At 45.8% G+C, this 138,321-nt stretch overlaps 3 protein-coding genes across 3 annotated transcripts in view; 1 reads left to right on the forward strand and 2 right to left on the reverse strand.

The window, feature by feature from the left end:
• Positions 1 to 1,360: 1,360 nt before the first annotated feature.
• On the reverse strand, positions 1,361 to 85,483 carry PAK1 (p21 (RAC1) activated kinase 1; the record flags this gene model as incomplete). The annotated part of the gene is made up of 15 exons (XM_084261055.1): positions 85,393 to 85,483; positions 35,820 to 36,030; positions 27,941 to 28,041; positions 26,647 to 26,794; positions 25,467 to 25,504; positions 20,953 to 21,069; positions 20,456 to 20,630; positions 16,368 to 16,431; positions 15,439 to 15,487; positions 11,316 to 11,428; positions 7,601 to 7,718; positions 7,050 to 7,149; positions 5,239 to 5,435; positions 3,356 to 3,493; positions 1,361 to 1,447 (listed from the first exon to the last, which is right to left on the reverse strand). Exons 2-15 carry the CDS (start codon positions 36,007 to 36,009, stop codon positions 1,361 to 1,363), a joined length of 1,635 nt encoding a protein of 544 aa, XP_084117181.1. The 5' UTR covers positions 36,010 to 36,030; positions 85,393 to 85,483.
• A 30,164-nt stretch (positions 85,484 to 115,647) lies between these two features.
• Positions 115,648 to 129,568, forward strand: AQP11 (aquaporin 11; the record flags this gene model as incomplete). The annotated part of the gene is made up of 3 exons (XM_084271340.1): positions 115,648 to 116,242; positions 123,307 to 123,423; positions 129,467 to 129,568. 3 exons carry the CDS (start codon positions 115,648 to 115,650, stop codon positions 129,517 to 129,519), a joined length of 765 nt encoding a protein of 254 aa, XP_084127466.1. The 3' UTR covers positions 129,520 to 129,568.
• Positions 129,569 to 136,058: 6,490 nt separating this feature from the next.
• CLNS1A (chloride nucleotide-sensitive channel 1A) overlaps positions 136,059 to 138,321 on the reverse strand; it is an 11,646-nt gene continuing 9,383 nt past the window's right edge. Inside the window, exon 7 of the mRNA XM_084266952.1 lies at positions 136,059 to 136,678. The gene's annotated coding sequence lies outside the window, so the exon portion shown is untranslated. The remainder of the gene's footprint in view (positions 136,679 to 138,321) is intronic.

Consider the following 138,321-nt stretch of genomic DNA (forward strand, 5'->3'; position numbering starts at 1 on the left):
GGATCTGGCCCCTAATTCCTTCCTTCCTTCCTTCCTTCCCACATATGCCATCTTGAGTCTTCCAGAAGAAATACAAACTCCTTATCAAAGCGATTTATTCAGCCTTCCATTTCAGAATCTCCACCAAAGCTCCAAGCAGAGGAGCTCATCAACAGATCATATCCCTCCCCAGCTTGGTGGCATTACCAGTTTCCCCAAGGAATTCACCCTTGGAGATGAAACTTGTGAGGGAAAAGAGACTTGTCTCAGTGACAGTGAATTCTCCGATCCTCCCTCAGTCCCAAGTTAAAGAAACATGGCAGTCATTTTATTAAAAATCAGTACACAGTTGAACATAAACCCAGTGTTTACAACCAACCCCTCTAGTAGTCCCAGGTTTCTGGTTGGTTTACAGACCATTAGCAACCAAAGGAATCAGTAGCATAAAGAAACCACTATCATTTCAAGAAAGTCCAAGTCCCCGTGTCTCCAAGAAAGCAGCATCCACGATCAGTTTGTTTTCCATTGGACTTGCTCGGAGAAACAAGAGTTTTCAACATCATTTTGCAGTCAAATATTATCTTTATAATCGTAATTGCTCTGTTTGCTTTATCACAGAGGACAAGGGTCTCCAAGAAGCCTCACAGCACTGATAAAATAACACCAACAGAGCAATTTACCTTCTAGAACATCAGAAATGCTTGAGATTCGTTCAACTACTTGAATTGAAAGTAAAGGGGGAGGAGAGGCCTCAATGCACACCATTTGGCAAAAAGATCATCCATGAATTAAGTTCTCCAACAGCTGCAGCAGGAAGCACACAGAGGCTTTCTCCATGGTGGAGGGGTGGTGTATTCACACCCTCGCTCCCCTTTTAGCTGTTACAGCCGTTCACACTTCTGCTGCCGGCTTCTTTCCCTCCTCAAGTCATCCAGAGCACAGAGCAGCCTCAGTGGTGTAACAGCAGCTTGGCAGAAGCAGGAGAAGTCCAGCCAGCAAAAGATTTAATTTATTAAGATAAACATGGTCTAAGGCTCCATATTACTTTTTAAAATAAACACAGTAAGAAATACAAAACCAAACTGGCTTCACTACACTTAGGTCAGGTCCAGACGTTCTCAGAAGGACCTTCCTCGCCATACAAAAGACTCATTCCCTCTCACCCCCATCACGAGGAGGGAAAGACAGTAGGTTATGTAAGATCAGCAATGTTGTGTGCCTTTCCACACTCAGTAAACAACACCTCTGCCACCCTTCAGGGCAGATCAGAGGTTTACAAACACCCCTGCGAAGAAGGAGCAGAGGGGGAGAGGGGCAGGTGAGTCAGTCTGAAATGAACATCTAAAAGTCTTGCCACGACGACAGTGTCGAGTCCACCACTTTAATGGTTGTTCTTGGCTGCCTCTTTAGCTGCAACAATCAGAGGGGTGAGACTAGACAGAGGCTTGGCAATTTTCAGGAACTGGTGCTAGGGAGAAGAAAAAAGAAAAAGGGTTATATTTTCCAGGACACAGAAGCACAGAATGGTTTGGGTTGGAAGGGACCTTAATATTGGCACTGAGACCCATACAAAGTCTAACAGCCAGCTCTAATCTCTGAGCAGGTGAAACCAAAAGGTCTGTTACCACCACAAGCTTTTTGGGATGGCCCTAAAGTGCTGGACAAATTTTCACCCAGCACATGCTACATTGGCCGATGTTTGTACGTGTTCAAGACCAAGCAAAGCTCAGTGAATTCCCCTGGGGAATGAGAAACTCCTGTAAAATCTCTAGTAAAATTCTGCGTGGAAGGAAGACTAAAACTAAAACCACCCTATGTTGTTGAAATAGATGGCACAGGGCTTCCTGGAGGAATTGCCTCTCATTTCCATCTTCCCAGCTATCACAGGTCTGGTGAAACAGTTCCTTGACTTCCAACAGATATAAATAGGCAAAAAAAAAGCTGGAGTTTGGAGCAGAACCACAGAGCTTCAAACACAGAACCAAACAGTCACTCTCCTATACAAGGTGCTCTGTTAAGCAAAACAATATTGGTTCCCAAAACAGCTCTCAGGTGAGATAGAAGGCGTGCAGGGCAAGTTCATGAGGTGTTCTAAAAACAAAAAGCAACCATGTAACACAGGACTTCCGAGCATCAGAAGGGTTCAATCACCCAAGGCAATGTGCTTCAGAGATGGGAAAAAACAATCAGAGGACAAAAGGTAGTTAAAACCAGGCAGAAATGTTACAGTCTAAATGTCCTCCTGCTCCAAGGAACAGAGCATTACTGATCTCTGGTATTTTGGGGCTGGAAGGTGCAAGAGAAAAAGTGATCTTTCAGTGACTGCCATTCTGCCAGTGCTAATGCTTCATTATAGTCTCTGAAGGCAATGAGTTCAAAGCTGAATTCACACTAGACAAACAAGTGGAAAGAAAGGAAAACAAAAAAAGGGAACTGTCTCAGTTGAGCTCTGAGTGCCCTTGATCATGTATTTGTTTTACAAAGAGCTGAAGCGCATTTTCCACCCTCATGGCAAATTTGACAGAAGAAACACACAAACTATTCCTCTCATCCATAGCAGTGAAAAGTCTGGCAGCTTGGTTCTCCCCTTTAACCAGGAGTTCAGACTAAGGCACCAGGTTTTCAGTTAAATAACTAATGATGGGGGGTGAGGCCCTGGCACAGGGTGCCCAGAGAAGCTGGGACTGCCCCTGTATACCTGGCAGGGTTCAAGGCTGGGTTGGATGGGGATTTGGGTACCCTGGGCTGGTGGGGGGTGTCCTATCCATGGCAGGGGGTTGGACTAGATCATTTTTAGGGTCCCTTCCAACCCAAATCATTCTGTGAGTAAGACCTCTCACAAGCTTTGTTCTGTCACCTCTGTAAGAACATGGCAAAACGTGGTAATGCCAAACTGCTCCCACCAAGGCAAGCCATGCATATTCCAAAGAGCTTTGCGATGTCTCCACCAGAAGGGAGACAACCAGAACATCTGACAGCTAGAAGCCCTCCTGCTGTCCAAATCAGAACAAGCACAGCCAGACCATGACAACACATGCAGATGTTGGGACCAGCTGTGCGAAGAAGCCACGGGAATTAAGGGGCTCAGCATTTGGTGGGGCTGGGGCACAGCTATTATTTGAGGTTGGTTACAGAACACGCTGCACAGCTGCTGCTAGTAGGAAGCACAGCATAAAAAGGGAGTAGTCTATTAACCCTTTATCATGGGCTCAGGTTTTGGGGTTGGGTTTGTTGGGGGTTTATTTTTTTCTGGCAGGTTACCTTAGCTATGCTTGTGCCTTCCGCTGATGCAGTGCTTAAAACTGCAACGGGATCCCTCCATAAGCCTGGCCTAACTGAAGAGCGTGTGATTCAGCTCTGGTTCCCCATCACCTACCTGGAGCAGCTCTTTGGCAGAACCTCTCTTTTCCACGTCCATTTCAAGACAGCGATTTAAGAAGTCTCGGAATATGACTGAAAGCTTCTCTGGATTCTGCAGTTCTGGAGTTCCATTAGTAGCAATGAGATACAGGGCCTAACACAAAAACACAAGCACCAAAGAAACAGGAAGGTTATGAAGGTTAGATTCCATCTCTGGATTACAGAGGCACCCATTTCTCCTCTCATTCCCACAGTTCAATGGGGAGAAACCCCCACACCACCTATCAGGGTGACCAATCAATGCCTAAGTTTCAGCAAACAGAATAGCTGCTGGCCCTATTTTTCTGTGGACGGGATCCAATCCTTTGTTGTTTCACACTCGTAATCTGGGTTTGGATCCTGCAGCCCTCTCAAGGGATTAGGAGGACAAAACCAACATTCCAGACCGTGTTTACACAAGGAAGTTAACTGGCATGACTCTACCAGTGCTAGGCTCCTGCAATAACTGTATCTTCATGGGAAGGTACCCCCATATAAACAGGAGATTTTGTTCTGTTGGTACTTTGTCTGAGTGCACTAAAAGGCAGGGCAGAGAGGCCTAAAAAGTCAACACTATAATGTTGCAGCTGGCTCCTTACAGAAGATGCCCAACAGGCCCTCAAGCAGCTTTTAACATCCTGCCAAAACAAGGAGGTTTGCTGCTGTTTGGGGATGAAGCATTCAAACACACATACCACCTGCAACAATCAAGGAACTCAGAATTCATCCATTTCAGGATTTCATAGAACCCCAGACCAATTTGGGCGGGAAAAAACCTCAAAGCCTATAGTTCCACCCCCTGCCATGGCAGGGACACCCTCCACTAGCCCAGGGTGCCCAAAGCCCCATCCAGCCTGGCCTTGAACCCTGCCAGGGATCCAGGGGCAGCCCCAGGTTCTCTGGGCACTCTGTGCCAGGGCCTCTCCCCTCCCCAGGAAGGATTTCTGCTTCCCAGCTCCTCTCCAGCTGCCCTCCTGCAGCTGAAGGCCATTCCCTTGGCCTGGCCCTCCCTGCCCTTGGCACCAACCCCTCTCCAGCTTTCCTGGAGTCCCTCAAGAGACTGGACAGTGCTCTAAGTTCTCCCCAGAACCTTCTCTTCTCCAGGCAGAACCATCCCAACTCTCTCATGTCATGCAAGAAACTTCCTGGATGGATTTTAAAAGGAAACAGAGATCTGTCACAAACCTGTCAATATACAGGCCCTCTGAGCACATAGCTCAGCACATGCCATGGGAGTGGGAGCAGTCTGATAGACTGGGAATTGGCACAACTTGAATTAAATGAGGCCAAATTACTGTTATTTAACCACCCTCGTTTAACTCAACACCCAGTTTTTTCCTTTCACTCTTCTTTGCTGCTGCTTTTCTCACCCAAAAACCACTTCCAGTGCAAGAGGTGGCGACAAGTTAGAGTTTTTGTAGATCCTTTCATCCTGTGTAGTTGAGGGAGAAGCCCTCATTAAACCAGCATAAACATGGACTTTAATAAGAGCAGTTACATCCCTTCAAATCAACAGCATCTCTCTCATTAAAAAATTAACAAGGGAAAGACATCAGGAGGCACAAGCTCTGTCTGAGGGCTTATTAAGCCTGTAGCATTGTTGGGACCATACAAGGAGGAACAATCTGATTGTAGGAAAATGCTTTGTTTAAAAGAATAGAAGTATGTTATACTTTTGAACTTAGGGAGAACTCTTCCCCACTGACAGGGCCCAAGGATTCTGGAAGTCATCTATGGATTTTAACTAAATCAGTGACATGGAGATATGGGCTGGAGGTGGGGAAACCACACTACCTCCTTTGGAGCCTACCAGCACCATCAGGTGCAGTGAAATCCTGAGGGCAGAAGATACTCGCTTACTCTCAGCGGGTTCTCATTGAGGTAGGGGGGCTCTCCTTCGATCATCTCGATGGCCATGATCCCCAGTGACCAGATATCCACTTTGGGCCCGTAGGCTTTTCGTGTCACCACTTCAGGTGCCATCCAGTACGGGGTGCCCACCATGGTGCTGCGTTTGCTCTGCTCAGGAGTGATCTGGGCACAGAAGCCGAAGTCAGCTGGAAAATTAAAGAGGAGTGGGGGGAGAAACAGACATAGAAATGAGGAAGTTTCTCTGAAAACAATGCATACCGATGCCAGAGCTGTAGCACACATTACCCTGCTGCATTTTCTGGTGCATTGCTGCTGCAACTGTGAAAGGAGGGGTGGTTTTGTGGCTCACACAGAAGATGGTGTTGTGAAGTTTCTAAATCTGACTCACTGAGACCAGAGGATTACAGAGCTGCTGACTTGTCTACGTGAACAATGAGGATCAATAAATAACCGTATACTTTCAATCTCAGAGATATTACTTCCTCAGCAGATAGATCATCCCTCAAAGAGGACTTGATTTGCAGAGCAAACAATGTTCAGACCAAAGTACCTAAATTTATATTGATTATTTTCTTCAAATAGACAGACAGATGGAGAACCTTCATACAAAGATTGCTGGGTCCTACCTCTTGTTTGTAATTGCCTTACCAAAAGGAAACTAATTCTGTTCTTGTGAGCCCAGCAGAATCAACACAGCAAGAAGCACTGCCCATCCTGCCCCCCCATGGCACCGCGGGTCTAATTTTAGGCCGAATGATGAAAATTAAACTGATCCCTGGCTGAGTTTTCATCAAGGGTACAACAACTAGGAAAGGTACATATGGTTCACAAACAGAGCAGATTTCCAGCAGAGCCAATAAGCAGGTCAGGTCCGGAAGGTTACAGCATCTTATCCACAGGGACGTCTCTAACTTTAAACTACAGCTTGGTACCCACATACTGTGCTCAAAGAAGTTACTCAGTACCAGAACACTTTGGCCCTAATCAGCTATTCATCACTAACACTCCAGAGATCTGACTGTACCAAAGTACAGCTTTAGCCTAAAAAGCAATTATGTGCAAAAAAAAAAAACCCACCTTCTTACTCAGCATATCTGCACTGTGTGAATTTTGAGTCATATCTGCTGTCACTGTCGACAAAAATAGATTTATTTATGCCTGTTGGGTGCTGGCCAACAGAACTGAGAGGGAGAGAAAGGAAGCACAGTTCTGTTAAAGCTATAGGTGGAAGATAATCATTCACTGGTTTCCAGAGATATCTCTGCATGGGCAGTGACAAGCACGACAGCTACCTTAGCACCGAGGGGCAGAACACTCTCAAGGTCTTCATTACTGGAGATAACACAAGAAGGAAATGACTTTTAGAGTCCAGTCTGGGTTGATGGTGTAAGATTAAAGGTTTTCTAGCTACGTGGTTTGCAATTCTCCTTCCACTTCCTCTGCCCCCCAGGTACCTGCAGTCTTTTCCAGATTGAAGAGATCGCTCACGAATAAAGACTTCTGGCCCTGTATCTTCAAACCCAGCTTTCTAGACCACAGTAGCATTAGTTTAGCCCACAAAAAAAAAGATGTCCCAAAGCTAAACGAACCCTAAACCTCACTTGGAGCCTGGTAGCAGTTCACAAGGATTCACATTTGCCAATCTCCATTAAAACCAATGCCACAAAAATACTTTTCTACAGCCTCTTCATCACCTGGGGATCAAACATCTCTAACACCCATCTCCCTGGCCTGGTCCAGAGCAGATAACAAGCCTGGGTTGATAACTCAAGTCACCACGAGCAATGTTCCCCACATACTTAGTTTGACAGAGCCATCCATTCCCAGCAGGATGTTGTCACTCTTGATGTCTCTGTGAATAACTTGGTTTGAATGGAGGAATTCCAGAGCTTGGAGACACTACAAAAAAAAAAAAAAAATTAAAAAATAATTGAGACATTCTTACTGCAAATGAAATTATTCACCAGTCACAATTAGCCAATTAATGGACTCTAACAATGTGCATTTTCAGTAGCAAGGACTACGTGTCTTAGAGTCTTCCATACATTCAGTATGGTACAGGGCTACAGAGAGAGATCCCCCTGGAATCAGCAGGTCCTAGGAGGACAAGTTAGTCCCAAAAGACCTGGAGAACAGGCATAACCAAGTGGATTCCAACCCCATTTCACAACCCAGTCCTCCCTCCAGGGTGAAACACGTCAGGCTTGCATTAGTTTGCAGGCTTGGAAAGAATGACAGTTGCATTAGAGAAGCTGGAGACAGCTTATCCTGCAGAACCAGTGACAGCCTCTGGAAAGCCTGTGTCCCCCCTCCCAGTGCCAGCTCCCTCTGAGCATGAGCACTGCTTTACCTCTCTGCACACAGCTGCAATTTGTCCTTCATCCATGCAGGTTTCTGTCACGACATCTGTTAGGGAGCCTCCTGCCAAGTATTCCATGACCACCCAGAGCTCTTCTCCTACAAGGTAACTGAAGAACCCAAACCAGATTTCAAAATCAGCAGGTATGAGCATGCCACCAGTTACCTAGCCAGAATGCACTGGGTTGTAAAGCTGTCTTAGAACTGCAGAGAAACCATGAAGCTTGGGAAGCATAAATGGTACTGGGGCACCAGGTACTCGTGGTAGTTTTGGTACAAGGGAGGATCTGACCATAGCCTGAATGAGCAGAGGGAAGGGTGAGTGTAGAGTTGAGGAAAGAGATAATGGGAGAGCGGACTATGAGTTTCCTGGCTAAATTTTTCTGCCATGAAAAGGACCCAGACTAAGATGGAGACCCAACCATACAATTCTTGCGGCTCCTGGGAGAGGAAGGGAAGAACTCCTAGTCAAGGATGAGGCCCAAGTGTGAAGCCAGTGTTTGGTATGCAGCATGGCTTCGAAGGGCTCTTGCATCAGAAGAGGTGGTGTGTCACCACAGCTGGCATCTTGCTGTCCTAAGGAACTACCTACTTTGCTTAGACTCAGAGACAATCCTGGCCAACACCATCAATGGCTGCCCATGAAGAGCAGAGAAAGAACACCATTTTTCCAGCATCATAAATCACCTCAGGCTTTTTTCCAGTACCAAACCAGTTTGGGATTTTGTCTGAAAAATTTGGAACCACTCATAAAGGCAAATGAGAACATCTTGCAGGGTGTGATAGCAATTCTAGAGATTTAGAAGAAAAAAGGAAAGGCCAAAAGGGCAGGTGGTGTGGGAAAAGGCCTGTGGGAATATGGAGAGGAGACCGTTGAGGTGAGCACGAGTTTTCTCAGCCATCTGGGATATTCTCTGCTGGGAAAGTGTGTGCTCATGTCTAAAAGTAGAAGATCTGGGATGAAGACTTCAGCATTAAGTCATTTTTTAAAAAAATAATGAAACAAGCCCAGACCACCAACCACTTCCACTCTTTTGGGCTATCTGGAAAAACATCAGCACAATCTTTCCTGACACATACATCAGAATGACACATTCAAGAAGGAAGGGAAGGAAGGAATCCTCACCTTAAAAACCTGACAGCCCACCTTCTCAGTCTATCCTCCATTTTTAAAGTGAGTGCACAGATGAGTCAAGACAGAGGGCAGAGAATCTAATTAAAAGTTATTAAGCCAAACTTGGTGTGGAAAGTAGACAGAGATGAAAGAGACATCACAGGTTGGGCAGGGGGTGGGCTCTGAATACTGAAAGCTGAGCTGATAAAAAAACTCCCCCAAAACAAGAACTGCAGTCTGAGCTGTGTGACAGAATGATTACTGTTATGGAGGGCTTTGAATATTTGAGATAAAGATGGTATCTTGGCTTGGTGAAGCTGAAGATTCATAGATTCATAGAATGGTTTCAGTTGGAAAAGACCTTCAAGATCATCAAGTCCAACCATCTGTCCAGCCCTACTAGGTCTAACACTAGACCATGTCACCAAGCTTAACGTCTACTTTTAAACACCTCCAGGGATGGTGACTCAACCACCTCTGGGCAGGCTGTTCCAATATCTAACAATCCTTTCAGTAAAGAAATTTTTCCTAATATCCAACTTAAACTTCCCCTGATGCAATTTCAGGCTATTTCCCCTTGTCCTGTCACTAGCTACCAGGGAGAAGAGACTGACCCCCACCTCACTACAACCACCTTTTAGGTAGTTGTAGAGAGCGATGAGGTCTCCCCTCAGTCTCCTTTTCTCCTGGCTAAATGTACAAGGAGACAGAGTCTGGAGTTTCCTTCAGGATACAGACCCCAAGGACACACAGACTGTCTCCAACTCCACTATGGAAGAGAAGCTGATGCCTGGCATCACAGATGCCACCAAATGCAGTATCACCTGCACAGCAGCCCCATGGAGCAACAGAGGAGCAGCAGAATTGCTTTCTCCTGCCACCTCTGGGGGGTCATCTACCTTCTAACGGACCCTGAAAGCCACTCTGTCCACACTCTTCCTTCTTGCCCCTATGCCAGTCCTGCTTCTTCATCACTTCAGGCTCTCTGCAGATTTTATCAGCATTATCTCAACACCTCAGTGTCACCCTGGACATGACGATGCTCCCCTTCATTGCCAATAGCACACTCTGCAGCCCAGATCTACTTGGCCATAAGGATGGGGGCAGAACGGGCTCCATCGTTCCTGCGTGGCAATCTCAGGTTGCACGTGCTGGGAGCAAGCTGGTACCTCTCCACAGCCAAAAGCAATGGAGCAAGCCAAGACCCACAGTGTGAACCAAAGCTGTGCCAAGAACAGCCTAAGGCATGTGCCAAGACCCAGGCACCTCAGTAATTGATAGATCTGACATTAATCTGACATTAACGGTGGCTCCCCGCCAGCTGCTGCCAACCGAATGTCACCTCAGAAGACCAGGTCCCACTGTGGCAAGCACATCCTTCTTCATATGTCCTTCTCCAACAGCAGTAGGCAGAAGCCAGCAAGTAGTGTTCCAATATCACCTTCGTTCAGCACTCAGGAAGCAAAGAGGCACCCAAGGCCAGGCAGGAGGGAGGCAGCTCCCCAGCAACAGGACTCAGCAGTTGCAGAGCTGAGGTGACATAAATAGGCACAAGAACGCCCATGTCCATCCCAATCGCCACTCTGTACATTTGCAGCACTCAAACAAAAGTTAATCCCTCCAAAAAACACCAGTGAGAGAAAGCAGAGGACAAAAGCAACAGCTTTTGTTGCTGGAAGTTTGAACAAGGCAGCAGGATGTGCAGCTACCCTGCAGCTGGGATGTACTGGCGAGACAAGACAAGTGCGTGCGGTCAGCGATGCTAATGGGAAGAATGTGACTCTCAAACAGTGTTGCCATAACAAAGCCTCTAATCATAGAATCATAGACTGGTCTGGGTTGGAAGGGTCCCCAAGGATCATAGACTTCCAACCCCCCTGCCACAGGCAAGGCCACCAACCTCCAGGCCTGGATCTACACAAGGTTGCCCAGGGCCCCATCCAACCTGGCCTTGAACACCCCCACGGACGGGGCACCCACCACCTCTCTGGGCAGCCTTTCCAGCCAGAAGAAATAAAAGGTCTCAGCCCAGATGCAATTCTTATGTATTTGTTACTGCTTGTTTCATTTTGCACAGGCTTCCTCCTTCTGTTCCTCCTAAGAGGGCATCTGCCCAGCACCCCTTCCCTGTGCTCACAGCTCTTTCAGAAGATTCCAGGAGCAGACTTCCTGTCCCTTCAGCAAAGTAGCTCTTTACAGCCACACACAGGCCACAGCATTACACAAATTCAGCATCACAACTGATGCTGCCACAGAGGAGAGGTACATTTTTTGGCTAAGACATTAGAAGCCTGTTAAGAATCCTTTTAAAGAAGCAGCTGGCAAGATTGTGAAAGGCATACAAAACAAACAAGTGTGCAAATGCTACCAGCATCTCAAAGGAGAGCCTAGATACCCCGCTGATACCAAATCAGATGCCTTTTCTCCAAGGATATGGAGAGAGATCACCAAGACACCCACAGCCCAACTGCCATGTGCATTAAACGATGCAAGGCTGTCCCACGCCTGCAGTAGCTGCAAGAGGATCACTTATCGCAGTGACAAGGAAGAGTTTTCCAGAGTCCCTTTGTGAAGTCTTCAAATCATGACGTACCTGTCCAAGTAGTTGACAATGTTGGGGTTTTTGTTTTCCCTCATTACAAGGATTTCATTAATAATCAGTTCTTTTTTGGGCTGCTGCTGCAAATTCATCTGTTTGATTGCAACCTGCGGTGAAGAAAGACCAAGGAAAGGATTGTTAACATGAGCCCCTTTGAAACCTGCCCATACCAGTGTCAACTTTTAGTCTTCCATTCATGTGAAGTTGGAAAGGACTTTTTTGTCATGGGTTGTTCAGTTATTTAGGAACTCTCGGAGTCCCCACATCAAGTCCGTTTCCACACGTGCTGGAGCATCCTTGGTGTGAAAAAAGGACAAGGGGAATTGCTATTTTCATACTAGACCTTTATGTCACAGTTGGATGGCCATCTCCAGTTCCTTGGCAACAAAGAAGACATCCCCTTACTCCAGTATGAACTGATATGTCAGAAACTTATTTCCTAAAAGATTTTTATTAATTTTATTTTGGATTGGATATTTCTGGAAGTTTTTTTGGTGTTTTGGTTGGGGGGTTGATTGGTTTTTTGGGGGTTTTGGTTTGGTTTTTTTTCATTTTTGTGCAAATCTGTGCTCCAAGAAATCTACAGCAGGGTGGCTATGCATGGAGGTGGTAAATAACACAGCCTAAGCTAAGTAGTTCAAGGTGATAATTGTATTTTTTTCAGTCACAGAAAGACCCAGGGGAAAAAGATGCACCAGTGTTTAGATAAAAGGCTGAAAAATCAGTAAACTCGATTCAGCTTTTTCCTCAGGCATAACTTAAGGGACATGGGGACAGATTCATCAACTGGGGTGCTTTGACATAGTAGTTTTCTGCCTGGAATTACACATACATGCACAACACCGAGAGGATATCACAGAATCACAGAGGTTGGAAGGGACCTCAAGAGATCATCAGGTCCAACCCCCCCTGCCAAAGCAGGGTCCCTAGGACAGGTCACACAGGTCGGCGTCCAGACGGGTCTGGAGTATCTCCAGAGAAGGAGACTCCACACCCCCCTGGGCAGCCTGTCCCAGGTTTCTGTCACCCTCAATGTGAAAAAGTTCTTCCTCAGATTGGTGTAGAACTTCCTGTGCTCCAATTTGAGGCCATTGCCCCTTGTCCTGACTCCACAGCCCACTGAGAAGAGGCTGCCCATTTCCCCCCGTGTCCCACACTTCAGATATTGATAATCATCGATCAGATCCTCTCTCAGGCTTCTTTTCTCAAGGCTGAAAAGCCCCAGTTCATTCAACCTTTCCTCGTAGGGGAGATGCTGCAGGCCTTTAATCATCTTTGTAGCCCTGTGCTAGACTCTTTCCAGGAAATCCCTGTCTTTTTTGTACTAGGGAGCCCAGAACTCGATACAATACTCCAGCCAGGGCCTGACCAGGGCAGAATAGAGGAGGAGGATCACTTCATTTGACCTGCTGGCCACACTCCTTTTAATGCCCCCCTAGGATCCCATTGGCCTTCTTGGCCCCCAGGGCACACTGCTGGCTCATGGCCAACCTGTCATCAACCAGGACCCCCAGATCCTTCTCTGCAGAGCTCCTTTCAAACAGGTCAAGCGTGTTTAACTCTATATTCAACTCCACCTTACCAGGAGAACAGCTGTCCCTCAGACAAGCCCTCCAAGCACTAAGACTGCTCAGCACAGCAGGAGGCAGAAAGACTTCCACAGACGGTACCACCCAACCCTACTTGGTTGGATATTTAGGCAAAGGAAATGAAATGTAATTACACCTTTACAAAGCTGCTGCCAGCAGAGAAAAGGCCGAGGCAAACGGAGGGAAGCCAGTAACTCACAACTCAGGATGAAAAGAAACAAACCACCTGGTGCCAACATAGGCAGCCACAGTTAGCAGTTTGATAATATAGCAGAGGAGACTAGAGAAAATCTCAACACATGAGAAGGCAAGGACAGACAGACACCATGCTGCTCTCCCACTGTATTTGAGGCGGCTGCCAAACAGTATTTAAAGACAATGTCCCCCCACCCATCCCACTTTCCATGCTGCTCTTTGTGCAAGACCAGAGAGGAGAACGAAAGATGAAGATGAGAGGTAAAGCACTTGTTGCAGCTGAAGAAATCCCAGACCAGTGCTGAGGGAGCTTGAGAAAAGCCCCTGTGCTTCTTTATTCCTGTTTGGAGGTAGACCATGCTCCAAGTGCACATGGGGGCATTTTCCTTATCTACAACTGTCCTGTGCATCAGGATACAAAATAAACAGCTGTAGTTGTACTAGATCATAGAATCCCAGGCTGTGTTAGGTGGGAAGGGACCTTTAAAGTTCATGTAGTCCACCTCCCCTGCAGTAAGCAGGGGCATCTTCACTAGATCAGGTTGCTCTGAGCCCCATCAAGCCTGACCTTGCATGTCTACAGGGATGGGGCCTCCACTACCTCTCTGGACAACCTGTGCCAGTGTCTCACAACCCTCAGAGGGAAGAACTTCTTCCTAACATCTCATATAAACCTGCCCTGCTGTAGTTTAAAACCCTCACCCCTCATCCTATCACTCCATGGACTTACAAACAGTCCTTCCCAACTTTCCCGTAGGTCCTTTCGGGTACTGGAAGAGGCTCTGATGTCTCCCCGGACCTTCTCTTCTCCAGGTTGAACAAGCCCAGCTTTCTCAACCTGTCTTTGTAGGACAGGTGTTCCAGCCCTCAGACCACCCTTGTGGCCTCCTCTGGACCCTCTCCAACAGGTCCATGTCCTTCTTGTGCTGAGGGCTCCAAAGCTGGGCACAGTGTTCCAGGTGAGGTCTCACCAGAGCAGAGCAGAGAGGCAGAATCCCCTCTCACAATCTGCTGGCCACACTTCTTATGATGCAGCCCAGGATGCCATATTGGCCTTCTGGGCTTTAAGTGCACATTGTTGGCTGATGTCCATCTTTTCATTCATTAGTACCCCAAGTTCTTTTCTGCAGGGCTGCTCTCTATCCCATCATCCCCAGCCTGTGTTGCGAACAAAGCTAGATAGCCATCATCAGTGAAAATCTTCAGCACTTTTAACCCTGGGAGCTGCCCCAGGCCCCTGCAGTGAAAACCAAAGGAGTTTCCTCCCAGTGCTTTCAAAATGTGTTGCTGTTCACTTTGCTCCCAAGCTCGAAGGACCAGCAGCAGCATGCTCCTCAGAAAGGAACAGGTCATCAGCATGCCAAGGTTACAGCAAGCCCAACACAAATTTAAAAATCCAGGGCCCAATCACACCAATGTAATTAGACTCTTTTAAAAGTCTGGTGTAATACAAGGGTTCAATTATTCACGTGGGAGACAATGAAGGGGTCCAGAAAGCAAGCAGAAAAATATCAGAAGACTTTATCTTCCTATAAAATTTCTCCTTGCTTCAAAATAAATCGAAAACCCCTTCCTCAAGAGCCTGTGACTCCTCTGGAGCTGGAAAAGGAGGTTGAAGGACTTTCAGCCAAAAGCACAGTTATGAAAATTATTGGTGGATAATCCTGACATTGTACAAATGCAAAGTAGACCCACATTGCTGTAGACTTCCATAAATATATTTGGAATAATGCATACACTTGCCTCTTAAAAATCCTCCATCCAGCAATAATGATTTCCAGAGATGCTGCGTGACCATCTCTACTCGTGTATTATTCATGAGTGCAATATGCCAGGCACCTTCCAGTGCTCAAGGGTGGGAGGGGAAAGACAGACAGACAGACATTCCTTGTCTCTCAATTCAAGGGCAGAAAGCAAGTGGGCAAAGGGTAGGAGAGGAATTATTTCCATGCAAGTCAACTAGCGTAAGCCTAGGAAACAAAGGAGCAGAGGGGGTATGAAAGAGTTGAAACGGGGACAGGCAGGGACCATAGGGATGAGGAGATCAACTTCCACTGAGCAACTATCTTGTCCAAACATTTGCTTCTGGCCTTTGTGCTCACAGAAGGATTCTTTACAAATATGAGATGATTCAGGAATCAAACCTTGGGGAACCATTTTTTCCAGTTCTCTGCTCAGACTGCTCAACCATGCCTCATTAGCAAGGAAATAAATATCTCATTAGAAATAAGATGTCATGAACCCCTGAAAGACCATCTTAATTTTGTAGCGTTAACTTGAACTTTCAAGACACAATCCAAAATCCACTGTGGTGGTAATCCAGTAGCACTTACCTCCTGTCCTGTAGCTATATCCATTGCTGTGTAAACTGTACCTGAGGCTCTAAATAAAAGAGAGGGGAAAAAAATAAACCCATGCTTATTAGTGCTTCCTAGCAAGACCAAGACCCTTCCCACTTGCCTCTAAGTGCTCTTAGTCCTATTCCTCTCCATGCAATAACTCCAGTGGTAAATAGTATCTGAAATATTTCTGAGCCAAGAAAGTAGAAGCCAGAGAATTTATGGGGAACAAAGGTCCTCCTAAGGGTCATCCAAACCCTTTGGAAGGGACCTCAAGAGATCATCATGTCCAACTCCCCTGCCAAAGCAGGCTCCCTAGGACAGGTCGCACAGGTCAGTGTCCAGACGGGGCTGGAATATCTCCAGAGAAGGAGACTCCACACCCCCCTGGGCAGCCTGTCCCAGGGCTCCCTCACCCTCACTGTGGAAAAGTTCTTCTGATCTACATGATTTGCACCGATTTGCCTCATCACAGCTTCTCCCCCAAACTCTTCTTTCCCCCTACCCTGCTAAGAGGGGGCACAACACCTGCGTGGAGGAAAGTTGATTCAGAAAGCAAATCCGTAATTTGAAGATTATCTTGCATGCTGAAAATAAGCAGTTCCTTCCCTGCTTGCAGCTATATTTAGCACTCTGTACATCTAATGACATATTGTCTTATATTAAAGCACAATCACACAAAAAAACCCCAGTCCCTGTGACTCAAGACTTTGCCAGAAAAGGGAGAAGAGCTGGGGAAGGGAGTGGAACCCACCAAAGCAACACACACCCAAAAAATACAAAAGAAATTGAAATAACAAGCAAACAAAATAAACTCTCCAAAGCATCACCAACAGCTTTTTCAGCAAAGTAACTTAGCCTGATCCCAGTGCTTCCTCCTTAGCATAAGGAAAGGTATAGGGGAGAGAGGAGCTTATACTGACCCTTGTCCGATCTTCTCGAAACATGTGTACTTCTTTTTTGGATCGCCCACACTCACAATACTTCCTACAAAAAAAAACCCAGAACAAAAAGAAAAGGATTTGATAAGCATTTTTTCATACAGTTCTAAGAACCAACTGTACTTTAAGAGCAGCCCTGTGGCCACAGCATTCTCTGCTGAGCCTCGTGAACCTCTTGCCAGAAATCCAGAGACATGCAAACACTGAGGAAGTCCTTGGTTATTTACACATGTACCAGCTGCAACATCCCCTTTTCACAGCTATTTCCCCTCAGAAATGATGTAACACAGACATTAAGGTCGCTTAATTGTCACTAGCAGTCAGTGACTGCTTGATGCTGCACATAGTATACATCGACCCAAGTGTAAGTACAATTATTTGCTGGAAACCAGCTTCAACACTCACAGAATCACTGGGTTGGAAAAGACCTTGAAGTTCATAGAGTCCAACTGTGCCTGTCCTGTGCTAAACCATATCCCTGAGCATCTCATCTACGTCTGTTAAACACATCCAGGGATGGTGACGCAACCCCCTCCCTGGGCAGCTTGTTACAGGCACCAACTCTTCAGTGAAAACTTTTTTCCCTCACATCTGATCTGACCCTGCCCTGGTGCAGCTTGAGGCCATTTCCCCTTGTCCTATCACCTGTCACTTGGCTGAAGAGACCATTGCCCACCTCTCTACACCCTCCTGTCAGGTCAGTGTAGGTGGTGAGAAGGTCTCCCCTCAGCCTCCTCTTCTCCAGGCTGAACATTCCCAGCTCCCTCAGCCGCTCCTCCTTCCAGCCCCTTCCCCAGCCTGGTTGCCCTTCTCTGGACACACTCCAGGACCTCAATGTCCTTCTTGTAGTGAGGGGCCCAGAACTCTGGGTGATTTAAGATGGCCCTGCACTGCAACATGCTCTGACTTTGAAGGCAAGGGCTTTGTTCATCTTCAAGCTGACAGTCTGTTGCCAACCTAGCCAAAGATTTCCCTACACCACAACAATTTATGGCAAAACAAAAGTAGTTAACGATGTCTCTGTATCATCAGGACTGTAGAAGTTACTGACCCAGTGACTGGGTTGCAGGACTCAGGAGGTTAGCTGGAGAGACCCTTCAGAGCCAAATTTCCCCTGGCCATTGCTCATCTGCTCTTCTACAAATCCATCAGTGCAGGCTTTAGCAGCAGTTACCACGCAACTACAGCACTACTCTGGTTTTGAAGAGCAACCCGAGGCGATCTCAGCTTACTCTTCCATAATGTAGCTGTTGAGGCAGAAGAAAGCCTATTACTGCATCCCTCAGAGGGAAAAGCACTTTGCCTGGTGCTCTGCAACACGGGGCAGTGAGGGGCCACTCCGGCTCAAGGTGGGCTTGGTATCTACAATGAACACAATGTTTTCTCTATGAGGGGAGGGAGCCCTCAGCTCTGAGGGCGGGCAGTAGGTAGGCTTCATAGATGTGCTGGAGTCCCACACAGGTAAACTGAAGCTGATAAAAGAATGATCACTGAAACTCAACGCTCCCTGCAAACATTAACCTGACATCCTTGATGTCCTCACGGCAGAACTGCCTCCTTTTTAGGAAAATCCAAGCAAACAATTCCTAGAGCTCAGCTGGGAACAAGTGCCCCCTCTAACAGCACCAGGGTGGGTAATAGGAGGGAGGGATGCAGACCTGCAGCTGCATCGGTGTGTGCAAGTCCCTTGAGCTGCCAACATATGGTGCTGCTTTCGCAGGGGTCTGGGGCTGAGCCTGAGCAGATGTATATTGGCAAAGAAACTGCTCGTGGTTGTCAGGCCAAGAAATCCAGTAGCAGACAGAGCAGAGCAGGCTATTTTCAGATGCTGCTGGAGAGCAGCCAAACCCAGAGGGTTTAGGGCAGACAGAGGTAAAGGGAGGGAGAGGAGGGTTGGAAGAGAAATCCGACCATATAAAACCCACCAAATGACTACAGAAGCGATGCTGCCTGCCCTGAGGATACGTATTTCTGGACAAATACTCAAACTTTCCCTCAAAGCCTAACACGGGCTACAAGCACAGGCTGTGAGACAGGCAAATGTTTCCCTGAGGCAGTGGCGGGACAGAATGCTGCAGGGACAAGAGGCAGTTGCCAGTCTTGCCCTGGTTAATGCTCTCGTCTGTGAAATGGGGTAACACTTCCTACCTTCCAAAAAGTCATGCGAGGATTCATCACTGTTAGCACCAGTGCTGTGTTAACACTAAGAGGTGGGGATGTATTGGCTTCCTTTTCACACAAGCACAGAACGTTAGGAGATGAAAGGGACCACAAAAGATCATCTAGTATAACCCCCCTGCCAGAGCAGGATCATCCAGACTAAATCACACAGGAACACATCCAGGCAGGTTTGAATGTCTCCAGAGAAGGAGACTCCACAGTCTCTCTGGGCAGTATGCATCAAGCACCACGTGCTGCAGCAAGCAAGGTGTCAGAAGGTACATTTGCTTCCCTGTACCCTAAGAGTAGCACCTGCATTTTTCTTCATTACAGAAGTGAGTGTATTTGGCTTAGAATAATACTTTTTTCCTGCCACAGTCACTGCTTACCCAACCTGGTCCCAAAACCAGCTTAGATCCTTAATGGTAAAAAGGTCCTGCTAATTAAGTGTGTGAGTGAAGTTGCTGCTTTAAAACAATGAGTTTTCCAATAGTGAGTGGTTCCAGTTAACATGCTATCAGTTCAATTTAGGTTTCATTTAGAGGAATGAGGTAATCATATGCTATTTTAATATATATTTAAAATATATTAAATTTTAAATTTAATTAGATTACATGTTCCTTCACCTAACTACTGTCCTTGCTTCATAACATACTGACCTTTAGGGGTATACCCTCAACCAAGGAGACCAGCCTGACCATAGAGGTGCTACCATGGTCATAGAATCAGAATCATAGAACAGTTTGGGTTGGAAGGAACCTCAAAGCCCATCTAGTTCCAACCCCCTGCCACAAGCAGGGACACCTGCCACTAGCCCGGTTGCCCAATGCCCCATCCAACCTGGCCTGGAACACTGCCAGGGATCCAGGGGCAGCCTCAGCTTCTCTGGGCACCCTGTGCCAGGGCCTCACCCCCCTCAGAGTAAAAAATTTCTTCCTAATGTCTAATCTAACCCTGCCCTCTTACAGCTTGAAGCCATCATCCCTTGGCCTATCCCTGCACTCCCTGGTGAACAGTCTCTCTCCCACTTTCCTGTAGGACCCCTTTAATTACTGGTATGCCGCAATTAGGTCCTCCTGGTATCTTCTCTTCTCCAGGCTGAACAAGCTCAACTCTCAGCCTGTCTTCACAGGAGAGGTGCTCCAGGCCCCTGATCATCTTCATGGCCTCCTCTGGACTCGCCCCAACAGCTCTGACATGTCATCATTGACAAGCAAGGCACATATGTAATTAATACAGGATTAGTAGTTCAAAGCATAAGAAATGCTCACCCCAAATAAAAAATGGCTCAGGCTGAGAATAGCAACCAATTGCAGAGACAAAGCAGTTCAGCTGTTGGATATACACAGAATAACCCAAAAATACCAGGCAGCAGAAAAGCACTTGAACTGGAGGTACAAGACAGTAGCACACCTTAGAGAGATGTGATGAATTTTTCACAGACACAGTCGCTAATTTGGGTCCCCACACAATGTTAAAGCACTTTAAAAGCAACCAAGTTGCTTTACAGGATGATATTGTGGAAGGCAAACTTGGGGATGCATTAATTTTCTCTCCATCTTTTAGACACCTTACATCTAACATTGCATTACAAGCAGCCATGCTTGAGCCATCGAGATGCAGAACAATCTCAGGCTCTGTAGTTAAGTAGATGGAACTTATTTAGGGCTTGTTTTACAGAGCGAGAGGATCTGTAACTCCTTGGGGACTTCAGTTTGCATCAGAGGTGCTCAGCTTACATTATACTGCCTCTTTAATTCTGCCCCCAATTTTGGCACACGGTCACAACAAAATGTCTTCAGTAGAGGATCTCAAAATGGGCATGTGAAAATATTTCAGCTTAAGATTTTGAGAAATCAACCCAGCAGGACCTGGAGTTTAAGCTTTTTTTAAAAAAACAAAGCACATACTTAATTTTTCCAAGATCTCTTCATCTGACATTTTTGGCTTTTTCTTTTGTTTTTCCATGTTCCTGACCAGCATGTCAGACGCCGCTGTGCTGTTTTCCGAGGGAGAAGAAATAGGAGAGGTGGCCGCATCTCTGGTAGGAGGAGGAAGAGGTTCTATCACAGAGCGGGTGTATATCTGGTTTTGTTGAGGAAAAAATACATATTAATACAATTTAAAGACTTCTATTCATCACTTTATTGCTCTTGTTGCTGTGAGGGATGCATTTCTATAGCTACTTCATTAAAAACTAATGTTAACAAGGACTCTCTCATTGTCATCCCCAATGAATCAGGTGACAACATAAAGGTGTTCTTCCAGAAGGAATGGCTCCCATCTCTTCCCTCCTGCTCCCAAGAGGGCTTAGCACCATGCCACACAGCAGGGATATGGAGTCACAGTCAAGACCTGACTGTAACTGCAGCGGTGGGGACTGAAGGAAGTAAGTATTTCTGCTCACAGATTTTGTGTGTTCAGGTCGTGGAGCTATCACAGGAGGAGGAGCTGCATCGTCTTCGTCATCTTCATCTTCAGACACTAAGGGCACCGCAGGGGTCTCAGAGACAGCCTTCACGTTCTGCACGTGGTCACACAAATAGCAAAAGTAAAACCCCGCTCGTTAGTTACACACAAAATCACAAACATTGGATGAAGATCCCAACAGAGACTCCATTGGATCAAGTGCAGGAAAATAACAAAAACACAGGATGACTGGGTTGGAAAAGAGCTTTAAGATCATTGAGTCCAAACGTTCCTGTCCTGTGCTAAACCATATCCCTCAGTACCTCATATACCTGTCTGTTAAACACATCCAGGGATGGTGACTCAACCCCCTCCCTGGGCAGCCTGTTCCAGGCCCTGACAACTCTTTCAGGGAAGAACTTTTTCCTAACATCTGATTTGACCCTGCCCTGGTGCAGCTTGAGGCCATTTCCCCTTGTGCCATCTCCTGTCACTTGGCTGAAGACACCATCTCCCACCTCTCTACACCTTCCTGTCAGGTTACTGTAGGCCATGATAAAATCTCTTCTCGAGGCTAAACAAACCCAGCTCCCTCAGCCACTCCTCATAGGATTTGCCCTCCAGCCCCTTCCCCAGCCTGGTTGCCCTTCTCTGGACTCACTCCAGGACCTCACTGTCCTTCTTGTACTGAGGGGCCCAGAACTGGACCCAACACTCAAGGTGTGGCCTCACCAATGCCCAGTACAGGGGCACAATCAATGGACCTGCTGGCCACTCTGTTTCTGATACAAGCCAGGATGCCATTGGCCTTCCTGGCCACCTGGGAACACTGCTGCTTCATGTTCAGTCAATAGTCACCCAACATTCCCAGGTCCTTCTCTGCCTGACAGCTCTGCAGCCACTCTTCCCCAACCCTGTAGCGTTGCATGGGGTTGTTATGTCCCATGTGCAGGATTCTACACTTGGCTTTGTTGAACCTCATCTCATTGGTCTCTGTCTATCAGTCCAGTCTGTTCAGGTCTATTTGAAGAGCCTCCCTACCCTCAAGCAGATCAATGCTTCCTCACAGCTTAGTGTCATCTGCAGACTTACTGAGGGAGCATTCAATCCCTTCATCCAGGTCATTGATAAAGATGTTGAACAGAACTGGACCCAGAACTCAGCCCTGGGGGACACCACTTGTGACCAGCCTCCAGCTGGTCAGGCATAACAATCAGAACAGGCTGGCAGTTCCAGCATCTGAAACATTCAAACCCCAAAGACCCTGAGCCTTTGGCTCAGACCCTGAGCCTTCATGGGAAACAGGGGTAAGTCCAGCACTGCCCAACACAACTGTTCAGACAGAGCTTGTCTGCATGATGGCAATCCTCTTCACAAGGACTTGAGAACCACACAGGTTCTCACTGCCTTCCCACGCAGCAGACCCAACGGTTCTAGAGACAACTGGGTTTGGAGATAAATGGCTCTATTTATCTTGCTTCTTTTGGTTTGCTGCTTGCTTCAAACCCTGGTCATGCTGCAGATTGGAGCCTTCAGCCTTAAAGTATTTTAATCTGCATCAAAATCTTAATGTTGTGTCTAAAAGATGGGAGGTCACGTTAACATCAGCTTTGGCATTGTGACTGAGAATTAAGTAATGAGAGATTTTGGAAGCAGAATCTGGTAAAATCTTTTAAAATCCCCTTTTAAACTGCTTTCTAAAAGAAAATTTTAAGAAAAACAGGAACAATTATTATTTTTAAGTTTATTCACAGAATCGTAGGGGTTGGAAGGGACCTCCAGAAATCATGGAGTCCAACCCCCCTGCCAAAGCAGGTTCCCTAGGACAGGTGATCATTTTATGAATGATTAAAAAAAAAGAAATCAGGGTTTTGTTTTGTGGTTTCTTTTTTGAAATACTGATTAGAAATCCAAGTAACTTTTAACCTTTGACATTTGAAAGCGGATTTTGAAGTTCCCAGCGTCCTTCACACTACAAACATTTTATAATAAACTTGGCAAGATCCTTAACCCACAAGACCAGTTCTGCTGGTGCGGCACCAGTTCCCCAAGAGTGCCGGGGGAAAAAGCATTAACATCGAGTTCTGGCTCAAAGACTGGGGAAAACAATGTAGTATTTAATTAATATTAAAAACTTGAGGGCACCAGCATCCTGACATATAATTGCTGAAGCGCACGTGATGAAACACAAAAGTTTAGCCTGTTAAAAACAATGAGAAAACCCAGCTACGTACTGGGAATTTCCTGAATATTCCCAAAATTCAAGGTTACCTTGTGTCTTCCAAAAACATCAGGCTATCTCAGTAGGCTGGTAACTACTGCTTTTGTGAGAATTTACTTTAAAATCCAAAAGTCTCAGATATTCACACAGAATCACATGGTTGGAAAAAACCTTTAAGATCATCGAGTCCAACCACTCCTGTCCTGTGCTAAACCATATCCCTGAGCATCTCATCTATGTGTCTGTTAAACACACCCAGGGATGGTGACTCAACCGCCTCCCTGGACAGCTTGTCACAGGCACCAACTCTTTCAGGGAAGAACTTTTTCCTAACATCTAACCTGACCCTGCCCTGGTTGAAGAGACCATCGCCCACCTCTCTGCACCCTCCCTTCAGGTAGTTGTAGGCAGCGATAAAGTCTCTCCTCAGCCTCCTCTTCTCCAGGCTGAACACTCCCAGCTCCCTCAGCTGCTCCACATAGGATTTGCCCTCCAGCCCCTTCCCCAGCCTGGTTGCTCTTCTCTGGACTCGCTCCAGCACCTCAATGTCCTTCTTGTGGTGAAGAGCCCAGAACTAGACCCAGAATTCGAGGTGCAGCCTCACCAATGCTGAGTACAGGGGCACAATCACCTCCCCCGACCTACTGGCCACACTATTTTTGATACAAGCCAAGATGCCATTGGCCTTCCTGGCCTCCTAGGCAAACTGCTGACTCATACTCAGCCTGCAGTCAACCAAAACCCCAGGTCCTTCTCTGCCTGACAGCTGTCTAGCCATTCTCCCCCAAGCCTGTAGCACTGCACGGGGTTGTTAGGTCCCATGTGCATTCTCATTCTAAATGAGGATTGACATACAATGGCACGTAATAAATGTGGAAATGTTCTTCTCTTTTTTTGCAGAGTCCTAAGCAGTCAGAATACGTTGCCTGTGGAAGGGAGCAGAACAAGCTGACTCTAAGTACCGGCATGGAAGGGAGAAGACAAGAGGTGATGCAAGGCTCCTTTCTTCTGTCTCACACACACGTGCAGAAACGTGTCGTGGCTCCTAACAAAGCAAACAGCACTTGTGCCTGCTCTGCGAAGGATGGAGTAAAGGTCAAGCAGAGAGAAGGGGAACCTTTTATTTCCTTTTCTGCTGGAGATTAGTTTGGTTAATCAATACTAATCAACATTAGTTTTGGTCAATCAGACCTTACAGGTTAGTAATTAAACTCTTTTATACCACAAATGTTTACAGAGGCGTATAAAACCTGAAAGCAGGGTGGTTATCAAAGGCTAGGTACAGGAACGGATAAACTTCTGTGAAAACAGAACTATTTCTATTCATTAATTTACTAATCTATTCACTAATTCACTAATAAAAACCACCTATGCCTACTTGATTCTCTCCCAGTTGAAAAGAAAAAAGTTAAATAAGCCTGATTGTTTTTATCACAAAATCCCAGAATGTTAGGAGTTGGAAGGGACCTCAAAAGATCATCTAGTCCAATCCCCTGCCAGAGCAGGATCACCCAGACTAAATCACACAGGAACACATCCAGGTGGGTTTGAATGTCTCCAGAGAAGGAGACTTCACAACCTCTCTGGGCAGCCTGTCCCAGGGCTCTACCACCCTCACAGCGAAAAAGTTTCTCCTTATATTCACATGAAACCTCCTACGCTCCAGCTTGTACCTGCTGCCCCTTGTCCATCACTGAGAAGAGCCTGGCTCTTCATCACTGGCCATCACTGAGAAAAGCCTGGCTCCATCCTCCTGACTCTCACCCTTTACATATTTATAAACATCAATAAGGTCATTCCTCAGTCTCCTCTTCTCCAGGCTAAAGAGGTCCAGGTCGCACAGTGTGTCCTCATAAGGAAGGTGTTCCACTCCCTTCATCACCGTGGTGGCCCTGTGCTGGGCTCTTTCAAGGAGTTTCCTGTCCTCCTTGAATTGAGGGGCCCAGAACCAATCACAATATTCCAGGTGTGGTCTCAGCAGGGCAGAGTAGAGGGGGAGAAGGACCTCTCTTGACCTCCTAACCACCCCCCTTCTCATACACCCCAGGATGCCATTGGTCTTTTTAACCATGAGGGCATATTGCTGGCTCATGGTCATCCTGCTGTCCCTCAGGACCACCAGGTCCCTCTCACCTACGCCACTCTCCAGCATATCTTTATAAACATGTATTTGTATACAAATAGATAGAAAGATTTTAGAACACTCAGCAAACTAAAAGCTTACATGCCATTTACTTTATGCAAATTTTTAAATCCCCAAATTTGAGATGGAACGTGGATATGAGGCTTACCAACGTGTTGGATGAATTGTAATCCTCTGCTGATTTATCTGAAAGAGACAGGTATCAGTGCTGTTATAATGAGTTGTGAACACAGCAGCAGTGGGGAAGGGAGAAAGGGACACTATTGCTTCGGAAGGGGTAGGGAAAAGGGCTGCTCCCAAACCTAGGCATTACCTTCAGCTCCTCAAAACAAGCCAACACATGGCAGATATGGGAATAGAGGGTAAAAAAGTTCTGCAGGTAAATGCAGGGGTACCAAATCCCTACAGCATGGGGGGTGGGATTTCTCAGAGCAACACCTGAATGAATACTGTCCATCCATAAACACAGAATACTTTTATGGCTAAACCACCAGCAGAGGCACTGCAGCTAGCCCAGGACCTGCAAGGTGCTCAGCCACCTAAACTTCCAGGAACGGCAACAGAGAAACCCACAAGTCAAGTGGTGGGATTCTTGTTTTACTATCCGGGCACACATGGGGAGGATTTGTGCTTTAATCCCTGGCTGGAGCCTTTCTAATTAATACCAGTTCTGGTGACATGGTTCCATCATCTTAAAAAGAACCAAAGTAGGGATTAATATTCAGAAGGGAAAGGAGTTAGAGTTGAAAGGGAAAAGAACTGATTGGTTGCAGAAGTGCTCCTGTGGGCAGGTCATTCATACAAAAAAGGCACACCACCTCAGCAGCTTTGATTTTTAGAGGAATCCAGCCAGCAGTTATCAGGCACATTGCAGCTGAACCCCAGTCGCAGCACACGGGAACAGAGAGACCCTCACCCAAGCATTCACAAAGCAACATCTACATCCACATTGGAAACTGAAACTGGTGCAACATTTAGCTGCCTCTTCTCTCCAGGGATTTTCAGCACAGGGAACCCAACACCAACACTCTGGATTCTAGTTTCCAGATCCTGTCTGTAAGCTTCAGGAAATCTTTTTGGGTTTGGGGATTTAGGCAGTTGTTTGACCTCCTCTTTTGCAACTGTGCTGCAGGATTATTGTTATGGATTGGATTATTCTGCATCAGGATTAACAGAACAGCATTTTGAAAGGAAGAGGTGTGCTTGAGCAGCTGGAGAATCTCATTCCCCTTTTCCTGGAACAGACAGATCTACTTGTTGATTAAATGAAAGAAACCCCACCACATGTAACAACTAATGAAAAGTTGGCCAAAGGGATCCCCATGTACCTGTGAAACTCATGTACTTCTGGCTGTTGGAGATCTTCTTGGAGTTGTAAAACTCCAATACATCCAGCACAGCCTGAGGATTCTTCTTCTGCTCCGACTTGGTGATGTTGGAAGTCTGCAGTAAACGTGCCCATTGCTCCGGCATTCCCTGTGGGGAGAAGGACCTGGTTAGCTCACAGTGAGCCGAGCTGGGGGGTTCACAGCACACAAAGGAACAGCCTCAAGCCAAAAAAAAACCACCTTTATGCACAGGTATACACATATTTACATATATATTTACATATAACCAAGAAAGACTATAGAAGGAACATACAGCGTGTAACATCTAATGCAATGAATGAAGTTTATCTGAGTCATGTAGCACTGGAGCTCTTTGATAACAGTAATTTGGTGCCTGCTGTAACCAGAGCTGGGAAAGGAGATGTTAACCTCACATACAGAGCTCAGGATTCCATGACAGGGACATCAATTGCAGCCAAAAAATCAACCCATCTGGAGTAGGACCTGACTTGGACCTTTCCCCACAAGGAAGAATAAGAGTTTGTGTAGACAAAGTGACTGGGATCCTCTGTCAATAAAGTTACCTTCAAAAGGATGGCTGGACACACCACTTGGGTAATGGCCACTGGTACATCTGGGTTAACTTGGGCAAGTCTAGAAGCTGACATGCAAAAGGCAACTGTAGACACAGTTCAGGTTAGGACAGCAAAGTCCCTGGAAGGAGTATATTAAAGACAGGTAAAACTGACCTGCTCACAAACAACCTCTGCTGCTGTTAATAGTCTCTCATAATTAAATTAAGAAGAATAATGTGATGAAATACAACTCTGCCTTCATAGCATTTTGCATGTCAACAAAATCCATAAAAGCATTTGACATTTAGCCTTAGGCCAGCACATACACATCCTGTCATAACCCGTTACGCACAGTTGTGTGTCTCCTAAATGGGAGCTCTTGTTTGCTAGGCAGACTGTGTTATAGACCTAATCCAGCTCCAGAAGAGGAAGGGGAGGAGAAAGGGGGATATACCATATTTTGCTGCCCACATTAGCCAAAAAAAAAATCAGAAAAGGAAAAGTCTGCTGGCAGCCTGAGCTCCTGGGATGTGCCGAGTTCGACAAGTAGTCTCTCAGCAGAAATTAGTGGGTAACCTCTGCAGATGTGTTTCAAAGGAGATCAAACTAGATGATGGTAATAGCCTCTCCAGCATTACTATATAAAAGATTAATGGGTCCTGGCTCCTCCCAGCAATAAGCCAAACCACAAAGTTGTCTTCTCCTCCAGATTCACTTACTGTGAATTCTCCCGTGACGGCATCAAACCCCACATGAATCGTGTGTTCAAAGTCTGAAGGCAGGGAGATCTCTGGCCTCTCTTTCTCTTTCTTTTTATTGGCTAAAAGAGACAACAGCAGCAACAAAAAAAACATCCATTAATCCAGCAAGAATTAAAATCTCCCCAACAGCTTCCAATTTACCTGCCCATCCACACATCCCTTTTGCTAGTCACAGGGTTTTGATTTGGGGCAGAGAAACAGCAAGGTTAAAAACTTGTGGACTCACTTATGAGCAGCCACAGGGGGGTTGACAACAAAAAAATCAAAGTCCCGTAACACAGCACAGGCATGAGACAAGGGAAAGAAGAAACTTTTTCACTGTGAGGGTGATGGAGCGCTAGGACAGGCTGCCCAGAGAGGTTGAGGAGTCCCCTTCTCTGAAGACGTTCAAACCCTGCCTGGATGTGTTCCTGTGTGATTTAGTCTGGGTGATTCTGCTCTGGCAGAGGTGTTGAATTAGATGATCTTTCAAGGTCCCTTCCAACTCCAAACACTCTGTGATTCTGTGAAACTGCTATTTTCGGTATGTCATGTATCAACTGGTAGCACTAGACTTGTTAGCACAAGTTATTTACCTGCATATTCCCTCAAACTGATACAGGTCATAAGCAAAAGCACTCCAGTGGCTGTAGGTGAAGTTTTGAACACATTATTTAATTCATTGCTTTAAGCAACTTTACAAAAATACTATGTGCTGCTAAATACATGCTTGCCACTCTAATTAAAACAAGGACAACATAAACAACACATATTTCTTGTGGATTGTTTCCTTCCCCCTACATCCACAAAGCAGATTTTAGGAAAAACCCAAAATACAATGTGCTTTTGCTACAAAATCATACATGAGCACAACCAATTCTGGTTTTCTGCTACAAAAAAGAACTAGAGGTGGTTTTAATGTCTAGCTTGGAAGACACAGAGTGAGAGGGGCAGAATCTGGCAGGTGAAAACCTGAAGTCATGAAGAAACAAGAAAGAAAATAAAGAAAAGCAGATGCACCCTGCAAATGTTCAAGTCAAGTCTTCAAACAAGATTATCGTTCTGCCTTGGCTTAAGTTCATCCATATTCACGACATATTAAGGGCTCCACCTTCTTTTTAGTATTTATTGTAGTGAAGAAATTGAGGTCAGTTTAAGGAAGAAGGATGTTCTACTCAGCTTTGCTTGCAGTTATGAAATAAGCAGAGGCAGAAGAAGGTGACTAAACCACTCATGTGTTCCCAGCTGCTGCCTTCTGTATCTGAAGCCAAACAGAATTAGCTTCATGGCTGACATTCCCTGGTGTGTTTTTTGGCAACATGAATGCCAAGCCGCAGGTATTTTGGGAACCTGTGAGGCTAATGCTCAATACTGCAATTATTTAAGATGCTGCTGGTGGTTAATCATGTAGAGGTGATCAGGGCTTGCCCCAAAGGACCAATCCTGTTTCCATCAGTGCCAGTATGGGCATTGTTCTCTGCATCATTACAGAGTTACCACTGCATGGAGTAATTCTGGAGGAAGAAAAAGGATCAGATGCTCCATTTGGGACACGAAGACGGCACAGATTGTTTCCTTTCTAACAAAGGGGACGGGGGAAGCTGAATCATAGAAAAGCAACGCAGTTGCCAAAGGGGAGGAGGAGAGAAACCTGCAATGCTGGAGGAGCCATCGCAGAGGGGAGAGCTAGAAGGAGACAGGAGCAGCTGCTGGTTAGCAGATGGTGAGCATCTGCAGCACAGAGGCCTGCCAAAGAAGGAGCAAGCAGCTGCATCCAGCAGGTACGCAGAATAAGCTACATGCATTAGCGGTGGATGGAAAGCAAGAGGAAAAGAGAAGCAGAGAGCTACGAGAGGTACTCTATTCTGTAGGCCTGTCTAGAGGGTCAGTCTATTCCTCCAAACCAAAAAGTAAGGTGGCAGCTCAGCCAGGAAGCCCTTCACTTGGGTGAGGATGAAGATGGCAGCTGTACCAGCGCCACTGTACAGGAGTGGTGCACAGGTGCTGCACACCCACATGTGGTTCAGGATGACTGCTGCAGAAGATCTGAACATACCCGTAAAAAAAAAACCTTAAGGGCATTAAACTGCTATCCAAAACATCCACACATTTAAGATTCTTTTTCCTATTTCTACACCCAGACAGCCCAAGCTCCTGCCACACACCACAAACCACAATGGCTGCTAACTTATCCGCAGCCTGAACAGGCCTTAGCTCCACAGAAGAGTACAAACAGTTCTGGAAGGATCAAAGGTGGAGAAGGACCTGGGGGTGTTGGGTGACTGCCGAATGAACATGAGCCAGCAGCGTGCCCAGGTGGCCAGGAAGGCCAATGGCATCCTGGCTTGTATTAGATACAGCGTGGCCAGTAGGTCTGGGGAGGTGATTGTGCCCATGTACTCGACACTGGGGAGGCCGCACCTCGAGTGCCTCAGTACAAGAAGGACAGTGAGGTCCTCAAGCATGTCCAGAGAAGGGCAACCAGGCTGGGGCAGGGGCTGGAGGGAAAAAACATATGAGGACCAGCTGAGGGAACTGGGTTTGTTTAGCCTGGAGAAGAGGAGGCTGAGGGGAGACCTTATCACCACCTACGCTGACCTGGCAAGAGGTTGTGGAGAGATGGGTGGTGGTCTCTTCAGCCAGATGACAGGAGATGGGACAAGGGTCAGATCAGATGTTAGGAAAAAAATTTTCCCTGAAAGAGTTGTCAGGGCCTGGAACAGGCTGCCCAGGGAGGGGGCTAAGTCACCATCCCTGGATGTGTTTAACAGACGGGTAGATCAGGTACTGAGGGATATGGTTTAGCACAGGACAGGAAACGGTTGGACTCGATCTTAAAGGTCTTTTCCAACCTTGTGATTCTGTGATTAAATAAGGAAATGCCTTCTTTACATCAACACTTCAGGTCTCTGTTCACATTCGACACATGGGTGGAGAGCTTCAGCATGGCTACGCTGTGATATAGAAACAGAAAGAGGTTTTTCTGCGTGTGCAGCTTGCCTTGTTTTCATGCCCCTGCAGCAGCCAACATTTGCCCTACTATCTTAGTTACCTACCACTATTTCCTACCACATCTCAACCCTTTGCACCTTCCCCAACTCTCAACAGCTCTTTGGGACAGCTACCACAAATTCATGCTGAAATCATTGCCTCGGTGATGATGTTTATTACAAAAATAAAGTCTCAGCTAATGAAAAGCCAGCTGATTACGAAGTACCATCATCTCTTAAAAACTCTGGGAAGGTTTTTGGGAAGGTGGGTGAAACCCTCAAGTGCTCTGGACATTTTGGAAAGCTGCCAGCCTGCCACACTCAGGGGTTTAGAGCTCCCAGACTGAATTCATCATCATGTGAACGCACACGAAGCCGGCACATGAATTCAGAGATTTTCCTCCAGCGGTCTCAGAGGACAATGAATTTCAGAAGTTTTAGATCCAAAATCTGACAGATCTAAAAGCCTAAACATATTAATCCATTAATAACATAATTGCTTTTTGTAGCAGATTTTTATGTCATAGCAGGAGGTATAAGACGAAAAGAATGAGAGACGGGCACTCCCGATCCTGCTAAACACTTAATCCCCCTCTACAAAGATTACATTGTCCTTGCAATGAGTCAAAAAGCCTTGAAGAATCTTAAATTAAAAACTAAATAAAAGAGGAATCATGTGTCTGACTAAGAAGGTCTCCCTACCACCAAGTGCTGTTTTCCCACACCTTGCCACCTTCTCATTCCAAACCTTACATGTCTGACACTGTTGTAAGAGCCACCCACAAAGTCTCCACAGAAGCCCGCTGGACACAAAAGTGCTCGGAGCGGCAGTTGGCAGCCACCATGAGCAGTTTTAAGATCCAGCACCTGGAGTAGGGTACCTGAAGTACACTCCAATGGTCACTGCCACTTTTATGTCTTATTGCCCACAGGGTTTAAGATTCTCACTGCCTTGTCCCACCCTATGACCCAAACATTGATTTCCTATTAGGATATTGATTTCGTCTGGATGCTCAGAACCTCAGTTGTCTCTGGCACCTTCAGCAGCACCTAGGAAGCCCAATGTGTTACCATGAAGAGAGCCCATGAGCCTATCCTGAACCACACTGAGATAAGAAAGGTCTTCTCCACCAATAATGTTGACTACACATCTAGACTAGGGGATCAGGCACTGGAGGTCAGCTATGCTGAGAGGGGCTTGGGAGTCTTGGTCAACAGCAAGTTACCCATGAGCCAGCAGCGTGCCCAGGCAGCCAGCAGGGAGAGCCCCATCCTGGGGTGTATCAAGCCTGGCATGGCGGGTCCAGGAAGGGGATTGGTCTGCTCTGCACTGCACTGGGGTGGCCTCACCTCGAGTCCTGGGGGCAGGTTTGGGTGCCACAGGACAAGAGGGACAGAGAACTCTTGGAGAGTGTCCAGGGGAGGGCAATGAGGATGGGGAAGGGTCTGGAGGGAAAGTCTTATGAGGAGAGGCTGACGTCCCTGGGTTTGTTCAGCCTGGAGAAGAGGAGGCTGAGGGGAGACCTCACGGGGGTCTGTGGCTTCCTGATGAGGGGTAGTGAAGGGGCAGGTGCCGATCTCCTCTCTTTGGGACCAGGAATAGAATCTGAGGGAACGGCATGAAGCTGCAGCCAGTGAAGGTTTAGGCTGGATGTTAGGAAGTTTCTGTACTGAGAGGGGGAGGTTGGGCACCAGAACAGGCTCCTCAGGAAAGTCCCGAGCTGGGCTGAGGTCAAGAAGCGTCTGGACGATGCGCTCAGTGACCTGCTCTGACTTGGCTTGGCCTGTGTGGAGCCAGGGGTTGGACTCTATGGGCCTTATGGGTCCCATCCAACTCAGGAGAGTCTATGATTCTATGAAAGCACTCCATGACACCACGGAAAGGGTTACTGGGCATTGCAAACTATCACCTTGTGGATAAAACCCTGCTTTTCCTGTGTGAAGATACAGCTGAACTCAGTGGAGCTCAGAGGAGCTAAACGTGCCACGTTCAAGCCAAATTCATTCCCTTAACTAGGGCACTGTTGAGCCCCGAGCCCAAGAAGCTTCAGCATTCACAACTCTTGTTCAAAGAAACAAGTCATTTAAGCTCCGCATGCACTTGGCTAGGAACCAACCCAGAAATAACCTGACAGGTTTTTCAAAGGCACGTTTTCAGGTTTAGGCTGGGACAGAGGAAATCAGGCCTGTAAATTAAATCCTGGATTTTGCAGGAGGAGCATGACACCTCCAGAGCACGTGTCCTTTACATCATGCCTCTGTTTGTGCTTAGGGATAGCACAATGGAAAAGCCACATTGTACACACTGAGCTAGAACTACACTGGAACACACTAACACATTGAGCTAGAACTTCCCTTTTTCGCACAGTGAGCTGCAAAAGATGCCCTCAAGATGTTCTCCCTTGTTGAACTCTCCTCTGACCTGGGCTCAGAGGGTCTCAACAGGTCTATTGCCTGCTCTGCAGCAGGAGTCCACATGTTTGAGCTGCATCTTTGCGTAAAGCACAGCCCCTTCACCATCTTTCATAGAATCATAGACTGGTCTGGGTTGGAAGGGACACCGAGGATCACAGAGCTCCAACCCCCCTGCCACAGGCAGGGCCACCAACCTCCAGGCCTGGATCTACACAAGGTTGCCCAGGGCCCCATCCAACCTGGCCTTGAACACCTCCAGGAACAGGGCATCCACCACCTCTCTGGGGCAGCCCATTCCAGCACCTCACCACTCTCTCTGTAAAAAAACTTCCCCCTAATATCTCATCTAAACCTTCCTTCCTTTAGCTTTAATCCATTCCCCCTTGTCCTGACATTGCGTACCCCTTTAAAAAGTTGAATCCCCTCCTGTTTATATGGTCCCTTGAAGCCAAAGTAACACATAACACCCAAACTATTCCAGGCACAAAGCAAAGAGGCTGTCTGAATGCCTGGGAATGTCATTAATGTTCAAGCAGCAGGAAGCACTGGGAATTTAGTTGTCATCATGAGATCAGAAAAAGTTTCCCTGAGATGAAAATCGATTGATCTGAAGCGAAGGTGAGTGTCAAAGGTATTTTTTGCTCAACAGGAATTAGAGGACAGAAGCAGTCATTCTCATTTTAGCAGGTATATTGCAACAGAAGGCTCTGCTGGGCTTGGCTAACCAAAAATCTCTCATGTCTCGAAGCATCTGCCACATTGGCCAATCTTCAGTAAACACAGGCATCTTCAAATCAGCACAGTCTGTCTGCTGATTTTACCTGAACCTTTTACTTTTGCAGCTCTCTTTCAAAATCCAGTGCAGCTAGCATTTCAGGCTGTATTTCTTTTACTCTCTCAGAAATTTCAGGTGGTATTTGCATTTTCTGCAGCTGCTGAGCCTTCATGTAGAACCCTCACTCCCTAAGTAAGCCGATGCAGAAATCCTGGAGCTCTTTAGGATTAACACTCATAATGGCAAGTTCTAACCAAGATCCGTGGAAATTTAAACATGGAGTTCATGGGTTTCTGGATTGCACAATCAAAAATCCAAGAATCAAAATTCACTGAAGGTATAAGATAATAATAATGATGGATGCTGTGATATTTTGTAGGAAATAAATCTACATCTTACTTAAATCAGTGAGAGTATCACTCCAATTAGTTGTTTCACTAATGAAAATTAAGGAGGCAGCGTCCATCCTGAAACCCAGGAAGCTGAAGATAGTTGGGCTTGACTTTAGTTATCCCAGGTCCAGATACCATCATAACACAGACTCTTCAAAAAGCTGATATATTGCAAACTCAAAAAAAAATAGGTCAGATATAAAAATAAGCCAGCATGTATCAGGGGATGGAGAATTTTTTCCCTTACATTACTTCAAAAGATTTGTGTGTAAGAGAGAGGGAGGTGTTTTTAAAATATTCTGATCTTAAAAATTAGAATTTAATGTACAATTCGCTCTTCCTATCTCCATTTCCATCTGTTACAGTCCACTGAAGGGGAAAATTCCTTCAGTTCACAAGAAATGTTCAAGAATTTGCTGTAATGAATTATTCTTGTAGACAATCCTGGCCCCAAACTCTAGGACAGAGTAAATGACCATGCAGTAACATATGACAGGCCTGGCAGGAGATGGCCTGTTAGTCATGCTTAACTCAAATTATTTGCTGTTCAAAACAACAAGCAAACAAAAGACCTCCCCCTGCTCCCCACAGAAGGAATTGGCCAGCTTGTAATTGGTACAAAAATAAAAGAGGTTTTTTAAGACCATTACAGATGAGTCAGGCTGGGAAGTGGCAGAGCAAGTTCCAGCTTTCAGGGATGCTGCTCTCATAATTTTTAGGAAGGGGAGGAGCACAAAACAGAGTAAGAGGGATGGATTAACTGCAGCGGAATTAATCATTAGGAAAAAAATTAAATCTATCTACAGCCAGTACCTTATGTACTCTGAAATGACCAAGACAGCATTGCAGGAAACAAAATGCACAGAACTTTCTAAAACCTAAACCATTACTAAGCATAGAATCACAGGATGGTCTGAGTTGATAGGGACCCCAAGGATCATAGAGTTCCTGATCTGTAGTGGCCACAGGCAGGGACACCAACCTCCAGGCCTGGAGCTACACAAGGTTGCCCAGGGCCCCATCCAACCTGGCCTTGAATACCTCCAGGGACGGGGCATCCACCACCTCTCTGAGCAGCCTGTTCCAGCCCCTCACCACTCTCTCTGTAAAAAATTTCCCCCTAATCTCTCATCTAAACCTTTCCTCCTTAGCTTCAATCCATCCCCCTTGTCCTGCCATTGCGTGCCCTTTTAAAGAGTTGATTCCCCCAAGCACCAGGTGCTCAACTAAGGCCATTCAGAGAAACACTCAGACTGGAGTTTTATAAGAAGAGACAAATACTGTACTTTTATCTCCTGGTAAAATAGCTCGATAAAATCGATCCTTCCTTTTCTTTTCTTCTGGATTGGGAGGCAAAGGCTTTGAGCCGTGGTTTAAAGTCCCAGCATCTTTGCTTCCTGATCCAATCATAGTGCTGGTGTTTCTCATTGGAGGAGCAGGCGGTTTGTCTTCTGTTTCAACTCCATTGTTAGACATCTTCAGCTGGGGAGGGCGTTACTAGGAAGAGAAAAAAGAAAGAAGAATTTGGGTTTTCATATGCCAGGATCACACACTCTCAAGTAAAACTCAAGAAGGTATTTGCAGATTGGCTAGTAACCTCATTGTAACTCAGCCAAAGTGTCAGCGCAACAAGTTCTACTTAAGCTCCAAGTTTTTTCTGTTCAAGTGTTTGAATCATCACCAAGAGCCTGTTTCAGGATGCAGCCAATCCTCAAGCAAACCATGGAGCAGAAGCGGAGGATGGGGAGACAGGTTGTAAGTACAATTAGCAAAGAGAGGAGTCAACAAGTTGCCAAGTTCATAAGACCTCTCAGATCCCTGCTAGTTCTACTAAAAACTACCTCAAAAGGCTCAGTCTCCAGTGTGATGTGGTAAGACTGAAGTTTGCACTCACAGAGTTTCAACACAGCCTCTCAAGCTCCTTTGCTAAAAAAGCTGCTGATCAGGCTCAGAGATGGCCGGGAAGCCCCGGGGCTGTACCCACGTCACCTCGGTGCCGTGCTCCTCACTGGTCCCAAGCCGGCTCTGGCTTTACCCTGGTAGCAACACGCTTCAGGACGCAATTCAAACCAGCAGAAAGTTGACTGCATTTTGTTCTGTTGGGAGGGTCAAACAAAACTAGATCCCCAACACACAGAGAAATCCCTAAGTAAATAATCCCTGCTGTGCGGATTTAGAGACGGAAGCTTTGGAACAGGGTAATAGATTAGTCTGCAGCGACTAGCCTGTTCCACCCAAATGAGATCAGCACTACTCCAGACACAGCCTGGCTGCAGCAAGATCCTTCTGGAAACTGAAACTGGTCTGTGTTACGTTCTCAAAACTAAGTTGGGAGTTTACTGTAGGACAAAGACCAAAGCAGGAACCGTTTCTGTTTGGGTGGAAAAAGCAGTTCCAACGGCGTTACAAATTTCACAGGCAGTAAGGGAAGATCACAGAATCATAGGGGTTGGAAGGGACTTTGAGAGATCATCAGGTCCAACCCACAATGTTTTGCTTAGGGAGAATTATCAGGTGGTGGAAAGTCAGAGGTGGTTTGCTCTCCGCAAGTGGGAAGCAAAGGTCGCTGCTGGCTTCCAGGGAGCTGCTTTTTTCCCAGGCAGGAACCCCACTGGATCACACTCCAAACAGATCCCGCAGCCACACAACACCGTCCTGCCAGGTGTTCAGTTTCTTCTTTAGCCAAGCCACTGCTGCTCAGTGTTAACTGGCAAGATCTGAACCCAGGGCACATGGCTGTCACAGCTGCAGGGAGTTACGGGAGGCAAATGCTGCCTGCAGAAGACACTCAGAAGCAACATCAGACTTTGCTGAAAGCAGCAGTTCCATAGCTGTCACCTAGCCAAGCCATGGATGCTCTGCCAACCTTCTCCACTGGAGAAACCACTCTGGGTTTCTTCATACTTGCTCTTAAGTGGGAGGGCTGGCAGTATTGCACAGCCCATAAGGCTTTAGACAAGCCTTCACACCCAGGGAGCTCTGTAAGAAGTCTGACCTCCTCTCAAGGAGCTCTCCCTGCCTCCTCCCAACACAGCTCTGCCATGGACTTTTAAGTAACAAACTAGCGTTTGGGGTATTGATTTTATTGGTGGGATAGTTTTGGAGTTTGGAAAGGGCAGGGGAAATCAGCAGTGCATTTGTCAGGGCGTGTTCTGGCATGTGCCCCATGCATCTCCCATCACTCGTGCTTCAGTCTCATGCCATTCTCCAGTATAAAGGAGCAGAATTAAATGACAGATGGAGTGCAGCCTGAAATGGTGCAAGCGACTGCTCTGCCTATCTAAGCATACAGAATGTCGTGTCCAGTTCTGGGCTTCCGAGGTCAAGGACAGGGAGCTACTGGAGAAGGTACAAAGAAGGGCTATGGAGATGTTGAGGGGACTGCAACATCTCTCTTACGAAGACAGGCTGAGAGACTTGGGACTTTATAGCCTGGAGAAGAGAAGACTGAGGGGGGAACTTACCAATGCTGATAAATATTTCAGGGGTGGGGGTCAGGAGGATGGGATCAGTCTTCTTTCAGTGGTGCCCAGGGACAGGACAAGAGGCGATGGGCAAAAACTGGAATAGAGGAAGTTCCACCCAAACATGAGGAGGAATTTCTTTACTGTGAGGGTGGCAGAGCCCTGGGCCAGGCTGCACAAAGACGTTGGGGAGTCGCCATCTCTGGAGACATTCAAACCCGCCTGGATGCATTCCTGCAGGGCCTGCTTGAGATGATCCTGCTCTGGCAGGGAGTTGGACTAGATGATTCCAACCCTGACCATCCTGTGATTCTGTAAGCAGTGGAAAAAAAGTCTAACTAAACCCCCAAAAGATCATGAAAGTTTAAGAAAAGCCTCTGGATATCAATTACCCTCACTCCGAGTTCCACCAGTGCAAAACCTCAGGGATGTCTTCTCACAGTTTCTTCAACACAAGAAGTTTTTTCAAAATCTTCAGTCAGAAAGGACAGGACACACGTGAATTACTGTTCTACCACAGGGCTAGAAACACTGGAAGTGCAAACTCTTGTTTATCCTAGTTATTCCCTGAATGGGCAAGTAGCTGCTGAGAAGTTACATAGTTTAACAAACGACATTGTTTTACACCTATTTGGTAACTGCATCTTTCATGTGGGCAAAGCCTATGGTATGCCCTCTCCTTTCTTCTCCATCACTCAAGCTCACAGACCTTCCTCCTCATCCTCAAAGACTTTACATTTGGAATGACAAGAGCTATTTAATCTGTTTGGAGATGGGGGGCGGGGGGAGGAGTGAGACAAATCCTGCAACCCACAAAACTGAGACACGGGTTCTATAGAAGTTATACCCTGTACAGCAGCACTATCCTAGAGGGTTCCTAGAAGCCTTTTCCTGCTATGTATTTAAAGGAAAACCCAAAAACCTGCTTACGTGAGTCCTCCCTCTGAGATGCAGAGACACTGTCCAACCCCAAACTCAACATCGTTCCACTCTGAATCTCCATTGGCTTCAAAGATGTGGATGAAATTCAGTCCTGAGAGAATTGCAGCCACCTCTCCAGGGCCTTACAGATGAGCTGAGAGCCCAGAGCATGGAACCATTCCCAGTGGTTACAGAGGTAGAAGTCTCCCTCACCATAGGTTAGCTGACTGTGCAAATTCTCTTCTCCCTAAAATAATCTCCTGCCGATTCACATGTAAGCAGGATTTAAACAACCCCCTTGCGTAGGCCCTGCTCACATTCAGAGCACCAGGCACTTGCTTTGCCGGGCACCATAACATCAGCACTATGACACTGAGGTGAGTCACTCTGCTCAGCACGTTTCACCCTGCCAGTAGGAATGCACAGCATCACCGGGAGCGAGCTCCCTTCCTTCCTTCTTCACCCCAGCACGACTGTGCTTTGAGAAATCCATCTTATGTTTCCACGGGATGATTAAGTGAAGAGTGGAAGCAATGAAACAGCACATGAACTTTTCAACTGCAGTCAGATGAGGGGAATACATTTTAGCTGCAGACACAATTACTCTCAATACTACATGTATTAAAATACCAGCATTTGAACCAAAGCCCACAGACACCGCTAGGAAAGCACGGTCATGATGCAGGACTCTTGTTTCTGCAGCCATTTGGGAGTACTGAGAGTTCAGATAGTTTCAGCACACAGAAAATAAAAGTTTTATTGCATACAGAATCACAAGGTTGGAAAAGACCTTTAAGGTCATTGAGTCCAACCGTTCCTGTCCTGTGCTAAACCATATCCCTAAGTACCTCATTTACCCGTCTGTTAAACACATCCACTCAGCCTACTCCCTGGGCAGCCTGTTCCAGGCCCCGACAACTCTTTCAGTGAAAAACATTTCCCTCACATCTGATCTGACCCTGCCCTGGTGCAGCTTGAGGCCGTTTCCCCTTGTCCCATCTCCTGACCCCTGGCTGAAGAGACCATCACCCACCTCTCTACACCCTCCTGTCAGGTCATTGTAAGCAGTGATAAAGTCTCCCCTCAGCCTCCTCTTCTGCAGGCTGAACACCCCCAGCTAAGCCACGCCTCATATGATTTGCCCTCCAGCCCCTTCCCCAGCCTGGTTGCCCTTCTAAATCTATGACTAAACCTATGACTATACTGCAACCCACAACTGCCTTAAGTCACGTTACACCAGCTTTCAAATGCTCCCTGCCCCTCCCCGCAGACCTTTAACTAAATTAGATTACCCCAGCCTCAACAGAGTCAGACAGCAGGCCTGAGAAACTCTCACACCTACGGAACACTTCTGCAGACAGAAAGGAGTGACAGGCAACCACACACAAGGGGACAAGACACTCAGGAAACCAGTAGCAATTCAAGCCAGAGCAAGTGCAGGCACTGAACAGATGGTGACACCCACCGGAGCCTACAGCAGCGCCTAACATTTCAGAGTCCACAGACGTGCAAAGATCCACCGTAAGTAGATGGTGAGAAGTTAAGAAGTTGGTGAGGCCCTGGCACAGGGTGCTCAGAGAGGTTGTGGAAGCCCTATCCCTGGAAGCATTCAAGGCCAGGTTGGATGGGGCTTTGGGCAACAGGTGATAGTGGAGGGTGTCCCTCCCCATGGCAGTGGGTGGGAACTAGATGATCTTTGAGGTCTCTTCCAACCCAAAGCACGCTATGATTCTATGAAAAGCACAAAGTTTATGCCTGTAGCTTTTCTGTAATACAGGCACAGGCTCCTAAGCCGTTCATCTAGCAGAATGGGACCTCAGCATATGCGGAACCTTCTGGCACTACTGTGTGTAACACACCCCCCCCCACCCCCCAGAAAGAAAGAAAAAAAAGAGAACAAAGATCTATTTATGTGTCTTTTTTTCCCCTTCTGGCAAACCACATTATTTCCAACCTGATGCTCCACACTGAACTGTGAGGCTCTATCAAACTGGTTGTGTTTTCTCTGCATTCCTTAACAAGACAGGCAGATGACTGATTGCTGAAACAGAAAGCAATTAAAAAGTCAGAGGAGCTGAAACCTACGCTACAGTAGATGCCATAAAGATAACTATGTCCAACGCATACTAATTGCTGGAGTCAACATGAAAACTCATAAAAGAGCCATCTATAATTCATGCAGTCTGGCAAGATGTTAGCTGTAAGTTACTCGCTACAACTTACAGATGAATAAACTATATTAAACAAGAGAGGGGGGAGGGAGATGTGCAGCAACTGTTCTTCCCTCTCTGCCCATTACCAGAAGGAAATCTCACACTCTTCAAGATGCTATTTTTCCGTCATTGTAAGGGGTAAGGAAAAGGTGTCTTGTCCACAAAAAAAGCAGCAGGAGTCTTGTCCAACTCGAATTGTGTTGGTCCCAATTGGAACAAGGGGTTTAGCTCTGTACCAGTATCACCGAATCACAGAATTGTAAGGGTTGGAAGGGATCTCAAGAGATCATTGAGTCCAATCCCATCTGCATCCTTCCACCCCACAGCTAGAGATTGTGTGCACAGAGAGTTCAAACCTCCTTCTTCCTCCTTGCAGTGCCGCAGTGGGAATTCATTCAAATCCCAGCAGTAAATGAATAACACAGTTTACCAGCATTGGTTTCAGCACAGGAAGAAAAGACACACATTGAAGGAAAGGCACCCCACATGTGTTCCACCTGAAAAAGGGGCAAGAGGTGTCCTTTGCCTCCACCCAACAGCGATGGGATCTGGAGGACACACTCTCACAGCAAAGGGCAGCAGCATACACACGCCCTGAAGAAGAATGGACTGATGGTCATACTTCGAGGTGATTAAAAACCCCACAAAGTGCAGCATCTTGCTGTCTCCCCAGCCAGTTACAGCACATCTGAATGCTGTGCAAGCATGCCAACTAAACAAAGGGCCATCAATACATCAGCCCAACCCAAACAGTCACACGTGAATTAAAAAGAAACCCACCACCAAACAGGTTCTCATAAAGCTCTAATAAATAGTTACAAAACAGCAGGGATTGCTCATCATTCTTTAGATGTTACCTGTTAGACCCCAGCAGGTGCTGCCAACACCCTGAGATGCAGATGAAATTGTTAAATTAAATTAAATTAAACAATAACCACTAAAAACCAGTACACATTCTGAAGAGAATATAATCATGGCTACATCAGAGTGGGTGTGTGTGAGGAGGGGGAAGGGAGACACACTCTCATGGCAGATGGCCAACTACTGGTTGCAGTCATGCTCCGCCGCCAGCATGACTTCCATCATGCTAGACATAAAGGATGACTGGCCAGTTAAAACTCAATGGGAATGCTGGAGGCTTCCATAGTTTGGGATTTTAAAAGCCTAAAGACTGGAAAGTCCTTTAAAAGAAAAAAAAAAAAAAAAAAAAGTCTTTAATTCAACCCCAAGAAGTGCTGGGTAGGGTTTGCACAACCTGTGTTTTACAGGACATGGACACCACCAAAGCAGGTACTGGGATCTTTCCAGAAGTCAGCCAGTAATTGGGGTAATTTTATATAAAGAGGAGGCAGAAGACAAGAAAAACTTCTTTCCTTTAAGGGTGACAGAGCACTGGGACAGGCCGCCCAGAGACGTTGTGGAGTGTCCTTCTCTGGAGACATTCAAACCCAGCTGGACACAATCCTGGTGCACCTGCTTGAGACGATCCTGCTTTAGCAGGGGAGGTTGGACTAGATGATCTCCAGAGGTGCCTTCCAATCCCCAAATGTTCTGTGATTATGTGCTTCTAGGCAGGAGATCTGCAAAATCTCTTCCTTGGGCAGATACATACGTGCTAACCCACCATACCGCACACTTAGGCTTCTGAAGAAGAACAGCCTAATTATAACTGCTTGGATCCTAGCAACAGAGCAGAGTCCTTTCACTCTAGGAAGCTTCTTTCTGTTTTGTTTTAAATAACCAAGACCCAGCTTTCTCCAGGCTCCAGTGCGGGCCCACGCTGCGGCAGTGACCCGGACACATGGCAGGTTTCAGTAGCACCAAGGCAGGTCAAGCCCTTTCCACCAAATTAGGCTTGAATCCCAAACTGCAGCAACGCCAGCTTAAACTGTCATGCTTCCACTTCCCTTTGGTTGTTCCACGGGTAACTGGCGGTGTCAAACAATAACTATATTGCGCTCGGTGCCAGCTCTGCTCAAGTCCCAGGAGTGCAGGATGAACTCACCAGTGCTCCTTAGGTAGCTCAAGGTTTGAGAGCTGTGGAGACCAGCTCCAGCTGTTCCCATCCCTGGGTGACAGCCCGTGCATTCTGAATGAGCACTTACCCATTTTAAAAGTGTTTGTAAACAGCCCAAAACAAATAAATTGCATCAAGAAAGAAGGGAGGAAAGAAAGCAAGGAGGGAGAAAAGAAAGAAAGCAAGCAAGGAGGAGGGAAAGAAAGAAAGCAAGAAAGCAAGCAAGAAAGCAATCAAGAAAGCAAGGAAAGCAAGAAAGCAAGGAAAGCAAGAAAGAAAGCAAGGAAAGAAAGAAAGAAAGCAAGGAAAGCAAGAAAGAAAGCAAGAAAGAAAGCAAGAAAGCAAGCAAGAGAGAAAGCAAGCAAGAAAGAAAGAAAGAAAGAAAGAAAGAAAGAAAGAAAGAAAGAAAGAAAGAAAGAAAGAGAAAGAGAAAGAAAAGAAAGAAAGCAAGGAGGGAGGAAAGAAAGAAAGAAGGGAGGGAAGAAAGAAGGGAAGAAAATCCAAGCTGAGGCAGAAGGAACTGAGAATAATATTTTTAAAACTTCTCAGCCCACAAATCATCCTCCTTATTTCCTCATCTCCAGAAGTGCTGTCTCCCCTCCCCCAGCTACATGCCTGAACAAGCAAGTTCACTGTTGCAGATGTCAGTACAGGCTCAGTTTTCCAGCGCTGTACAGAGCAGCCTTGGCTCTGGTTCCACTTTTGCGCACAGGAAGGCAGGGCTTCCACCGCACAAGTCAAAGTAGCGACAGGAGTTGGAGCTTGCTAAGCAGGGTGGGGAAGAAATAAAGGCCTCTTATGTTAAAGCATACCCAGAGCCCATATAAGCGGGTTTCCTGGAGGAAATCTCTGCTCCAAAGGAAATGACTAGATGCAGCATAAAGAAAATATATTAGTGCAGAGTTAAACACCGCCCTCTGCTACTCTCTCCATGTAAGTTACACAGTTCCATGTCCAAACAGCACATTAGCAGCAACTGGAAGCAGCTGAATTATTAATAATTTTTCCATTCAAAAGTTTCCAATCCAGAAGGTGAACATAGAGCACAAGGCTCAGAATGACGCCCCACTATCCCCTAATGTAGAATAATTCCTAGCACACCAAGAAGGCCAACAGCATCCTGGCTTGTATCAGACACAGTGTCCAGCAGGCTCAGGGCAGTGATTGTGCCCCTGTACTTGTCATTGGTGAGGCTGCACATCAAGCGCTGGGTCCAGTTCTGGGCTCCTCGTCATAAGAAGGACATTAAGGTCCTGGAGCAAGTCCAGAGAAGAGCAGCCAGGGTGGAGAAGGGGCTGGAGGGCAAATCCTATAAGGAACGGCTGAGGGAGCTGGGTTTGTTTAGTATGGAGAAGAGGAGGATGAGGGGAGACCTTATCACTGCCTACAGTTACCTGAAAGGAGGTTGTAGAGAGATGGGCAATGGTCTCTTCAGCCAGGTGACAGGAGACGGGACAAGGAGAAATGGCTTCAACCTGTGCCAGAGCAGGGTCAGATGTTAGGGAAAAGTTTTTCACTGAAAGAGTTGTGGGGATGTGGAAAAAGCTGCCCAGGGAGGGGGCTGAGTCACCATCCCTGGATGTGTTTAAAAGACAGGTAGATGAGATAATTAGGGATATGGTTTAGCATAGAACAGGAATGGTTGGACTCAATGATCTCAAAGGTTTTTACAAACCTTTTCCAACCTTGTGATTCTGTAGTCACATCTTAAATACCCATAGGCATTTGCAAAAAAGACACAAGGTCCATACGCACCTTGCTAAGTGCAGTGATTTGCCATTTAGCAGTGGGGGTAAGAACCATGCCAGAGTGCAGTGGTGGGCAAAAAGCCACAGCACAGAGACAGCAGAAAGTTTCCATTAAAGGTGAGTTTTTCTGAGGAGAAAAGACACCAAGACACAGACCCCAAAGAGAAGAACCCACGCGACTCCTTTCTCGCTGGGAAAGCAAAGAGCAAGGAGACAACATGAACATCGTTAGCTGATGAAGCCATCCAGGAGCCTCAATTAGGCTGAGGGGGAAACGCTGCAACAGTTCAGTGCTAATTGGAAATGCAAACATTTATCATCAGGGTAGCGCTGCTCCTGTGTGTAGCTCCATTGTGCTCACCACGGCTAATGACGGCAGGGAGCCCCGTGCTCTGTAGCGTTTATGTAATGACTGGCAAAGCTGTCACTTTCCCTTAATTGCTAGCCAGGATTTTCAAGCTGGTGGTAGTTTTTCAATTAAAGGAAATCACAAGGATTGCTTCAGTTTCACATTGTTTTGTTAGGGTTTCTGTTCTTCTTCAAAGCTGGGGAAAGAGGAAGAACGAATAATTCTCCCAAGGCAGAAAGAGCTCTGCATCAAACACGAGCTTTTTGTAGACAAACTGAATTAAGGGAGAAGGAAAACATGGTCAGACACCCAGAACTGAACAAGCTAACTTAGCATCAGTAAAGACAAACAGTCTGAGACGCGCCCAGAAATCTGCCTCAAGTTTGCAATCATTACTCCTTCGATCACGATACACATAATGCTCCAAAAGCGGTTCATTTAAAAGGCACAAAGCCTGAGGTAGCTTTGGGTTTCCACCTAATCGAGCTTTGACAGTAGAGCCTCTTCTGCTAGTAGAGCTTCAGCTCTGTGTTTGCAGTGATTTGTTTTCCAGTAAAACACCCTGCTGTACCAAGCTGATCACCTGTATCCCCCTGCCCTTGTCACCAGTCCTTCTGAAGTGGAACCCCTTTAGGTACTGGAAGGGGCTCTGATGTCTCCCTAGAGCCTTCTCTTTTCCAGGCTGGACATACAGAAGTGCATACTGCAGCAAGGTCTCACATTCCTGGACTTCCTTACTTAGACCAAATGGGCTGCAGAGCCCATTAAGAACCATCATTGTTAGATTAATGATCAGCAGTTTGTTTTTAGGAGGTACCATCAAGCCTTTTATCATTTACCCGGATCCCCATCATATTTACTATATGTCAGTAGAGAGAAGAAAGCTCTGTAGGACCCGTACAAAGGATCTGCTGTTCTGTGATGTATTACCACACGACCCCGCATTAGCGCTCAGTTAAATACAGCCCATGAGCCAAGAGAACTATTGTTACCCCATTGAATAAAAGGAAATACAAGAGCACCGCTCCTGACAGTAGAAGGCCCATTTAAAAGCAACATGTAATTAGGAGTAGAAGTTAATAACAGGACCAGAAAAAAGTAGGCAAGGTTTTCCTCAACGTCTTTGTACAAGTCTTTCTGGGCCATGGATCTTCTCCTGTGTTCTTGCCACAATTACCTAAGCAGCTTTAAGTAGGGTGTGCAGATCGTCACTGCTACCTATTTAAATCTTGTTTTCACTCACAAAGCAGCAGCATTGGCTGCAGCCAAGGAACGGGATCCAGCAGACACTGATGGAGCTCTGATACACAGCCCTGTCAGCAGCTACAGCAGCAAGCAACTTCCTTCTTCCAACCCAATTCCCAGTGGACGAGCGAATTCATGTCATCGAATTAGCAACAACATGAATTGCAAATTCAACAGAATCTGGATTTCACTGATGGATGGACTGTCACTAGGCATGTTTTATTCATCTCAACATTGCTTTGTCAGGTTGGTTGCATCTTCTCTCTATACATAAATTGCCAAAAATCATTTTATGGTCACTGCCGAGCAGCCAAGAAGCTCTATGGACACTGTGGTACATTTTCTAACTGCTAGACCAACCTCAGATTTCAAAAATTAAGACAATGAAGGACTGAAGTTAGAATCACAGACTAATTTGGGTTGGAAGGGATCTCAAAGCCCATCTAATTCCAACCCTTTGCCGTGGGCAGGGACACCCCCCACCAGCCCAGGCCCCATCCAACCTGGCCTTGAACCCTGCCAGAGATTCAGAGGCAGCCCCAGCTTCTCTGGACACCCTGTGCCAGAGCCTCTCCACCCTCTCAGAGAAGACTTCCTCTCTAATATCCAATTAAAAACCTCTCCTCCTTCAGCTGAAGGCCATTCTGCTTGTCCTGTCCCTTCCTGCAATTGTCACCAGTCCCACACCAGCTTTTCTGGAACTCCTTTAGGTACTGGAAGGGGCTCTGTGGTCTCCCTGGAGCCTTCTCTTCTCCAGGCTGAATAACCCCAACTCTCTCAGCCTGCCTCCATAGCAGAGGTGCTCCAGCCCTCAGACCACCCTCATGACCTCCTCTGGACCCGCTCCAAGAATTCCATGTCCTTCTTGCCCTGGGAACCCCAGAGCTGGACACAGCACTCAGGGTGGGTCTCATGAGAGCAGAGCAGAGGTGCAGAATCCCCTCTCTCAATTTGTTGGCCACACTTCTTGTGATGCACCCCAGGATATGGTTGGCTTTCTGGGCTGTGAGCACACATTGCCAGGTCACGTTGAGCTTTTGTTGGGTCATGTTGAACTTCTAGGAAGCTGTTATGAGTCAGGACATTTTGTTCAGTATAATAATTCCCTCCCACGACTGTAAGTCACCTTGCTGAAGTCCCACGGCTACTTCCCGCTAAGGTCATCAGCATATGAATTAGCTTCCCTATGAGAACACAGCATGCAGCAGATCAAGGTGAAGAGTTTTCTGATCATCCTTCCTTAATTCTAATAATTAAGATTCAAGGAGGTTCACTACCAGCACACACTTGTAGATATTCCTGGTACTTACCATAACCCTAAAGCTTCCTCAGTGTTTGGGCACTCAGACCAATTCCCACTTCAGCATCCACCCCCCGTTACCTGCCTACATGCCCTCCCCCTCCTATTGCAAATCCAAGGGAAGAGAGTGTCAAATGAGACATTTTGAATTCTATAGCTGGCACAACACAATTTCACCTTTCACCTTTACAGGGGCAGCTCTCTGCTATGAAATTCAGCAGCAATATTGCTTGTATCAGACATAGTGTGGCCAGCAAGTCTAGGGAGGTGATTGTACCCCTGTACTTGTCATTGGGGAGGGTGAGACTGCACCTCAAGTACTGTGTCCAGATCTGGGCCACTCACTTCAAGAAGGACATTGAGGTCCTGGAGCGAGTCCAGAGAAGGGCAACCAGGCTGGGGAAGGGGCTGGAGGACAAATCTTATGAGGAGAGGCTGAGGGAGCTGGGGGTGTTGAGCCTGGAGAAGAGGAGGCTGAGGGGAGACCTTATCACTGCCTACACTGACCTGACAGGAGGGTGCAGAGAGGTGGGCGATGGTCTCTTCAGCCAGGGAATGGGAGATGGGACAAGGAGAAATGGCCTCAAGCTGCACCAGGGCAGGGTGGTCATATTAGACATTAGGAAAAAGGTCCTCACTGAAAGAGTTGTCAGGGCCTGGAACAGGCTGCCCAGGGAGGGGGTTGAGTCACCTTCCCTGGATGTGTTTTAAGGATGGGTAGATGAGGTACTTAGGGACATGGTTTAGTAGAGGAGAACTCAATGATCTTAAAGCTCTTTTCCAACCCAGTCATTCTGTGAACAGACAGGGCAGTTTTGGAAAAATTCCATAAGAAATCTCAGAGTTGGTCCCTACTTATACCCAAGAGGAACACACAGACCTGCATTTTCCAAGCCAATTTTGCTTCATCCCCTTCATGGCATTTACACCCTGACTCACGTAAGTGCTGCCTCCCTCTATACTGAAGTTAATGTTCATACACCTCCCGTACCACAACCCGCACTAACGTCCCCCTTTCCCGTCCTTACACCCCTCAGGGAGGGGTGTGGTGAAGTGATCATATGAAATACTCTGCCTGTGGGCAAGGAGTTCCCGTGAATCAGGACACAACCTGATGGCTTAAATGAACTGTCTCCTTTCTAAATAAGAAGTTGCTCCTTCCACTTGCTTTCCAGTCGGTTCCTTTCAGCTGAGTTTTCCTCCATCCCTGGTTATTCTCACACTGCTGATATTCACAGGTGCTGATTCACGGCCTCCCAAGATAACGCGTGTTTGGCTGCTTTTATTTTTAAGACAAGTCACTTCAGGCTGGAAATAACTCTTGTTTTTCTGTGAACACTCTTCCACTTCTCTCTAACTTTATTTATCTAAGGACATTAACTATTCTACTTTAACAAAAGCCTCAAAGTTCTAGCAGTCTGTGTTCATCTATTAAAATATTATAAACCAGACATCTAAATGTGTGACCCACACAGTCCCTTTCAGCATTAAAAACAGAAGTTGGGAGTTGAACATAATATATAGTCTTTGAATTTCCAAAATGGTTTGAATTTACATCCCTGTAGATGAAACTTCCAGTGAGGATTTCAATCCCTAATAGAATTAGAAATCGGTAAAAGCCAAATGCTTTCAGCTGAACCAAAAGATCTGAGAGATTCACAGAATTCTAGGGGTTGGAAGGGACCTCCAGAGCTCATCAGGTCCACCCCCCCTGCCAAAGCAGGCTCCCTGGACAGGTCACACAGGTCAGCGTCCAGATGAGTCTTGAATATCTCCAGAGAAGGAGACAAGATCTCAAATAGAAGATCTTTGACCACAGCTTTTTGAACCAGGCTCTGAAGAAGCATCTCCAAGCTGATCAGCCCACAGGTCTGTCATTTGAATATTGCATGTTATCAGTGGATGGCTTCTATCCTAGATCCAAGGTGATGCACTGTCTCCAGCCCCCACTCCATTGACTCCCAACCTTCTCTCACCCATAGAACATCTGTATTCGGGACATTTCCTTGGACATTTATTAACTGCTCCTTGCTCAAAGGCTGAGATTATTGGCATTTTTCTCAGACTACGTTTCTAAGTGTCTGAAAGACCTGTCAGGACAGAAAGATATTAATTCCATCATTTCATCTGTCAAGACATCACAGGTAAAGAGTAGACCTGAGTTTTGGCTAATGCCTTTAAAAACTGTTTTCTGTCTTACATGTCTGCATATCACTGACATATCACTTCACTCTCTCTCTCTCAACATCAGTACATTCAGAGGGGGAGGGTGAATTAGAATACTGGTATCTCCAATTTAGCAGTCAATTAGACCACCAACAACAAACCAGAGCTGAATGTATGCTCAAAACAATCTAGTTATGATTCTATTTTAATTAAAAACCAGGCACATAATCCTATTATCCTGAGGATTGCTTTAGGCATGGTTCCAACCCAGTACATTTTTTAACCAGAAAGTGATTGGAAAAAAACACTGCGAACTACTGAAAGGGTATTTTCTGTGCAAGTTCCTCTCCCAACTGTAGAGCTTAGGAAGGCAGGGAAATAAATGGAAATAAATATTCCAGTAAGAGTCACTGAGCAAGCTGCTTAATGAAAGAAATAAGAATAACTCAGCTTCGTCAGTGGTTTCAACTTAAATGCCTCTATGCAAACAGATGTAGCACGGAGACTAAACAGGAGGAGTTAGAGATGTTTGCCTGCCTGCAGGGTCAATGATAACTTCCTTCTCTAAGTGATAGAGGACATGGAAAATGAGGTGGTTGGTGACAGCCAACATGGCTTCAGGAAGGGCAAATTGTGCCTGACGTTCAGTGGCCTCCTACAAGGAGGTTATGATGCTGATGGGTAAGGGTAGAGAAACTGGTGTCATCTACCTTGACTTGTGCGAAGCATTTGACACTGTCCCATACCACATCCTTGTCTCTAAATTGGAGAGACCTGGATTTGAAGGATGGACCACTTGGTGGACAAGGCTGGGTGGTCTCATTCAAAGAGTTTTGGTCAATGGCTCCATGTCCAACTGACACCAATGCTGAGTGGGGTTTTTCAGGGGTCAGTAATGGGACTGGGCCTGTTTCATATCTTTGTCAGACATGGACACTGGGATCAATGCACTCTCAGCAAGTTTGCTGATGACACCAAGCTGTGCCGTGAGGTCAACATGTTGGAAGGAAGGGATGGCATCCAGAGGGACCTGAACAGGTTGGAGAGGTGGGACCATGAGAACCACATGAAGTTCAACAAGGCCAAGTGCACATGGGTTGGGGCAATCCCAAGCACAACTACAGGCTGGGTGGAGGATGGATTGAGAGCATCCCCAAGGAGCCCTTCTTGGTGGGCGAGAAGCTCAACATGAGCTGACAATGTGCGGTTGCAGCCCAGGACACAATTTTCTTTCTGGGCTGCGTCCCCAACAGCATGACCAGCAGGTCAAAGGAGGGGATTCTCCCCTCTACTCCATTCTGATGAGACCCCGTGCAGTGCTGTGTCCAGCTCAAGGATCCCCAGGACAAGGACATGGGCTTCTTGGAGCAAGTCTAGAGCCCCTGGATCCCTGGCAGGGTTCAAGGCCAAGTTGGATGGGGCTCTGGGCACCCTGGTCTATTGGAGGGTGTCCCTGCCCATGGCAGGGCATAGAACTAGATAAGCTTTAAGCTCCTTTCAAACCCAAACCACGATTCCATGAATAACATAAAAACAGCATACAACTCAGGCCAACAGCTACAATTTTCCTGCACCTGCAAGCATCACCTCAAAGAAGGCCTCTTGTTTTCTCCTACTTCTCCCCTTTCGCCCCCTTTCTCAGGAACAAATGCTCACCTCTTCTACAGCTGCACACTTCACATGCTTTTTTATTAAAAAAAAAAAAAAGAAGTGTTCCAAAAATCACTTTTCATTCCTGGATTTGCTCTTACACGCTCTGCGGGGCCCTCCTGCGTAACAAGTATTTCATCTGTAGGAGACAGCAGCAGCACAAGCCAGAACAGCTGCCACAGCCAGTTACCTGCACGTGTGGCTGAACCAGGGTCCAAGGGAAGATGGCAGAAGGAGCAGGGCTGAGGCAGAGTCTGTAGAACAGCAGTGAGTGTATGTGTGTACCAACACGTGTGTGGATACACACAGGTGCACACATGTGTATGGGCACAGACGTGTGTAGAACTGGTGCTACCCAAGTAACTCATCAATTTTGTTTCCTCCTGGAAAGCAAGTACACATCTTATGACCATTTATAAACCACAATTATCCTGACAGTACCAAAACCGAAAGAGGCTGTAACGAGGTATGAAGCACAAGAGGCAGCTCGGATTTCCTGTGCTTTGGTAACTGCCGAGTTCTTTCTGTACGTGTGTGTGCACCAGATCGTGTTTCTATTAACTGGATCTGTATTAAGATTAAAACAAACAACTCCTAGAGGCATATCATAGAATCATAGAATCACAGGATGGTCTGGGTTGGAAAGGACCCCAAGGATCACACAGTTACAACCCCCTGCCACAGGCAGGGACACCAACCTCCAGGCCTGGAGCTACACAAGGTTGCCCAGAGCCCCATCCAACCTGGCCTTCAACACCCCCAGGGATGGGGCATCCACCACCTCTCTGGGCAGCCCATTCCATCCCCTCAACACTCTCTCTGTAAAGAGCTTCCATCTAAACCTTCCCTCCTTTAGCTTCAATCCATTCCCCCTTGTCCTGCCATTGTCTGCCCTTTTAAAGAGTTGATTCCCGTCCTGTTTCTCTGCTCCCTTCAGGTACTGGAAGGCTGCAATGAGGTCCCCCTGCAGCCTTCTCTTCTCCAGGCTGAACAAGCCCAGCTCCCTGAGCCTCTCTTCATAGGATAGGTCCTCCAGCCCTCTGATGATCTCCATGGTTCCTCTGAACCCTCTCCAACAGTTCCACATCTTTCTTGTATTGGGGGCCCCAGCTCTGGACACAGAACTCCAGATGGGGCCTCATGAGGGCAGAGCAGAGAGGAACAATCCCATCCCCGTCCCTGATGGCCACTCCTCTTCTGACGGAGCCCAGGAGCCATATAACCAAGGTTCTTGTCCGAATTCACACTGATCTCATGCACACAGGTCAATCAGCTGCTACCACTCACTGTATGGAAATTTAGTCAGGAATTAAACAAGAAAACCACGACACTTTTTGAGCATATTTCCTCTTCTAAGCCACTTGTGCAAGGGAGGGGAAGGAGGGGGGGGGCAGGCAGCTCAGAAAAAGGTTAGCCTCACAATTTCCCTTCAGGCTTGTGCTGAAGAAAGAAGAGCTTCAAGGTCTTCCAGTTCCAGAAATAGAAATCCCCCTCCACAGCAGTTTTATTCTACCATGTCACCAAACAGAAGACAGTGGTGGCTCCAGAAATCTCTTTCACCACTCCTTGCTCTACTAAGCCCTCAGGTCTGAATGCCTTGGGCTTATCAGGAGGTGGAGAAGACACCAACAAGCAAAACTAACAAAATCCTTGTACATTCGTTATTTTTTGCATTTCAGTGTATAAGTCCAAGAATGGGTGGTTACTAACAAGCTTTCATTCATTGCTGTGTTCAGCAGTAAGACAAAACTTCAGCAGTGAAGCAAAGCCCTCTTGGCTCCTCCACTGCCTGTGTCCCTCGAATACCATTGGGAAGTCAGATTGGATGGTTCCAGTGTGGCTGTAGTGGAAGATTTTCCTTATTATGAGTTTTCCACAGCCTTAAACTTAGAGAAAGTCTGCCTGAAGAGACAAAAGCTCACTCATTGCTAGGCTAGGGGGTAGACTCAGAGTATAGAATCATAGAATCCCAGAATCTCCTGAGTTGGAAGGGACCCATAAGGACCATTGAGCCCAACTCCACACAGGGCCAGACAAGTCAGAGCAGGGCACTGAGCGCATCGTCCAGATGTTTCTTGCCCTCAGCCCAGCTCGAGGCTGTGACCCCTTCCCTGGGGAGCCTGTGCCAGTGCCTGACCCCTCTCTCAGTACCGAACATCTTCCTGACATCCAACCTAAACCTCCCCTGGCACAGCTTCACACCATTCCCTTGGGTTCTATCCCTGGTCTGCAAGGAGAGGTGATCAGCACCTGCCCCTTTGCTCCCCCTCGTCAGGAAGCCACAGACCCCCATGAGGTCTCCTTTCAGCCTCCTCTTCTCCAGGCTCTACAAACCCAGGGACTTCAGCCTCTCCTCATAAGAGTTCCCCTCCAGACCCTTCCCCATCCTCGTTGCACTAATGGAGATGGCCTCATTGAGTACTCTATGTGAATATGTAGAAGTGGTGGCCATGTTTCTTTTCCCCTCACCATCCCAAAAGAACAACAGAACAACTTTTGGACCTTTTAAGAAGGAAAAAAACATTCCAGAACATCGAAGTGTTAGTGTAACCTGGTGATTTTTTTTACCTTGCACAGTCAGAAAGCCAGAGCTTTGCACATATGCAGGATTAAGCACGGCCTCCAACATGACCCATGCTGAAGTCCTGCAGGATCAGGATCACTGCTGTGGCTTGATGGGCACCAGGGCCAAGTTCTCTCTCACCCCCACACACAAACCCAGCCCACAAGTACGAAGCTGATGGAAGAGGCAGCATTTGGTTTGAACCTTTCCTATGCTATTAGTGCTCGCGCTAATTACAACAGCCAACAGCAGTCACTCTGAGGGGAGGGCTGAACAGAAGCCACACAGCTGTCAACCACATTCAGAGAAACAAATCCTTAGGAGTTCATCATTTTGAGGCCAGAACACAACCTATCCAGGAAGACAAACGGGCCTGGGGCTTCCCTAGGACAGAAAGCTTCAGGGAGTAAGTACAGCTGATGCAGACATTAGAAAACTAAGAGGGTTTCCTGGTTTCTCAGGGGGATTTAAACAGCAGGTGAGTGGGGCTGGTCTGTGGGACATGACCCTTTTTTATCTCAGCTATTTAGATGCAAATTGTTCCCCCTCCCTCCCCCTCACACCACCATCTGTTAGCCCAGAGGTTTAAGAAGGGTGTAGGTTTTTGGGGGGGAGGGGGATAGAGATAAAGCACTGAGAAAAATCTCAGTTGCTGCCCCTGTTTCCTCGGGGGCACAGTGTTAGGGGGAGAAACCCCCCATTCTGCAATGCTGCTAAATGACAGTAGGATTTCTCTCTTGTTCTGCTGCACTTTTCCTACTGGCACCGTGGATTTCCTACCTTCAAAAGCACCCCTTGTCCTCCAGCTTTTGCCAACAAGCAGCATTAGATAGCGACACTTGGCAGGTTGCTATGGTGTTAGCACACAGGACATGAGCTGGTGTTGCAGGAAGTCATCAGAGACTGAAGGAATTAAGTGTATTTAATAATAATGACGCTGTCCCTCTCTACAAGGCCCAGCTTTAATGTTCTTTCAATGCTAGGGCAGCTCCCTCATCTCGGTCTGGGCTTCCCCAGGGAACAGCAATGTACTTTCAAAGAACAGTTGAGAGATTTGAGTCATTAAACACTTCACCCAGGGCTCTGGATTCTTCCTAAATGAAAGGTTATGGGTGATGGCACAGAGTACACTTTTGGAAAGCTTGAAGATGATACCAGAAGGAGTGGCTGACAGACCCAAAAGGGTGCCCAGCACCAGCACAAACTGGGAGCCAACCAGCAGAAAAACAGCTGTGCAGAGAGACACTTGGGAGTCCAGGTGGACATCGAGTAGACCATGAGCCTCCAAAGAACTTCTGAAGCAAAGGTGAACAGTATCTGAGCCACATTAGGAAAGACACTGCCAGTGGGTCAAGGGGGATGATCCTTCCCCTCTGCTGAGGGCTGCTGGACACATCTGGATTGCTGGGTCAAAGTGCTCGCCTCCCCAGTACAAGCGAGGCATGGACATACTGGAGAGTCCAGCAAAGGTCCACAAAGATGATTAAAGGACTGGAGCATCTGACATAGAATCATAGAATCATAGAATGGTCTGGGTTGGAAGGGACCCCAAGGATCATAGAGCTCCAACCACCCCTGCCACAGGCAGGGACACCAACCTCCAGGCCTGGAGACATATGAGGACATATGAGGAGAGGCTGAGGGAGCTGAGACTGTTCAGGCTGCAGAAGGAAAAGCTTGAGGAGGTCATATCAACGTGCATAAATACCTGATGGAGGTGTAAAGAAGATGGAACCAGGCTTCTCTTGGTGGTGTCCAACAACAGGACAAGATGTAACAGGCACAAACTGAAATACAGGAAATTCCATTTAACTGTAAGAAGGGGGGGAAGGGGGAAACAAACCAAAACCAAACACACACAAAAGTACAAAACACTTTGGGGGAGAAGGGGGGGAGGGGAGTGGACAACAACACCAAACCACAGAACAGGTTGTCCAGAAAAATAATGGAGTTTCCTTCCTTGGGAATGCTCAAAATCCTCCTGGACCTGTCCCTCAGCAACCTGTTCCAGCTGCCACCACTTTAAGAAGGGAGTTAGACTAAATGTTCCTTCCAACCTCACCAATTCTTCAATTACAAGCCACCGAAAGCAGCAGTGATGTGAAAAAGGAGAGAAAGAGGCAACATCGGTCAAACTACTTATCTGAAGCAAGTGTTTTCCATCAACAGCATCCCAGGCCCCAGTTTAGTGATAAAGACAAATTGAAAGAGGTGATAAGTGAAAACCTGGAGCAGAAAAATCAGTGAAAGAGTTGGGATCAGTACTACAACACCCTAATTTTGAGTTTTAATGTGTGGAGTACAGTCCCGGTACTTGAGAAATGCAAGCTTATGTCCCAGTTCTCACAGAGACCTCATTTGTGATCTTGGAGGCACAAGAGAATTGAAAAAAATTTGGAGTACTTCATGTTAACTCTGCCCTCCTCCAATCAGTCAGCCACCTCTTTAAAGTAAAGGCAATTCAGGTAGCACACAGAATGAAAATGATCCCTTTCAGGTTCTTCTACACCTTCAGTTTCCCCAAGAAACACACACTCATTTTAAAAGAAAAAGAAAAAAAAGAGAGAACTTGGCATGCAATCCTGATGGTAGAGGGTAAAGGGGCACACAGAAGGATGGGAAAACTCTTCCTCCCGTTACACAATAGGACAGAAGAGCCCTCCCTAACTTGAATAGGCAGAGACCACCTGAAGGGCAGTGGGGAAGAAAGAAAATACAACATGGGCTTCAGAGGCTCAACGGCAGCTGAGCAAGTTCTTAGGCTGCCCTTGCACAACATTAGAGGCTGACACCAAGATGGGTTCAGGCAGACATCAGTGATGATGCTCTACTGAGGTGAGGAAGCCCTTGTTTCAGCTGGGAAGACTTCCTGCTGACACAGTTTGCACTGTGATGCTTTTTAAAAGGTTTGGGGCACTTTCCTTTTTTAACCATTGGGAAACTGGTTTGGGGTTTGTTGAGTGTGGCCAACACAAACACAGTATTTTTCCTCTGTCATGCACATAATGGAAGAAGCCAGAACTACATATGATCACAGAATCCTAGAACCTCCTGAGCTGGCAGGGTCTCATAAGGACCATCAAGTCCAACTCCTGGCTCCACACAGGCCCAGACAAGTCAGAGCATGGGACTGAACGCATTGGCCAGACACTTCTTGACCTCAGCCCAGCTCGGGGCTGTGACCCCTTCCCTGGGGAGCCTTAGACCTAAAATAAATTTGAAATTCAGGTCTTCATCAAGTGCAGTTACAATGAGTAGCTTAGGCTGAGCTCTGCTCCTGCATAGCTTGTACCCAAGCCAGGGAGCACAAACCTAACAGAGCCACGGTACTCACAACTATTTTGTGAGAGTCAGGAACTTCAGGTACCTAGTTCCAAGTGACTAACTTCTAAACTGTGTGTTATACAGCATCTCTTGCTGGAAGGCAGTATTCTGACAAAATGCAGGCATTTCATGGCATCATTTTGGTAAACAACAAAATAAAAATTCAATTCTCCAAACAATTTCAACACTTTGTGCTGGTATTTTGAAAGAATTTGACATTTCCATTTGAAAAATAGAAGAGGATACAATTTCTCCATTTATACGAAGGAGAGTTCAGAACATCAGCAGAATGAGGGGGGAATCAGCTTTTTAAAAGGACAGACTGACAGAACAAAGGGGATGGATTGAAGCTGAAGGAGGGAAGGTTTAGATGAGATATTAGGGGGAAGTTCTTTACATATAGAGTGGTGAGGGGCTGGAACAGGCTGCCCAGAGAGGTGGTGGATGCCCTGTCCCTGGGGGTGTTCAAGGCCAGGTTGGATGGGGCCCTGGGCAACCTTGTGTAGATCCAGGCCTGGAGGTTGGTGGCCCTGCCTGTAGCAGGGAGGTTGGAACTATGTGATCCTTGGGGTCCCTTCCAACCCAGACCAGTCTATGATTCTATGAATGAGAGTCATCTTTATGCACTGCTCTAAATCACCAGTTAATTGCTGTTTCCAGATCTCTGGCGTTTCACCAGCGTTACCAAGAATCTAAATAATACTTACTGGAGATGTTTTTTACTTAACCAACTTCTAGTTCACAAATCCAAGTGCCTGTGCATAAATTTTAAGGGCTCCAATTCCATAGTTTGATCTGTTAAGACAAGATGCAGGCACGAATTCTCTCTCTCCCTGTCTTAAAAAAGACAGAAAGGTCATCTGTGACAGCTAAGGGGTACTTGGCCTTAGTGTCAGCAATCCACCCACTGAAAACAGTGGGAGTTTGGCCCAAATTAGGATTTCAGGACTTCTCCCATAATGCCCTGTAACACTTCCCACACAGTACTACCTGACAGCTTCTGAGAATTGGCAAAATGCGAAGGACGTGGTGACAACATCCAAGATGAGGCTTCCAAGGGTGTATTTGGTACACGTGTCGGCATATGCACATATTCCGGCAATTCTAAAACCCCATCTCCAAGAGCTACCCAATGCCAAGCAAACCAGACCTTTAAAAGCCAAAACCCCAAAGCAGTTCCATCCAGGACATCACTGAACTTGCCCCCACCTTCGTTTCCCTGATGTTATTAACAATTAGATACGTAACACCAACAGGCAGATGCTTTTCTAGAACCTCTTTCCAGCACCAAATTGTCACCTACCCACGGAACAGCCCTAGAATAACCACTGCCACCCCCAGTGTGACCTGAAACAAGGTGGATGGGTTTCCAGCCTGAAAACATTGATGTCAGAGAGAAGATTGCTGCCCACACAAGGCCTCTGCACTCAAATCTCATGGCATAGTACTCAAGAAACCAGTCTGTTACTGGCTGATGGTCTTTCCAGTCCCTGGAAAGTATCTGGTCAATACTTGCTTAGTTAATTCTATGATTGGGGTTGAACATTTCCCCGCAAAGGGAAACGCTCCTGTAAGTCTTGTTCAACCCCATCTGACCTTTATCCTGTAGGGAGCCAAGCAACAGCCAGTTTATGTGTTCCATGAGCTCCGTACAGCATCTCTGCTCTGAATGAGGGCCTGGATCCTGTCCAAACTGAAGTCACAGATTTCACTGACAACAGCATAGGGTCTGTGCCATCCAGTTCTTAAACAGATCCTTTATTTGGATCCCTGGAGGTAACAGGGGCTTGCACATGACAGGATAAACACCTACGGTGCAAATCACATCCCTGTAAATAATCAATGCAGCAAGTGGAGACATGATACGCAAGGATTTGGTACAGTCACTTTGGCTGTCACAGCAGTTCCCTGACATCCACCAATTAAAAAAAAAAAAAAAAAACAAACCCAAAGCACAACACAAAGCAAAAAGGGTTTAGGAGCCAGTCAAGGGAGGAGAGTGGGTCTTTCAAGGATTGAAACATGACTCATTTCGGAGCAAGAATCAAACTAAGCACATGTACTGCTGAAGAGTAAAGACAGGTCCCAATTCAAAAGCAATTAAACTTAGTTTTCAAATGACAAGTAGACTTCCAGAGATCAGTCAGTGTTGCTTGCATTTCATCCTGAAACTAGTCGTTTTTTAAAGACAGTCCAAATTTGGAAGGAAAGAAGGCTGACTCAAGAGAAAGAGAAAAAAGAAAAGAAAAAAAATCTCATAGTTGTCATGTTTATAGAATCCCAGACGGTGTTAGGGAGGGAGGGACCTTTGGATGCCATCTAGTCCCACCCCCTGCAGTGAGCAGGGACACCTTCACTAGAGCAGGTTTCTCGGAGCCCCATCAAGCCTGACCTTGAATGTCTCCAGGGATGGGGCCTCCACCACCTCTCTGGGCAACATGTGCCAGTGACCTGTCACCTTCATACTGAAGAACTTTTTCGTAATACCCAACCTAAATCTCCCCTTTTCTAGTTTAAAGCCATCTTCCTTCTTCCTATCACTCCATGCCCTCGGGAACAGTTCTTCCCCAGCTTTCCTATAGGCACCTTTCAGGGACTGGAAGGCCGCTATAAGGTTCCCCTAGAGCCTTCTCTTCTCCCAGCTGACTTATACTCTCTAGACAGGAACTCTCTGGAACAATCAAAAGCCTGTCTGCTCTCCACTTCACAAACCCTTGATATCATAATCATATTTTTTAAATATAGCTTTCTTGAATGAAGTGAATTAAAAGGCATAATTCTCTGCCATAGAATTGTAAACCACACACACACAAGAGCAATTTATTGCGTCCAAGTCCATTAAACAATTACTTACAGGGCAATGAACAGACACCACCATTACCACTGAGCGGAAAACCTGGGCGATTCCTTGTCCCCGGCCCCTTGAGTCTGAGTGAGAGGAGTTGAATTGCTCCTACTTGGAGCAGGGTTTTGTCCTCCAAAAAAATTGCAGTATTTCAGCTAACACAGCAATTGTCTGGTAATCACAGAATCACAGAACGTTAGGAGTTGGAAGGGAACGCGAAAGCTCATCTAGTCCAACCCCCCTGCCAGAGCAGGATCACCCAGACTAAATCCCACAGGAACATGTCCAGGCAGGTTTGAATGTCTCCAGAGAAGGAGACTCCACAACCTCTCTGGGCAGCCTGTCCCAGTGCTCCATCACTCTCACAGCAAAAAAGGTCCTCCTTACATTCACATGGAACCTCCTCTGCTCCAGCTGCACCCGTTGCCCCTTGTCCTATCACTGGCTGCCACTGAGAAGAGTCTGGCTCCATCTTCCAGACACTCGTCCTTTACATATTTATAACAAATATACATAAATATATATATTGATGTACATATTGATGAGGTCCCCTCAGTCTCCTCTTCTCCAAGCTAGAGGCCCAGCTCCCTCAGCCTGTCCTCATAAGGAAGATGTTCCACTCCATCATCTCAGTGGCCCTGCGCTGGGCTCTTTCAAGGAGTTCTGTGTCCTTCTTGAGCTGAGGGGCTCAGAATTGGACACAATATTCCAGGTGTGGTCTTATCAGGGCAGAGTAGAGGGGGAGAAGGACCTCTCTTGACCTACTAACTACCTCTCTTCTAACAGACCCCAAGATGCCATTGGCCTTCTTGGCCACAAGAGCACATTGCTGGTCATGGTCATTGTGCTGTCCACCAGGACTCCAGGCCTCTTTCCCCTAATTATCATGCAATCTTTATAGTCAATAACACAAAAGGGACCCTTAACTTTTTTTTCGGGAAAATCAGCAGAAAGCTTTTCAAATGATGACTGTGAGAGGAGAAAGAGAGGAGATGGTTCATCACTAAGGCACTCATCACCACAACTGTGGTGGAGGATGGTCGCGGAAGAGAGCAGGGTTCATGAGGGACACTGAAAGAGGTTTTATTTCCACAGAGGGAATGCAGTTGTCAGCCACTCAGAACGAGCTCCAAACGAGAAGGCAGGTTTGCAAACCAGAACAAGACACCCAGAACAAGACACCCAGCTGGCTCCACGGTCTGATCAAAAGCTTGATTCTCTGAAGCTTTTTATTTCGCTTTCCTTTTCCAGCATTAAAATTGGGATGCTATCAGTTCTTCTTTCCCAAATGGAAAGCCCTCTGAGAGCAAAGCAGATTTCAAAGCCTTCTAACAGCTACACAGACGATGCCATCAGAGCTTGCTGCTTAATAAGCATGTATGAGCACTCAGGGCATCCACAGGGTAGTCTTGGGATCAGAGCAGAGCTACAGTTGGATGTTCTCCAGGGATATTTTAGGAGAAGGGAATCAAATTGCCACACAAACTTAATTGCCAAGTTTCAGTCTAATGCTACAGCAATTTGCTTGCCATGTTTTAGTTCAGAGGACAGATTGGTGGGGTAATATTTCTTGTTATTAATGTGTCCAAGTCACCAAAGATATGAGTGCTGTGTTAGGGAAGGGACAGTATTCCCTCTCCTTCAAGTTCTGCTCTTGACAACAGAGAGCATTACAACGTCTTCCTGCAGCCTGGAAAAAAAGATTTGGATAGACTGAGCTTAAGACAGTCAGCAAGAAAGATGCAAAGCAGTACTCTTAAATGACATGTTCCCTCCCAAAATGCACAAGCTTCGAGCAGAGGATGTTTGGTCCTTCGCTTTTTCTTCCACAGGTCCATTCAGAAAGTCGTGGCTTTCAATTCTTGCAGCCCACGTAGAGCTGAGTCATCTGGGACACAAGATTTCTCTGCCTCCAACCCCAGAGTATTAAAGAGGGGTCAAATTCTGACCCCTTTTGAAAAGGCTGCCTAGAAAGCATGTGCAAGATCAGTATGTTTCTATGTCCCCATCCCCAAACCACTGCCTGCCCAGCTCTTGCCCAGTGCACCTCTTCATTTCCAAGCCTTGAGGGCACCTCAAAGCATCACAGAGAATACACTCAGACCATCTGACTGCATAAATATGCATTCAGACCATCTGTTAGATCCACAAAGCATGCACAGATCTCGGCATCAGTATTACATAATCACAGGATGTCAGGGGTTGGAAGGGACCTCTGGAGATCACCCAGTCCAAACCCCCCTGCCAGAGCAGGATCACCTCGAGCAGGCTGCATAGGACAGTGTCCAGGTGGGTTTTAAATGTCTCCAGAGGTGGAGACTCCCCAACCTCTTTGTGCAGCCTGTCCCAGTGCTTTGCCACCCTCACAGTAAAGAAGTTCCTCCTCACGTTTAGGTGGAACTTCCTCCAGTCCAGTTTGTGCCCTTGGCCTCTCGTCCTGTCCCTGGGCACCACTCAAAGACTGACCCCATCCTCTTGACCCCCACCCCTCAAGGATCTATCACCTTTGATAAGATCCCCCCCTCTGTGTTCTCCAGGCTAAAAGGCCCCAAGTCCCTCAGCCTCTGTTTGTAAGAGAAGTTCTAGTCCCCTCAGCATCTTTATAGCCCTAAGTCCCCTAATCATACCCTGCACTCCAGGCAGCTTGACACACCTGCCCATGTTCCAAACACACTTCCGACAGCAGCGCAGCCTGCGCTAGGAAAACAAGCGCAACACCAGCCGGCAGAGATTGCCACGTGACAGCACTATTTCAACAGATGCTCGAGCACAACCTCAGTTTCCACCAGAGCTGAAAGGCTCCTCTAGGACAATTCAGATGATTAAAGCTCCACACAGCCTTACATCACTCGCCAGGTCACGATCCAGCTGGTTCTAAGAATCTGTGTGCAAGCTCCTTACCCAGAAATTAACCTACTGACTTGGAAAGTGTTGCTTAATTTAGAAGAGTGATTACTTACAGCACCTGCTGCTTGCCTCCCAGCCTTTGGTACGCCAGCTCCTTGGAAATTAATGCTAAGTCGTTGAAAATTATTTACATAAGCAATTAAGAACTAAAAAAGACAGAAACTGGGGAACATATAACGTAAGGATCAGCTGGGTTCCCAGCTGCAACCGAAACTGTCCTTTCCAAAGCAAATAGTAGGAGCTACGAAGAGAAGCTGAGGTAGCTGGGCTTGTTCAGGCTGGAGAAGAGAAAGCTGCAGGGGGACCCCATTGCAGCCTTCCAGTACCTGAAGAGAGCTTATAAACAGGAGGGGAATCAACTTTTTAAAAGGGTAGAAAATGGCAGGACAAGAGGGATGGAGTGAAGCTGAAGGAGGGAAGGGTTAGATGAGATATTAGGGGGAAGTTCTTTCCAGAGTGGTGAGGTGCTGGAATGGGCTGCCCAGAGAGGGGGTGGATGCCCCATCCCTGGGGGTGTTGAAGGCCAGGTTGGATGGGGCTCTGGGCAACCCTGTGTAGATCCAGGCCTGGAGGTTGGTGGCCCTGCTGTGGTGGTTTAGCTCTGGCTGGAGGCCAGATGCCCACCAAAATCAGTCTATTACTCACCTTCTTAGTTGGGCAGGGGAGAAAATATATATTAAGAGGCTCTGGAGTCAACATAAGGACAGGGAGACATCATTCTGTCATTGACGACGTGGGCAAAGGAGACTCACACACAAAGTGAACAAGAGAAAACTATCTAATTTATTACACTACAACTACAAAGAACAGTGAAAACTGGAGTTGGGAGTCGGACCAAATCTGCAAGTGCTGGCAGGGGCTTGTTCCAACGTAGGGTCAGAGCGTCTTGTCTATGCCTCCACCTGCTCCATCCAGCGTGGAGCCCCTCCACGGGCTGCAGGTGGGGTCTCGGCCTTTTCCATGGGTTTCTCCAGGGGCTGCAGGGGCATCTTTCTCTCCGGCACCTGGGCCGCCTCCTCCCCAGCCCTTCTCCAGCCTTGGTGTCCGCACAGCTCATTACATCTTCTTCTCTCTCCCTTCTCCTGTGGCAAAATGCAGCTGCTGCCGGGTTGTTTTCTCCTATATGTGATTCTCAGAGGCACTATGACTGTCTCAACCTTGAGTTGCCTGAAGTTTGCACTTTGAGGCTGGCAAAAAACCTGTAACTGCTGCTTACAAAAACCATCTCAGCAGCACAGCCTCACAAAACTGCAACACCTGCCTGTGGCAAGGGGTTGGATCCTTGGGGTCCCTTCCAACCCAGACCAGTCTGTGATTCTATGATTCTAAGGCAGTCTGAGCTGATCGTGCAGCTGGTCCTCATGGCAAATGCACGTTGTCAGCCAGGCATAACAGAAAGTGCATTGCACAGGCTACACACACTCCAAATAGCGTATGTGCCTGATACCATCACCCCAGGAGATGCTGCACACAGCAGGAGAACCTTTGTTAAAAAGGTCTCCTGGCTTTAAAAGCCACACTATCTATAGGCTGTAAATCTAAGGCTGAACCCTGAGTAGCCTTGTCATGCAAGCACAGAGCCACTTGCAGCAACTGAGTGCTGAGGTCAACAGGCAAAGGACAAAAGTATTGAGGAACAGGCTCCATTCTCAAGGCCTTAGTCCTTCTCTAGAGGTTTCTGTTCCCCTGCATATGGGGACTCAAAATAAGTCTGTGGGCCCTGATGGGATGCACTCACGGATGCTGAGGGAGTTGGCAGATATTGTGAGACAAGACTCAATGTTTTTTCATCATAGTGCCTGTAGACTGGACAAAAGCAAGTGTCACTCCTATCTGCAAGGAGGACAACCCAGGGAACTGCAGGCTAGGCAGTTCCACCTTGATCCCTGGGAAGGTGATGGGACAGCTCATTTTGGAAACAGTTTCCAGGCACTTTAAAGACAAGAAAGTCATCAGTAGTAGTCAACATGACTTCACCAAGAAGGTGGCAACAGAAAAGGACACAGAGGTCCTGGTGAACACCAAGTTGATCATGACCCAGCTATAGATCCTTAGTATAAATAAGGCAAGTGGTATTCAGGGCTGCACGAGGCAAAGTGTTGCCAGCAGGTCAAGGGTGGTGATCCTTCCCCTCTACAACACCTGTGAGGCCACACTTGGAATTCTGAGTCCAAATCTGCTGTCTCCTGCCCAAGAGACACGGACATACTGGAGAGGGTGCAACAAAGGGCAATGAAGATGCTGAAGGGACCGGAGCACCTCTCCTATGATGAAAGGTTGACAGAGCTGGGACTGTTCAGCCTGGGCAAGAGAAGACTCAGGGGGATCTCAAGGTATATAAATACCTGCAGGGACGGTACCAAGCAGACAGAGACAGGCTCTTGTCAGTGGTGCCCAGTGGCAGGACCAGAGACAACACTTACAAACTGAAATACAGGAGGGTCCCTATGAACCTCAGGGAACACTTTTTTACTGTGAGATTGACAAAGCACTGGCACAGGTTGCCCAGGAACCATCTCATCCTTGGAGACATTCAATAGCCATCTGGACATGGTCCTGGGAAGCTGGTTCTGGTGGCCCTACTCAAGCATGGGGGGTTAGACCAGATGACCTCCAGAGGTCACTTGCAACCTCAACCTGTTTCCAAGGGCATGTAGTGATAGGAAAAGTAGTAATGGCTTTAAACTGGAAGAGGGCAGATTTAGACTAGATCTAAGAAAGACATTTTCTATGATGAGGGTGGTGGATCACTGGCACAGGTTGCCCAGAGAGGTGGTGGAGGCCCCATCCCTGGAGACATTCAAGGTCAAGCTTGATGGGGCTCTGAGTGACCTGATCTAGTGAAGATGTCCCTGTTCACTGCAAGGGGGTTGGACTAGATAGCCTTTAAAGGTCCCTTTCAACCCAAACTATTTTATGAATGTAACCCTTTAGCACACAGGTCTATCTGGCCAAAGAGTCAGCCCACTTGCTTGTGTTCATGGAAGTTGGAAGCAACTCAAATTTTATTCAAATTCTTAACTGAGATAGAGCCTATTTGAAAAAATTCAGCTGGGATCTTAAAGCTTCCTTCATGCATTCAGAAGGACTTTTTCAGCAGCTTGAAAACATCTAACAGGCTATGCCTGCTTCTTCCCCTGACCCATATATCTCAAAGTATAAAAGCTGCAAGCGGCCTATACAAAAAGGTTTGCCTTTTAGGAGGTGGAACAAAGAACATCACATTCCTGTCTAAGTGCAACAAAACCAGCTTGAATAAGGTTTCAAAAGGTCACAGTCACTAGAGCCTCCCAGAACTAGAGGCACCCAGTTGCATTTCAAGCTACGCAGCTCATCTTTTTCAAGCCCAAAAGCTTGGCTAAGTTTGTGGGTCTTTTGGGGACACTAATCAAAAGTACCAGACTGCCTCAGCTCCAGACATGAGCCGTCTCTGAAGACAAAGAAAATAAAGTAAAACTCCAACTACTGAGGTTTGGGAGATCTGTGAGGGCAAAAATCTCACTTCACCCATCACTTTACAGCCGTGCAGCAGTCCAGAAAGCATCACACTTTGTACTATTCTGAATAAGCAAAGAAAATAGGATGAAACATCCTAATGAAGGATGTTCCTATTTTCTTTGCTTGTCAGAGAATGTTAGGAGTTGGGAAGGGACCTTGAAACCCTCTGCCAGGATCACCCAGACTAAATCACACAGGAACGCATCCAGGTAGGTTTGAATGTCTCCAGAGAAGGAGACTCCACAACCTCTCTGGGCAGCCTGTCCCAATCACCCTCACAGTGAAAAAGTTCTTCCTTATATTCACATGGAACTTCCTCTGCTCCAACTGCACCTGCTGCCCCTTGTCCTGTCCCTGCCATCCCTGAGAAGAGCCTGGCTGCATCCTCCTGACTCTCACCCTTTACATTGATGAGGTCACCCCTCAGTCTCCTCCAAGCTAAAGAGACCCAGCTCTCCCAGCCTCTCCAACATAAGGAAGATGTTTCACTCCATCATCTTGGTGTCCCTGTGCTGGGTTCTTTCAAGGAGTTCCCCGTCCTTCTTGAACTGAGGTGCCCAGAACTAAACCAAATATTCCAGGTGCAGTCTCACCAGGGCAGAGTAGAGGGGGAGAAGGATCTCTCTTGACCTACTAACCACACAGGTTACATACTCAAGAATTTTCTAATCTGTGCAGCTTTCAAAAAGAACCGAGTGACAAAACGTTACTACTGTGGGTGAAGTAACAACTTCTGCCAGGTGATACTCAAACACATACAATAGCTCTGTCACCCATGTATAGAATGACAATGGTATGAGTGAGTTGGGAAAGGTCACTTAAGTCTACAGCAGAGGATAAACACCATGTGGGTTTCCAGTCTTCTGTCCTGCTCTGGTTCTGGGCTTTGTGTTTACACTCACCCAGTTCATTTTGCAAGCAGCTCCAGAGCAAGGCACAGAGCAGAGGCCAAACAGCTGGGCCAAGCTGGCAGGCAGAGGCTGCTGGGTCTGGTACCACACTGGGAATGGAAACAGTGCAGGGAGCAGAGCAGGAGCTGGTAGATCTCTGCCATCCTTACCTGCCCCCTATGCATCATTCCTGATCGGATATATTGGCACTGCTCACTATCCTTTCCTCCTGAAGGAGCCTCACTGGTTCAAATTACCTAGTGATTATCCTACTTTACCCTGCTCCTTACAGGGCACAAGTGGGCTGAAGCAGAGATCTGGATTGCTGCTCTTGGCATAGCTTATGGTGATGTTTTTCTGACCACCTACACCAGGGGTAGGATTTTCATTTCAGGCCTCTCTCTCTGGAAAACCATTTCATCATCAGGAATTTCTCTAGAGTTTCTGCCCTCTGAGGTCCTCAAAGCCCTCAGCACATCAGACTGACACTAAACCTGACCAGGCTGAATCTCTGTTGACCTCCACTAGAAGCACATGCTCCGACCTACAAACTCATCGCACAGCAAAGCACATCCAAGTTGCAACCACCTCCCTGCTGATCCACTCCTCCAAAGCTCCTCCTTCCAAAGGCGACTGGTGGCAGGTGCCCATCAACTGTGTACAACCACAATGCTACAGCATCACCAGTTACTTCCCATCAGCTTTAAGTCCTGAACACTCCTCAGCTCCACGGTGTGAATTGCTACTTCAGTAAAACATTAAGAGCTGAGCATCAAAACCTTCCTTTGACTCATGTAAGATGACTACTTGTTTTGACAAGAGAACACGAATTTCTAGACACTCTCTAGAGACAGTTCTTGAGATAGGAACAGGAGTTTAACAAATGCAACATGAACCTCTATCAGTGGCATCGGTGTTTGAACAGGGCTCAAAACAGTGAAAAGGAAAAGGTATCTGCCCTTCGTATCATCAGTTGCAATAAACAGACATGTCAAACCTCTCCAGGGTTTTGGTTTCAGCAGAATAATTGTCAGCCACCGCCAGGTTCAACAGGACACTACGGGGTCACAACCGTGTCATCTACCAACAGTTTAGCTTCTTCAACTGTAAGGGTGATAGAGCCCTGGGACAGGCTGCCCAGGGGGGTGTGGAGTCTCCTTCTCTAGAGATATTCAAGATCCGTCTGGACACTGACCTGTGTGACCTATCCTAGGGACCCTGCTTTGGCAGGGGGGTTGGAATTGATGATCTCCAGAGGTCCCTTCCAACCCCTACGATTCTGTGATTCTGTGAACGCTACAGTGAGATTTTAGTAGCAGGAGGGTAAACCTACCTCCAGTAGGTGAGACTTTCTGAAAGGATTGCTGGGAACGAGCAGCAGATGCTAACGACACGCCAGGTTTGACTCATACAATTCATTAGCATCGTTACACAGTTTGTGGTTTGGTTTTCATCTTTCTCTTTGTGCACAGTGTAAGAGATCCTCTTTTATGCCGTTTCCAGGACTGCAACACTTTTATGACTTCTTTCTTCTTAAGACAAAAAAAAAAGCAAACAAACAAAAGGCCATGCACACACTCCAGATTTTCCCTTCTTAATGGTACAGACAGATTTTATTCATCTATTCCTTGTTCCTTCTAGGCTTTACAACTGAAATGAAGTTTTAGTTGACAGCATTGTAAACAACAAAACCAAGAAGTACACAGCTACCTCTGAAAGGTTCCTTGGTGATTTCCAAGAGACTCAAGAGAACCCCCTTGACCCAATCCCACCAGCATCACTACGAAATCCCAAGCACCTCAACTGGCTGGTGGGGACGACACTTGATTGCAACAGTCACTCCCATTTCAAGAAGATGGATGAACAGAGTGTTGCAACGGAACACCCTGGCACTTAGCATAGTGGCAGTTGTCTGAGCCAGCATCAAGCCATGGCTGAAAGGTCTTGGAGGGAGATTCACTACCTGAGCAGCTATTCCCACTACAGAGACAACGACCTTAGGCAGAGCTGCAATTGCTACCCCTGTATCTGCCCAAAACCAACTAGTAGTGGCCCGAAGTAAAGCTATGGAGGCAGCCCCTTTGCATCAGTTCAATCTCTCTGGCTGTAAGCCAGCCCAGAGCTAGTCCCACAGGTGGAGAGCACCTAAGAAAGATCAGAATCAGGCCTCCCATCGGTGAGGCAACTGATTTCGCTGGCCTCTTCACCGCTCCCTCAGGGCTGTTTTCACTCTCTCATGAGAATCTGGGATAAAGTTATGTAAAACAGATTCCTCGTCCTTAATTAAAATAAAGTTCACATGCACACCCTGCTGAAGGCAGCATTAAAAAAAAAATAATCACTTCTATGAGGCAAGTCACTTGTAATTAAAAAAATAAAATAAAAAATCTGGCTGTGCACAAAGGGAGTGTCAGACACTTGCCAGCCACCTGGATAATCACTTCCTATGAAAAGCTGCAGAAGGGAGCCCTGGGGAAAGGGCCATGCAGACTCTCTCACAAAGGCAGTACAGGTGGGATTTGCACTGGATGGGTGAGTGCTGTCACCAAATTCCACTTAATCCAAGCCCACAAGCACCAGTTCCTCTCCGCTGCACTTGTACGCTCTTTCATCTATTTTAAAATCAAAGCCCATCTTGTTTCATCTGATGTTCTGTGGCTGTAATCACAGGTCACTGTCCAGACAGGTCTGGAATATCTCCAGAGAAGGAGACTCCACACCCCCCTGGGCAGCCTGTCCCAGGGCTCCCTCACCCTCACTGTGAAAAAGTTCTTCTGCATATTGGTGCAGAACTTCCTGTGCTCCAACTTGAGATCATCACCCCTTGTCCTGTCCCCACAGCCCACTGAAAAGGGGCTGGAAGCTGATAGATGTTTTACATTCAGCTTTATCTGCTGACTTTACCATTTAAACCTCACCCGTGTTGCTCCCCTCCTTCCCAAAAGGAAGAGCCCCGGCCCTCTGAGCTTCTCCTTGGAAGGCAGCCCATATATTTGACCCTTTTAGCTGCCTTTCTGCCATGGCAGTGAGCCCTTCTGGAGAGATGGAGACCAGAACTGCTCGTTGCACACAAGATGCAGCATTTATACCGAAGCAAAACGATACCCTTCATCCTTTCCTGATGAGGATGGTGGCTTTTTTGTTTGCTGCTGCAGTGACGTTTCCTTCTCCATCCTGAAAAGTGAATCATCCCCACTTAAATTCCTGTTATTCACGTGGCTTTCAAACTATGAAATAACCTTTCCTCCAGACTTGTAGGAGCTTAAGAACTTGACAGAAAATCCAAATATATCACAACCATCTTAACCCTTTTTTCCTGACACCCACAGAGCTTCATGGGGTAGGGCTGCAGGATTTTTGTTTTCAGAAGCCACGCTGCTTCCTTCCCAACAGTTAACATTTATCTATACATTCAGAGACCCTTATTACAGACCTTTCCATTCCTGGTAGCATGACTCTCTGGTTTGCTGTTCCCAGGATCCCCTCTAGAGCCCTTTTTATAGATGGGAATGAGGCTGGCAACTCCCCAGTCTGTCTGTAGTGATAAATTATGTGGCTTGGCCAGCAGTTCTGCAGTTTCACATTCAAGTTCCTCGGACTCTCGGTTGAACATCATCCAGCCCTGATGACTTATTAACATCTAACTTATCTATTTGGTTTATTTTTTTTCCTTTTGTATTTATGTCAAATTAGTTTACCTCATCTATTAGCTAATAAAAGTGCACTTGGTGAGGGAGTGTCCTCAAAACCTTCAACAGTTAAGACTTGATATTCTCTGCTAATGACTTTATCAACTCCAAGTAACACCTTTACCATCAAGCATTCCCCAAGATACCTTAACCCTAATAGGTTATGTCCTAATGTATGCAATATTTATATCCTAGTGGATATAGAAAGCAAAGCCCTAACATCTTAGGAGAGCAGTCCCAAGGCTGTTTTGCCTGCCCGCTGCCCCTGCTCTCACACACACCAACCTGTACCCTGGCACAGCTCTCACCCTGCCTTTCCTTCCTGGTGGAGGTTTCAGATACCAGAAAGATCAGTGAGATTAAACTGTGTCACCATGGTAGCCAGCTCTGCTTTAACAGAGGGTGGAGATCCAAGAGCTAACAATACACATTTGGGACAGGAGTTATTGGGGTGTAAAATGGGGTTTCTGTCTGGGGTCCTCAGATTGGGAAGGCACAAATGGAAGGTAAGTTCTCTGCAGTGTGATGACACTGATAGATACCAGGTAACCCAAGGTGTGAAACAACCATAGGTTTCCCCTGACTGAGGCACTAAAGCCAGCACTTTCCTTGCTGCCACACAAAGCATCACTGTTCCTCACCAGCACATCCCCACAGCACTCATAAGCTCAATGAAAATGCTCCCTTCAGAGGAGGCTGCATGTGAAGCTACCTGCCCGCACAGGCAGTTGTGGAGCAGAGACCAAAACAGTTTCCTTCTTCCACACCCTCCATTCCTTGGCATTTGTACCCTTTCAGAAGCCCATAAACAGTCCTGCCCTCCTCCTCATTTTATAAAACTACACAAGCATATAGCTCTTTTATCTTCCTCTTGCGCCGATCCCTCCAGCCCCAAAGTCATTCCTCTTGCTTTCCATCAACTTCCTCCTGTTTATCTGCTAGACAGTAGCAAGGATCAAAGGCAGCAATTACTTCAGAACAAGAATTCCCCCACCCCCCACACCGATTAGCAACATCAGACCCCATTTTCAGAAAGATATTTCAGAGTTTTTTTTAAAATACTTTACCAGCTTAGGTGCCAAATCCCAACAGTTTCCGAGGGAATCGAGCGCCCACGCGCTTTCTGGATTCCCACTAGGTCCTACCCACATCTTCTAGTAGGTAACCACATGAAACACTCCACTTTTGTTCTCAAGGTTAGGCTCTCCAAGTGCTGCTAAGACAGTCCCTGAACATTCCCACTACAGCCCACTGGCTACTCGGTTACGTCTCTGGGTTACAAAAAAGCTCCAAAAACCCAAACCAAAACAAACCAAAAATCCTCCACAATTTCTCCTTCGCTCCTTCATGCCTGACAGATGGTAACAAATACCTGCTGCACGGTGCCGGACAACAGTGAAGTTTGTTAATTTGTTTTCACCTTGGCTGTAAATTCTGAGTCACAACTGTTGCCAAAGTCTTCCTGCACATAATTCAGGGCATTCAGAGATCAGGTGACGTTAGGCTACACCAGAAACATGTTTTCACAGAATCATTGGGTTGGAAAAGACCTCTAAGATCACCAAGTCCAACCGTTCCTAGCCTATGCTAAACCATATCCCTGAGCACCTTGCCTACCCATCTTTTAAATACATCCAGGGATGGTGACTCAACCCCCTCCCTGGGCAACCTGTCCCAGGTCCTCACAACTCTTTCAGTGAAGAACATTTTCCTAATGTCTAATCTGACCCTGCCCTGGTGCAGCTTGAGGCCATTTCCCCACGTCCCATCTCCTGTCACCTGGCTGAAGACACCATCACCCACCTCTCTGCACCCTCCTGTCAGGTCAGTGGAGGCGCTGAGAAGGTCTCTCCTCAGCCCCCTCTTCTCCAGGCTGAACACCCCCAGATCCCTCAGCTGCTCCTCATATGATTTGCCCTCCAGCCCCTTCCCCAGCCTGGTTGCCCTTCTCTGGACACGCTCCAGGACCTCAATGTCCTTTTTATGGTGACGGGCCCAGAACTGGACCCAGCACACAAGATGCAGCCTCACCAATGCTGAGTACAGGGGCACACTCACCTCCCCAGACCTACTGGCCACACTATTTCTGACACAAGCCAGGATGACATTGGCTTTCCTGTTCTTCCCTGTGCCTGTTCTTCCCTGCGCCTGCTGCTTCTGTGTTTGCCCTTTACACCTGCAGGACAGAAGAAAGCATACTACTTCCTCAGCATAGCTGTGTTTTATGCTCACTATGAGCCTTTACGGGTGGTTTTTCAGTGGAAGGTGACAGAGACACTCAGGACCTCCATAAACAAGCCACAAACTTGAGATGACCCTGATGTACAGGTGTTTGATGTACAAAGATGTACAGGAAATGATCCCTGCAGTACAGGACTTTGACTACATACTGAAGGACTCCAAAGTGGAAGGGGCACAGCAAAACAGTAGGATTATTAAACAACATTTCTGTTACTGGCAGCAGCATTAGCAACTAAATTCTGTCTTGAATTAGAGTTATAGTTCCAGCTGGAAACCAGCAAGAGCTCTGGGCCCAGAGGACAGCTTATATCTGTCAGTCTTTCAATTCTGAATGACCTTTTCAAGATTACAGGAAGATATATAACCCTTGCAAGATGCAAGACATTACAGTGGTCCCAAAAGCGCTCTGCTACACCAAAAAATGAGCTCACTAGGGGAAGAATGGAACCCCTACAGCATGACAGGGAGAGCGCTGTGCTTTCATGCTGCATCAAAGGAGGATCCAGAACAGTACAAGAGCAGGGAGAAATGCATAGTCCTGTTTTGATTTTCTGTCACGCTCTTTCTCTCAAATATATTTATTAAAGGTAGAGAACCAGTTAGAGAGGAGTCAAAATCCCTTTTGTGCCATGGGCTTTCAGATAGGGAACACAAGCAGGTCCAGCAGGAGCTGACCAGAGAAGAGCTGGAGGTTCAGACAGCTCAGGGACAGAGGAAGATAATAAAACAATAACCAAAATAAAAAGCTTTAGACAGCAGATACCACAACATCAGGAAGAACTTTGAAACTTAAAAAGTCACTTACTTGCGAGCTAATCCTGAGAAGCCACCAGATCTAGCCATATGTCTTACAGCCCTTAGATCCAGGTTTCAAACCTACAGAGAGCTCCAAGACCTTTAATACTACACCACGTCTCCACGCGCTCGTAGTGCTCTGTTAAGTTTTCTGCCAGGTCAGCTCACAGCCAAGTGCTGAAAGGGAAAAGCACCCTTTGCCTTGGGATGGCTGTGGGCCATGATGAGCTCAGCTACATTAAGCTGCACCTCCTGATCGTAGCCTCCCAGAAAAACCCAAGTGAAGCGCACGCACCCACCAGGCAGAGAGAGAGAGAACCCTCCTCTCCTTTCATCACGCTTTTGGTCTTCAAGAAAATGCAAGTTCAGAACTATATTTTTAGAGTTAATTTTTACTTGACCACATCAAAAGGAAAGCTGCTGCCAACAGCCACATCCGTGCTTTACAGCCCTGCAATGGAGGTGTGCATGCAGGTTGGTGGGTGGTTGGTTGGGGTTTTTTTATTTAAAAAAAAGCAGACACTTCTCATCTGTTTGTCAAGAATAACACAAATTCAACCCCAGGCTTTTTCCTTCCAAATTTGTAGTTAGTTCATTAGGAATTTAAAATTGGTGCTCTCACAGTGAGATCACAGATTCACAAGGTTGGAAAAGACCTTTAAGATCATCAAGTCCAATCATTCCTGTCCCGAGCTAAACCATATCTCTCAGTACCTCATCTACTCATCTGTTAAACACATCCAGGGATGGTGACTCAACCCCCTCCTTGGGCAGCCTGTTCCACAGCCCCACAACTCTTTCAGTAAAATTTTTTTTCCTAACATCTGATCTGACCCTGCCCTGACGCAGCTTGAGGTCATTTCCCCTTGTCCCATCTCCTGTCACCTGGTTGAAGAGACCATCGACCACCTCTCCACAATCTCCCTTCAGGTAGTTCTAGGCAGTGATGAGGTCTCCCCTCAGCCTCCTCTTCTCCAGGCTAAACATCCCCAGCTCCCTCAGCCACTCCTTAGAGGATTTGCCCTCCAGCCCCTTCACCAGCCTGGCTGCCCTTCTCTGGACATGCTCCAGGACCTCAATGTCCTTCTTACGGTGAGGAGCCCAGAACTGGACCCAGCACTCAAGGTGTGGCCTCACCAATGCCCAATACAGGGTCACAATCACTTCCCCAGACCTACTGGCCATGCTGTGTCTGATAGAAGCCAGGATGACATTGGCCTTCCTGGTCACCTGAGATCAAATAGTCTTTATGCTGAAAGTAGTGCAGGTTACGCTTTATGCTGAAGCCTTTCACTGCTCCCCACCATTCACATCCCAGTGAAAAGAAAAACAATGCCAACAAGAGCCCTACCACAGAAGGGAAGCCTGTGAATTCCTGAGGAAGGAGGAAGACAGACCACTGAGATGACACATGCTCATCCTACTGCATTTCAGTTGAGTTACCTATAGCGACAGGAAGCACTGAGGGAACATCACCCTGATGAAGGCACCATTCCTTGATACTAAGCCAAAACAACAGGGTGGCGTTCAAAGAGCAGCTGAACATCACCAGGTACCACAGACACCTACTGTAATACTAAAGTTAAAGCTTGATGACAGAAATAGGTGTGATGCTGAAAGCCAGGTTGGTCAGGTGAGATTGTTTTAACCTCCATGACTGTTGCCTCCTGAGCTGCACCCAGCGCATTTAATGCTGCTGCACGTCAACATGTGATCAAACCTCTTTGAAACAGACCAAAAAAAGCCCACACAAGCACTGCTGGTGGCGTTTGGACTAGGTCCCAGGATGAATAAGTGCTGGATCAGAAGGCAGGAAGGGCTCTTGCAGGATGTACCTAGTATTAGAAAGGATTTGCTCTTCAAAAAAAAAGCAAAAATAAAATAAAATTGATGATGTGAATTAAGCAGAGAAAACAACCCAACATGATGCTGGCAATCCCCTAATCGGCTGTGGGAGATGGAGGAAGTCACACTGAGATCATGACAGCTTTTGTTTTTTAAAGTAGCCAGTAACTTTAAAAGAAGACATTGCTGGCCAGACCAAGTAAATGACTAAGTTCTTATGGCCAGCTCATCACTTCTGAATGTTTTTCTTTTCCAGCTCTAGGGCTCATTTCAGAGAGACACAGCTCGAATGAAATAGCTTGAGCTTGGAAGTCTACAAGGAAGGGCAGAAACTTCTGATCCCTTAACATCCCCATGTTGCCTTCTTCTGCCCCAATCATCCCCCACTTCACCCTGAGTAAACTGGAGACATGGGGGGGGGGGGTTCTTTGGGGGGCGGGGAAGGCTGTTAATATGAGCTGGGAGAACGCTGTGCCAGCAAGTATAACTTTCATGTGCAAGCCAGAAGTCCTACTATGACAGTGCAGTGAGTCATTTGATGACAAGTCATTGAGGCATTTAGATACTGTATTTGAATCCTAACACATGACAGTGTTTTGCCTTTTCTAACTGAAGGACATGCCTTTATTGAACCTAGAATGCAAACACCGCCTATGACTGTCTGCCTGCACTTAGAGACAGCCTACACAGGAAGATAAACTGGTTGTGTTCTACTTGCTGGCTTTCAGGAGAGCCCAGAAGAAATCTGAATTTTTTTTTAGCTTTTATTTCTTGAAGAAAGTTCTGCTTTTTGCCATTCCCACCCCACCATCACCTCCTCAGCCTTTCCAGATGAAATCTACACATTTAAATATCTCCAGATAACCCATCAGCCAAAACACCTGATAGAGGAATGCAAGGAGTCTAAGGTTTCCTCCACTATCCCCTATCTTCATCCTTCTCCCAAGTCTTGAGGATGCTGCTTCTCACTGGGCATGTGGAGGACAAAATATTTGACTTCCCTGCTGCTCATCTGCGTTTGCCTGTTTTCTTCAGGACCATAGATGTATGAGGGCTTTGTTTCTCATCAATCTGAAGGGCAGCCAGGGAAAGTAAAAAGAGATGCAAATGAGCAATGTTTCTGTGGCAAGGCAAAAGAAAAAAACAACCAAAGAAGCAAAGCACTAAGAGATGGAGAAAAGAAACCAATCAAACAGGAAGAATACAAAAGGCAGTTCCCACACACAAGCTGCAAGAGAAGCTCAGTATGAGTGTCAGGGCTCCCAGATATGGAGAGAGAGAGAGACACTTAGTCTGACACTGGAGGCAACAGCTTCATCACGACAGCATAGTTTCAGTTTTGTTCTTAGTCTTCAAAATCCAGTCGAGGAACATAAGCAGGGGACTAAAGCCAGCCTGGAAATGTTGTTCTAGTCTAACTCTTTCAGACTGCTGTGGTGTTGGTCTGGCAGTGGCTGAGATTCCTGCTGCTTTTTGTGAATTTGGTACAGCATTTTTCAGCATTCTCTTTGCTACCAAGGGAGTCAAAATCATGTACAAGAAAACTTTACAAGACACACAAATGTAAGAGACTGCAATTTTTACCAGACACCTTATTACCAAGACATACAGGCTGATGCAACAACTAGAAATCTGATGAGGAAGAAATTAAAAGATAAATTTGGGGTTTTTTTATTAGAACAACACAACTGTGCTACAATACTTGGCACTAATGCTGCACCTCCCTCTCCTTCCTCCCCTTGCAACTTCTCTGGCTTTCTCTGAAAGGCTACTAGTGATGAATTCTCCAAAATCACTGAAATAAGTTCTAATATTAATAACTTACTGTTAAGATGCAGGAGATACCATCACTCCCCCCCCCCCCCCCCAAAAAAAAAAAAAAAAGAAAAAAGAAATCCATATTAAGAACTGGAGGCTCAAACCAAAGCCTCCATGTGCATAAGTCTCACTATTTAAGTCTTCAAGGCACACTTGGATCAAATTCTGTCATTTCTCTCCCCAGATAGGAGGAGTGGGAGAAGTCTCTTCTACATGGCACAGATTTTTGCATAGCTTTCACATCTCCAGAATCTTGGAGCTTAACATCAAGCATCAAACACCTTAAGACACCCCCACAACAGGCATGCACTTTACCAAAGAACTTTACCAATTACTCTGAATATCGGAAAGCTCCTGGGTAAAATAAAGGGCAATTTATTTCTTTTTGAGTTCAGCTCCCAAAGCTTTTCTGTTCTCAACTGCAACCTGCTGCGATCACAAGGCCAGAGAAGCAACAATGAAACAGAACTTGCATCTTATCCCAAAGTGGGACTGAAGGTGAGCACCATGGCAGGGCAAAACAGGATGTGAACTGTAAGTTTGTGGTTAGCATGTGTGGTTAAACAGGAGAGTTAACTCTCCCGGGCAGTGTGGCAAGAAAATTCAACCAAGTTTCTGTAGAAAAAAAAGCATTAGCACTGACCACATCCATGAGAAGTGCCATCCATTTAACAGTCATTCCAGGGTCTTTGTTTCACGTCTTTATGTTCCTCCAGCCTCCCTCCTGACTGGAAACTGAGTACTCCTAGAGCGATTTCTGATCTCAGTAAGGGTGAGTCAAGCAGCTCAAACCTTCTCAAGCAAATCCTTTATTAAAGATACTATTTAACAACATGCAATACTTTGTAAAGCAGAGAGATTCAGGTGGGAAATCCAAAGGTCTAAGTCATTTAAGGTTCCACAAGGCAATTAGAACTATAGCCTGAAAATGGCATTTCTCTATTATGGATGCCATATGCATGTTCCTGAAGAACTTGGGAAAATGTGGCACTTTGCCTTTTTACGAACCACCACCACCTTTCAGAACCTTGTTCTTTGAGTTACCAAGCTTGAATCAAAAAGTTTCCCCTTTAAGTGCTTTGTTTTCAAACAGATTACTTACATTTGCTAAAAATTAGCCAGTATCTGGCTATCTGCCTTATTATTTTTTACCTTAAGTACAGCAACATTAGTCCAATTATACAGTAATTTGGATGACTAAAAAGTTGCTTTAATTGAGAGTTTTCTAGTCTAGTAAAAACAATGTCCCATTAAAAAATAAATAAAATTTTACTAAATAAAACAAATTTGGGCTCCACTAAGTCTTAACACATTCTGTGGTTTGCAAAGGAAAATAACATTTGTCTTGAGTGAGGCAATTCTGAAAGGATGGGGACACAGAAACTGTTCTATTTCCAGAACTGCAGAATGTAATGGGACTTTTATAATTGAGTGTCTTATTAATTTTAATGAGCTAATCAATATTGCATTTCAAATTCTGATGTGTCCATTTGCTGCTGGCTCCTTTCTGCACCACGCACACCCTTGCCTTGCAGCTGTTACCTGACTGCTAAATCTCCCTTCTGTTATGGAGGGACACCACAGCTCAGACTCAGGTGAGTAGTTTAATATACTAGAAAAGCAAAGGATGCATTGTGAGCCTGGCCTCACTTCCCACCCCACCTCAATACCCACTGGGGTTAGAAAGAGGGGTAACAGCCTGAAACACACAGGCTGGAGCAGGGCCTTGAGCAGAAATGAACCCAATGGCTCCAGCAGTGCAGACAGGGTTGGGAAAAGGGGGTTGGAATATTCTTCCCTGCTGCTGCTGAAGGAAATCAGCTTTTCCTTCAGAGAATCACAGAATGGTCTGGGTTGGAAAGGACCCCAAGGATCACACAGTTCCAACCCCCCTGACACAGGCAGGGCCACCAACCTCCAGGCCTGGAGCTACACAAGGTTGCCCAGGGCCCCATCCAACCTGGCCTTGAACACTCCCAGGGATGCAGCATCCACCACCTCTCTGGGCAGCCTGTTTCAGCCCCTTACTACTCTCTCTGTAAAGAGCTTCCCCCTCATATCTCATCTGAACCTTCCCTCCTTTAGCTTCAATCCATCCCCCTTGTCCTGCCATTGTCTGCTCTTTTAAAAAGCTGATTTCCCTCCTGTTTCTCTGCTTCCTTCACCCCATACAAGTCTGAACCACAGAGGCACATGAATTTTACATTCAGCTGTGACTTCTAGCCTCTTAAAAGCACAACTGAAGTGAAACATTCTTGAAATACCTACTAAAGGCAAATGATAGCTTCATCCTGGCACGAAGCCTCTAGGTCGAACTTGTTGGTGAAACTGCACAATGTTCACTCACAGGTAGCTGGGGACATTAAATCCAAGTTTTACAAAAGGATTCACTTAACTCTTTCTACAGAGTAGTTTGGGTTAAGTGGCCAAACCACTCATGTCTTAAGCTCAGCAGAGAACATGCTTTTGGGAACATGTAGGTGCAGAAAACAATTTCTATTGGAAATTCTTCATGCTAAAGTGAGAAGGTATTTCACATTACACTAAGCTTTCTACATGTATGTGAAGTGAAAACACACATGAAGCAAGCCAGCACTTCAAATAACAATACTTCTCTCTCCAGCTCCTATTCCCAAGTAGGACATGAGCTCTGAGAAATGAACTTTGTCTCCTAAGAGGCATCACCTATTTTGTGCCACTTCCAGTCCTTAAGAGAATAGACAGTTCAAAGCCCTACTGATGCTTGGAGAAAGTAACTCCAAGTGCCAAAGTGGTGCTGTGACACCTTAGCAAGCCAGTCTGTCAAACTGTATCTTGACCTTTAGTATTTGATTTTGCTTCTCTGCTGCCATCTGTAAAGTCATCACATGTCATCACCCATAAACCATGCAGACACACTGTAACTACGTGCATCAAACTCATAAGGGCAGGAGACAATGCCTTAAGGTAAACTTGGATGACTCCTGCCCCAAAAATACACACAATATGAATAGTAATTAATTTCCCTCACTTATTCTCCATTTAGATTACAGGTATGGACTGACTTTATGGAAAAAAGAAGAGAACAAAAGGCATGAAACAAGGCATTACACCCACTTGCCACTTGAGTATTTCATAGCGCCACACTTCCAGACCCACCTAGATCAAGGAGATGCTCACAACTAGGTGCCATAAGCTTCAAGGCAGTCACAGTACATTACTCACATTGCCTCCTCACTTGGTAATTGGGATCACAAAAGTCTACAGTAGAAATTACTTCTTTTCAGAAAGTACATTTGGTTGTTCCTTCTGCAGTGCTCTGATTTGACCTGGTTTTCCCAAATCAGGACCTTTTTCTTCTGTACCGTTAACCTTTTTAAAGTCTAAAATGATAAAAGGGTGCCCAATCTGCCACCACCTTACTTGACTGGTTCTAGACAGGAAGTAGGAAACAGAATGAATTTAAGACAGTTATATCAGCTTATGGGTGAAATAAAGGAGCTATATAGCAGGTCCAAAGAGCACAGAGAGCAAGAAGGAAGGAAAACAGGGAAGGAAAGTTATTGTTTAACCTGCATCTCAGATCTGACACAAAAGACAGACAAAGGCCATCATTAGCTACACAACTGGAAGCCAGAACGCTTGGATTGCCTGTGTGAACAGCTATTCCACAGCCTTGAGAATGTACCAGAAGTTTATAAACCAGAAGGTCCATAAGCCAGAAATTCCACTTTTTCTTCAAATTTCCCTGGAAATGCACTTAATCAGATGACTGTTTTGTTTCCCCTTCCCCCACCCCATCAAGCAAGTGCTGAAACAAAAGGGACTCGTGAAAGCTGTGCTACTACAGTGCTTCTGCCAGTGGATTTGATGGCAGCGCTGCTTGCCTGCATCCCCACAGCGAGAGGGAGTCAAGGAAACCCCTCCCAGCCACCCGCTGCCGTGCACCACGCAACACATGGGAGAGGAAGGAGACCTGGGTGACCACAAAGAGGAATCAGCATTTTTTGAGTGTGACCTATTTTAACATGCCTACTGGAGGACAGGATGCATCACATCCTAAAAAGGCATTTAGTTATGATACAGGGAGCCTGAGAAGACTCGTTCAGCTCTGAGCATCTCTGTTTGCATCAAGTGAATCCCATGAAGGGCCCCAAAACGGTGACATGCACCCCACTGCCACATGCTGAGAAGAAGACAGAGCACGGAAGGACACTAAAACTCATCTACTGCTCTGAGGCAGCACAAGACCAAAGCAAGCTTCCTCCCCTGCACCGAGCCAGGAGCAGTCATCACGGGTTGCAGCACTGAGGGTTACACCCTCAGCCAGCCATAACATCCACATCTACACGGGTTGTGCACAGCCACATCTGAGTTCAGGGATTTCAAGCTTGGGCTTGAGTTTGAGTAAAAGCCTGGTTAGCACAAGCAGTGTCAGACACGTTTAAGCTATTCATTCCTAAAGAGCATCACATGCCTTGTGCTCAGAAGGGAAGAACTGATCACAGTGACTTACGTGCCACATGAGCGAGCATCTGCCAACGCTCCCAGTTCTGCTGGCACCAAAGGGAATGGACCCAGCTCTAGCAACAGAGGTGCAAAGCAGATCTTCCCAGGTGAGGACCACCCAAGTACATAAGAAGAATCACACACTACACATTATTTTCTCTGTAAGAGCAAGCCTTCAGTATCAAGGAGAACATGACTACACTCTCCCCAACTCCTATACAGACCAAGACATTGGTCTGAGAAAATAAGTTCAGCTCCTTGCCAGCCTTAGAAAAAGGCTCTTTCACACAATATGATCCTAGCCCACAATATTCTTCTGCCTTCCCAGAGAGGTAAAATTCCAACAAGATGTATTCTTGTACCTGTCAAAGGGACAACGATCAACTGTGACTTCTGTTTTTAGTTGCCTGGTTTCAGTGTGTTTCTTGTACCTCCTCACAAAGAGCAGTTGTTTTTCAGATCCTTTATGAAGCCTGTTTGCTTCTGTTATCTGCTGTTGACAGGATGAATTCTCAACCCAGATCACTTTAAGGGTGGAGTTCTGGATCATTTCTGCTATGAGAAAAGTCTGTTTCAGATCTAGGTGGTTCTGTACTCTCCTAAGAGCATAAGGGAACTGGACCATGACAACTACTTTTTGAAATTACAGAACTTCCCACATCTAGGAAGCAAGACAGGTGCTCAAAAAGGGAGACAGAAGGAAAGAAGCCACACTGCAGCTCACTCACATTAAAAAAATAAAATAATTAAAAAATAAAATCATGCACTTGTAGACAAAGCTGAAAGAAAAGGTCTACACAGACCTGGAAAAGTGTAGACAAGAATCAGCAGTAATCAAACAGTTCTTTGACCTCTCAGGGAAAAAAGAGCTAGCATTGGTTTTTAATCTGGTACAAGCAAGGCAGTCAGAAACACACTAAACAGGCAATGAATTTTCACTTGTGGAAGTTATGCTGGACTCATCACACATTTCTTCTAATACCCCTGTGATGCAAGGAAATGCATGAACCAGAAGCCTTACACCTCCCTACTCTTTTTTTACTGAGTAACATCCAGAGCACATAATATTCCCTAAAAGCAGTCAAAGCACTCCTGCTGTCATTCCACAGGAGCATTTTCCTCTCCAATTTTATTTTTGGCTTTCATTTCCAAGTCAAAGAACACTAGCTATATCGTCCCATTTAAAGCAGCCAGTCCCTCCCCACAGGACTCAGAAAGATTAAATACCCACCCAGCTCATCAGCCTCCAGTCTTAAACTCCAACTTTGTTATACAGCACAGCTAAGAACTAATTCTGTCCCATGGCAATCCATCGTTTGATAGTTTTACTTAAGCTTCCACCATACCTTCTGTTTTCTGGGGCAGATGAGCTTTACTCTTCTGACTTGAAAATGAACAGGGAAAAGCAAGGGACACACAAACTATTCCACAAGGAGTTTTTCCAGCCTTATCCTAAAAACCTGTGAGTATGGTTAACATACCCACACTAAGATGTTAGAACAGCAGATGGGAAGATGCTCTCAGCTTTGCCGGGTAATGTGTGCAACACCAGGAAACTCCAGGTATGGAGAAGGGGGAGGTAGTTCAGTGAAAGGCATCCATGAGTCACTGTACAAAGAGAAATTGCAAGCAAAGAGAACAAACACTCTTCCGTCTGCAAGACACAGCCATTTCACCCAACTACAATACCTGCTTTCACTTTGAAAGCCTTGGCTATCTAAACAACTTTCACAGTTGTTCTTACATATATATATATATCTCTGTATCTCACACTTGATCACCACATAAAGTACATGCCTCACAGCTTGTAACAGGTCTACAGCAAAGAGCCAGGTTTTGACATCTATTTAAAATTCCTGCTCCTGAGGAAACACTTCTGGAGGTAATGTCGGAATAAGGATCAAGTAATGCTCAGCAGGGGCAGATGCACCATGACACGCACACGGATGGAGCCAGCTATTCCCCAAAATCATGAATTTTAAAGCCGCTGGATAACAAAAGCAGCAAGAATGGGGGTTGCAGGCATGGGAGAGCTGTGGATTGGGACATGTCCGTGCAGAGTGGAAGAAAGAAGCGCTACTGCCTCTCAGGGCTCGTCCTGCCGATGCTGCATCTCCTTCGGGTTCCCAAGAGCGTTCAAGAGCACCCAGAGGGGCCACCCTTCTCTCGATGTCCCTTCAGTGCTACCCGCTGCCCAGGCAGAAGCCCCTGCTTTGAGAAGGGGGCTGAACTAGACACCTTCCAAGCGATTTATACACCGACCCTAAGTTCAGCTTTGCTTCTAAGTACTTTAACAGCAAAAAGCCATGGTTTCATACACACGCGGGCGGCGGATGGGGGTTGGGGAAGGGGGATCGGTAAGGAGGGGGGGCGTTAATAGACACGTTCCCACCTCTCCATCCTTTCGCACCAGCCACACAAAGCCCGGGGCTGCATCACCCCATCGCCCAGCGAGGGTCCAGCTCTTCAATTCTTTGTGTTTGCCCAAAGCGCTCGCCCCTCCAGCCGAAGCCAGGGCAGGGGGTGCTCAGTACAAACTCTGTGCTGAGCCCCGATTCCCACCCCAAGCTCTGCCCCGGGACCCCCAAGCATGCGGCCCCGAAAGGCTCCCCGCTCGCAAAGCCCGAGGGCTGAAGACAACTCCCTTTGTTAAATGAGCGAGCCGGGGAGGCAGTGGGAGGGAGAGGCACTCGGTACCCGGCTCCTAAAAGAAAATTTAAAAAAAAGAAGGCGAAAAAAACCCCCCAAACCAACCTAAAAAAACCCCCCAAACCAACCTAAAACAACCCCCCACCCCCAACCCGGCCTCTCTACCGCTTTGCAAACTTCCCGGCTACAAACAACAAGCGAGGAAATCCCCTTCCCCGGCACGTTAGGACCCACCTTCTACCCGCTGCAAGGTGCTGCCCGGCTCTCCGCCCGGCTGGCCGCCCAGCCCGCTCCCCACGCCGCTCTCCAGCAGCCCCTATTGTCGGCCCGGCACCGCCTCCCCTCACCCTCCCCGCCTTGCCGCTGCCATTGGCTCCGGGGGGGCCCGCCCCGCCGCCCCCCTGCCGCCAAGGTGGGCAGCCGGGCACGGCGGGGCAGGGGAATGGGGCGGCGGAGGGGGGGGACGGGGAGGCGGGGAACGGGGAGAGAGCCTCTGCCGGAGCGCAGCATCGCAGCCGAGTGGCCCGGGGTGGAAAGTTTGGGGGGGGGGGGGGGTTGGGGGGGAGGGGGTGGTACCTTCCCGGTGCAGCAGACCCGGAGCTCGGAGCTTGCTTCGCCTCTGCTCTGCCTCGGGAATCCGTGAGCTGCGCTACACACAGCCTCGCCGCAGCTGCAGCTCGCTGCCCGGAGCCCGGCACCTTTGAAGGGCTGAGAAAGGAGCGGCGTTTGCCTGGGACGGGAGAGTCTTCCGCGATCACGCCATCATCACCCGGGCGCGGGGCGGGTGACCGGTAGTTATACCTTCGGTACGCGACGCCGTAGCGACTTCTGCTGCTGTTCGTATCGCGCTGGGCTATCGCAGAGCCGGCTCCATCGGGCAGGGACTGCGTGCGTGCAGATCCAAAAAAGGCAAGAATAAAGCCAGCTCTGCCCTGCTCCTGGGTTGCACCAAGCCGAGACGAGCCGTCTGTATTGCCGTCTTGTATTGCCGGGCTGCGGGCGTTTGCTCTTCCCTGTGATCCAAAGCTCGCTGAAAACTTGTCCCCCTGCTTAACGGGAGTTTCCTACTCGGCGCTTGTGATGTGCTGAGAGGGAGAAAGAAGAGGGATTTGGTCTCACAGACGTACAGCTGCACCGCTCTCAAGAGCACAGCGTGGGCACGGTGAGGTTGTGTTCTTGGAACACGGTGTCTAGGCATACATAGGAAGCTGTAGAGTGAAGCAGGTAGGTACAGCCAAAATGGGAAGCAAGTAATACAGGTCACCACTTCAGACCTGCTTTCTGTACTGATGTATGTACTGTCTTCATACGACTGATGAAGACAGCACTACCAGAGTCTTGCCCTTTCCTCTTACACTGATATAGAATCATAGAATCACCTGGGTTGGAAGAGACCCTTCAGATCTTCAAGTCCAACCACAGCCTAACCCTGCCTAGCCCACCTCTAGACCATGTCCTTAAGTACTTCATCCACACGCCTTTTAAATCCCTCCAGGGATGGTGACTCCACCACCTCCCTGGGCAGCCTGTTTCAATGCCTGACAACCCTTTCAGGAAAGAAATTCTTCCTGATATCCAACATAAATCTGCTCTGGCACAATTTTAAGCCATTTCCTCTCATCTTGTTGCTTGTTACCTGAGAGAAGACACCCCCATCTCCCCACACCCCAACATCTCTGCAACCACCTTGCAGATAGTTGCAGAGTGCAATACGGTCTCCCCTCAGCCTCCTTTTCTCAAGACTAAAAAGCCCCAGCTCCCTCAGCTGCTCCTCACAGGACTTGTGCTCCAGACCCTTCACCAGCTTCATTGCCCTTCTCTGGACATGCTCCAGCATCTCAGCATCCTTCCTGTAGTGAGGGGCCCAGAACTGGATGCAGCACTCAAGGTGCAGCCTCACCAGAGCTGAGTACAACAGAACTAACACATCCCTACTCCTGCTGGTCACACCATTCCTGACACAGGCCAGGATGCTGTCGGCCTTCTTGGCCACCTGGGCACACTGCCAACTCATGTCCAGCCATCTGTCCACTGACACCCTCAGGTCCTTCTCCAGGCAGCTCTCCAGCCACTCTGCCCCAAGCCTGTAGCGCTGCTTGGGGTTACTGTGACCAAAGTGCAGGACCTGGCACTTGGCCTTCTTGAGCCCCATACAGTTGGCCTCTGCCCATCGATCCAGCCTGTCCAGGGCCCTTTGCAGGCCCTTCTTGCCTTCCAGCAGACTGACACTCCCACACATTTACCAGTTCTGGTTAGTTCCTTTGGGAGCTAATCCAGCAGAAAATTAACCCCACAAAACTAAACAAATGATGGAAGTGAGAACATGAGTCTACAGCAGAGCTGATTTCAATCAGCTTAACCTGTTGTGGAATTCCTTCCCACTGTTGGATACACTTAAAATGGGATTCAAAACCACAAGTACAGACTGACTGCATGAACTAACTCCCCCAGAGCCCGGTCTGTCCATAGTCTGTTTGGATGCAACATAAAGGTGCGTATGTCAGAACAGGGCAGTGTATCTGTCACTTAACTGCAGCCACCATCAGCCTGCATCCCACAGTCACCTGGGAGTTGTGGTGATGTGACGGATGCAGAGGGGGAATGGAGGAGATAACTCTGCAGCCTGGCTTGAATGCCAGATCTGTAAAGGGGGGGCTCCATCAAAGCTGGAGTTAAAACTGAACAGTTACCCTGAGCTGGGACCTGTTCCTTCTGTACCATAATTGAAATCACAAAGTCTTTTCAGAAACATGGAGACATGCTGATAATTAGTTAAATAAACAAACCAACAAACAAACCACTCTTGAAGACAGGTAAGAGATCTGTCCAAAATACTCATAAACATACCTGAAGGGAACAGAGAAACAGGAGGGGAACCAACTTGTTAAAAGGGCAGACAATGGCAGGACAAGGGGGATGGCTTAAAGCTAAAGGAGGGAAGGGTTTGATGAGATATTAGGGGAAAGTTCTTTAGAGAGAGAGTGGTGAGGGGCTGGAACGGGCTGCCCAGAGAGGTTGGTGGATGCCCCATCCCTGGAGATGTTGAAGGCCAGACTGGATGGGGCCCTGGGCAACCTTGTGTAGATCCAGGCCCAGAGGTTGGTGTCCCTGCCTGTGTCAGGGGGGTTGGAACTGTGTGATCCTTGGAGTCCTTCCAACCCAGCCCGTTCTATGATTCTATAATATGCCTTGTTTGATGAGATATCTTACCAAGCACATTCATTCAACCACTCAGAGAATGGCTAAGGTAACTGCAGTGGTTGTCCCAAGGCCTGGTCCACACACAGCTGGTGTACTGCCTTAGCAGCCTCTGCTGCAGCACTATTTGTATCTGTATAATGGTACTGAAAGTAGCATGACATAACCAGGACTTGAATTATAGGTGCTTTTAAAGCAACTTCAAGAAGAGAAAAAAAGACTTTATACACAGGTTAACTCAGAACTTGTTTCAATTAAATCTTCATATCTTCACTGCCAAGGGATCTCACCAAAACATTCAGAACTGTGTTCTTCTGGTTTGTTATTATCCTACTCTGTAGTGATGTGGAATCCTAAAGCAGTATCCCAAAGGGATATCCTGGGATTATGATACACCTTTCTGTATTCACCCAAATTTTAAAGAGTCCTTTCTATGGAAATATTGCTGGCTATTTCAGAGGGAGTTCCTAAACAAAAGGAAGGACAGGCATTTGGGATGTCTGTGAGCAGCATCGGAAAGGAATACAGAGCTACCACTGCAAAATAGAATTTGGCACTTGAGAAAGGAATGAGTGAAATGTAGATCATTGTATTTGCTTTCTAAGCACTCAGAACAAAGTGCTCAGGGGGTTTTCAGGGAGAGGATCCATCTTGCCTCCTACTCCGGATAAAGTCACATGGCTCCTTTCCAGCATGAAGGGGGGGGAAGGAGATTTCTTACACCTCAGAAGGGTCTCTTGTGTTCTGTGGGAAGAAGCCTGGCACCAGGCCCCAGCCTCAGCGACCGACTCTCCTAACAATCGATTTTACAGTGATCATGTAAGAACCACATTTTCCTCCCCTTCAGACATGCAGCAGAACAAGCAGTCCAGCTGCCGTAGGGCATAGCCTGATGATTTCTTTTTGTCAGCAGTACCAGTGTGGATAGTTCTTACACTGCTGTGCATCTCTGCTCCTGAGCTACTCCCCATGCAGTGCCAGCACAGCTATTTGTGTGGGTATGTAATGGAAGGGGGGATCAAGGCATCGCTTAATATGTTTCCTGGGTGTTTTTCAGCCAGATCAAATCCCCACATATATTGGTTGGCACAACGAGGGAGGACATAAGATCATGTGAAATCACAGGAGCTGTATCTCAGCTGAGGGACAGTAACTTGGTATGATGTAGTAGGTTAGTCACCTGCAATAATCCATCCACTCTGTTAATCTGCTCCAGCAATTAGAGACAAATTGGCCTCACTCTAGAAGGAAGAAACTAGAGTTCATGAATGACTTGAGAACTAATTACAAGTCTCTAAGTCTTGGTAGTCAGGCAAGGATTGGAAAAAGACAAAAAGAAAACAGGAGTCCTGTAGTCATACAATACACAACTACAAAGTTCCTCAGCCAAAGATTTCACCACAAAGACATAGACCCAGCAAGCAGTGGCAAACAAAACTGAAGGGGTCAACTACAATTGCCTTAAGGTTTCTAACCCAGTAAATCGAAGTCAATCCAGCAAAATAATGTTGTTATATTGGTGTGAAGTGATGAAGAAGACAGACAATGATTCATCGCTGCCCTACATGGCATGAAAGCTTGGACAGCTTTGCAAAATGTACATAAACCACTTCCAAATCAGAATTATTTCCTTTTCATTGTACTCTGCAGAGATAACAGGCTAAAACTGTGGGGAATGTGTTTCTGGACACAAAAGTATGATGCACAAGAGCAAATCTTTTCTTCTAAACAAACCACAAAAGCACATCAGCAACAATTTTTCAATTCCTCCCCAAAGTTTTAGGGTGTTCTAGTGCCAGAAGAACAAAGTAGCAAATAAACAAAAGGGCCAGAACATCTGATGGGTGCAGAGCAGCACCTGGTTCCTATTTTACAAATCCATCACAGAAGAAGCTAGAATCAGCTCCAAAGTACATGCAAGTAGTACATTACACCTAGTGAGTATTTATCATGGACTCGCATTTCTTACCATCCTAGAGAAAGGTTTACTAAGATTTCTCCTCTTAGAAGAAAATCGAATACAGGGGTAAGAATCAGGGCTGCCATTTTAGCAGAGCTGGCTCTGGATTACACTTGTTTGACCTTAGCATCATCTGCAGTTTTATGAACTGGAAATGAAAATCCAGCTTACGAGTAACCATTCCTTAGGATTTGGCTGTATCACTGGGGATAAATGGCTAGAGCATCTTACTGGACATGTTCCCACTTGCCACTTGGCTCTTAATTTCTGTACTGAGAGGCTCACAGTAGAGTCAAGATCTGCCTGGTACTGATAGAACAGCAATTACAACCTGGTGGATTGTTTTTTTAATGCATAAATCACAAATCATTCAGGTTCTCCTTAAGGGTTACTTTCTTATTGGTGAAGTTCCTCTATAGTTGATTGAAAACTCATAGGAATCTTCATGCCATTCCAATTTTAAATCATCTCTTACCGCTTCAGTGAAGTCCTGGAATCCAGTAAAACCTCTGGTGATGAACACACTTTCACATTCCAGATCTCCTTTAGCCAGGAAATTGCACAGAGGCAGCTAAGAGCACCCAGGGCTTTGGGGAGCTGTCAGCGAGTCAGGGTGAATACTAGGGAAGCCACAAGTGACTATTTTTCTGGAAGCCTTGTCGGTCTCTGGTAGTCATAAAATAAAGACAGGCAATAGCCTAAAAATTAGGTCAGTCTTTGGTTCATTAACTAAAAGCTGAGTCTAAATCTAACCATGTATAGCCCAGTTTTGAGGCACGTTGCTATTTCAAGCTTTAAAAGATGAGGGGAGTTCTATCCTGAGCTGTAAGTTTCTGTGGAGCTCTACTGGGTCTTGGTTTTGACTTAGGATTTTGTATGTTTTCTCAATGGTCTGAAGAGTCTTGTTTCTTAAAAAAATACGACTAACCACTGGTACTCTTAGGTAAAAAACATGTTCAAATGTCACAAGCTTTCTCTTTTTTTCTTCCAGGGGTGGGGCATAAGCTTCAAACACATCTGGACAGCCACTGGTGTTATGTGAACTCATACCAGGACCTGACTGTTGGCATTTTAATGCTAGATTGTGCAAGAATCTGTGGAGATGAATGGCATAACAGAAAATCCTGCTTTCAGTTATTAAAAATAGGATTGACCTGCTATGAAACTAGAGTCAGAATTTCCTCTTTTAATCTCTCAACTGCAGTCACAGCTATGCTTCCCTCTGCCTGCAGTCCAGCAAGTGCCTATCCATCCCTGCCCCAGCTGTCTCTTGAAATATCTAGTCCTACTCCCTTCCATTTCCCCTTCCCTTCATTCTCCCAGCTTTACTTAACCATTCACCTCATTTTCCAAAGTCCCTTCTCTCCCAGATCCCACCAGCCAACCTATGGTGAGGACACACATACAGGCTTGATGCTCATTCAGTGATCAGTGTTCCACCTTGACTGGGAATCACGACAACTCTGCTTTGTAAAACCCAAGCAGCATTTTATGGCAGTGCTGCAGACAAAGAACGAGGCACCCAGGGAGAGCTGGGGGGAGGAGGGGGGCAAGGGGGGAGGCTGTAAATACTGCTTATTCACTTGGGCCTTTGGAGCATGAAGGAACTTGCTGACAGTGCAGGAAGTGTGGAAAGTAGCATGGGAAATGCAGACAAACGTCTCGAGCACATGAGAGCTTGTCTCCAGCCTGGCAAATACCTGCAGAAATCATGGAACAAGCTACAGTCACTGGCTCTGGCCCAGCTGGCAGTACAAGCAAGAGGTCCTGGCCTGTACTGTTGTGTGGCAGAGCCTTCTCAGAACTGTTTGGGTGAGTGTCCTGGCCTCAGGAGTGAATAGGTTTTCTGGCCTGTCCCAGAACCATGACTCTAATCTTCTCTCCTCAGTATAAAGAATTCAGAAAAAAAGACCCCCAAAACTTCAGCATTGCCCAAAATGGAAATTTGCTGCTCAGAATATTGTTCATAGAATCATCATGGAGCCACAGAATGTTTTGGGTTGGAAGGGACCTCAAAGCCCATCTAGTCCCACCCCCTGCCATGGGCAGAGACACCCTCCACCATCCCAGCGTGCCCAAAGCCCCATCCAACCTGGCCTTGAACCCTGCTAGCTGTTTCCAACAGACACAACTATGATGATTTCCTTCCAGGATTCAGCTTACTGAGCCATGATAGATTTGTAACACACACTCCAAAATCACTTTTCTACTCATTTTATTCTGTCTATTTTACTATAAACCTCTGATGAGCTAAATCCTTGCCTGTGAGCATGTGGGAAAATACAGTAGAAACAGATTTACACATACCTTGAGCTCAACAACTCTTGCTGAACCAGTTAAGAAATCCAGAAAAACACTTCTGAAAGTGAAATTAATCCAAATCATCCTGAACTATGTTATTTTTTAAAACACCCTTTTACCTCTAAGTGGAGAGAAATAAAAAAGCTTTAACATCAAGGCAACAAGGGAGATGACTCTGAAAGTGTGGTAAAAAAAAGACTGCAATAAACTTACCTTTCATTAGGGACTGGCAAGTTTAATGGACTATCTTATAAAGAAAATAATAAAAATAATTTAAAAATCAATTAGTCCTTCCTCTCTTTATTGATTTTTTTTTAAACTATGCCTCTGGGGAGCTTCCACTTCCAGTATCAGGGTTTAAAAAAAAATAATAAAAATAACTAGGTAATGCAAGAGACAGTCTGAATGAAACGTCAGATGGGGATGCTAACCCAGGGCTACTGTATTACTCAAAATCAAAGACAAGCAGCTCATCTTCCTCCACAGAAAGTCTTGGCTGCATCAGAGGACACTGCAAGCAGAAGATGGTGAGCAGGACAGAGATTGCAACAGTGTAATGGGACAACAAAATTCGATTCTTTCCCTGGTTTTGCTGAGCTTATTCAAACTCCGCGACTCCGAGGACCCAATCTTGTTTTGACTGAAGCCAGGGAAAGATTTGCCACACATTTCAGAGAGAACAAAACCAGCCTTTTCAGTCATAGCACCTCTGCCAGATTTTATTTCACACCCTGCCAAAATGTCATAGCTTGAATCACTTCAGTAGCCTGAGCCATTTAAAACTGGACTGAACAAAACCCCAGAGAATAAACTGCAGAGAGAAATCTTCCCCCTGTTCTCTCCCTTATCTCTGCTATTCTGCCTCACTGGGTTGCATGAATAGCAACCAGAAGCTGCAGAGCACTGACGGATGTGGGGTCTCTGAGCATTTCAGACGCTTCACAAGCTGTGAAAATATGAAACCACCGTCCTTCATTTCTACCTATTTGCATTGTGTCCCAGGTGGATTAAGTGGATCATAACACAAAGATCACAGAGTAGCTGACTTCAGATGTTTTGAAAAAAACTATCCTGAATTGGAGATATTTAGTGGCAGCTTCAAGCAACAGCATGGCTGAATTCTGTTAAAGTGCTAAGGAAAGATCTTCTGCAACATAATCTGTACTGACTCAGAGCATGGGGAAGGATCATAAAACCACCAAGATAATTCAAATTAGTGGAGCAACGTAAACTCATCAAAAAGCTGGAGAGATGGAGCACCCACCCATTTTCCAGGCAAAGTCCAGCTCTGATAATTAATCCAACAGCAGGAGCTATAAAAGCTTAGGGGAAATTTGGCCAAGGACAGTGACACTGGGTGATTTAATTATACTGGTTGGTCACACTAAAATCAAAATTACACTGGACATACAGATCACTTCAGGCCTGCCAAGAGAGCTGGCCCTGCAGAATTCTTTTGATATGATGCACTTCTCTCTCTATGCTCTCCAAATCGCTGATGAGTCAGAGATCGTTCTGCAGGACACAGGAAATCTTAATAAATTCATTTCATTGTGTAATCCTTTCCAACTGCTTCCTAGTATGTACCTGCAGAAACTGCAGAATAACAATGTGCATCCCCTTCAGCTTTTTCACTGGCTGCCTTAGCATATCATGTAGATCTTCCAGGATACAGCTGAGGTTTCAGGTACATGCCAACCTCTTAACTCCTGTCAAGCTGCCTCTGGAATCAGAGGAATCATAAAATCATAGAATGGTCTGGGTTGGAAGGGACCCCAAGGATCACACAGTTACAACACCCCTGACAGATAGGCCTGGAGGTAGGGACGCCAACCTCCAGGCCTGGATCTACACAAGGCTGCCCAGGGCCCCATCCAACCTGGCCTTGAACACCTCCAGAGATGGGGCATCCACCACCTCTCTGGGCAGCCTGTTCCAGCACCTCACCACTCTCTCTGTAAAGAACTTCCCTCTAATATCTCATCTAAACCTTCCCTCCTTCAGCTTCACTCCATCCCCCTTGTCCTGCCATTGTCAAGTTGATTCCCCTCCTGTTTCTCTGCTCCCTTCAGGGACTGGAAGGCTGCAATGAGGTCCCCCCACAGCCTTCTCTTCTCCAGGCTGAACAATCCCAGCTCCCTCAGCCTGTCTTCGTAGAGGAGGAAATGGCAAGTTGCACTGGTCAAGGAAGAATAACTTCATCTTGGATCTTCGCTTTAGACAAAATGCCCCATTGTACCAGGCAATAATTCCTGTGATGAGGTTTCTGTTCTGGATCTCACCATCTTGTCTGGGTTTGTTGTTTAACAGTTTTAAGGCTGGCTGTTAACGCTTTTCTTTTTGCCACACTTTCTGGGATAATGCAGAGATTCTTATCAAATTATCAAATTCTTTACTAAATAATTAACTTCATCAGCATAAATTAATCACCAAAGTATCCTATGAGCAGTACTGCAGATAGGGAAAATGAGGTAAGAGCTCAACCAGTAGCCTTAGGACGTGCAGCAAAACTAGTGCAATTACACTTCCTGAATTCAGGCATTCCTGCCTCCTAGTTCTGTTCTCAGACCAGATCAGTCCTTACAGCTGCCTCTGAAGGCTTCCAGCTACAGCAGATACAGACCTAATGGAACAGGCCTGACTCACTGCACTCACACGGAGAACTAATCTTCAAAGGGCAAGGAGAACTATAGGGAAAAAACATTGAATATTGCTGTTTGCATCAGATTGGCAGCCTCTGTCCAAAGGCTTATTGTTAGCAGGCAGCAGCCTTGCAGAAAAACATGATATGGAAACTTATTCTCTGTGGATGGTGCCCTCTATCCCACCCAGACAGGAAGATGTAATTGGCTATATAGAGAAAAAGGGCCTCGAGGTGCAAGGTAAATAATTCTCCCAGAACAGTGCAGAAAGTGAGCCAAGTGCTGATGTATGCGGACTGTGTTTTGGAACAGTGTGGGAAAGCTACTTGCTCACGGGGAAATGGGGTTGGGAACATTTAAGTTACATGATGGACAATGCTCTGCTGTCTGTGCATGGAGGATTTCTTATTTTCTGCAAACATGCCTAGATTTCTGAGAAGAGAGCTTTTAATAAAGCCATATTCCAGAGGACTGTGATGAAATAATTGTTTTGCCCCTTTAATTTTTAAGTGTCTACAAAACAATGAAGCTCTCAGTGCTTTACACCTCACAGGGGAGTACAAAGAGCTGCTTAATCTCTTTCAGTTCAACTCTTTTATTCTCATGAGTATCCAGTTGCAAGGTATCCCTACCAGTCCTGAATTCTCAGCCGATCCCCAAAGTAAAGTGCATCCAGTTGTAAGCTCTTGTTTCAACACGCCGCCGTTTCAGGACTGACCAGGTTTCAGCATGAGCCTGTGAGGGTTGGCTGTGCCTAAATCTGTTTGACATCAGCAGAGGAGCAGTACTCACTCTGATGATGAAATGCCGAGTAAGCACTTTCACAATGCTAAGCTAATCTTAACGCTGATGTCTGCGATCTAGGAGGAAGCTATACAACTAAAGTAGGCATGTCACCAAGGAAGATTTGAATGCTTCCTGATTGGTTTTCCAACTAATTGTTTCATTTGCTTCTAACGGAGACTGACTTGCAATTCAAGTATTATATGGTTTTCTTCACTGCAAACTGCAGTGAAGGAATCAGATGGCAAGATAGAAAACATGCCACAGGATCAGCTAGGGGAGAATGGTGAAACCAGACAATATTAGGGATTCAAATTAATTTTCTCCCATTATTGCCAAGCAGTCTCAAATACAAAGAGGAAAAAAAATAGCATAAATATATTTATAGTTAGGGTAATAAATTAACACCTGCATGGTAAATTAATTTGTTGAATTTTCCTAAATTAAAATGCTAAATTTGGCTCAGTCACTTAGCAACAGCTGCATCAGTTTAAGATGTTTCCATTCTGCAGCTGTTAGCTGTCACCTCAGGCTGGAGCTCCCATCCCTCTAGCAAAGTCAGCAGAAGGCAATGCGTGCCTGCAATTTGTCTGCTCCTCTCCAAAATCCAGCGTCTCAGCTCAGATGCATCTTTATCATCTATCTACAAACACGGCTTTGTCACCCAGTAGAAGCCTCAGCACATGTTCATCCTGACAGCACCGATGTGAAGCAGTAACCCACACCAGAGAGACAGAACAAGCCATCACATCTTAAAACTGCCAGAGCGATGCTCACTAGAGTATATCCATCAACACCTAAAGTTAAAATGAAAGCAAAACTGTGAATAAGCATGAAAGTGTCCAAGGAAATAAAGATAATAAAACTTCAACCAGAATTTTGTCATGCATAACAAAGTTTAGGAATTCCTGGGCCAAAAAGAGGGGGCATAAGGGTTAGTGCTTGCCTGGGGGGAAAGGCTCCCTTGACTACTTAATTGCAGTGCTGCTGCACCCTTGGTTATTTTCTTGTTACCCCAATGTAAGTGACTGTGCGTGCTGTGACGAGTGTTCAGCGCAGTGCTACCCCCTGTGAGGCAGGTGTGCTGGGAGCACAGCTTCCAGACCACAACCCTCAGGAATGCCTACTCTGAGGATCCACGGTAGGGTGAAAAGCAATGCAGGAGGAGCAGAACCTGCTTGCCAAGACAGCATCCAGCCTGCTGCGCAGAAGGAAAATTCAGAGTGCAAGAAATTGCTGGGCTAGTGATTTTGGAGGACTGTGCTTGTGAACTTCCAAAGCTAGACTCCAACAGGACAATTCTATTTCAATCCTTAGATATTCCTGTCAGAGAACATTACTGGAACAAACATATTGCATCAGTTGCAGTCACAAAAAGAGAATCTCTGTGGGCTGGTGCTTGCATTTTCAAGTGGATCAAAGAAATGGCTCTTCAGCAGCTGCAGCATCTCCACCTTCAGTGAATGCCCTCAGGCAGGGCATAATGGTGTATCTAGCGCAACAGGGAAGATGGTCTGTGATTAATCAGGCTAGAAGTCTCTCCAACACAGTGATGTTTTCCCCCATGCTGTCCTTCAGCAGGAAGAATGGAACAACACCGCAGTCTCCTTCCCACTACAATGAATTTTAGGCTAAGGATGATGCCGCTCAGCCCCAAGGAAGCAGTCGGTGTGCTGGAAATGCTGCTTATTTTACTAATCATCACAGTTTTCCATTGTGTTGTCTCTCTTCATGAAGTAAAAAAAAAGAAGCAGCCTTTCTGCTATCACACTGTGTCACAGTTACAAGGAATACCACAATCTCTGGCTGATGCATTTCAGATTTAAAAAGTGAGCAGACAAAACACACACCTAGTCTAGGCCACACAGTCGTTAAACGCACGCACACGAAGTCAAACCTAAACCACATGTATTACCCAGACCAGGAGCAAAGTTTGCATCCTCTGCCTTTATCACTACCCTCAATGAGGAGGCCACAGCTTGCAGACACCAGCATGACATTAATTACGTGTAACAATAGTTTGCCAAGCCCCAACTCACAGCTCCTGTGTGACACACACAGTTCCCAACTGCCCACTGGTGCTGAAGAGAGCAGGAGTTATTTTGTGCTCATTCCCACTGAGAGAAGCACATCTTTGGGTATATTTGGAGAAAAAAAACATCCAACACTGCCAATATATGACTAACCTCTGTAACAAAGAGGCATCATAAATATAGCCAGGAAAAAGACCTAATAAGCCCAGTGGGCCTGATTCTCCTCTGGCCAGTATCCCTCATGGTCATTTATCATGGGGAGTAGGATACCAACAGTTCATTATCCCTTTTTTAACCTCTATTTTCTTCTGTTCTATATGTACATATGCATACTAGAGCTATTAAAAATACCTCCTTCAGGGAATATGCTACTATATTCACATCATTAGGAAGTCCTATGTAGGAACTGCATGTGGCTCCTTCCTATTTCAGGAGCGAAGTTTCCTTGGGTAGGCAGACAGTCCTCATGCAGAATAAGTAAATGTGAAACAGAATATTTGTGGGGAAACATGAAAAAGAAGTAAACAGGATGCTATTGTTAAACAAATTCATATCAGAGATTGCCAGTGGCTATATTTTTTTCTTGTTTTCTTCCTCAAACCCTGGAAGATAATGTGATGACTAAGATCACAAAAACCAGAAGCAGGTCATAAGGCCTACTTAATAAGGGAAAATATATTGCAATGCATAAACTTAAGTTAACCACCCCCAAAAAATCAGCTCAGCAAGCAGGCCTAATCCTCAAAAAACTATAGGAAGCTCTCTATTTCCAAAGTGTTCTTTCACCCTTTTTTAGCCTTCAAGGCTGAGAGTTTCTTTTGTTGGTTTTTTTTTTTTTTTACCAGCATAGCTATTTGCAGGTGTTCAGGATGAGCAGAAATACAGCTGAAACTACTGCTTTGTATGGTGTGAGGAATGCTTCCAGCGTTGGATTGCTGCCAGAGCTTTTCTTTCCAAACAGAGCCTTTCTCTTCTGACTGTTCCAGCCTACCTGTCCTAGTCTCCACCCCCTCCAAAGGCCGTGAGGGAGCCCAAACAGTCCCTACAAGGTACACTGATTTTCTGCCTCCTTTCCCAGAGCATTGTTTTCAAGCACATCTAGATCCTGGTACACAAATCACACAGCTAAAACCAAGACTGACAGAAATTTCCCTTTTGCATCCGCTCTGCAAACCACTCCCCGAACAAGCTAATTAAGTCTTGGTCTACTTCATATATCAGAACTTTGATCTTTTGTAAACTCACAGGCACTATATAAAGAGTGGATTTTGCACTATCCCAGGACTTAGCAGCAGACTGTGTCAAGCACTCAGTCACTTTGTCCAATCACATTCAAATCACACAGACCTCAAAAACATGCACAACCTCCATACACACAGTGACAATGTTCCTTCATCCATGAGTCACCAGCTCAGATGGAACTTTGCTCCCTTTGCCGTTTGCCTGCACGTTTTCTCACCATTTCCTTCACAACTCCTTAGTTTGATGGTAGATAATGTGGCACAAAACAACTGACTGTGTCACGGGACACAATCATGAAAAATCCTGAATAAGTAGAGAACTTTGAACTCACCTGCTTATGTCACCATTCTTGCCATAATTCTGGCTTTTGCCTGCTTGACTCAGCTTTCTTTGTGACAAAACACCAACCCTGCTTCACTGAAGACCTGAGAGATCCCATTTGTCAGAAGGCAGTCATTTGACAAAATAAATGTATACCCTTCCTCTGATACTATCTATTTTGGTTAACTCTGTTTACCTGATCTCCCCTTACCTCTCAATTTGCTGTAAAGCCTCTACTTCCATCAAGGCCAGATTAGTGGGTTTAAGAGGCTTACTGGATCAGCTGCAGTTTGCTGGTTGCTCTGCAGGATGGCTAATGAAGAACTAGGAAGCTTGAGACCTCTTCTCCACAGAGAATTGGGTGTTCTTTAAAGTACTTTGCCTTTATGCTTGCAATGCAATCCCAAAGAAAGCATTATATGGCAGTAAAGTCACAATGTGGAAGTGTTACTTACACTTTGCTTGCAAGAGAACAGTTTTGCTAGCTGTGCCCACTATTTTTGTTTGCTGTGGTGTCACCTTCTGTGGTGGTGGGGGCCATCATTAGGAACATCCACACTAGCACTTCTCCCTTATATAACAAAGTAATCATTTAAAGTGTGATCACTGGCACTTAACTGCAGATCAAAAGGCAGCAGCTGATGAAACCCAAGTTTGCCTTAGTGCATGAGATGACTCTTCTTGTTATTTCAATTGGAATGGAAAGTTTTGATCCCACAGTTCATCCACATGCCTGCAAACTGAGCCAAATTCTCCTGTCAGTCATGAGTTTGCCACACGCATTAGACCAGAGTCATTCCAGGTGTAATTCTACAGACTTCCACACAATCAGACCATGAGAAATTTAGCCTGCTGCTATCTTTTTAAAATTATTTTATCTAAAACTTTTACCCAGGCTTCTAGGGTACAGGAGACACATAACTGGACATACAAACTCCCTGTATTATGCACACAAAGTAAGTTTCAAGAAGAGCAGGGAGACAAAGCTGCCAAAAAAGGTACTGACTTTGAAGAGCTGCACCCAGAGACACGAAGACAGCTGAAGCAGGAGCATGATTAGCATCCACAGGGAGAGAGCTCCTCAGACAAGCTTCCTGACATGAGAAAGCCCTATTCTCTTGGCTCAGTCAGAGGGGAATGCAGGATGGAGAGTGAGACAGCCAGACTGTCCTTGACCGCCTGCCTGCCTGGGGAGATGAGTGATGGTCACTCAAGCGTTTTTCAGGGAAGAGGATTCTAGCTGCTTGGTGTGTTACAAAACCAAGAGGCTTATCTAATACTGTAAGAAATGCATAGAAGCCAGAATCTCTCACGGTCACCACTGCATGCCTAAATCAGGGGAGAATGATAGGAAGGAGAAGAATGGATATCTTCAAAACCAAAAGCATTTACAATGAAACAAAATGACCATTTCTATTGTCTGTTAACAGCACTGAGCCTGCAACAGTCAGCTGCGAAGTTCTGACACACACCAGCAAGGATTTTAAAAGATTCATTATGACCAACTATTACTGACCATCTTTATCACCAGAGAAGTTAAGAGTCCTAAGGTGGTAACACAGGGTAGTACAAATTGTACAAAGATAACACGCCTCCTGTCCTGAACAGCACACAGTCTAAATAGACACAACAGGGACTATGAAACACTATTTGTGTTCCCAAAACAAAGTTCATACATCTCAGGGTTTTTCAACATCATTCTGTCAGTAGTAACTGAAAAATCTGGGCTTCCAAAAGCTAGTCTGTGTTGTGACTGCAAAGCCTTACAGTACTTGCCTGGGGCTTCCAGGTTCTACCTCTATATAAACAATATAGGTTAATTAAACACACAAAAAGGATGCTAAAAGAACACTAATTAAATTTGCAAATCTAAGCATTTGAAGGCCGTGAAACCTTAAAGTGAATGTCAGCTGTACCACCTCAAGTAATGCCATTTGTATATGTAATGGATTATAATTATCTTATAATGGATTTTAATTATCTGAGTTAGTGCTGGTTTTCCATGGATCCTTGCATCCCCATTTGGTTTGCAAAAAGAACAACACTCACTCAAGGGGAGGTTGGTGTCATTTGTCTTTATGAACCAAATATAGGTAGTCTAAGCCTTAAGTATACTAACTCTCCTTTGGTAACACAGAACTTACCATGAAGAATCTACAAATCCACACTTCACATATCTTGGGGATGTGGTAGTAATCCATCCTTTAAAGCAACAGCAACCCAGTCTCTTTTTTCCTCTTTGTTTCATGCCTGTAATCTGGCTAAACCTGCAGACAGAAAATATTAATTTATTCTGCATTTTTCCATGATTTTCATCATAAAAGAACCTCAGCATTTCTCTCTTATTTTTATAATACTCTAAAAGGGGAGAAGTAATCTCTCCAGTCCTATAAGGAACAGGTCTTGCTCAGTCTCAGTTTCTCACTTCTCATACATTCTCTCATTTATGTTTATTTGTCTGATTTATTTGGCCCTGCACACATCAGACTGTTTAGGTAAATCTGTCTCTACTCCCCCACAGCCAATCCAGTATCTTCTTAAGGCCAGTCCTAGTTTCCTGTTCATGTCTTCTCTCTCCTGCCATCTTCTCCTTCAGTCTCTGTCATTCTCCCACCCACTGTTTTATTTCACTGTTGAAGTTCAGCACATCTCCCCAGAACATGAGAAGTAAGATTCTTTTTCAAAAGCTTCTGATTTGGCCAAATATAGGTCAATTTTCACAGGCACAGGAGGTACAGTCCTGACACACAGCCCATCCTCTTGCGAAACCGAAAAAACCCACAAATACATCCAAGCTTCTAAGATGCTTTAAAACTGAAAAAACCAACCTATTCTCTTTTCATACTGGGAAACAACTGAGCAGCTCTGCCCAAAATGTCAGGGGGAGGTAGGGATGACTCAGTCCAAGACAGCCCCTTGGATGCAAAACACAAATTACAACTGATTAAAGGAAAATAATATTTTTCATTGCAAATTATGCTTTTTCATTTGTCTTGATATAAACTGTGATTAGCATGGCAAGACAGCAGTCACATTTCTGAAGACATTTTCCAAGTTACGGCCTACTGACTCTTGACATCAGTTCATTAGATTCATCTCAGACTGTAAACACCAAGAGAGGGAATTAGGTTTTCACGTGCACTTGCTGAATACTTCACCCAAGGGGATCCACAGAGCTAATTATCATGCTTTGAATGCACTTTAAATGTGTTTTGAATGCATTGCATCCTTTGGCATACAAAGGATAACTTTTAAAAATACCTTCAATTTCTTTCTCCACGCTCTCTTTTCATCAGAACCAGCAGGATTCATTTTCCATGTAGGATTACCAAGCCTAGTTCCTTTGTTCATTGTAAGTTTGCATCTTGGAATCTTAAGTATTCATTATCCTTGTTATTGGTGTTTTACCAGTTTGAGATTGTAGAACTGGACTGGAGCGAGCACTTTCACAAACAGTGAAGCAGAATCCTACATAACCAAGATAATGAGTTCTAGCTCATTAAAACAAAAAACAAAACAAAATAAATAAAACCCTACACAAAAAAAAGAAAAACTCAGGTTCTCTCTTGAAGGTATGATTACTTATAAAAAGAAAATATACATCTGTCTCCTTTTGCTGATCTTCAGCTTCAGTGTTGTTCTAACATGCAAGTTGGTTTTCCCATATCCTGGCTGAGTCTGATTTTACATTAAGGGCGTTGTGCTCAAGATTCTGCTGATAACAGATTAAGGGAGACATTGCTTTTCTGAGATCCCCTGATCCTCATCCCTTCTTCCCATTTATATTTACTGTTTGGACAAATTATGTAGGATCAGTTTTGCTCTGACACAGAATCACAGGATGGTAGGGATTGGAAGGGACATCTGGAGATCAGCAGCTGCTGGCAACTGCATCCAGATGTTCTACTCTACCCTTTCTGCAAATCTTCTCTCTTCTATCAAGTTCTATTCCTTAGTTACCAGCACATGACTTTACAATTCATACTATCAAAGTCCACCTGGCTTCTATTACTCCAGTCCTCAGGGTTATGCAGTGCTTCCTGTATGATGTTCCCGTTCTCCTTTATTTTGATAGTCTTCTAATTTTATGTCATCAGTACATTTAATCAGTAGATTCTGTCTTGGCTGAAAATTAGCTCTGAAAATATTGTTCATTTATTGTTTTCATATCTTTTGTTTGTATTGTATTACTGCTCTGTGGCTTCACTATAAACACCTGACAAGACTATAACCACATAGAATCATAGAATGGTCTGGATTGGAAGGGACCCCAAGGATCACAGAGTTCCAACCCTCTGCCACAGGCAGGGACACCAACCTCCAGGTCTGAATCTACACAAGGTTGCCCAGGGCCCCATCCAGCCTAGCCTTGAACACCTCCAGGGATGGGGCATCCACCACCTCTCTGGGCAGCCTTTTCCAGAACCTCACCACTCTTTCTGTAAAAAACTTCTCCCTAATAGCTAATCTAAACCATCCCTCCTTCAGTTTCAATCCATTCCCCCTTGTCCTGCAATTGTCTATCCTTTCAAAAAGTTGATTCCCTTCCTGTTTGTATGTTCCCTTCAGGGATTGGAAGTCTGCTATGATGTCCCCCTGCAACCTTCTCTTCTCTAGGCTGAACAAGCCCAGCTCCTTCAGCCTCTCTTTGTAGGGGAGGTGCTCAAGTCCTCTAATCATCTTTGTGGCTCCTCTGAACCCTCTCCACGAGTTCCACATCTTTCTTTTATTGGGGGCCCCAGATCTGGACACAGTACTCCAGCTGGGTCCTCACAAGGGCAGAGTAGAGAGGGACAATCCCCTCCCTGTCCCTGCTGACCAACCCTCTTCTGATGAAGCCCAGGACACCATTGGCCTTTCCAAGCTTCAAAAGTACACTGCTGGCTCATGTTAAGTTTATCGTCCACATATACCTAATAAAAATAATTGATCTAAGCAGCACAGTTGTTATTGTTCCTGTTGTTTTCTTCATCAAAGATTTTCTATCAACTTTTAAACTGTCACTGTTCAGAGTTACTGGGCCTCTAGGCAGAAATTCTGATGGCACTTTTAGTCAAATTCCTGAATAATATTCCTACTAAAATGAAACAATCTCATTTGTTAATTTCAGAAATATTACCCACTGAGAAGAAAGGCATCTGTTATGTTTCTCAGAACTATTTTTCTCAGTATTTCCAGAAAACTCATTTCAGTCACATACTGAACTGTTTTCTGAAATCCTGAGGGCTAGAAATTGGAGAAAGTGGGAGAAAATGGGTATTTATAATAGAAATTTCAATTCTGGGAAACTAGTGGCATCACATAAAATTAGTGATTGTCCGAAACCAGGACATATGTGCTGGCTGAATCTGATCCTAAATCAATTTTTGTTTTTAAAGAAGTTCATGGAAGTTCAGATGTGGAAGTTCAGGCTTCAGAGACTTGAACATGGCACCTCTCAATGGGCAAAATCTCAAAGATAGAAAGAGAATAATTGAGAAGCACCAGGCTTAACACAGAAGTTGTTTCAAATACTGTCTCAATATTGTCCTTCAAGTCACCTCTATTATCTGTCTTGAAGGATCATGCCTAGCATCTTACTGAGGAAAAGAAAGTGTTTGACACTCAGTGACCTCATCTCACCCTCACAAAAACTTCCTAAGCTTCAGTGGATCCAACTTGGGCCCAGCATGTCCACAGCAAATAGCAAAGCCATTGCTCATTGTTTTAGGCTGAGAATACCCAAGCAGCAGAAGCTGAAGGCAAAGAACAACCAACCAAATCATACCCAGTCACCTGAGCTCTCCACAGGTGAGCTGGGTCACCCTTTCTGATAGCACAGTTCTCAGGTTTACTGATAACTTGACCTGGCTGGAGGGAACATCTTGTGGGGATGGTCCATCCTTTACTTTGTTCCTGTGATTACAGTACAAACTTGGGAGTCAAAAGGCCTAGATAGTTGTTTAGTTCCTCCACATAATCCACAGCCTTCTTGACATCTCAGGCAAGGCATTTAGCTATCTGTTAATTTACCACCTAGTAAAATGAGGAATTTTCTACTGTATCTCATAACAGTGCTGTGAAACATACTTTAAATGTTCATGTAACATTCCAAGCTATTAGTAATTCTTCATAAAACATTAGGGTTAGAGATCTCATGCGAGATCTGATTGTATGCCACACTGCAATGGTAATCAGCACACAAGTGTTTATGCTGTAAATTGGCAAGCAGAAGGATGCAGGCAAGCAGAACAGGAATGAAATCAAGACTGTAACACAAATAATGACGCAAGCAGGATTAGACTGCAACTCTCAACTAACATACCAATGATTTGCTAACTGATTACCTCACCTCTCTGAACTAAACAATGACTGCTAAATGGAAGTAATCCATTCGACACCTCTTCTTACACTGGAAAAATATATATCAAAGTATAAAATATAATCAAACAACAGATATGGCAACATCACATAGAAAATGTTCTGTATCTGCTTGAGTGAAAAAAACAAAAAACACAGTTGTGTTTAATAACATTTAATCTTATTAAACTTTCACAGCAATTACATGAATGCAATGATAAGCAGGCATGAGATGTCTCCCAGTGCTAGAAGCAACAACTTCCCTCACATAAACTCCTGCCACAGGGAGCCACTCACTCAAATTGATCTTCCTGTCTAACACTGAAGTTTTCCTTTGCTGTAGCTTCATGGCATCAGGAGCAAAGAACAAAAGCACCTTATCAACAGGGACAAGGATGAGCTTATAAAATGCTCTCTGAAGAAAACCACAAAGGATATAAGCATGGTACGGCTCAAAGGGATCATGTCTATAAAAACATGAATCAGTCATGTTCCTGTTTGCAGTTCCACAAGCTTTGGCATCAGAAGCAGACAACATCAGAGCCAACTAAATGTTGTGATCGTTCCCTTTCTAGCTGTTTCTTCCCTCACCTTTGGTCAAGCTTGCTGCTGCAGCTAATTCAAATCCTAAAATGGGTTGCCACCTTTTTTCTCTTAACATCTTTCATCACCTGCTCATAAAGAAAACCAGTACTCCCATTTGCTTTCTGAATTACTGCTATTGTATTTTTGAGGCTATAAGCAACAAAAGAACTCACTTTCCCACCAAGAAGCCTCTGGCACGCTTGCTAACTTGTGTTTTTTTGATAAATGCTTTTATACTTGTCAAGCAAATGTCATATATGATAGCAGGTTCAGAAGGGCACTTGGCAGGTGTATACCAACATCACTGAGATGGATTAAACTTTAATTATATTTTCAAGTATGAATCAAGAACTGCTTTCCCTGAGCCAAAACACTGCTTCAGTACCAAGTGCAAAAGGAAATGCTACTAGTACAAGCCCTCCTGCTCACGCACTACAGTGAGTGCTGCTCACAACCCAGATCCGTGAACAACAAAGTCAAAATGAGTATGAACCAGGTTGAAAAGGTTTTACAGAGTTTAAGTGTTTTCCTAAAAATAAGAGAGCATGCTAACAGACTGCTGGACTCCAAGTCTCTAACTCAAATACAAATGGGTATTTAAATATACTTCAATGCTACATGAGACAATACAGTCCGTCTTAACATTCTTTCTAGCCTTGAAACCAGATTTGTACCCAAAAAAAGTACTAATTTGAGCCACTGTAAATCACAGTGACAATTTATTTGTTGTTTTTGTTCTCTGGCACTTTACAGAGTCAGAGAATACTAACCAGCAGTGACAGCAGCTGGAATTCAGTACTGTAAATTCAGTACTGTATCCTTCTTCGCAAGTTCAGCAGAATATCATGTTTTGCTCTTACACAATTATTTTTCTCAGAAATATCCACAGGTAAAAAGATAATACAGCGATATTTTTTGTTGCATAATAAGCAGCAGAGAACAGAAGTTCCTTGTTTTGGAGACTGTTGTTCTGAATACACTTGAAAACCAGTCATTTCGCCTCAGGGCCTTCTACTGGCTTTTCAGCATTTACAGTTCTTAGAACTACGGTTCTAAGGTACCTTACATAATTAGGTATGTTTATAAGCAACCAAAAGAATTGCACACTGATATCTTCACACTCCTATCAGGTATAATTTATTTTTAATATTAAATTATTATTTAAACTGTACCCTCACGGATTTAGCAAGCTACTTAAGAGGGGGAAAAAAGGGGGATACACTGTACATTTAACACAAACATGCCTGAAGAAATATCATCAGTAGATAGACTTTTGAGGCTATGTGAGTAAGCATGATACCTTTAAATGCATGTACCTACTTCTAAAGAGGGTATAAAACAGCAGTTGCAAGAGCAGGGTGAGTTCTGGGCAGATGATTCTGAAGAAAGCACTTGGGCTTTAGGAGGTGTTGAGGAGGAGACTCACTACTCTAACGGCTTGGTTCATTTTTTGCAGACCTGGAATTTGGATAAATATTTTGAAAGTTGCAACAGATAAATTGAGACTATAATAAATATTCAGTTCACGGACTCCTGTTCAATATGGGGCCATGTTTTAAGACAGGCAGCTTGATTCTGGAACAAGCTTCAAACAGATGGAAAGCAGTATGATGTAAACACAAGATGAAGAACTGCTGACTGTGCAATTTTTGTTAGCAAGTGTCACTTGACTATCATAAAGGGGGCTGTGGCAGCTAACAGCACCTCTTAAGAAAGGCAAAGCTAAGGATGATTTTTGTGTTACATAACCCGGGGGGTGAGGGAAGCCACCCAGAAATGCAGTTAGAAAATGAGAGCCTTCAAAAAGTGTGAAGATTATTTTTCAATGTTTTAGCTTTTGGCCTTTGGCATTATGCCTGTGAGCTTGTCTTCAAAACCAGGAAAGTTAAATACTTCTGTCTTTAAACCAAAACTAACAGATACAATCACTTCATTTCAGGAACTTGGTCTTGGGGGGAAAAGATAAATACTGTAGTGTTCGTAAGAAAATCAAGCATCAGTAAATGCAGGGGTCTTCTGCCAACAGAACCTGCCTTCAAATCATTATTTACTTAAAATTAATGTATTTTTGCTCCAGTGACATAAAAAAGTTTCTTTACATCCTAAGTCTATACATACTACTTCAGTAACAACAGGTAGGTTTCTGCAGCAAAATATCTGGGTTTGTATAAAGTTGAAAGCTCTATCTATTATTATGGAACAGTGATTTTATTAACATTAATTTGTGCACATCTTGTTGCACTAGAGATCATGAACACAGGGTGGTTTAGAGACTTCATTTCTCCATGATTCACCTCATAAAGTAATTTTGCTTGTTATATTTTAAGGAAAAAAGAGCTTCCCATCAAAGCTAACAGCATGATCAGAAAACAAAAATCAGTGGTAGAACTCATTTACCATGCACTGTGGCCAGACATTTGCTGAATAGCAAAGAAACCTTATGGCCCTTTGAAATGAGGCAGTAACTTTTGGTAGCAGAGTAGGGGAACTGATACGGGTAACACCCCTTCAGTTGCTGCTGCCTAAACCCAACAGCATCTCCAAATGCAAATTTTCAGTCTGGTGGGTAGGCCTAGTCACTGTGATTCCACTCACGTTAGTAAATTAAACAAGTCTGGGGCCAGTCTCTGCCCCTGAGGCCAACTGGCACAGGGTGTCTGATGTCCATTCTCTTACAACCTCAAAAAGTCAGTGAAAGCACCAATCTGCCTGTTGGGGATGGCAGAATATATCCCCTAAACAGTGCCCATATTTTAGGAAACTGCTCATTGGCCCAGGATAAAACCATGGAAGGATTAACAAGAATCAGTAGAAACAACCCAGCTCTAGTGCTCAGGAACATCCTGGTGCCGGTTTATTTGCTGATACCAGCAGAGCCTTTATGTTTTTTACGCTTTGATCTGTGCTATCACCCTCAACAGGTTCTTACAGCAATAGCCCACACAGGCAGTGGTGGCATTTCTTGCCCTAATATCCAGCATTTTTGGACAAACTGCCTAAAATTTAGCTCAGTCATGGCTACTGAACAATTCCCCCAATGTCATCAGGCCTGGCTCCTTCCTGTCACCCTTGCACTGTGATTACTGCCTGCATAGATGTGTAGGTACAGAGGAGCTTCTGAGTGCCCTCTGGTGCAAAGTTTGGCACTGTCCCACAAAAGCATCCAGAAAAGGGTAATGTCCAAAACATCCAGAGCTGCTTGCTAAGAAAAGCTGTGCTGAAACTGAGCTTGAGCTTGCCAGGGCCTGTGCTCAGCAAGGTTTTTCTGTTTGGAGGCACTATGACTACTGTTAGTTTCTGTATCTAATCAATTTCCAGTTTTAAATGTCAGTGGAAAGCTACTAATTTGGGGAGAACCAACTAAACCACACCGAGCAAACAGGGGCACATGAATGCCCTGATAGTGATCTGAACTGCAGATACAACTCCTCTGCAATCGTTCATTAACATTAAGGTGGTTGGAAGTGTTTGGCAGCATCTTCTAGCATGATAATAGCAGAAACATAGTGTCATAGAATGGTTTGGGTTGGAAGAGACCTCAAAGATCATCTAGTTCCAACCCCCTGACATGGGCAGGGATACCCTCCACTACCTCACAGTGCCCAAAACCCCATCCAACCTGGCCTTGAATACTGCCAGGGATGGAGTTTCCACAAACCCTATGGGCAACCTGTGCCAGGGTCTCACCACCCTCAGAGTAAAGAATTTCTTCCTAACATCTAATCTAAACCTACCCTGTGATTATACAATCACTGAAACACAGAATCACAAGGTTGGAAAAGATCTTTGAAGATCATCAAGTGCAACCATTCCCATCCTAAGCTAAACCATATCCCTAAGTACCCCATCTACCCTTTTTTTGAACACATCCAGGGAAGGTGACTCAACCCCTTCCCTGGGCAGCCTGTTCCAGGCCCTGACAACTCTTTCAGTAATTTTTTTTTACTAATGTCCAAGCTAAACCTGCCCTGGCACAGCTTTGTACCGCCGAGATCATCTACTCCAACCATCCCCCTACCACCTCTATTACTCACTAAACCATGTCCCTAAGTACCTCAGCCAACCCTTCCTTAAACACCCCAAGGGATGGTGACTCCACCACCTCCCTGGGCACCTTGTTCCAATGCCCAACCACTCTTTTGGAGAAGAAATTTCTCCTCATTTCTAACCTGAACCTCCCCTGGCACAACTTGCATCCATTCCCTCTTGTCCTATTGCTGGTTATCTGTGAGAAGAGGCTGACTCCCCAGCTCACCAAAACCTCCTTTCAGGGAGTTGTAGAGATCAATAAGGGCTCTCCTGAGCCTCCTCCTCTCCAGACTACACTGTCACAGTTCCCTTAGCTGCTCCCCATAAGACCTGTGTTCCCCCTTTTCCTATCTTTGCACTCCCTGATGAACAGTCCCTCTCTCACATAATGCCCAATTTCACCCCTGCAAAGCTCATCTAATAGGTTTTAGCATGTTGATACCGTCCAAATGACTCAGCCTCCTGTAGGAAAAGGAAGTAGATCAGGGAATTTTAGGAAGAAAAAGTGCTGAAACCATACACAGAGCTAGGAGTAGTTAACAGCATAAATGCTATGGAAAAAGCAGGAAATATGAGGGCTCGGGCAGAGAAGGAAAGTAGAAGTACATACAAATAGAAAAGAAAATACAAACACTGATATGCATGGAAGGGAATATGGGAGAAAAGGATGTGGAAGGAAGCTGAAATGAGGATAAAAGAAAGTGGGGAGTATCAGAAAAAGCAACCTATGTACATCCTGGTATAGAGCAGGCAGAAAAGTAAGGGAAGTTGGTACATGGAGGAGACACAAGGACAACGTGGAATGAGACACAGAGCCAGCAGTGCCACAAGGAAGAAGAAACTGATGAGCCCAACTCATTCAGTTTCAAGAAACTAGATGTTGTTAAATGAATTTTAGAAGACATTCCAGGCTTGAGCATTCTTTTTTTACAAATTACAAAACTAAGGGTTTACACCTCTATCTATAAGATTCATATTCTCACCTACCAGTGGCCGAACACAAAATAAAGCTGTTGTAGGAGCACACTGAAAGGAATTGTTTGGAATGACACTACCCTCTGGTGGTCAAAAACCAGTTACACGTACACCCGAAAAATAACACATTTGGAACTCGGTATACAGGTAACTATGGCTTGTTTGATCCCTTATTCATATCATTGGCACCTTTTTTTTTAAGAAAAAAGCAATCAATACCAATCCATACCTCACAGACCGTGCTGCTAAATGACATATCCACCTTAGCAGTCTGTGTTTTGAAAGGACATGTTCATGACTGATTCTAAAAACAAGTAACTGCCTGAGGGTCTGAAACAGGCTGAAAATAATTTTTAAATTCTCTGGTAGCCTGAAAGAATAGGAACAAGCCCCACTTCTGGAATTGCTTAAGGCCAGGTCGTATGGGGCAACCTGCTCTAATGAAAGGTGTCCCTGCCCATGGTAGGAGAGGTGGAATAGATGATCTTCGAGGTCCCTTCCAACCCAAAGCATGCTATGATTCTGTAACACACAGGGTTGTGGCTCACCTATGTACATAAAGGAAAAGACACAATACTAAATTCCCAAATTATTGCCAAATAAAATATAAAGCTATTAACAGCAATTTTCTACTTTATCTCTTAGGAAAACAAGGTCTTTCAGAACTGACATTCACTTGTAGTGTGGGCAAGAGCTCCTAGACCAACAGACTCCAGTCTCTGGATGCCACTTCAATATAAGTATTTAATAAAAACTACAGTATTGCTTGTAGAAAAGAAAAATGGAAGATCATTTTTCCACATTGGTGCTGACCACATTCGTAACTGAGTACACTGTCATCATTGAATTCAAAACATAAAGCTGTGCTCAGAGGTGAAGGGGGGGAAAGAGAGAAGCCCATATATACATGTTAAAAATCAGCTTTCTTATTCTGATCCTTACTTCACAGAATCACGAGGTTGGAAAAGACCTTTGAGATCACTGAGTCTAAACATAGCCATCCTCTACTAAATCATATCCCGAAGCACCTCGTCTACCTGTCTTTTAAAAACAGACAGGGTTGGTGACTCAACCGCTTCCCGGAGCAGCCTGTTCCAGTGCCTGATAACCCTTTCAGGGAAGAACGTTTTCATAACATCTAATCTGACCCTGCCCTGGCGCAGCTTGAGGCCATTTCCCCTTGTCCCATCTCCTGTCCCCTGGCTGAAGAGACCATCGCCCACCCCTCTGCACCCTCCTGTCAGGTCTGTGTAGGCAGTGATAAGGTCTCCCCTCAGCCTCCTCTTCTCCTGGCTCAACACCCCCAGCTCCTTCAGCCGCTCCTCATAGGATTTGCCCTCCAGCCCCTTCACCAGCCTGGTTGCCCTTCTCTGGACATGCTCCAGGACCTCAATGTCCCTTTTTGCAGTGAGGGGCCCAGAACTGGACACAGTACTTGAGGTGCAGCCTCACCAATGCTGAGTACAGGTGGCGCAATAACTTCCCCAGACCTACTGGCCACATCGTGTCTGATACAAGCCAGGATGCCATTGGCCTTCTTGGCCACATGGGCACACTGCTGGCTCATGTTCAGTTGGCAGTCACCCAACACCCAGGCAGCTCTCCATCCACTCTTCCCCAAGCCTGCAGCGCTGCATGGGGTTGTTATGTCTCATGTGCAGGACTCTGCACTTGACCTTGTTGAACCTCATCCCGTTGGTCTGTGCCCATCAGTCCAGTCTGTTCAGATCTCTTTGAAGAGCCTCCCTACCCTCAGGCAGATTGATGCTTCCTCCAGCTTAGTGTCATTCACAAATTTACTGAGGGAACATTCAATCCCTTCATCCAGGTCACTGATATGGAACACAACTGGACCCGGGACTGAGCCCAATTGGGGCATTCCTTAATCCAAAATTTTACACACATAAATGACATAATTGGTTTCGGGGATTGGTTTGGGTTTTTTTTTCCTTATTAGTTACAGAACATCACTGCTGAGAAAAGCAATTGCTTCAGTTCAGGGTTCTCATGAAAGTGCTTCAGGACCTATGCAATGACTTAACACCGTCATTATGTCTCCTGGCTTGCATTGCATTTCTTGACATCTAATCTTGTGCAAACAGTAAAAGCCAAATATTAAGCACTCTGCCAATTTTCTCCTTTCCTCCTTTTACATTATAACTGTCCAACTGTTGGGGCGGTGTCCCCCTCCCTTTAAAACCATCCCTATTTCTCATAGCAGAATGATCCTCTTGCTAGCTGAGCCTCCCAAGTATTCTTTTATACCCAAATTTCATAAGATCAGTTATTTCCTTGGTCCTGTATTTATGGAAATGAGGAAGAGCTTGTCCCTTCACTCACTCCTGGAGAAATGAGTCTGTGTTCTGCAACTTTGATCTTTATGGTAGGCTGACCTTCTGACCTTCAACTAAAAGTTGGCATTTGTTGCTGGAAACACTGTATTTGTGTATTGCCTCCTTACAAGAAATAAACTGTACAGACCTTGATCGGGCAAAAGTCATTCTCGCAGGTCTTACACACTGCCAGATTTGATGCCATCTTGTGGCAAAATAACTGGATCCCAGAGATACTCAGCATTTGTTTCTCTTTGCAGGTGGCTTTAACTGCAGCGCAGTGGTAACCGCTGCCAGCAGCGCTTCATTTTCACAGTTCAGAACACCAGGATTTTGGCACTCCTAAAAACACAGCACCAGTCAGTGGCAAAGAGAGGACAAAAAGCAGGAGAAAGCATCACGAAACGCGTTTATTCTCTCAATGTGGTGAAAACCAAAGCAGCACATCGAAGGGCATGTGGCACAACCGTTCACGCACTCAGAGCCCAGGCATTTATTTCTCTTGAACTCCGCTTCGCCCCAAAAAAAAGAATCAGAGGGAAAGGTAGAACCATTTCTGGCCATTTAACTGCAAAATAGCGCTGCAGGTAGAGACTGAAGGGAAACTCGGCACAGGAAGCATTTACACTCATCACCTCACATGGGGCTCACCCTCCTCAGCTACTAGGCACCAAGATTTACCCTAAAAAAGGAGGATATTCTTCAGGGCTCTCTCAAGGCCGTTGGAGGCTTGGTATGAAAGCAAGCGACACCACCTTGTACAGCATGAGGACACCACCTATTTTTAGCATTACTTCCATTGGAGAAGCCCAAGAATCACCCACCACCTGCCTCCTCCTGGCGCTTGCAGGCACCTTCCTCCTCAGCCAGCGAGCGGGAGGGGAGAGGCTGGATTAACCCACACACCTGCCCCTGCGAGGTTCCCAAGAGCAAGGGACACCCCTCTGAAAGCCTTCAGCCAGGCGGCTGCCGAAACCACCTCAGCGTCGCCCCTCAAGGTTGGCGGGAGGGGGCCGCCTCGCTTCGCCTGAGCTCCAACGGCCGCCGCCCGCACGCGGACGGGCAGGCAGCGGCCGCACCTCGCGCCGCGACACGGCCCCCCTCCCCTGCAGCGCCGATCGCCCCGCGCCGGGCACTGCGCGCATGCGCGATCCAACAGCCCTCTCCGCGCGCTGCCGGCGGCCCGCCTGAGGAGGAGGAGGAGGGACGCGGGGGCGGCAGCGGCGCTTCAGCTCAGCCCGCCGCGGGGACGGACCCTATCCCGTAACTGCTTTCGCCCGGGTACGGAGAGGTCGCAGTACCAACCCGACTGGGAAATCGGCTCGGCTCCCGTTCACCCGTGGGTGGGGGCCCTGCCCCCGCAGGCTGAGGGGAGGAGAGGGGAGCTCCGTCCGCCACGCCGCTGAGGGAAAGCGGAGTCCCCGCGGCCCCCCCTCCCTCTTCACCCACCGCAGGGAGAGAGATCTTCCTCCTAGCCCCTTCTCTGGCGGGGAGAGGAGGGGAGAGGGATCCCCCTGCCCTCGCCCTGTCAGGCTGGGCACCGCTTGCCCTTTGCTCCCCGTCAGGCAGAGGGTGAGTCAGACGTCTTCGAAGGCTGCAGCAGGTGGAGAAGGGAAGCTGGCTCCCACCTTGAAGGGAGAGGGTGGTCGTTTTCCCTCCCTTTCCCGCTTTGTTTCTAACCCCTAGGTGGTGGGGCTGGACCAGGGTGAACTCCTTCTTCGAGTCCTCCGGCCTGTGAAACCCTCGCCATGGCTGTCAGTGAGGTCGGGACCTCGCTCCTGCTGATGGCTGGCATCGTGGTAACAGTGGGGCTGTGGAGGAGATTCACCCGCCGCCGGCTGCGCTTCCACCCGCATCTTTGCACTTTCCTTCTGGAGATGTTTAGCACCTTCCAGATTTGCGCCTGCACTAACGAGCTGTCCCTGCTCGCTAACGTGGAGCCGAAGCCGCAGACCTCCCTCACTCTCACCTATGGGTTCACCGTCCTGCACGGTTTTACTCTGGCTGGCAGCACATGCAACCCCTGTGGCACTTTACAGGCCATGTGGGGCGGTGGGATACCGGTTAAGATCGGTGGACTCAAGATCGGCGCTCAGTTCATGGCTGCAGTGCTTGCCAGGGTGTTCATGCACTTTATCTGGAGCCTGAGGATGGCAGAGCCACATTTTGGAGCACTCTCTCAGGGCTGCAGCAACCCCATGCAGACTACAGAGACGCAGGCGTTCTGCATAGAACTGCTCTTTTCTGTCGTTTTCCAGCTGACCGTCCTGCGAGCGGAAAATGTTAATCCCAAATACAGAGTCCATTTGATTGCTCTTCTCATCACCATGCTCGTGTATGGAGGTTAGTCTCTTTTTTTTTTAATTGTTTCCTCTGTTCCTGCAATAAAGTTGTAATGGAAGGGTGATTTGTACAAAAAAAAATTCTTAGAAGAGTTAATGTGCAAAATTCTTTTTCTTAGATTACAAAAAATGTGTCAAGGAAAGGTTTTGGTCCTACATATATAGAGTTCATGTTTATGTATAAAGTTTGCTTAGATTCCAGGCAGGTGTGGGGTTAAGAATGAAAAGAGTTACAAATTTATCTCAGACCTACAAGTAAATATGGCTAAGAGTTTCTCAGAACAATGTTAAAGTGTCTCTGAGAAGGATCATTTCATAATCTGACTTCATACAGCGTGAGGGATTTCATACAATGTGCTCTGATTTCTAAGTGGTATTGCGAGAGAGCACCGCTGTCCGCATCGGGGTAGAAAACCTGCTGATTGTGCAACAGCAGGGTACAGACTGGCAATATGGAAGCTCTGCATTTAAATAATGCATAATTCATAGCAATGCAGTTTATTTAACTGCATTAAATCCTTACATCGGAAGCAGGAATGATTATTTGTGGAATGCACATGGATATGATAAAATCATACCTCATTAAACCCAGTGTGAAAAGAGGAAAGAAAGTTGGGTGCCAGCTGTATCACGGCATTTTCAAGAATTTCATCTGTCTGTGATGCCCTGTGTGGCTGTGTCCTTGTCCCTGCCTCTCACTGTCACCTGCCCAGATTCTCGGGACCAGCAGGAAGGAAGAGGTGAGGGGAGGCAGGCAGTCTGAACTTCTCTCTGCTGCCTGTTGTTCCCAGTGAAGCATCACCAGTTATGTCACTTGAGGACAGGCCTGCAGGGAGTGGGTTGTACTGGAAAGGAGATCCTGTAGTTCAGGGAACAGGGAAGTGTGAAAGAGATGGTTATGGAGCCCCTTGTTTGTGCTACAGCCTCACCACTGAGGGAGTCATCTAGGAAATGATCGAATCCATTAATGAGAGAGGAAGATCACCCTCTCATCTGCAAACATCTGAGATGTCATTGGTGCCTTGTCCAAAAGATTTAACGGTGTTATGTTATCTGACATGATAGCATAAAGTCAAATTTTCAGATGTATTAAGATGTATTTTCAGATGTATTAATGAAAACCTTTTACTCATTATGTTTAGCTGGTGTGGTCGACACCCTAGAAGGAAAGGAAGCCATCCAGAGGGATCTTGACAGGCTGGAAAGATGGGCCCGGGGGAACCTAATGAGGTTCAACACTGCAAAGTGTCAGGTGTTGCACTTGGGACAGAAGAATCACAGACACAGATACAGACTGGGAGAAGAGCTTCTTGAGAGTAACCCTGCTGAGAAGGACTTGGGGATTGTGGTGGATGAGAAGCTTGACATGAGCCAGCAGTGTGCTCTTGCAGCTCGTAGGGCCAATGGTATCCAGGGCTCCATCAGGAGAGGAGTGGCCAGCAGGGACAGGGAGGTGATTGTCCCTCTCTACTCTGGCCTTGTGAGGTCCCATCTGGAGTCCAGATCTGGGGCCCCCATTACAAGAAGGATGTGGAACTGTTGGAGAAGGTTCAGAGGAGGGCCACAAGGATGATTAGAGGGCTGGAGCACCTGCCCTACAAAGAGAGGCTGAGGGAGCTGGGCTTGTTCAGCCTGGAGAAGAGAAGGCTGCGGGGGGACCTCATTGCAGCCTTCCAGTACCTGAAGGGAGCTTATAGGCAGGAGGGGATTCAACTTTTTAAAAGAGCAGATAATGGCAGGACAAGGGGGAATGGACTAAAGCTAAAGGAGGGAAGGTTTAGATTAGATATTAGGGGGAAGTTTTTTACAGAAAGAGTGGTGAGGTTCTGGAACAGGCTGCCCAGAGAAGTAGTAGATTCCCCGTCCCTGGAGGTGTTCAAGGCCAGGTTGGATGGGGCCCTGGGCAGCCTTGTGTAGATCCAGGCCTGGAGGTTGGTGTCCCAGCCTGTGGCAGGGGGGTTGGAGCTCTATGATCCTTGGGGTCCCTTCCAACCCAGACCATTCTATGATTCTATGAAATTAGCTAATAATACCTAAAAGATTAGAAGAAGTCCATGGAGAATTCTGGGAATTAACTTAGCAATTTGAACTACTTTCTAAAATTATTTTGGGTAGCAGAGGCAGGGTGTCAATGCATTTTAGCACATTAAATATATTTCCGAATTGCTCAGTGAAAGTGTAGCCAAAGATTATCCTACCTCTTCCACAAGCATAGAAAGCTGGATTCCTGATTCTTAACATTCCTTTGCAGCTTAGTACATAGTTATATAAAATAATACGTGTCACGTTGCCTCTCTCTTCGCTAGTTCATACAGAGAATTCATGCCCAGTCTTGTTGGCCAGGCTGGCCTCACGTATTTTTCTAGCAGAAGGCTGTGTACTACATCTCCTTCCTTGTCACAAACTTGGACATGTTTTGACCAGTGCAATTGATCTGTGTGTACTTCTAGGAAACACCAGACCTACTAAGCCCAGTTTCACGTGCACAGTTTGTGCTGTATTGTGTACAGAATGCCCGGTGCTACCTGGCTATTTTTTCTTACATTTATTTTAAACTAGAATTAAGTCTACTCAAAAAATATGTCTTGCATTCTGGGAAGCAGACCCTGAACCTAGTTTTATCCCTTCCTTAATGGAAAATCTAATTCTTTCTTGTTTGCTCTGCTCCCGGCTTTGTAAGGTTTGAACTCTGCTGTAATCTGAGTTTCAGGAGAGGTGAAAAGTGTGGTACTCCCCCATGCAGCAGTCATGAGCTCAGTGTTTACTGTGCACTCTTAGGATGTGGATTGAAGCATCCTGAAGTAGAGGAGTGCATAAAACCCAAGATTCTTCTCACTGAGCTATTACACAACAAATGTGGGAGCAGTCTGCTGCTATTAATATCCTTCTGCAGTGAAGTCACAAGCTTGCACTGTAACACATCTCTTTTTCAGTGGAAGGTTAGGTAGGCAACATGTAGGATACCTTAGAGGTTCTCAGACTCTTCTTGCTACATCTTTCTGCCCACAACTACACACAGATGTTCCACAGAATGCCCTCCGTTATCCTGTGCCCTCTGTTCTCCTGTGCCCTCCATTCTCAGAATCCCAGAATCTCCTGAGATGGAAGGGGCCCATAAGGACCATCGAGTCCAACTCCCGGCTCCACACAGGGCCAGACAAGTCAGAGCAGGGCACTGAGTGCATCATCCAGATGCTTCTTGACCTCAGCCCAGCTCGGGGCTGTGACCCCTTCCCTGGGGAGCCTGTGCCACTGCCTGACCCCCCCTTTCAGGACAGACCCTCTTCCTGACCCCCAGCCTAAACCTCCCCTGGCGCAGCTTCACACCATTCCTTTGGGTTCTATCCCTGGTCCCAAAAGAGAGGAGATTGGCACCTTCCCCTTCGCTCCCCCTCATCAGGAAGCCACAGACTGCCATGAGGTCTCCCCTCAGCCTCCTCTAGGCTGAACAAACCCAGGAGCCTTCTTCTCTCCTCGTAGGATATCCCCTCCAGACCCTTCCCCATCCTTGTTGCCCTCCTCTGGAGACTCTCCAAGAGTTTCAAGCCCTGCTTGTACTGCGGTGCACAGAACTGCACACAGTTCTCCTGTCCCCTCTGTTTTGGGGGCTGCCCACAGCACTTGGCACAGCCTCCTGACAGCATGCCAAGTACCTGAGGCACTAGTGAAGGGCTTGGTAGGCAGCCATGACTCGTATCTGGTGGATGTATGTGACCACAGGACATCCTGTGGGTCCTGTGGCAGAGCTCTAGCCACGTCCGCTCTGTCTCTGGTTTGACAAACGGTGCTTCACACATGCAGAAGCAAGAGTGACTTCCAAATTAGGTGGTGTGTCCAGCAACCTTCAGCAGGCCAAGTGGCTTTGAAGCCAGGCAGATGCTTAACTTGGCTGTGCTGAATCATTCTCCCGTTCCTCTCAGTTAACTGTTCCTAAGGAACTTCAGCGCTTTTCTAAGAGGAATGGATCTTTCTTGCTCATCCTGGACCAAAGGGCTAGGCAACCACTGCAGATTTAGGCAAAGCAATGCTAATTTAGGCAAGCTGATAACATTCTTCCTTTTTTTCATTCAAAAATAGCAAATAGTTGAGAATATTGGATGAGTAATGATTTTTCAATCTCTGACAGATGCAGCATTCTAGCTAGGAACTCGGGTGCATTACATTTACAAAATAAACTGGTTTATTTTTTACACTGTTGATTTTGAAAAACAAATCAATTATGACTTCAGGCTCCAAGTTTATTAGTTATGAATGAAACAGAAATGTTAAAAAATACATATTGTACATAGTATATCATATTTCATTCCATGAGTTATGATCTACTCCATGTTGGTAAGCTGTATCCTATAAGATGAATGATTCCAGTCTTAAAAAAGAACAGTAAAAAAGGAGTATCTCTTACTCCAGCTAGTTTGGATAAAATTTTGAAGGATCATTATATCCCATATACCTCCCCTATGAAGAGAGGCTGAGGGAGCTGGGCTTGTTCAGCCTGGAGAAGAGAAGGCTGCGGGGGGACCTCATTGCAGCCTTCTAGTCCCTGAAGGGAGCAGAGAAACAGGAGGGGAATCAACTTTTTAAAAGGGCAGAGACTGGCAGGACAAGGGGGATGGATTGAAGCTAAAGGAGGAAAGGGTTAGATGAGATGTTAGGGGGAAGTTCTTCATAGAGAGAGTGGTGAGGGGCTGGAATGGGCTGCCCAGAGAGGTGGTGGATGCCCCATCCCTGGGGGTGTTCAAGGCCAGGTTGGATGGGGCCCTGGCCAACCCTGTGTAGCTCCAGGCCAGGAAGTTGGTGGTCCTGCCTGTGTCAGGGGGGTTGGAGCTCTGTGACCCTTGGGGTCCCTTCCAACCCAGACCAGTCTTACACCCACCCAAATGCATCGATACACAATCCAAGGCTCAAAAACATTAATTGTATTTATATGGTTGTCTAGGTTCAGTTAAAACAACTGGTGACAAGTCACTCACTGTTGCCTGTGCCCCACAAAAGGTACTCAGCTATGCCATGCAACTTACTGCACCAAATAACAGAGTTTATGCAGTACCTACTTTCAAAAGCACAAGCCAGTGCTTTAATTTCTCTTTCTTTTCCACAGTTAAAAATATTTGGATTTTTTTTTAATCTAGAGACTCACGCAGACCAATTTTTTCTAATTAGTGATTATACTGCATGCAAGTACTACATTCACTGTTCCTTCTACTGAAAAGAAGGAAAAAGAGAATCTTATGTCTTTACATATTAAGGGAATGATTTGGAAGCTGGGGATGTGGACCATAAGCATCTTGGTAAAGAATATTTCTGGATATTTCCTTTGGGAAAATATTTAATTAGGGGAAGAAAAAAAATACACCTTTTGGGGGCTTTTTCATTTGCAGGCAGTATTACAATGAAGTCAGAATTGTATGAAATTGGTTAGGTAATTTTGAGCCTAGCATATCAAGGTTAAAATAACATATGTATTTTTAAATTCCAAATTTCTTCCTAATTTTGGTTTTGTCTTCAGTAATTTCAAGTTAAAATTACTTTCTCACATATTACTTTACCTTTTAAAGTTTTTATGTGTACAACAGCAAAGACGTTACACTTCTCTTGCCATAAAATCTTTTACACAGACTGAGATGTTTAATAAATGTTTTTAAGTAAGATGACATTGGTGGTCCCAGCCTATGGTTTATATTCCAGTAGTTAATAATAATGAATATTGAGGAAATACAGCAGTTAAACATTCTAATGTTTAATATTCAGAAGCAGCAATTGTCTCCTGGGAGTTGAAATTGTACTCCTGAATGTGTAATTGTGGATATAAAAGCAGAAGCAGGTAAAAACGAAGTAAATTATTGTAGATGGTCTTCCTGGCAACAGTGGAAGATGTTAGTGTGTCGCTGTGCAGAATAACAGACCCCAAGGTAAATCGGAGTCACTGTTGAGAACAAGCGTAAAACCAGAGTACTCTGCATAGCTCAACAAAGATGACCCCCCTCCTGAACTGTAATAACAGTAAAAGAATTACATAGAAAGAGAACTACAGGAGAATGGCAAAGTCCTTGCTAAAACTTTGGGAAATGGTTGCATGCTCAGTAGCAATTTGGGGATTTACAGCAGCGTGGTATTGTACAGAGGGTAAGTTCAAAGCTCATATTAGCTTATTTGAGAAAAATCAAGAATAAGATATTGAGCGCGATTATATTTTATGGAAATCAATTAATGGATAAAAAAGGGAGTGGTTAGTAGCTAATCGTAATAAAGATAATTTTGCTATGAGTAATGGCTTCTCTGCAGGATTGCAATGAGAGGAACAATATATATCAGAAATAAAACCACTTAAACCCTGAGTTCATCTGCAGTGCAATTACAGTTTAGTCCCCACAGGGTAATGTGTGTTTGGATCTAGTTACTTAGAGAACGTTTAGGCACTTCATTTACATCTGAAGTCAGAGGCGGGGAAAGGTGCTTGGCTTCTTTAAGCTTTCTTTTCAAGCAAGTGAAATGGGGTTTGCTTTTGTTTTCCTCATATAGTTTACAGCACGATTGGGAAGGCTTCTCCCCAGGTTATTACCATATGATTGCCTTAGTGTTCTAGAAAATGTTAGCGTTTTATTAAGAAAGTGTAGAGATCAGTTTAGCAAGAACAGCACTTGACCGCTGTTTCCATCTTTCATGTTAAACATGCCATGGGGATGTGATGACTGCTCAACAACCATACGCTAATATTTGCCTAATTTCTGTCTCTTCTGAAAGTGTAACACAGACTATTAGCAAAGCAGCTTGCAGCTTTATCAACAGAAACACGCAACATTAGCCAAACCCATCCCTTTGAACAGTATTTGCTAGAAAGAGATAAAGTTACATCCTAGGCTTTGGGTATTTTGAAACATTTTAGAAAGTAGTTAAACATAATGTTATCTGGTGAGTAAATTCAGAAGAGTTCATCTGTTCAGAGTTCCTGCTGCTGAATTGTATTGCAGAGCATGCATTTCTTTCAGTATTGTCTTTGTGCATTACAGTACCCGTTTAAAATAAAGAAAGATGGTTTCATTTCATGTTGTTTACATTGTGTTGCAGGTGGAAATCTCACAGGAGCAATATTTAACCCAGCATTGGCTTTTTCATTGCATCCATATTGTTTCTACGACAATTTTATGAGTTATTCACTAGTATATTGGATAGCACCCTCCTTAGGTAAGTTCTCTGTGTGTTTGAGAAAGTGTTATTTAGTACCTGGCTCAAAAAATGGCTCTTCTTTATTTGATAGCCTCATTTCCCATTTTAAATAAAATACAGAAAATTATAATTTATGTGTAGAACTTGTTCAGAAGTGTGGTTTTGTATTGCAAATGTAAGCTTTGTGTTTTAAACTTGTCTAATGCTCCATGTTGAACACCTGTAACACCTTGTTTTGTGAGTCAACCATCTAATACTGAGATTTAAACAACAGTTTTTATTCACAGAACAAAATCTGCTGTTTTGACCAGTTTAAGAAACAACCACCTCAGGTTATATAATTGTTTAGTTTAGATGTCATGTTCAAAGTCTAAGTACTTTGGAGATATTTTGAGCAGGATAATTTACCTGCTAAAAAAGCAACACAGTGGCCCAATTCTACATGGAAAAAGGTTAGTGTTCAGGTTAGGGTTAACTAGTTGGTTATAAACCAGTGGCTGTTTACTCTGGAGCACGATCCTTTTGAAGCTGCCTGTTGTTTGGGACTTCATGCCTTGGTACGAAATCCAGCCTGTTTGAGGTATGCTGCATATTCTCATGCAGACTAAAGGCCCCCTTGCAGATTCTAGCAGAATATTAAAAAGGAGAAGAAGCTAAAAGTAAATAATTATCCCAGTTGTTTTCAAAAAGAGAAACACAGCAGTTAGCACACAGATTTTGTCTTGTTTTGTGACAGCATACAAGAACATGAGGATGATTGAAAAAAAACCCCAAACTCACAGGTATTAGGACAAGTGCTTAGAATTTACATATTCAATTATTTCTGTTATAATATAAAATGTTTTAATCTCCATTTTTCTAAACTTTGCAGTTCCTGTTCAACGTTTTTTTCCCCTCAATGTTGGTAACAATCTGCTTTTAGTTTAAGGAATATTAGTAACTGTGGGGTTTTTTATAATTTAAATTACAGTTTTCATTTGAAAGTTACTGATTTTAACTTCTAGTTGTGAGCAGATGAAAACGCTCTGTGTAATGCTTCATGCTGAGGATTGTTTACAGTTAGTCCCTACAAATCTTGAGCTTTCTGCTTACAGGGTATATAAAGAAGCAGTCTGCTAATCCCAAATTCTTTCATGTCTGTTAATCCTATTAGAATGTACAACAGTAATGAAGGTACAACAGCATGAGAAACACACAGAGGGAACACCTCAAAGGTCTCCAAATAAGTTAATTTTTCTTGTTTCAGTCCATGTCTGTGGATGTTCAACTTCTACTGACTTAGTCAAAAATGAAGACAGAATGTTTGGTGTACCTAAAATTCACTTTAATACAATATTATTAAATTAGAGAACAATACTGAACAGCAGAGTAAGCTTGGTGGAAGTCCACACACTGTTCAATTAGTAGCTAATGAAATGTCTTGGGCAAAGCTGCTGAGCATCATGCTGATGAAATATCATTGATATTTCTCTGAATTCAAGTTTGGCTTTCAGGTAGAAAGCTGACCTCAACCTGATAACCATTTTGAGACTTTCCAGGCTGTAAGTACTTGGGATTTAAGACTTTGTCAAGTGATCTGCAGAAACAGGAGGCATTCTGAAACACCATGTTCTACGTCCTTAGCAAGATGAGTCCTGCAGAACTGCTTTAGAGCCTTTGGGTGATTTAGGATCAAGTAAGAGAATCAGCAGATGTTAAATGGAACAGTGACTTGAGGAATTCAGGATGTGATTAGGGAGCACTGTTATACTCTGGTGGTTTGTTGTTAGTTGACATATTGAAAATACATACAGAATATGTTGAATACTGTCTCTTAAGTTATGAGGAACTCTGTACCAAGCAGTTGTAAAGATGTGAATACTGAAGACACGTCCCTTTTTGTGCAGTGTCATTACTGCAGCCAGACTTTGTTAGAGGTTTCAGGTCAGTGGATCACCTGAAGAGCCAAGTAGCCTATTGGTAATATGAAGGGCAGAAACAAAATGAGAATTTTCTGATGCTTTTTAAAACAAGAAAATAATGGGAATAGAACTTTTCTTTGAAATTGGACAGGGTCATAAAGCATCTAGGGAAATGACCTGTTGTGATGAATAAAATTCTTATGAAAAGAACCTCTAAGCAGAATCACGGAAGTAGATGATGAAGGAAGGAATATTTTAGATTTACTTGTAAAAATCACTTTCAGAATTTGTGTGTTGGCAGAAATACTGCTTCAGACTTCCTAGAAACTGGCAGAGACATAGTGATGTGCTAACTTGATGTCTCACTTTTCCAGCATCAGTATCTTACATGCTTAAATTACTTTGTTCTTATTTTGGGGAATCTATTAGGGGGGTTTGTGACATGCTGTAACAATGACCATATGCAGAATCATGGACTAGCAGACCATAAAACTCCCAAGTTGCCTGTGCAAAGTGCAATATGATCTCGTTTATGGGCACAGCAAATACCCATGAGGACAAGGAGACTGAGACCATTCAGTATATAACAGATACCCCAGTCTTAGCTGTAAGCAAGTTCTTAACTGTCAACTTCAAAACAACTTCCTTGGAAAAGGGCACTTAGAACGAGAGGCAGATTGCCTGTCACCTTCACAAGAGGAGGAGGAAGTGAAAGTTTTATTTTAGGATAAAGAAATCTAATGATGGTTTATGGTCTTCCCTGAATATAATCTTGGAACTCTAGTTAAGAACTTATTTTTCAAAATGGTTTCACTGGTGCTTTGCTGAAGGTGATTCTCCAGTGGCATTAAAACAGCCAGTTCCTGCAGTAAATACAGATGTCATCAAGTGTTTATGACTTCGCATACAAAGGCCTAAATTCTGCACCACAGACACAGAATCAGTAAGCAGCAGTGGAACAAAGATAGTTTCTGTTCTACTGCCAAAGGGATTCCTGTTAGTTGCCTAAGCATGATTATACCATTAGTAGTGTGGGGACTGAGCTAATGGTGCTTTTTCAGTGCCAGGGAGATGGCAGGTATGAATGGAAGAGTTGATGACAAGTTACTGACATGAGGGCAGTAAAATGGGATGCTCTTTCCTGGACAGGTGCCAGCTTAGCATCCTGCTTGGTTTCTAATGTTAAAAACAGAATCATAGAATCACAGACCTTTAAGAACATCTAGTTCCACCCCCGGCCATGGGCAGGGACACCCCCCACCAGCCCAGGGTGCTCAAAGCCCCATCCAACCTGGCCTCGAACCCAGCTAGGTATCCACGGGCAGCCTCAGCTTCTCTGGGCACCCTGTGCCAGGGCCTCACCACTCCACGGGAAGGATTTCTGCCTCCCAGCTCCTCTCAATCTTCCCCCCTTCAGCTGAAGGCCATTCCCCTGGGCCTGGCCCTCCCTGACCTTGGCACCAGCCCCTCCCCAGCTTTCCTGGAGGCCCTCATAGGACTGGAAGGTGCTGTAAATTCTTTCCAGAGCCTTCTCCAGGATGAACAAGGCCAATTCTCTCAGCTTGTCTCCATTGCAGAGGTGTTCCAGCCCACTTTGTTAAATCAGTTTTACCTGAAAGATTAATGCTGTTCCTTGGAAGAAAAAGGTTTTCTACTGCAAGGATAGAAAATGATGGTTGGACGTGATATCTTTGAGGTCTTTTCCAACCTTAAAGATCCAGGGATTCTGTGAACATAAGTGCCACAAAAGGGGTTTAGCAGTAGGTATAAATGGAAGCTGTAAGAAGGGAGAAGACTACAGGTGAAACTTTCACCTTTCTGCTTAGAAGAGAGAGTATTCACAGGTTTCTATCAAGTTCAGGAAACTTAAGCATGTAGCTTAGCCAAGAAACAAGAACTGTCCATGTGCAGTGAAGTCATCAGCGTCTCAGGGACTTGGTAGCAAAGGAAGATTTCAGCAAACAACTAGAAGTTTCCTACTCCCAGACCCTGGTCCTCCTGGGGCTTTCCAGCTATGCAGACATCTTCTGACAGAGCAGAACTCTTACGCAGTGAGTCAGTGAAATCCCAAGAAGTTCCTGGAAACCCATCACTGCTCAAGTTAAAAGCAAATACTAAAGTGAGTGGCAATCCTGTACTTGTCCTGTTCAGCCAGAGAAGAACTGGTGGCAAATGTGGCCACTTGGGAGTAGCCCTCATAAGAGTTCAGGGTCCAAAGGCTGGGAAGGTAAATAGCAGAGCAGCTTGGACTGTGGACTTCAGGAGAACAAAATTCTGCTTATTTAGGGAACTGTTAGGTCAGGTAGCAGTAACTCCCTTGGAAGCTGCCATAAATAGCAGAAATATCCCACGGAAAAGCGATCTTTCAAAAAACTTACTGAGAGCTCAGCAACACATAGCTTCCCTCTGAGCAAATGAGAGCATGTAATCATAGAATCACAGACTGCTTTGGGTTGGAAGGGACCTCAAAGCCCATCTAGTTCCAACTCCTTGTCATGGGCAGGGACACACTGACTAGACCACATTGCCCAAAGCCCCATCCAGCCTGGCCTTGAACACTGCCAGGGATGGGGCTTCTACAGCCTCTCTGGGCACCCTGTTCTTGTAAGGAATAGCAAGAGGCATAGGTGGCAAAAGAGGGGTGTAAAGGCTTTGCACAGGCATCTGTGAACAAAATTAGGCAGGTCAAAGGTCAGCTGAAGTGAGTGTACATAGTGTATCTTCCCTGTAAGTAAAGCTTTTGATACCATCTCCCCCAGCAGCCTTGGTTCAGGTACAAGTCATGCAAGAAAAGGGTTTTTAGACAGAATAAAAATTGGCCAAACCACTGACCCCAAAATGTCATCATCATCAGGTTGACATCTGGTTGACAGCCAAAGTACAGAGCATGCTGCTGTCAGTCCTGGAGCTGATCTTGGTGTGTTTAACAGGGACCTGAATGCAAGTTTGTTCACAACAGTTTGTTCTTTCTGCAAGACAAACTGCATGCTTCAGCAAATTGAGGTCAGCACATCGTGGGATGTTACTGTCTCCCTCTACCCAGTGGCTGTGAGGTGGCATCTGAACGCACGGCTGGTCTGGAGTACGAGAGAAGTGTAGAGAAAACGGAGGATCTGATCAGTGGAACCACCAAGATGGGGAAGGAGCTGGAGTACCTGATTTCTGAGAGGAGGTTCAGGGAGCTGGGCTGGTTTAGGCTGATAAAAATGAAGTGAATGTGTGTTGAAGAGCAGTCAACTGTTAGTTGAGAAACTGGGAGGATGACAGAGATTAACTGGTTCTCATTGACAGACAATGTAACAGCAAGGCTTCAGATTGTGGGGTGGGAAGTTCAGATTAGACTGCAGGAAACCTTCAGAAGGGTGCAGCAACGTTGAAGCAACTTGCCTGGAGAAGTGCTACAGCCTCCATCCATGGAAGTTTTCAGGACCCAGCCGGGCAAGGCCACCTTAATGTATCTGGCACAAGCAGTAATAGTCCTGTACAGAGTGGGAGACTGGACTAAAGAGAATCCCTTCCAACAACCATTTCTGTGATTCTGTGAGGCTTCATAAAATATAAGCTGTGGGTGAGGAACACCATCAACCAGAATCCTCTTTGTTTCAGAAACAGAATATACTGGTGTTTCCAGGAGAAAAAATAATGGTCTTAAATCATTCTTTAGGTGATCTTCTTTGGATTTGACGATCCTTACAGGTCCCTTCTGACTTGAAATATTCTGATTCTCATGAAAAACCTACAGTCTAACTGTACTGTTTTTCAGCTTCAGAATAAACCCTGAATCAGGCTGCTCTTCAAATAAAGCCCAAACAATCATTCAGCTCCAAAGAAAGGAGCTCTGAGACAGCAACAGGAAGGTGCATGGCTTGGATTTAGCTGCTCAAACTGTGCTGCCTGGGGCTTGGCTTACACAGATCAGCATTAAAACATTAAAAATATACAAAGAAAACCAAGATTATGAACTCATAAGGATACCAGATCACGCCAGCATGATCTGTTGAAGGTTTCTTTGTGAAAAAGATTGTGTTTGCAAAATTACTGATGATTCAATGTGCTAAACACTCCAATACTGAACTGTGATTTTTATTTCCAAACACCAGTACCGTGCCCTTGCCCAAATACATTTCAATGAAGGTCCTTTCTGTAATTTCTCTTTTCAGGTACGATACTTGTGGCTTTTATATGGGATGAAATCCTTCCTCGGATAGCGTGAGACATCAGGCCTGAACTCTGGCAGCACTACAGTAAAGAAAATACTTCCAACATCTTCGGACATGAAGCTTTCTGAAAGCTGTTGGCAGGTTTCCACACTGCTTTTCAGTTGAACTTTCAGATTTCACCTTTGAAATATCTGACTGACTTATAGCTTTGTATTCAAATCCTGATTTTGTGATGACACAGTGGGATCTTTGGAAATATCTGCCAACAGTTTCAGTTAAGCCATAGGAATGTGAAGGACTGTTAAAACACTGGAACTTTGTCACTTTAGCCATAAGTGCCATTTGCTGACCTGTATTACAACAGCATGTAACGCTACGGTTTTAGAGAAATACCTGGTCCTTTCAAGGTTTGATTTCATTGGAGTTCTTCCTGTAGAAGGCAACGTTCTTTTGACCTCATCGTATTCCTACTTGCAATACACACCCATCTGAGAGGAGGAAAGGCTACACTACTCCCTAGGAGAGTCTCCACAGCTCTATTCTAGTGGTCCCCTACACAAAAATTAAAAGTCTGTAGGACTTTTGCAGTGCTGCAATAATACTCAAGTGCAGGTACGTAACCCCTGGCTTCCTTTCAAGGAAGGTGCTGGCCCATCCTGTCCTGTTACAGCCTGGTGAATGATCACAGAATCACAAGGTTGGAAAAGACCTTTGAGATCATCGAGTCCAACCATTCCTGTCCTGTGCTAAAGCATATCCCTGAGCATCTTGCCTACCCATCTTTTAAATACATCCAGGGATGGTGACTCAGCCCCCTCCCTGAGCAGCCTGTTCCACAGCCCCACAACTCTTTCAGGGAAGAACTTTTCCCTAACATCTGATCTGACCCTGCCCGGGTGCAGCTTGAGCCCTTTTCCCCTTGTCCCATCTCCTGTCACCTGGCTGAAGAGACCATCACCCACCCCTTTGCACCTTCTGGTCAGGTGTTGTAGGCCATGATAAGGTCTCCCCTCAGCCTCCTCTTCTCCAGGCTGAACAAACCCAGCTCCCTCAGCCGCTCCTCAGAGGATTTGCCCTCCAGCACCTTCCCCAGCCTGGTTGCCCTTCTCTGGACTCGCTCCAGGACCTCAATATCCTTCTTATGGTGAGGGGCCCAGGACCGGACCCAGCACTCAAGGTGCTGCCTCACCAATACCGAGTACAGGGGCACAATCACTGCCCTGGACCTGCTGGCCACACTGTTTCTGACACAAGCCAGGATGCCATTGGCCTTCCTGGCCACCTGGGCACACTGCTGGCTCGTGTTCAGTTGGCAGTCACCCAACACTCCCAGGTCCTTCTCTGCCAGGCAACTCTCCAGCCAGTCACCCCCAAGCCTGTAGTGCTGCGTGGGGTTGTTATGTCCCCCGTGCAGGACTCTGCACTTAGCTTTGTTGAACCCTGTTTATCTTGGTTGACAAGAGTGGAAATCAAGTGCCATAAAATTGAGCAGACACACACACAACAGGGCATTTGAGGCAAACAAAAATTACTGCTGCCTCTTCACATAATGCAACAGACACGGTGCATAAGGATGAATCATGTGGAACTTGATTTGTTCTCAATTTTATGTAACTGTTATCAGATGTTTTTTCTTGAAATAAATGAATTTGCATTTGAGGAAGAAAAAAGGATGAGCCAAAACCACAGGAAAGCTACATATGCAAACTGGCCCTAATGCCCCCTTTGTAGCTTCAGCTGAGACACATATACACAGTACTGTAGGGGTTGGAAGGGACCTCCAGAGCTCATCGGGTCCAACCCCCCTGCCAAAGCAGGGTCCCTAGGACAGGTCACACAGGTCGGCGTCCAGATGGGTCTGGAATATCTGCAGAGAAGGAGACTCCACACCCCCCTGGGCAGCCTGTCCCAGGGCTCCCTCACCCTCACTGTGAAAAAGTTCTTCCAACTTGAAGCCATTGCCCCTTGTGATTAACAAGTTCTAGAAAGATCCCAGTAGTAAGTAACCCCCTCTACTCATTATCAAGGTTACCTTGCAGACCTTATTCTAAGAGGAAGGGAGGGAATCAGATGAGGTTTTACATGGTATGATTACAAACCAAGTCTGACCCAGGTCCTGGTGCCACTATCTTTTTTTTGCAGAAGTTTGGTCATGTCATTTCTTACTCAATGCGATAAAATCTTTTCTCCTTTTCCAAGATCTATTTAAGATGATAATGCAAAATGAAATCAACTATTTGGATGTGCTTTTCATCCAGGGCAGTCTTAATCCATGACCCTGTATTCAGCCATTCCAATAAAATTTTTAAAAGTATCCCACTAACGCACTAAAGCCAACTCGAACTGCTGGGTTATTGTTCCACAGCACTTTACTAGCCTGAGTAGGCCTACTAAAAGGAAACTCCTCTTTGGCAAAACCCTTCACAACAAAGAGAACGCCCCACCATGCTGTGAGACGGTAAACTGCGAGCCTTCAGCTGGTTTCATGTTCATCTGTTACATTGTAACTTGGCCACAGAGGGTGAGAACAGAAGCCCGGTGCAGGAGACCTCTGAAAAACACAGTTTATATACCATGCACTGCACTGGGAGGCTGTGACCTGGCACTTTCTTGCTCTACTTCTTTTTATCACTTTTACCTGTTCTAATGTGATCCATACCTTACAGATGTTATTTTTTTTCACATTCTTTGGGGTTTTGTCTTTACAATATACTCAAGCTGAGATTTGAGCCTCATTTCCAGGACATGGAGCTGTTGAAGCGTGTCCAAAGGGGACCACAAAATGATCCAAGGATTGGAGCACCTCTCCTGTGAAGCTGGGCTGAGAGAGTTAGGCTTGTTCAGCCTGGAGAAGAGAAGCTCAAGCGGCCTTCCAGTCCCTGAAAGGTGCCTATAGGAAAGCTGGGGAAAAACTTTTCCCAAGGGCATGGAGTGATAGGACATGGGGTGATGGTGTCAACTAGAAAAGGGGAGATTAAGGTTGGGTATTAGGGAAAAGTTCACTCTAAGGGTGGTGGATCATTGGCACAGGTTGCCCAGAGAGGCGGTGGAGGCCCCATCCCTGGAGACATTCAAGGTCAGGCTTGCTGGGGCTCTGAGTGACCTGATCTAGTGAAGATGTCCTTGCTCACTGCAGGAGGTGGGACTAGATGGCCTCCAAAGGTCCCTTCAACCTTACACATTCTGCGATTCTTAGGGAAATGAGCCTTACATAATGAACTGATTTGCATGTCTCCTTTGAGCCCATGAGGCCCACAGGGTAAAGGTCCCCAAAATAAATCTCAGAGCATAAAGACAGGCAGCCAGAGAAGAGAAAAAGCAGAGGTCCCCGCCTACAAGCAGCCAAGATTTGTTCGATTAGAGGCCCTACATCCACGTTGGTTTTGACAGCCTGCAGAAGCAAAGTCCATAAAGCAAAGAGGTCGGATCTGACTTCTGTCTGCCTCCACTGCTGAAAGTGGTGTAACAGAGTTTTAAACAATGGCCCAAGGCTGGGTGGTTAACAAGTAGCTGCTTCATTTCTGGCCATGAGAATTTAAAAAGAAAAAAAACCCACAACCTAATAAACAGAGGATCTGTAGATTGACTCAATTAAGGTTAAAAAAATAAGATTAAAAAACAAAAGGTAGCTGAAAGAATGGAAACAAAGTTATGGCCTGAAGAATTGCTGGGTTTGGTAGTATGGACAAAAAAGCATGTTTTTACACTCAAAGTAATGCCTGTCTTTGAAGCAGAAGCATTCCCAGAACACTTACACATAACTGAAAAGTTTTATTTAAAGTAAAACTTTGTATTTAAATTGAATTCTCAGTGCTAACTTCAAGGCTCACTCCGATGCTTCCACCTGGCCTAAGTTAAACTTCCTCTCTTGATTTGACCGACAGCATCACAAAATACCTGCTCTGGCAGCTCCACATCAATACAACACAAATCCTCCTTCCTGGAGCTTCCTACTGCTCGTGGTGGGAGAGCACAGAGGAGCCCACGTGGAGCCCAGCTACCCCGCAGTGTAACTGCCCCGTACTTGACACTGGTGAGGCTGCACCTTGAGTGCTGTGTCCAGTTCTGGGCTCCTCACCATAAGGACACTGAGGTGCTGGAGCATGTCCAGACAAGGGCAACCAGGCTGGGGAAGGGGCTGGAGAGCAAATCCTATGAGGAATGGCTGACAGAACAGAGGGTGTTCAGCCTGGAGAAGAGGAGGCTGAAGGGGAGACCTTATTACTGCCTACAACTACCTGAAGGGAAATTGTAGAGAGGTGGGTGATGGTCTCTTCAGCCAGGTGACAGGAGATGGGACAAGGGGAAATGGCCTCAAGCTGCGCCAGGGCAGGGTCAGCTCAGATGTGAGGGAAAAGTTCTTCCCTGAAAGAGTTGTGGGGCTGTGGAACAGGCTGCCCAGGGAGGGGGCTGAGTCACCATCCGTGGATGTGTTTAACAGATGGGTAGATGAGGTACTTAGGGACATGGTTCAATATAGGACAGGAACTGTTGGACTCGATGATCTTAAAGGTCTTTTCCAACCTCGTGATTCCATGATTCTTTCCACCTACCAGGACTTTGGACAGGCAGTCCACAGTTTTATATGAAAACTGCACTCAAAGAAACTTAAAATTTACACCAGAAAAAAAAAAAAAATTAAATCCGAAGGTGCTTTAACCACAGATACTGGTTCAGAATTGCAGGGAGGTTCCAGAGTTTCTGTGCTCCCTCCCTGTCCCAGACATCTCATCATGCAAAGATTCTCCAAATCACTGTGCACAAATGTCATGGTTTTACCCCGGCTGAGAGCCGAGATCCACTCAGCTGCCTGCTCTTTAAAGGAAAAGAGCAGGGGGAGAAGGGGGGGAGGGAGGAGGGAAGGGAAAGGGAAGGGGCAAGTAACAACCCCAAAACCAAGAAACCAAAAGCCCATGGGTTGGGATAAGGATAGTTTACTAGAATAGCAGAAAGATAAAATATAACAATGCTAACAGGACTTTAGAGCAAAAAATATACAAAACTGTTGATACACAATGCAGTTTGTCACCGAACCCACAACTCGGGTCGCGCCACCCAGACCCCTCCCGGAACCCGACTGTCCCCCAAAAACCACGCGTCCTGGAGCCGCCCGCTCCTCCTCCCACCAGCCCCCCGTTATACTGAGCATGACGTAATTGGCATGGAATACCCTCTTTGGCCAGTTTGGGTCACCTGTCCTGGCTTTGTCCCCTCCTTTCTCATTAATAGAGAAATATGGAGAACTGAAAAAGTCCTTGACTGACAGCACTAAAAACATCAGGGTGTTACCAGCACTGCTTTCATTTTAACTCCCAAACACAGCATTCCATCTGCTGCTACAAAAGAAGTTAACTCCATCCTGGCTGAAACCAGGACAACAAAGTGAAGCCTCACCCCTTGTTGCGCTGTATCCCTAACAAAAGCATGCAGCCATTTACATAAACATATACACAGCGGGGCTCAGGGAGACTTTCTAGTCAAATGTCTGGCTGCAGAGTGTGCTAAATAATTTATCTGGCAACATCAATGGTTCACAATACGATTCCATCAGCACTGATTTGGTGTCCTAATGAATATTCAACAGAGTGTTTATTATTTTCAAACAATATCACAGATTCATTAAGGTTGGAAAAGACCTCCAAGATCATCTACTCCAACCATCCCCCTACCACCTCTACTACTAAACCATGTCCTTAAGTACCTCATCCAGCCTTTCCTTGAACACCCCGAGGGATGGTGACTCCACCACCTCCCTGGGCACCCCGTTCCAATGCACAACCGCTCTTTTGGAGAAGAATTTTCTCCTCATTTCTAACCTGAACCTCCCCTGGCACAACTTGCAGCCATTCCCTCTTGTCCTATCACTACTTATTTACAAGAGGAGGCTGATCCCCAGCTCACTATAACCTACTTTCAGGGAGTTGTAGAGAGCAGTAAGGTCTCCCTGAGCCTCCTCCAGGCTAAACAGTTCCAGTTTTCTCAGCCTCTCCTCATCAGACTTGTGCTCCAGACCCTTCGCCAGCTTCGCTGCCCTTCTCTGGACAAGCTCCAGGGCCTCCATGTCCTTCTTGTAACGAAGGGCCCAAAACTGAACACAGTATGCAAGGTGCAGCCTCACCAGAGCTGAGCACAGCAGGACGATCACCTCCCTGGTCCTATGGCCACACTATTCCTGACACAAGCCAGGATGCCATTGGCCTTCCCGGCCACCCAGGCACACTGCTGGCTCATGTTCAGGTGAGCATCAGCCAACACCCACAGATCATTTCCCTTTTCCCAACAAGCTCAACAGGGCAGGATCACCCGTACTGCTAAGGAAAGCTGTTCAGACACCAACATTAAACTGAAATCAGTATTGGACAATACTGAAATAAATATTGGAAGATCCTGGGAAAAATTCACAGGTGCTCTGCAAACAGTCTGCCCTTTTATTCACTCTCACACCCAGGTGAAGGAGGAAAATGGCTTCACTTACACACTTGAGTTGTAACTTTCTTCGTTACACATAGTGCTAAAAGTCAAACAAGGTCAGCTCCGAGTTGACAGCCGCCTGCTGAAGTAAAGGACTGAGAACTGCAACACAGAGTTGGTTGTGAGATACAAAAAAATCTTAGTTTATTTAACAACGTTGTTAACATTTAATACAAAGACACAAAACAGTTCTCTCTTTCAAGGGCTTTACAGGCTTTATTTCATCTCCTCCACCAGCCAAACTCTGCTCTTGGAGAAATGAAAAGGACAGCACTGAACTGATGAAGCTAGTTACTTGAGGGGCGTTAAATTTAACATTGCTTTTAATCCTTGGCCAACCCCATTTCCTATCAGTCGAATCCAGTAATGTTTCTACTTCCGTACTCCACCGACTTCGATGAACAGGTACAAAAATATGGAAAATTCTAGAACAATCTAAAATTCTGTTCTACTTAACAGTTCTGATTCTCAAGTCCTGGTATTCCTAAAAAGGCTGCTTTGAGATAACCCCTGATTAGCCCCATTCAAGTGTTAGGCGCGAGAGGTTTTATTGTTTATTTGTTTTGCTTTAAATAACCCCATAGTGGTCACAAGCGTCAAACCCCCGTTTTTAAACATCTATAAAAGCATTTATAGACCTAGATGTCTAAGCTTAGGTCGTTAACAGAAAGATTAACTCCCGATAGTCACTGCAATGCCTTCAGTTTTTACAGCTTATTCTGGAAGTGCCACAAGAGGAATCTGAAAGATACAAGACACCGAGTTTACATCATTGGCATTCAAATAAAAGCTTATCAAACTTCACCCAGCAGTAGCTAGCCCTTGTTTGCAGTACTGTGAGCCCACTGATTTACAGAAGGGCTCAGCACCTTCCCCTTCAGCAGCAGCTCTCAGCTCAGGTCAGCTAAGGACAGCACACGCTTACAATCCACAGTTGTACACCCGTGCCCTGGAAGACCCCGTGTCGCATCGCCGCACACAGGGAACACCAGTTGCTTGGGAACAATTACACAACCTCGTGATGCAACAGACAAACACCACTTATAACAAGAGCAGTGGAAATGTCCCACAACAGTCAGCGAGTCTTCCAGGAGCTCCAGCGGGCAGCTGTCACATCTCGTTTGGGTAACGAGCAGTAACATGCAACATAAGCGTCCCACAAGGGCATCGCTTTAGAGGCAGGGCAGCGCGTGGCTCTCTGAAGGATCACCAACAAGATGCTCCTGCAGATTGTTCCTGCAGTTCGGCAGGCTGAGCTGTTCCACTCAGATCACAGCACACTCCCTCCCTGCCCCCAGTCTCAGAGTGCAGAACCAAGCTGCCCTCCTGCTCAAACCTGTCAGCAGGGTGATCAGCAGACCTCCAAGAGGGGTTCTTGGCGCCTCACACCTCCAGCTGTTTATTGCTGCCTATCGCCTAGGTTTCCCCACCTGCTTACATTACATCAGCACACTCAGGCTGGTGGTTATTAAAAAGGCCCATCACCCCTGCGCCCCGCTCCGTAACTGCTCCTAGGAGTGACGTCACTACAATGCTTGATGCTGCATGGCATAGATCTGCCCTGACAGGGCTCAGCTCCTCGACTGATCAGCACAAGCAGGACTCCCTACCCAATGACCTCTCACAGCAGTAATCCCCACAGCCACCTGCTACACCGTGCAAAGGACAGAGCAAGCACTGATCAAAACTGCTCCTTACAGGGTGTGCTTTGTGCTTTGCTAGAAGATCCGTCAACATCACTTCCACCAGCACTTCCAGGCTCCATAGAGATCAGCTACCAGTCACTATGTCTCCATAATCCTGCCCAAGTTTAAACCAGGACACTAAGCATTCACACCTGGATTGTCAACAGCACCATTTTGATCTTTTGGGTTTTTTTAATAAGCCATGGACTAAAATCATCTTGGAGATGGAGTCAGAGCCAAGCTGTCCATTCACCAAGAGACAGGCATTTCATCTACAGCTGAAGCGTCTCCCCTAATTACATGTCCTTTATCAAATAAGAAAACCACCCAGTGGTGGGGCCACTGGTATCTTGACTTCCTTTGGAAGAGCTCTCCGTATTGCAAAGCCTTCCCAGGGTAGGAAAAGCAACTGAAGGAAAGTCTGAGCTCTTACACCAAACAAGAACTACTAATTCAGTGGCAGCAGTTGAGATCAGTGAGGGAACACAGGGCTACTGGGAGACTTTCAGAACCGCAGGAGAATTAACAGCAAAGTAAAACAAGCAACAAAGGTGGAAAGCAGATGCGCATCAGCCCTCTGCAACAGCCTCTTTCTCCCTAACCAACTACTTCCGACCCATTTCCATCCACTTCTTATTTGTGGCCCTTTCCTCCCCTGCCCATCTCCTTTTTTCTTTCCCAAGATTTTGGCTGTGTGCC

This window comes from Gallinula chloropus (genome assembly GCF_964237585.1).
Source record: "Gallinula chloropus genome assembly, chromosome: 1".
NCBI classification, from domain to species: domain Eukaryota; kingdom Metazoa; phylum Chordata; class Aves; order Gruiformes; family Rallidae; genus Gallinula; species Gallinula chloropus.